Raw genomic sequence first — 121,896 nt, 5'->3', positions numbered from 1 at the left:
GCCCCTCCCAACGCCCCCTCCCGCCCCCGCCCGCGGGCCGGCCCTGCCGGGGCGCCCTCTCCCCCCGCCCGCGGGTGACTCAGGCGGCGGCGGTGACGGCACGGGGAGGGGGGGGCGATGACGGGCGCGCGGCCGACCGCTGCGGAGGAGCGCGGGGCGGGGGAGCGCGGCGCCGGCGGCTCGGCCGGGTGTGCAGGGCGGCGGGGGCGCCGCGGCCGAGGCCGAGGCCGAGGAGCGGCGGCCGAGGCGTGGGCGGGCCGGGAGCGGCGGCCGGGGGAGGCGGCGGCGGCGAGCAGCATGAGCGGGGCGGCGGGCGCGGGCCGGGCGCTGGCCGCGCTGCTGCTGGCCGCGTCCGTGCTGAGCGCCGCGCTGCTGGCCCCCAGCGACAGCCCCGAGCCCGAGCCCGCGCCGCTGCGAGGTGAGTGCGCGCCGCGGCGCCCCGGGCGGCCGGCTCCGGGAGGCCCGCGCGGCACCGAGGCCCGGCCCTGGGGGAGCGCCGCCCGCGGCCGCCTCGGGGCGCCGAGCGAGTGGGCCGGACCCGCCTCCGGAGCGAGCTCTCCGGCTCGCCGGGCGAGGCCGTGGGCTCCGCCCAGCACGCGCACGGCCCCGGGCGACTCGTCGGGCCCCCGGCGGGCGGGCCCCGGACGCACCGGCCCGGGGCCCCGGGGGAGGAGTGGAACGGAGGGGCCGGGCGGCGGCACCCAAACCAGACGCACGGAAACGGGCGCCCCGACCGTGGCGCGCGCCGCGCTCGTTGGGGAGCGAGCGGGAGGCGCGAGCGCGTTCGCGGGGGGGTGGGGCTCGAGGGGAGGACGCGCCCGCGGTGCCCCGCAGCCTCCGGCCCCTGGGGCCCTCGCCCCGCCCCCTGCCCCCGGGATTCGGGGACCACCAGCGACTCTAGACAGCGCTCATCTAAATATTAAAATGCCTTTGGTTAGAAACTCGCGACTCCCCAAGGCCGAGCCAAATAGTGACGTATTGGCAAAGGAAGCGACTCTATTGTGCGAGGGGATTTTAAAGGGGTTACAAACCCAAGACGCCCAGTGTCCTTTTACAAGCCCCTGAGAGGATGAAGTCGACCGAGCGAGGCATCCTGTGGGTGGGCGAACTGTCGCTCTCAGGCCAGGTCGCTAGACCTGGGAGGAGGGCGCATCACAAGCCCGTCTGACCTGCTCCGAGGCCGAATGGGGGATGGATCCCCTGCGCTTGGATTAAAAGCATGCCCGGGTAAATTCCCTGTGTGTAATAAAAGGCTCAGAGGAAGGCAGCGAGGGAGAGGCGGTGGTGGCAAAAGTAAAAACCCCGAAACAAAGTAAATCCAGCGCAGTGACGACGTTACAGGACCGTTAGAACTGGCCCATAGGGTCTCGAAGCTGTCCGTCTTTATGGAATTAGACAATGTCCCCGTAGTGGCAGCTGGTGAGCTCTAACTGCCTCCGTTTGAGGTAGCAGTGAAGTGCTTACCCACTGGGCCCCCAGGGATCCATAACTGCAAGACGTCTCTTAAGGGGACAGAGATGAGGGGCACTGGGAGTAACTGATGGTTTATTGGCATTCAGGAGTTCTGCAGGGACATTACACCGCTGCGGGTGAAGCTGGGCCCTGACACACCTGGGAGGGGCCTCGTGGCATGGGTGGGCAGTGGTCTTGGCATTCCTTCTCATCGCCCCTCTCCTGCATGGCCTACCCCTCCGTCACAGTGTGAAAAATACATACTCCAGGGCTCCCCTCAAACTAGAGAAGATGGTTTTCACAAGCTCCTCCTCCAGATTCGTTTGGTTGACCTTGTAGAACTGTCAGATGTATTAACCCCTATTCAGTAGGTTAGATCTGGGGAGTTGGGGGAGCGGTGTCTCTGTGTGTAGTTCAAGCTATCTTTACCTTCATCCTGTAGGGCAGAGACGGCAGGTAATTAACGTTGAGCCTGCCCCTCAGGTGATGACCCTTTTGTTTCCTGTTCAAGTTCACACAGGCAGCCCTGATGGCACAGTGGCTGTGAGTTGGGTTGCTAACCTCAAGGTCAGTAGTTGGAGAAACCACTAGCCTCTCTCCATGGGAGAAAGATGAGACTTTCTAACAAGCCCCCAACCCCAGTAGAATCATCTGGGCAGTTCTACTCTAGCTAAAGGGTCACTATGAATTGGAATTGGCTGGGCAGTGAAGTTCGCTTGGAGGTGGCTAGTTCACACACTTGCTTTGATAATGGAGGAACAGACCCAGAGAAGTCCCATGATCTGCCGAGGCACACAGTGGGTCTTCTTTTTGTATTACAGCACCAGTTATTTTAGGGATAGAACGGGAGTTTATAAATAATCTCTTTATATACCAACAGTCGTAGGCTTTCCTTGTCCAGAACATGCAGAAAACTGAAGCTTTGGTACCACCTGGGGCCCAGGTTTGGGCTTCAGAACTTCCAACTACGAACTTCATTCTCCTATGATTTGAGAAGTGAACATTCAGTTAATAAATACATAAAATCCGAGATAGCTCTTTTAAGATATGCCTAGCAGAGGTGCTCACCAGAGAACTCAAAGTAGACATTCGATATTCAGAAATGAACTCAGGTGCAATGTGCATGCTGCATAATAACCCCAACACGACTGAAGGGAACTTTGACTTAGTTCCTCAGCAGGACAGTGTGGACTGGTAGAGGGAGTTGTTGCTGTGTGTCTAACTGTACCCCTGGCTGCTGCTGGGGAATGTGACAGCTTTTTCTTGAAGCTGACCATCCGGCTCTACGGGGAGGTCATGTGGTTAAATACTTGGCTCTTTTTTTATGTGTGGGAATGATACCAATGCATCATTTAATTTTATTTTTAAAATGTTTTATTGGGTTTTAGGTGAAAGTTTACTGAGCAAATTAGGTCCCCATTTAAGAACTTTTATATAAATTGTTCAGTGGCATTCGTTACAATTCCCCCCATGTGTCCACATTTTCATTTTTCACATTCTGTTGGTTCTTTCTATTCATCTATTTCCCCGTCCCCTCCATTCCTCATCTTTGCTTTGGGGTAAATGTTGGCCATTGGGTCTTACATCGTTGATTGTTGAAGGGAGCACTTTACGCACGATATTATTTATTTTATAAACCAATCGATTATTTGTTTGAAAGGGAAATTCAGTTCCAATTTCAAAGGGTTTCTTAGGGTGACAGTCTTAGAGTTCTAGTCTCTTTATCAATCCAGAAAAATCAGGCCTGTTTTAGGAATGTGAGTTTTGTCTGATATTTTCCTCTGTGTGGGACCTTCTATTGTTTTTCTGATCAGAGTGGTCAGTGTTGGGGGCCGGGCACCATCTAGTTCTTCTGGTCTCAGACTAAGAGACAGAGGGCTCTTTATTAATCACGTGGACTAGTTTTTAAATTTGAGATAGACCTATTTTAGAAAAATATATTTGAACAGTGGAAAAAAACCAGTATAAAGAATGGTGCCCAATTGACCTGACCATACTGTCTCAGTCTCTGCCAAGCTGGCTCTCCATGGGGGCTGCACTACAAGAGCACCTGGAGGTTTTCTGTATGCAGAGAGTCTCCTGATTCCCGTGCTGCTGCCTCTGTTCCAGGAGCTCTGGCGGCTTAGTGGGTTATATCTCAGGAGGAAGAGGGGGCTCTCTGCTCCCGTGAACATGTACAGCCTTGAGGGTGATCCTGCCCTGCCCTATAGGGTCACTGTGAGTGGGGATCAACTCGAGGGTAGTACGTTTGAGGGTCAGTTCAGGGATTTTTTTTTTAAGCTTCCTAGGTATTTCTGTTATCCAGTTAGGGGAGAATCCATACAAAGTAATTAGTAATGACAGCTAAGAGCTTTCAGAGTTTTGAAAGCACACCTCAAATACAAGCATGAGAAAGAACCTTACTCCACCTACCAGTAAACTCCGCAGGAAACGACCAAAAGTTAACTCAGAAATATGAATACAGATCACACCTAGTGTAACTATGAAAGGATAACTAATGATCATGTATCACAGAAGTACAAAAATAAGAGTCCACAAATAGTGACTAATGAGACTGAAGGCAGAGACGATTAAAACTAGGGAAATGAAACCACTGGAACACGGGAAACGAGAAGAGTATTTCAACACATGGGGTAAAGGAATCGTCATATGCGATGTCAAGAAGACGCCTAAGGAGAAGCCCCAGCACGCGATGGTTCAGGAAAAAGGTTAAATGAAGGGGAAATCCTGGTAGTAGTTATTTGGAAAGCACGTTTAAACTTGCTAATCCTTAAATCATAAGCCAGATGGTAAGGTGACAACCTTTTGGTATCCATCAGGTTGAAAAATGAGGGGGAGGAAGTTTGAAGGCAGCCCAGGTCACGGCTGCCAGGGAGCAGACACACGTATTTCAGGAGATTGGCAGCGGGAACCCTGCTGGTGGGGTTCATGTCGGGCTGCTAACCATGAGGTCGGCCTTTCGAATCCACAAGCAGCTCCCAGGGAGAAGGATGAGCCTTTCCACTCCTATAAAGATGTACAGACTTGGAAAGCCACAAGGGCACTTTCTCTTCTGCCCTGTAGGGTCGCTATGAGTTGGAATTGACTCGCTTGCAGGGAGTTTGGTTTGGGGTTTTGGTAGCAGAAAGAGTGGGTGTGTGGGCTAAATGTTAATCATTGTCACACCCACTGCCATCAAGTTGATCCCGACTCGGAGTAATCCTGTTATAGAACCACTGCCCAGTGTTTCTGATCCTGTACAGCTCTACGGGAGCAGACAGCCTCGTCTTGGAGCAGCTGGTGGGTGTGAACCGCTGCCTTTTGAATGAGCAGCCACCGCACCTAACCCCAGTGCTGCCAGGGCCCCTGAATAACCGTGGTTGGTGCAGTCAGCACAACTGCACGGGGAGGGCGGTTTGGCCACGTGCTTCAGAGGTTACTTATTTTTTTCAGTCCGCCTTCCTGTAACATTCATTCCATCTTACGCATCTGCCACAGTCGTGCATGCGTTTATCTCATGGCAGCACGTGGATTGTTTCCACTTTGGGGACATTTTGAAAAATGCTGCTATAAACATTCACTGACAGGTTTTTATAGGAACATATATTTTCAATTATCTTGGATGTATAGATGTCTATGTGGACTTCAAAGAGTTTGTGGGGGAAATTCCATGGTCTTTTAATTTATTTATTTTAAAAAACCGTTTTATTTGGGGCTCGTACACCTCTTATCACAATCCACACATACGTCCATTGTAGCAAGCACACTTGTACGTTTGTTGCCCTCATCATTCTCAAAACATTTGCTTTCCAATTGAGCCCCTGGCATCAGCTCCTCACTTTTTCCCCTCCCTCCCCGCCCCCGCTTCAAAGGCTATTTTAAAAGCTAGTTTGACTTAAACACATCACTCCCGCACCCCTGAGCATTTATAAATTATCCTTATTTTTAGGGTCCTTTTCTTATTGATAGGAAGTCACCATGAAGCTGAGTGGACTCTAGCAACTAAGAACAGGCTGTACAGAGAACAAGTGGTTATCCTTTTACTCCTCCTTGCACAGACGCTGGAGGGTGAATTCAGATAAAATAACTGCTAGAAATGGCCCAGCTGGTTTATATGAATCACTGTGCTGTAACTTTAGCCCATAGGTTCCCAAAGTATTTGGGTATCACCCCCTTTTTAGAAAAAGAAAGAAAGAAATTACTCAGCACCCCCTTGGCCATTAGGAACGTTTGTATCTAGCCCACAGTCCAGGACAAAATGTAGGTTGTCTGCTTTCGCAGCCTCCCTGCTGGATCACTCCAGCATCCCCCCAAGGGGCGGGATCACTGGGCTGGCCGACCTGGTTGGCTGTCATTGCTGTAGACGGTGCACTGTCTGTGTGTCACCCCAAGAACACCCAGGAAACTATTGGGTGAGCTGTAAATTGTGTGAATGTGGAAGCGGTGGGTTTTTCTGCCCTCTGGGTGAAGGGTTATCCTGCTCCTTATCCGTATCAGGTGTCCCATGGAAACTGGAAGGCGCTCTGGAACTCCAAACCAGAGCGAGGTGGCCGAAAGCAGTGTTTCTCAAACTTGAGAGTGTGTGTGCCTCTCCCCAGGCTCCTGCTAGCACGCAGACTCTGAATCCTGAGCTCTGGGGTCCGTATTTCTGAACAGCTGTCAGGTGGTGCCCATGCTTGGTTCAGAGTTGAGTCACAAAGTAGGGGGAATATTCTGGACTTTGGGATCAGACACATGGAGTTCAAAGTGAGCATTTCATGAAAAAGCTGTGGCCATTGTTACGTTGCTAGGTGCCATCAAGTCAGTTCCGACCCATAGCGGCCCTGTGCACCCCAGAAGGAAACACTGCAGGTCCTGCGCAGGCCCCACCATGGTTCCTGTGCCTGCGCCCGTTGTTGCAGCCACCGCGTCAATCCGCCTCCTCGAGGCCCTTCCTCTCTTTTGCTGCCCTTGACCAAACATGATGGTCCTTCCCCAGGGACTGGTCTCTCCTGACATGTGCAGAGCATGTAAGACAAGGTCTCTCCATCCTTGCCTCTGAGTAGCGCTCTGGTCATCCTTCTTCCGAGACAGAGTGGCTTGTCCTTTTAGCAGTTTGTTCAGTAGTCTTCTCCAGCACCACGATTCAAATATATCAGTTCTTCTTAACTTGTCTTTATTCAAAGTCCAACTTTCACATGCATATGAGACCATTGAAAATAGGGGGCCTTGGGAATTGATCTAATTCTTATGAGGTTTAATTTCTTCACCTGTAATATGGAGCAAATGCCTACATCGGGAGGTTGTCTTAACTTCAAGCCAGGAGATATGTGGAAACTGCTAAATTCAGTGCCTGCCATAGCTTACTCTCTTTTTGTCGAGTTGATTCCGACTCACAGTGACCCTGTCGGACAGAGGAAAACTGCTCCATTGGGTTTCTGAGATTGTCACTCTTGACCAGAGCAGAAAGCCTCATCTTTCTCCCTTGGAGCAGCTGTTGGTTTTGAACTGCTGTCTTCAAGATTAGCAGCCTAACATGTAACCCACTGCGCCACTAGACCTTGCTAAATATAACTTCCAAACGTAAACAGTTCTTTTCACACTGCCTGAGTGGTGTTGACAGAATCCTTGTTTGTAGTGGAGGCAACTGTGTAATAGGGAAACCGTGCATATGTGTGTGCACACCTCTGTATAAACAAGGTAAGCGGGGAGAGACACTAGAAGCCCCTAGAGGGGCGCAGGGAGTTCCCAGAGTGCTCATCTGCTACTGGAATGTCGGTGGTTCAAATCGACTGAGAAGCTGTGCGGGAGAAAGGCCTGGCAGCCTGGTGTTATGAAGGGTCCAGCCTAGAAACCCCTTTGAGGGCAGTTCTGCTCTGTCACCCGGGGTCACTACGAACTGACGCAATAGCACCCAGCAACAGCAGTGTGAACCTTTTGTTCACACCTTGTTTTCAACACAACTTTCAGGTCCTTTATTATTATTATTTGGTGTAAACTTCTCATTCTATTTCTTCCCAGACTTAGACAAAAAAAGGCACGTCGAGCTGAAGATGGATCAGGCTTTGCTGCTCGTCCAAAATGAACTCCTTGGAACAAGCTTGAGTGTCTATTGGACTTCCGAGCGCTGTTATCACGTATGTGTGCCTTGTGTGATTGCATGGTCTGTGGGCTTCGTTGCATATGATCCTTACTATCTAACACACCTCACATTCTCACAGGTAAGTGAAAATAGGTTACAAACGGAGACAGAGAAATACGGTAGGGAGAATGTCTGGATCGGAGCACCATCCGTTTCTTCTTTTATTCGTAAGTGTTGGACTGCGAGCCACAAGCTCCGCAGTTCAAACCCACTCGCTGCTCTTAGAGAGAAAAACGCCTGTCTGCAAAGAGTGACCGAGCCTCAGAAACTCTGTCTAGTCAAGAGGGTCGCGCAGAGTATGAAGCGACTCAATGGCGCTGGATTTGGAGATACTCATCTATTTTAAAAGTTCCTCTCTGTGGAGAGAGGCTGAGAACAAGCCTGAAGCTGCCAGCTCTCCGACTGATGCTCTCCTCCTCAGCCTCCAACATGAAGCGCTCCGTGGCTCTCCTCAGCCTCCTGCTCACAGCTGCCACCTTCACCTCCCAGGTGCTTGCTCAGCCAGATGCAATTAATTCCCCGGTCACTTGTTGCTACTCATTTCCCCCCCGGAGGATCCCTGTGCAGAGGCTGGTGAGCTACAAGAGAGTCGTCAACAGCAAGTATCCAGAAGAAGCTGTGATCTTCAAGACTGTACTGGGCAAAGAGATCTGTGTTGACCCCAACCGGAAGTGGGTCAAGGAGTCCATCGCCTCCCTTGACAAGAAAACCCAGACACCAAGGACTTACACTACCACTCAAGAAACCACCACAGCCGTGACAGGATTATGACCCAAGAAAGGGCTACCACCCAAGAAGCTACCACATCCAGGAGACAATGACCAGCTTCCTCTACCTTCCCTATATTTTCTGATATGATTTTATTATTATGCTGTACAACATGAACTCTGTGTATTGATATGGAATATGATGCCTTAAGTAATTGTATCTTATTTAAGTTATTGATATTTTAACTGTAACTTTAAAAAATTACGTTCTCCCTCTGAACTCTATATTCCACCACTGGAATAGTTAGAAGACCTTTGCCAGGACCAATAATGCAAAGACTTTTGGTTTTAACTCCTAAGGTATTATAAAACATGTTGCGTGGAAGTGAATGCTATTATATAACTATGGAATGAAACATATATTTTTGTACAAAAAAGTCCCTCTCTGTGATGAGCAAATCGGAGTATTAAAAAAGAAATCTTACTTCTTTTTCCTCAAACATAGTTTTCCAAACGTGCTTGGTCTCTGTATCCTTTTCAGAAAAAAAACAAAAACTTCTCGGCACCCCCCTGACAATGCAAAGCTTTTGTACTTTAGAGTTTATAGTAAAGACAAAGGTGCAGGTGTCTGCTTCTGCAGCCCGGCTGGATCATTCCAGCACACACTCCTGGGGGTGGTAGGCTAAGACATGATGTGGTTACCAGCACTCCTTGGGAGACAGGTGAGACTGCCCACTTCTGTTCAGAGTCACAGTCTCTTATGGTCTCAGAAACCTGGGGGAGCCGTTGGGCTCCATTCTGTAGGGCCTCTATGAGTCAGAATCAAGCCGATGGAAGTGGGTATTGGTAGATGAGAGAAAGAAGGACGCAAAGAGCAAAACATCTGGGCATTCTCAAGCAGTCACAATTTTCTGTGGGAACCAGCTCCAGTGATGATAGGAATTTATCTGATGATTTGTATTTCAGTCTCAAACATTGCTGCTTTTTAGGGACTATGCTCTTCTTCATGTAACAAAATCTTCTTTATATCCAATCTGGGAGCTTTATTTTACTTCCTTTCAGAGGAAGACATTTAATGCATACTGACCTGCTTACTATAAGCTGCTTTAAAAACAGGGAGAAGGGGGGTTCAAATGGGGAACCGACTATAATGATTGATGTATAAACACCCCCAGGGAGGATGAACAACAGAAACATGGTGAAGGGGAGACAGCAGACAGTGAAAGATATGAAAATAATAATAATTTATAATTTATCCAGGGTCCACAAGGGTGGGAGGTAGGGGGAGGAAGGGAAAGCAAGAGGAGCTGATACCAAGGACTCAAGCAGAAAGAGAATGTTTTGAGAACGATGGTGGGAGCGTGTGTACAAATGTGTCTGATACGATTGATATCTGGATTGTTATGAGAGCTGGAAGAGCCCCCAATAAAATGATTTGTTTAAAAAAAAACACAAAAAGGAACCCAACGGTGGCCCCAGATGAAAAGATGAGACAGATGCATGGTCCCGCCACAGCCTGGTCAGATACCGTAAGAGTGCTGCAAAATAAAATCAAAGAAACCCTACAATGTTGCAGAAGGACCTTAAAGCAAAGAAAACAATGAACAGTCCACAGGCATCCAGATAAAGATAAACCCCAAATTAAAAAATACTCAGTAGTAGCTGACAGCAGAACGTCTCAAGATTTACAGGCCATTTAGAGAATGGGTAAGATGCTTTCTAAAACGATTGCAGAAAGGGCCACAAAACTGAAGGAAGAAGGAGTTGAGCTGGAAAAGACGCCCTTGTCAGGACTCAGCCCCAACGCTGGTGAAGCATCATCAGAAGTAAAAAGAAGTACAATCATTGGCACAACACTTTGATTCAGGAGCGGGTTTGAAAGGGAGCAGACTCAATTAGCCAGATGATACTAGTTCAAGAGAAAGATCACCAACTTATTTAAAAGCGCATGGAGGTCACTATGTCTAAGGAAAGTGAGTAAAGGAGTGGTGCCCTGTTTCACTCAAGGTGGAAGATGCTTCATAACTGTCGACAAGACCCCCGTGTGGGAATGGAAAGGACATGTGGGACCCACTAAAGGCGAATGAAACTGCTGTAAATTTGGGCTTTAATGAGGCTTTAAGTATCTAAGTAAATGCCTTTACAGGAGAGACAGGTATTCATTCAAAGGCATGCAAACTGCAATAGCACAGGACGCTGCTATGTGAGTGTTACTGTCATTACCAATAATCGTAAATGATGCTTGTGGCAAGAATCAATAGAAAAAGAAGACGGGTAATTTGGAAATCATCTGTATGCCTTTCACAAAAGCATTGACCATGAGGGAGGTCAGAAAAGGACAAACAAGACACAGAAACTACATCCCACAAGCTCATACCTCCGCACGACAAAAAGCAAATGGCTCTATTGGAGCCTCACGTAAACAGGGACTACAGTGAATGAGATGAAACGAAATGAGCTCATCTGCTCTGCAGTCCTTTACCTAATTCTCAATAAAAACCCTACAAAATAAAATATCTTCAAGAAAATGGAATGACTTCCCTAAAAAGTACAATTTGAAGATTGATTCAAGATTCTGAAAACATGAATAGATTGGAAAACCTTTGTGTTAGTGTGGGTAGACTAGAGAAACAAATTCATAGACACTCATATATGAGAGAGTTTTATATCAAAGAGTAATTGTATATTGAGAAAACATCCTAGCCCAGTCCAGATCAAGTTCATAAGTCCAATATTAGCCCATATGTCTGATACCAGTGTATAAATTCCTCTTCAGACTCACGCAACATATGCAATGATGCCGAATGCAGGAAGATCACAGGCCAGTGGGTGGAAAGTCTTGTGGATTCAGTGGCAGTGGAAGCATTTCAATGCTGGCACTCCACATGGCTCCTCCAGCTCCAGGGCTCTCACATAGCTCCATGTATCTTGTCAGCAGGAAGAACAAGCAGGGAGTCTGTATATTTGGCCTCCAGTGAGCTATTTATCTCTGTGGCGCCTCCAGATGAGGTCATCAAGCTGAGACCTGATTGACCGGCTAGACTTCACCCCTTCTCTAGTTGACACCAGATTATGTAACTACCATCATCTTTAAATTACTGAATTAAAAAACCTGAAAAGTGACAAGGATTTCATTATGAAAAGTAGATATTTTCCCCTGCATTTTCAAATATATAATTTTCCTTTTATATGAACTGACCCTAATCATAGCCCTAACTGGAAGATGACTATCTGATTAATTTTGTTGTATAGACAGCATGTTACATCTTAAAATCTGGCCAAGACAAGGAAAGAAATGCAGATTAGTCTTTCTAGTTAACGTGGATGTAAAAATCTTAAATAAAATTCTGTCATATAGAGTACTTTAACATACTGAAAGATTTGTTTATGATGACGTATTTTTTCTCCTTGACATCATATATAAAGAAAAGGATAAAATTGTAATGGAGAAAAATCCATTATATAATAGAGTGAGCCAGTTTATTAGATGAGAACTATACTTGGGACAAATGACAGTACTGTGTTTTTACATATTAAATAATGTGTTTACATAAGTGACACACACACACATACTGCAATATAAAGCAATAGAAGAAAGCCAGATTGTTGAAATTATATCAAAGGTTTAAAACTTGTCTTTGAAAACAACAAAATCCAATAAGATGAAAAGGCAAGCACCAGAATGGGGACATATTTGCGATACAGTATATTTTCCCCCTAGCAGTTACACACTGGACTGTGATCTGCATGGTCAGCAGTTGGAACCACCAGCAGGTAGCTCTGCGGGAGAAAGACTGGGCTTTCTCTTCCTGTAAACAGTGCCGGAATCCCTCTATGAGTAAGCATTGATCTGATGGCAGCAAGCCTTTTTCATGCGAGGATATACTTACAAGATTATAAACAATTGTTAAGTGTGATCTAGTCAACTCCAGTGTGTAATGATAGTATGTATAAGAGTGCAAATTTTATAGCATGATGTCTTAATTAAGGAGCCTGGCGGCGTAGTGGTAATGCGTTGGGCTGTGACCCCAAGACCAGCAGTTGGAAACCCCCAACCTCTCTGTGGGAGCGGGACGGGGCTTCCCACTGGTGTCTTTAAGAGCTGTGGTCTTGAAGTTCACAGGGGAGTTCTACCCTGTCGGCCTGGACACAATGGCAATGAATTTGAATGAGTTTTTATGAGTTAAGTAAAAATATTTACCTGTAATTAAATTGTTTAACCCCACGCAGACACACATTTAGTTCTTGTTTGGATATAAATGTATAGGCACATTTGATCTAAATTGTTGAAGTTGCCAGTTATTTTGTTTATTTGAAGGGACAAAAGTCATCCCAGGGTCTTCCAGAGGATGTGCACATCCCCTGAGAATCAGCAGATTTTCCCAGTGCCCATTTTGTGGTTTGTTTGTTTCCCCAGTGTTCGTTCCAGCCTTTGGTGAACGTGTCAAGGAGCGGAAAGGCGGGGAAGCCGAGCGTGGCAGCTGTGGCGGTGGGCACCCAGCATGGCTCTGAGCTGCAGCTGAACGAGACCCTGGGAGGGAAGCAAGTTTGTAGGTGTGTGTCTGTCTAGATGTTGACCCCGCTGAGGCCTCTGTTTTTGCTCCTTTTGGTTCTTAGTCTTTCTGCCCTCTATGTCAGTACTATTTTTTGTAATTTTAATAGTTTTCTGCATTCTAATTTTTTGCTCTTTTAATATTTTTCTGCTTTTCCCTAGTCAGCACGCAGGGTGCGTGTCACTCTGTTGGTGACGTTAGCCAAATCTAACTTTGTTCCAGAGCTAACCATTTTCCTTCTTCTTACCTGTTTTTCATAGGCTGGAATACAAATTTGGAGAATTTGGGAACTACTCTCTCTTGGTAAAGCGCCCCAGTAATGGAGTCAATGAAGTTACTTGTGACCTAGTTGTCAATAACAAGCCAGTTGACAGTAATCTTCGTATGTATATACGTTTCATTGATTGTTTTTGTTTTCTTTGAGCACTTTCTGTTTGTGACGCAAAGCAGTTCATGAATTCCTATGATTCAAAACTTGAAGTAGAAGTTATTCATTCCATGTAGTTTTGACAAGATTATAATGTACTTCTATGTCACTATAATCATGTCATAATTAGGTACTGTATCAACATATTTTTGTAGTCTCTACTTAGTTTATTTACGGAACAGAGAAGAACCAAAATAAGCTAATGAAGTGGAAAGAAGCTAGAAGTAGGATAAATGTCTGTCAGGTATCTAGTTTCATGGTTCAAGGTTTCCTGCGTATTGCCCTTTTTACAATAGTCCCGAGTTCCAGTTAGAGTAAGAAAGTGTCATTCAAGAGGAATGAGTATCTAATGAGGAAAATCTGTGACACACCTCCCTGTTTGCACTGGATGACTTTCTTTAAACATTTTCGTTGAATTAGTGTTTATTGATTAGCCTTTTCAACGTGCACATTTAACGTGATGTTCTTCTAAACTGAAATACTCTTAATATTATACCTTAAAGTCGAGGTCTTTGCAACTCCTCACAATATGCAGTATCTGAAGAATATAGAAGGTTTTTTTCACTTAATGAAGCAACTCACAAATGCTGATGGTACATGTTCACACATAATTGTTCTCTCTCATTTACAATCAAAAGATTGGTGACTCTAGAATTCCTGCTGTCACTACATGGCATACACTACATTAGTATATCAGTAGTTTATTCCAACCCAATTTTAAAAATATACTTTAAAAGATCTTCATTGTGTTGATTGAAGAGATAGGCCCACAGGAAGACCAGTGCCCAACGTCAGTCCAACTTTCAGCCAATCAGGTTTGCTATTTGTTGCTCTCAAATGTAGAACTTTGACCCCCTGAAAGCCTGGGAGCCTGGCCAGGGTCCGCCACGGGGAACAGGGGCGCTGTAAAGCAGGATGGCACCCTCTTGCCGGCGTGGCTTCTCCATTGCATACTACATGTGTTGCCTTTCAAGGGGCGGTAACGATCCCTGTTCCATTTATAATAAGGCTCACCAGGAAACTATTGAAGACTGGGGTGGGCGTCGGGGAGGTGTGTCATGTCACAAGGAGACAATATGGAGCGAGAAAATTTCAGCATCAAAAGGTTAATAGGTCTAGTGAAAGCATAGCATACAATCCCTAAACCCACAATTTTAACATCAACACAATACTGTTTGCTGGTTTTTAGACGGCTCCAAATTCCTTGTGGTGTGATTGCGTCTTAAAATGCCCCTTTCCTGCTGTACTATCCAATCCTGGGTTTCTCATTGCGTTGAGTTGCCAGGTAGGACACGTCAGCCTTCCATGACCTTGACACTAAACCGAAAAAGTCTTGCATTTTCGGTGAGTGTTCAGACAGTGAATGAACCTCCCGTTCGACAGTTTCTGTTCAAGCTGTTCTGTGTGTCAGTTACATTTTACCCAGTACGGAGATGCTCTGCATGGTGTTCTTCCTCCATTCCCTGCCCCGCTCTTCTCTTTGCGCCTGATCCTGGCAGGTTATTTTGTGGCCCTCTCTCCAAGTGAATTTCCTTGTGGTTTCCTCATGTCTGGGTAGAGGAGCTCTGATGTTTTTTAAAAACATTTTTTCATATGGAGACTGCAGAAGTCATGGGGCAGCGCATCCTGTCAGGAGGCAAGCGGAGTTGATGTTTACGAGTTCCACCTGCTCTAGAGAGTCATGTAGCGATGGGTGACTCGATGTTCGGAAGTTTCTTTAAAATACTTCAGCCCCCAAAATGAAGCCAGCGTGATTGCAGAATGCTGGCGATTATAGAGTCTGAGGGATGGAGAGATGAAGGTTTATTATACAGTCCTCTAGTTCTGTGCTTCCTTGATATTTCCCATAATGCAAATTAGGACTCCCGCATGAATTGCATTCTGAGTGCGTTGATAGGCAATTCCGCGTCTCTCCTCTCTTATTTCTAGGCGAATGTGGCTTAGTGATGGCCTCCCTTTGTTTTTCAGCCGTGACGGTCGCCTTCCTCACCGGTCTCGCAGTCATCATCGCAGCGTCCATTCTCAGATTCTTGCTGAGGTAAGCTGACGTTTGGGAGCGCGCAGCTGGGGAAAGGAGAACACAGCATTAACCTGTGACCCCACAAGTGATCATTTTTTCTTGATTAAAAGAACATTGTTCTATGAATTTTTTTTCAGCAAAAACACACACACCGAGGTCTACAGCTCGCCAACAGTTTTTACATGTAAGGTTACTGGAATGGCTGCATTCTTCACCTTGGGGCTGCGTTCTCCCTGTCTCCACCCGATTGTTTGCCCCTGTGAACTTCACGTGTCTTCCACTGGGTTCTTAAGGGTCCCATCTGTGTTTTCTCATTTCTGTCCGTCGGATCTCCTAGAGATCATCCTTTCAAAGAGCGTGATGTCAAAGCAAACATCTTTCACCAATGAATGGACTTGTTAGAGCTTACAGAGGCCTCCGTGGGGTACTCTGAGTTGGTCCCAGGCAATAGGCTTGCGTTTCCTCTAGTCTCAAGCCGCTTTCCTCCTTTTGATCAAGATCCATCTTCAAATGCACTTGCATTGTGTCTCCACCGTGCCCAATCTGGCCCTTGACATCTGGGACTCAGTGTAGAATGAGACGTGGTCACTGACTTGAGGGGATTGATAAGCTAGCTCTGATGGAGGTCTACTGGCTTTGTGGCAGGCTGCTCACTGCAAAGTCAGCAGTTTGAAACCACTGGCCGTTCCTCGGGACAAAGATGGAACTTTCTGCTCCTGTGAAGAGTTGCAGTCCTAGAAATTCACCGGGCCAGCTCCACCCTGACCTCTAGGGTCACTATGAGTTGGCAGCGACTTGATGGCAGTAAGTTTTGGAGTGGAGTTTGCCTTTAATCCCCCCACAAACCCACTTCCACCAAGCTGATCTGTACGACAGCACAGAACTGTGTCCATGGGTTCCCGAGGCCGTGACTCTTTACGGAAGCAGACCGCCTTGCCATTGTCCCAAGGAGCAGCTGGTGGGGTAAGACCACCCAGCTATTGGTTAACAGCTGAGCCCTAAAGCACTCTTCCACCAGGGCTCCATCCTCCTCCCTCATGGCTGGAACGACAGCAGAAACTACTCGAGAGAGATTTTTTTCCTGATAAGAAGGAAAACGAATCTCCATCTCTGCTTTGTCTGTCTAGTGGAAGTGGTCTGTGATACTGGAGGAAGCTGTCCCACCTGATCCTCTCCCTCTTCTCTGGTTTGAAGCCATGAGGTCAACCTTCTGTTCCAGCTTCCTGCTCCAGGGAGGGGTTCCATTGTGCACTGCCTGCAGAACAGAGGTTCTGCTGAGAGGAATCAGCAGACTAGAATAAAAGGAAAAAGAAGTAAAGCAAGAGGGGGCTTCAGAAAATTCACCGAAAAAATTCCATGGTCTTTTTCATTCCATCTTCCCCCCCCCCACCCCCCCGCAACCTTTTGAAGCCTCCTTATGGCTGAAACCTGTGTCCTCATCTTACAAAGGCACGCTCTTTCCTGTCTTGGCAGGAGTAAGCCTGTTCACATCCTCATGTGCTCCGTGGTAGTGTCAGGAAGCATGACAAGGAGTTGTATCCAAATCGAGACAACCACAACAGAGACCTCAAGCCACCTTAGCTGCATCAGCTGGCCAAGGAAACCCGCTGACGCTCCTCTGTCCACATCCTAGCATGAGCTCCATCTGAAGCCTGAGAGACTGACTAGGTAGAAGGACGACTTGCTGCCCAGGGCAGGCATTTAACTTCCTTGCTGTTTAGGGACCAAATGTAATTTTAGTGGAGGCATTTCATTTCTCTGAATTAAAGTGTCAGTCTTTTGATAACATGCACACGATAGTAAAGTTCCCTAGGGTGGTTTCATAGGGTGCTTTTAATATGAGTAGATTTTTAAAAGTAGTTGCTAGCTGCCATCAGGCTCTGTAGAAAGAATCCAGTCTCCCCGGGCTCGCCCTGGACTTGGAACGCCTCTCTGCATGTAACTGCGTGCAGCCTTGGGCAGATGGCTGCTGTTGGCCAAGCCAGTGTCTGGCTCCCGTACTTTTTTGGCAGATCCATGGAAATCCTGGGCGGTGCCAGCAAGACCGAACCAGAAAGGATTCTGAACAAAAAGTGAGACTAGAGCAACGCTCTCATCTTCACTAGGGAAAAAAAGCGGTTTGCTTGTTTCAGAAGAAAAACTTATTTTTAATATCTTCTCCTTTTAAAATATCTCTATTTTAATTCCTTTTTCCATTCTTTTTTATTCCAAATTGGGAATTAATACATATATTATTTCATAGTTCACTCATTTTTAATTCCTTAAACATTTTTTAAAAATTTCTTTTTATATGATCATCATATTAACAATGCTGGATAAACTAAATTGGAAAATGAGTTGTGGGGGTTAAATGAAAGACATGCAAATTGCGTGCATTGCATGTGTGGCTCACACTGATTTGAACCATCCAACTGTCAGTGGTACTTGTGACACTGTTGAGTCACTCGCATGTGCTGTGTGATGGTAGAAGGAATTAGCGTTAGTGTTTAAAAGTGTGATCGTCGCAGCATATACTACAGTGTAAAGTGCATAACTACAGTGGTGGTTCTACGCAACAATACAAAGAATAGCTTAGATTTGCACACTGAAGTATTGATGGACTAAACAATGTAATGTTGAGCATTAGAAGAAAGTGATGGCTGCCTGCCAGGAGGGGGCGGTGGGCAGAGTGTGGCTGAAGTAAGTGGCTGCGTGTCGGCGTAGTTGGCGATGGCTATGTGGAGGCTAGGATGTTCGCTTCTTTCCGTCTATGTGTGCTTGAAACTCTCCGTGGTAAGGGGAAAAATAAGAAGAAGGCTTCAAAGTTTGTGGCAGACACAACATTGGGTGGGTTTGTATTTTGCAAGGCTTATAGGATATATGCTTTAGAAATTTTTCCCCCCAAATTGAAATCTCATTTTAAGAAAAACCCAGTTAAGATACTTATCTTTTACTGTCATGCCAATCAATTTAATAGAATATGGATAGCTATTTCTTACCTAAAACAACCATTTAGAAAGTAAATAACCCAATGTGTATTATATTAACTATTTGAATCACTCCCAAGGTACTTCCAAACTTTCGCAGCGTGCACAGACATGCATTCTGTTTAGTTAAGAGAGGGAGTGATTGGGGGGCTCTTGCGTTTGGTATCGAATAGACGGTCTTCGTATTTCTTTGTGTGGAGAGAGGCCACTTTCGAATTTTACAGCTCACTTTCCCTTGTGTGCCACCCGGGTGAATCATTCGTACATTGTGGGCATTTTGGCTAGCTCCAGTTTTTTTTGCTAATTTAATTTTAACAATATTATTGGGAAGGCACCCAGCCACGGGGACCGTGGGCACCATCGTTACCCCTATTTCACTGAAGAAACGGTTTCCAGGATTGAATGTTTGTCACTGTTGATCCCGTAGTTTGTTTTTGTTTTGCGGAGAGATAAAAAACAACAAAAAAAACCCTTTTTGAAATGTTCTAATTCTTTGATTTGCAGAGAGTGTGAATGTCCTATTTATTTCTGTCTGATAGCCAATCATTTTGAAAATCCTGACCATGGAATTTAGTTAACGGAGTCTCTTATTTACTTACAGCTTGGATGACTTTAATAATTGGATTTCTAAAGCAATACATTCTCGAGAAACTGATCGCCTCATCAATTCTGTGAGTTACTAGGATGTTTTGTGTAAAATCTGGATGAAGTTTGAAATGTAAAGCTTCCTACTAGTTAACTCTTAGGGGCTAGTTTAAATTAATCCTGTTTATACTGTGGGAGGTGAGATCATGCGTCCTGCATTCTTTTTATTAATAAAAAATGCTTTGATTTTTGGTTGTTGAAAATATGTACACAGCAAAACATACGTCGATTCAACAATTGCCGCATGTACAATTCCTTGACCATGTTTACATTCCTTAAGCCGGATAACTGTTCCCACTCTCCTCTTCCAAATATGCATACTTCTCCACCATCAACTTAAGCTCTCCCCCTAAGCACCCTGTCTCACCTGTTGTCAATTTGATCTCTTCTCGGTAGCTTTTAAAAAGAGGGCTCGCTGAAGGGAGTCTTTCTTGGCTAGTTAAGCTAGACTGTCACCTGGCTTAAAGAAGACGTCGAGGGATAATTTTGGTGTGTGACTTACGGCTTAAAAGTGATCTCAGGGCAGTACTTTTGGCATTCCATCCAACCCCCATGATTCACGAAAGTTTGGATTCCACGAGAATTTGAAATTCTATCAGGACTCACCTTTTTTGGTTAGGATTTTAAAGAGAATGGGTCTTTGATGGAAACATGCAGTAACAGTTGCTGGGTACCACCCAGTTTTGCTGGTCTCACAACCATGGACACCTGTGTTCCTAATACCGAATAGCCCTCCCTCCCTATTTCACAGGCTCTTTCTTCAGCCAGGTTGGAACGCTGGCCTGCAAGACTCTTCTGCTTGGCGGGCAGCTGTGTTGCCTTGACCAGCTGAAGGAGCGAGCGTGTCAAGATGAAAAGGGAACACAGAGGCGTCCACACTCAGTTTACAGATGCCAACGAAGCAGCTCAGATCCGTGTTAGGAAACTCCCTCTCACTGATAATCAGCCCTTGGCTTCTGCTCTTGTGCTGGGCATACCACGGCCCGGTTCTCTGTAGTTGCTGTAGCAGCCCCTCCCCGGGCCAGCTCGGCCCACAGCACACAAGGCAGAGAGAACGAAGTCAGGCTTCCATTGGCATCTTTACGAAAGCAGATGCATAGATGACTCAGAAAGACTAGCTCTCCACTCTGTTCCTTTCTTCCCTAGGACACGTTGTTGCTCCGTGCTGTTGAATCGGGCCGGACTCTGTACAACAGGAGAAAACACGGCCCGGTCCTGCCCCATCCTCACACTGGTTCTTTCTGTTAGAGCCCAGGGTGCATCTCATCAAGGGCCTCCCCCTTTACCCCTGCCCCTGTACTCTCCCTTCTCCAGGGCCTGGTCTTTCCTGACGGCATGCCCAGGGTGCCCATGAAATGCTCTGAAACACAGGAGAATGAGATTTCCTCCTGAGCGCAACGAACTGCCTTCTCTCTCCTTTTCTCCCTTTTCTCCGGCAGGAGCTAGGATCTCCGAGCAGGGCAGACCCCCTCTGTGTCGACCCCCAGCCCGAAGCCTGGCGCCCGTCTTCGCCCTCACTTCGCCTCCGCTGTGTAGACACCTTCAGGGGGTATGTGGGATTTGTAGGGTTTTGTAGTTTGTCGGATTCCATGGATATGTAAAACACACCGGCAGCTCCAGGTCATCATTGCACATGTCTTCTGTTGTCTTGGGGAGAAGGCGTTTCTTGGGTGTGACCGTGTCAGCAGCCTCTCCGTACGTGGACACTGCCATGGTATCCGCCTGGCACGGGAGCAGAGTAAGGAGGCCGGCATCAGTTTCCCCGCTCAGGTCCAGGTCATTGAAGCTCAGCCAAAGAGTGGTACTCCCACCCAGGTGATCTCTTGGCAGATAAAAAGATGTGCTCGGCTGGAAATGCAATGCCCAAGTGTGGGAAAATCCGGGCCCGTTCTTCACCATGCCACGCAGCCTCTGGCCTTTAACGTTTGGTAGTTATTTTATAGCGCTGGTAGCCCAGGAACAAACTCTGAAAAGAAAGGATGAAATTACATAGCAGAAGATAAATGTTTTCGTATCAATTCTTCCATGTCAACCCACCGCGGCCTTCTAAACCCCAGGCCTTGAGTCCTCTTGGCAGGTGTGTGTCTTTGACGTAAGATAAGAATAGTGGTTAATAGTAACACTTGGTGATGCTTTTGGAGGTCTCCTTATGAACGGTTTCAATTTGCCTAAATCTCTTCACGATCTATTTAACCCAACCTGTTGCCATGGAGTTGATTTTGACTCCCGGCCACCCCTAGGGTAGAACTGTGGCTGATTCTTTAGAAGCCCGGCCTGTCTTTCTTGATGCCTCTTGATGGACTCAAACCTATAGTCTTGCAGCTCGCAGTCGAGTATGCTAATCATGTGCACCACCTGGAGCGTTTAACAACCCAATTCCATAGGTGTTATGCATCTTCCTGTTAGTACCCACTCAGAGATTGCAATAGCCCAATTAGATCGTCAGTGTAATACCATCCGTTTTTCAGGCGAAGACATTGAGCCGTGGAGTTTAGTGACATGCCCCGGGCCACTCAAGTACAAAGTAGTCAAGTACTAAGTGAAGCCGGCCTCGGAGTCCCCACCCTTTCCCTCCATTCCCCGTGTTCTGCAGAACTGGCACCGCAGCGTACTTGGCGCACAGTTCACTGCCTTCCTCTGTCTTTCCGAGTTTCATCACAGACAGGACAGGAGCCAGCGGTTGTTAGGGGAACTGGTGAGGTGCCATGGCAGTGCTCCCCCTGCCCCCGTGGCAGATGAGGTAACTGATGAGAGAGCCGCTTTGCCTCTGGTCTCAGGTGTAATGAGTGAAGGACCCACGGTTTGAACCCTGTGGTCTTAGAGACTGCTCTCCGGGTGCCTTCGACTGCAGCCTGTGAACCTGCCACATCCCAAGAGCCAGCACACAGTTGAGTTATTGGAGGTGGTCTGCTCTGCCTTCTAGTTCTGTCTGACTTAGTACCAGGGTAAATCCTTCTGAAGAGCACATTGTTACAAATGTTGGTCACTGTGTTAGGCTTGGTTGACTAGAGAAACAAGCCCAGAGGCATTCATGTATGTGTAAGAGAGAGCTTTATATTAAGAAGTAATTTTAAAGGGGGAACAGATAGCAATGATCTATGTATTATCACCCCATCCCCCCAGGTGATGAACAACAGAAACATGGGTGAAGGGAGACAGTGGACTGTGTAAGATACGAAGATATGAAAATAATAGTTTATAATTTATCGAGGGTGGGGGAGGTAGAAAAACATGAGCTGATACCAAGGGCTCAAGTAGAAAGAAAATGTTTTGAAAAGGATGATGGCAACATATGTACAAATGTGCTTGACATAATGGATGCATGGATTGATATAAGAACTGTAAGAGCCTCCAGTAAAATTATTTATTGAAATTAAAAAAAGAAGTAATTATATATCAAGCAAACATCCAAGCCCCGTCCAGATCAAGTCCATAAGCCCCATACAACTCCTTAAGTCCCTCTTCAGACTCATGAAGCCACATGCCATGATGCAGAATGCATCAGGCTGGTGGATGCAAAGTCTTGTGGACCCAATGGTGTGAGTGCACCTCCCTGGCTCTGGCAGCAACCAGGGTCCACCAGCAGGAGGGTAAAGACAGAGAGGAAGAGGTGAGGTCCCTAGGACCCTCCTTATGAGAAGGCCATGCCCATAAGGAGTCACCATCAGCATGTGACCTGATTGACAGGTTAGAATCCACCCCATACACTTTAATATATCTTCAAGTTGACATGATATTATGTGACTCCCACAGTCAAAGAAGCCAATTAAATATATGGTTGTAATTGTAGTGATTGGGAAAAAATAGCCTTTTCTTGCCCCATAAGCTTTGCTCCATTGCCTGATTGTACCCGGTGTGAGCACATATCTGTGTCTCTCTTGCAGTTTGCTCATGTGTGCAAACCCTGAAAGCGTTCTCTCTGTTGGCTTTGCAGGATTGCTCTCATACTCATGGTCTTTGTTAATTACGGAGGAGGAAAATACTGGTATTTCAAGCATGCGAGTTGGAACGGTAAGGTATTTCCTAAAGTTGCATCCCTCCCACGGGCGCAGCCAGAGCACTGCAGGTAGAAGATCCACTCACAGACCCCGGCTGAGTCCCCGGCAGCCCCTCTGAGTCACTGAGCTCCTGCCCTGTAGACCCACCAAGAGAAGATTCTGTTAGCCTGCTCCTGTGCTTGCTTCTCTGTGTGCTCTCGTGTGTGAGGCTTCACTGTTGTAGCCACAGGCCCAGAGGCCCCTGCAGGAGGACTGCGGGGGTGGGGTGGGGATCGAGGGGTTGGGGGTGTCTACAGAAGATCTTAGGGATTTGGTGAAAACGATCATTGCCCTATTGTAGATGAGGTTTTCATTACAGACACAGCATTCTTAGGGCTTCTTTAGTCTAAGATTCGTGACTTGCTCAAGGCACCTTTGAACTGGTCTTGGTGGTGGTGCCATAACACACACCGTGAGGCTGGCTTTGTAGCTGGTTTAGAAATGGTTTTCGAAGAAGGAAAAAAGAAAAGAAAAAGCCCTGATCTGTATAGCTCTTGCCGCGTGACTTTTAAGATCAGGATCCAGGGGAAATTAAAAAAAAAAAAATCAGGATCTAGAAGGCTTCAAAGAGTTGGTTGAAAAATTCTATTATGTTTTCATTCCATTTTCCCCTGAGCTTTTGGAAGGTCCCGGTGCTTCCCAGTTTGGTTCTGTGGTGGCCAGTACTGTGTGTAGGTAACGCCCAGGCCTGGGACTGGTCGCCGGGCCTTTAGAGAGTGATCTGTTTGCATGTGTGTGTGTTTCCCTCTAAACGCTATGTATCAGCTCTCTGGCGTGAGGGCATGAGTCCTGAGTCCTTTGGCTCACCCTCTGCGCTTTGTTGTTTGCAGGACTGACGGTGGCTGACCTGGTGTTCCCGTGGTGAGTACACACGCATTTCTCCCATTTACCATCTTCTGTAGCTCTTTTTTTTTAAAAAATGATGTTGGAATGTCTTTCAGAGACTAACTCATGGACATGTGTCAAGTAACAGGTCTGCGATGTTACAGGATCCTTCCAAAAACGGTGTTGTAGGATAATTCTTTTTGCTTGGAGTAGGTCTTACGTAAGGCATCTGGGCATCAATGTGGTCTTGTAAGGGAAAGCGCCATGCGGATATAGACAGGTTGTGCTGGAATTTTGTAGGGAATCATAAATTCTGAAGATAGAGTTAAATTCCACTTGCCTTGAAAGTAAGCATGAAGTCATAATTCCTTAAAAAACCTAGCATATCGGTACCAGTGAATATTGATACGTCCATAACAAGGAGATGACAGTCATGGATTAACATTTAAAATCTAGGCAGCCCCTGGGTTATGAATAAGATCCATTCATAACTGTGTCTTTTCAGTTTGTTGGTAACTGGGACCAGGTGCTTATGGCTCTTACCGAGCCGAGAGTGGGTCTAACAGCTCCAAGGCCTGTGATCAACCCACCAGCCTCAGGAGGCCGCAGGAAGCAGTTTCATTCTGTCTCACAGGGTTGCTGTGAGTCAGGGTGAACCTGACGGCAGGGCATGTGGTTTAGGGGTTCGGACTCTGACTGGCCCGATGTTCTTCTTAAGGGACACTTCCCAGACAGTGTGAGCGTTCTGTCTTGCTGTGATTCTTTCCATTGCACCAGCATTAGAAATAGCCCCATTCATTGTTTTATGTCTTTGGTACCTTTGTTACTATGGACTCAAGAGTTTGGGGGAGAATTTTTTTTCTGTTTGAAGGATCGATAGGGGCAAGTTACACAGTCCTGGAAATCTAGTAATTGTTGGTCTGTGTTCTCTGTGGGGTTCCTGACAGAGAGAGTGGCTGATAGGTTGATTCCCAAACAAGGAAGCCAAGGGACACAGACTCTTCATTCCTGTCACCCTTAGCCAAATAATGCCAACAATGGGTGTTAGGTGCCATCAAGGCGGTGTGATAAGGGAGCCCTGGTGGCTTACGTGTTGAGTTATGTGTTGGGCTGTTAACCACAAGGTCAGCCGTTTGAAACCACCAGCCGCTCTCATGAGAAAGACGAGGCTTTCCACTTCTGTAAGGAGTTAGTCTCGGAAACCCAGGGGGCAGTTCTAGCCTGTCCTACAGGGTTGCTAAAGGTCGGAATAGAGTCCAGGCAGTGAGTCTGGGTTTTCAGTGTAACTACGCATCACATTTTCTCGGCTGTAATCTCTATGGAAGCTGACTGCCAGGTCGCATCACCTACCCACTCGCTGTCATCCAGGCGATCCCGACTCTCATTGGCCCGGTAGGACAGGGTAGCCCCGCCCCATACATTTCTGAGAGTGGAGCTCTTTAAAGGAGTAGAAAGCCCCATCTTCCCCTCTGAGGACTGGCTGGTGGTTTCCAACTATTGACCTGGGGCGGGCTGTAGCCCAACGTGCAGCCACTGTGCCTCCAGAGTGCTTCTGAGGCTGGACATCATTTGGGGGTAGTCAGCCTCATTCCCTCCGCCCAGAGCAGCTAGTGGGTTTGAACCAGATGCCCTGTGTTTAGCAGCCTATTGCTTAATTCACAATGCCGACCGGGCTCCTTCAAACGGAGGGCAGTCCTTTGGCTTCCACTCAATGCTTTAGAAGTTTCTCCAGGAAAACTGAGACTTGAAGATCCAATGTCCAAAGACCTCAGCCCAACAGAGCGGTTTCATTCTGCTCTGTTTGTCACGACGAGCCTGCTGTTATTTCACTAATTGGCGACATCTAGAAATTATGTCTCATCTCTGGATGAAATGATCCATAAATAATGCTAATGGTGTATAGATGGTCAAAGGGCATCTAGTGATAGTTTTTGTTTTTTTTAAAGGTTTGTATTTATCATGGGAACTTCCATTTTTCTGTCAATGACTTCCATACTACAGCGGGGATGCTCCAAATTAAAATTGCTGGGGAAAATTGTCTGGAGGAGTTTCCTGCTAATCTGCATGGGAATTGTCATTGTGAATCCCAATTACTGCCTTGGTCCATGTAAGTATTCCTTCCCCTGCCTCCCTCTTTACTGTATATTCAGGTTGAAATACAGAAACTCCATGCTGCCACTGTCCATCGCAGTGGAAAGAACAGTCCCTGGGAGTGTATTCAAGGCGCGCACACTTAAGGCACGCTGACCCTCTTCCTGGGAGTCTTAGACCCGCGGGAGCTTCTGGAAGCACTCGGCCCTCTGTGTCCCGAGGGGCCTCCACGGCAGGCGCTGTTGAAAGGTTCCTGTCGAGCCACTGAAGCCCACCAGCTCTCCAATTAGAGTGGTTGCCAAATCTGTCTGTCAACACCTGTTTGTCAGCTGCGACAGGAACACTGCGGGAAGGCGAGGGACCCTTTGCTAGGGACCAGTGTCAGCGTTGGGGAAGGTGGCAATGACTTCCTCAGAGAATGACAGTGTTATTAGCCAAGCCACTCAGCGGTGAGCCCATTCACAGTGAGACAGGGGGCGTTAGGAGGACTTCCCCTGACACGTCCAGTTGGGGCCTGAAGGAAAACTGTCACTTGAGAATTGCGTTGGTGGCTCTTCAAGATGTGAGCCATCGATCCCTGTAGGCTAGCTCTTCATGGGGTTACTCTCAGCCAGTGAGACAGCATGCAGCCTGTCAGGCAGACACACATGGTTGATGGCCTGTTTGGGGTCTGCAGTCACTTGGTGGACATGAGAGTTGAGTCTAGGTTCCTACTGGTTAAAGGCCAGGAGGTGAGCTTGGGGGCCCCAGGCTGCCCATGCTGCATCCTCACACCCATGAGGGACATTTCCACTCTTGGCTCAGTCTCCCAACTGGCCAGCCCTGAACTACCCTACTGAGAGAGACTGGCCTGTTCTCTGGACTTGGCTTTGATTTTATCCCTGTCTCTAAAGATTCAAAAAGAGAATTGTGTAACTGAAATACAGGCATGGTTTGCTCCTTGCTAACCTCGGTCTCCTTGGCTTCCCTGGCAGTATCCTGGGATAAGGTGCGGATTCCCGGCGTGCTGCAGCGGCTCGGGGTCACATACTTGGTGGTCGCCTTGTTGGAGCTCGTCTTTGCTAAGCCCATGCCTGAAAACTGTCCCTCGGTGAGAACCCCGCCTCCCCTGAGTTGTTTTTTTTTTTAAAAGAGAAGGAGCGAGTCACTTTGGGTTTCTATTAGAACTCTATTCGTTGTGGGTGCCGGACTCTGCCTCAGCCGCTTGGGCTCTTAAATCAAGCCTTCGCCATGGCATTGGATGGAATCTCCACTTCCAGTTTGTAACTCGAGGCTCTTGGAACACAAGTCACGTTTTTTTCATCTTCTTTTTAGTAGCCATCGATGTCTTTTGTTTTTAAATAAAAACAACTTACTTAGCATTTCAGTATGTAGACAAATGGTGTAAGAGTTCAACTTGGAGAAAACCGCCAAAGTGGGAGACAGGACTACAGCGCTGTCGTTGGTTAGTTCTTACTTCTTCTTTTAGTACGATGTGAAAGTCTCACCTAGTTTGTAGTTACTTCCTATAAATATCAGATTCGAATGTACCCAAGTAATAGGCTTTCTCCTCCCTTATGTTCACCTCCCCCCCAAAAGAAACCCCACCTCACTCACTGCCCGGAGTTCATGCTAACCCAGAGTGACCCCATAGGATAGGGTAGGACTGTGAGTTCTAAGACGTCACTCTCTGCGGGAGAGCAAAGCCCCATCTTTCTCCCATGGAGCAGCTGATGGTTTCAAACTGACGACCTTTAGAATCGCAGCCCAGTGACTAACCCCACTGCCACCAGAGGTAAGAAAATCAGGTATAAATATTTCAGTGCTCCTCTTTGAGGTCCTCCTTAATAAATTAACTAGGTCTTCCTTGATTTCTAGCTTCATTCAGTCCACGTAAATAGCAGATTTGTCATTGTTTCTCAGATTATCTTTGTTCTTCCTGTAATGATTGCTTACTATTGGAACCCTGGTGGTATGGTGGTTGCTTACGAGCTGGGCTGTGATCCACATGGTTGGCAGTTCGAAACCACCAGCCGCTCTGTGGGACACGGACTGGGCTTTCTACTCCATGAGCAGTTTCAGTCTCAGAAACCCACAGGGGTCACTGTGAGGCAGCGTTGACTTGGTGGCAGTGAGTTGAGTTTTAATTGAACTCCTTGTCAGTGTTCCAGTCTCCTCCGGCTGCTGCTGACCCCCAGGGACCGTGCGGGCCGCTCCTGTGCTAGTGCACGGGGGTGGGGGGGTGGGGGGGTGGGGGGGGCAGTACCACAGCGGCGGTTTTCAGCCCTGGCGTGGACCATTAAGGTTCTATGGAGATGCTTCTGGGGTGGCTTCGTTGTGGGAGGGGTGTTTGGGAGAAGGAAAGGAAAATGAGACCCTTCCCTTCCTTGCTCTCAACTAGCAAGGGCGCCACAAGGTCAGTGTGTTTTAAAGGTGAAGTTCAGTTCTTCTGCACCTGTCTCATCGAGACACTCCCTTCTCATGCCAGGCAGCTGTTAGACGCCACATTCTGACTCCTAATGAGCCCTGCATGCTGGCCGTGCGCCCCTGCCCATCACTTTGCTGCCCTGTGGGGACGTGTGTGGCTGTGATGCCAGGAGGGTCACCCACGGGGAACCGGTTTCCGCAGAGCTTCCAAACTAAAGAGCAGACGGCGAGGAAGGGGTCGGCTGTCCACTTCGCAGGAACAAGCCGTCACGTATCCTAACATCTCCCTGGGAAGCACCACGATTCCGTGGTATTCGTACAGTCTAAGGGTCGTGCCGCCACCCCTGCTCTGTCGTCCCAGGAAGAAACTCCGGGCCCATTAGCAGCCACCTCTCATGCCCCCTCACGCCTTTCCACCCCTAACCCCGCGAGACCATGAAGCTGCTTTCTGTTTCTGTATATTTGCCTATTCTGGACACTTCATCGCAATGGACTCATGCACCACGTGGCCTTTTGTATTCAGATTCCATGACTTAGCATGATCTGTTCATGGTGTGACATGCTGGGCGTGTATCCGCGCTTCGTCTCTCTGTAGTGATGACGATGCTCTGGGACATGTAATCCCCCACTCATCCGCTGATGGAGAGTTGAGCTGTTAATATTTTTGGTTGTTTCAAGCAATGCTACTGAGAACATTTATGTCCAAGGTTTTTGTGAGCAGATCAAAAAAAGCCAACTCACTGCACTGAGCTGGTGACTCACAGCGAGCCTGTAGCACAGGGTAGACCTGCCCCTGTGGGGTTCCGAGACGGGGACTCTTTCTGGGAGTAGAAAGCCCCGTCTTTCGCAGCTGGTGGTTTTGAACTGCTGATGTTGCGGATTGCAGCCCAACTCGCCACCACTGGTTTGTCATTCTCTTGAGTAACCTACTTAGGCGTGGACTTGTCCACAGCGATGTTTTCACTGCGGTGTTTCATAGAGGGAGCACGCAGACAGCGTCACACTCAAGAATCTTTATCTAGTCTTCTTGTGAGCGCCGAGGCAGGAGTCCAGGGAGTTCCCCCAAATGCACACTGTGTGTTGTTTCCCAGTCTGTTTGTGCGCGCTTCATGTCTGTTCCCTTCCCACTTCTCCCTTAGGAAAGAAGCTGTTCTTTCCTCCGGGACATCGTGGCCAGCTGGCCGCAGTGGCTCTTCATTCTGATGCTGGAAAGCATTTGGCTGTGCCTGACATTCTTCTTGCCCGTCCCTGGATGCCCTACGTAAGTGGCCCAGTCCAGGTAGTCCTCTTGGTGGGGTGGGGTGGCTCAAAACAGTAGACATTTGTTGGCTCACGGCTCCAGAGGCTACAAGGCCCAATTCAGGGAAGACTGCAGGAGGCGATCCTTGGCGGTTTTCCCCGGCTCTGGTGGCTTCAGTTATTCTGTAGGCTGTGACAACATAACTCCAGTCTCTGCCACCATCGTCACATCACCCTCTTCCCTCTGTATCTAGCTGTCACTGGCTCTGTTTTCTTCTCCTTCAAAGGACATTCATCATATTGGGTTAGGGCTTGCCCTCCTCCCAGGTGACCCTGTGTTAACTGATGAAAACTGCGAAGACCCTATTTCCAAACAGAGTCACATTCACAGAGACCATGGTTAGGACCTGAACATGCACATGCATGTGTGTGTGTGTGTTTTAACTGTTTATTGTGAATTAGACGGAGATTTACCCGAGCAAATCAGTTTTCCATCCGACAGCTCGTACACATGGTGTTCCATGTCGTCGGTTGCAACACTCTCAGTGTAATGTCACCCGTGGCGCTTCCTGTTTCCATGCCTCCTTCTGTCCTAACCTTTCTGAACTCTGCCCTTGGGTAAATGCTGCCCCGTTGATCTCCCCGAGTCGCTCAAATCTGCCCAGCCCTAGTGCAGAGCACCCCTGGCTAGCTGAGGCCCCGGGCATGCCGTTTTCTGCCGCGTCAATGTCTGGGTACAGAGACCACCGGCAGCGGGGCGCCCTTTCATTTGCTTTCTCCGGGAAGCATACTGCGTATCGAGAGAGGGGTTTGGTGTGTATCGAGAGCAGCTTTTCTAGGGCCTTTGCTTTTGTTAGTGTCCGTCAGTGTCAAGGTGTGGGGAGCGGCCACGTCAAAGCCCACTGGGCAGAGCGTGGGGAGCCCGGGCAGAGTTGTAGATTCCACACCCCTGGGGCTCCCTGCTGAGCTGCATCAGGTGCCAGTGGGCAGCAGCCCTTTTTTCCTTCCTTCAACTAGAATAGCTCCTAAGGTGTCGTGTGTTTTCTAAAGTTAAAAACCTTATTTTTCTTGTCATGGGGTTACCGAGGTACAGGTCCCGTTTCATGTTGTCAGGCGGCATCAATCGGTCCCGACAGCTGTCCCTTCTGCAGTCTTACCCAGTGGAATGTCTCCTCCCTTCCCTAGGGGTTACCTTGGCCCCGGCGGCATTGGAGATTGGGGGCAGTTTCCCAATTGCACCGGAGGAGCTGCGGGCTACATTGACCGCGTGTTGCTGGGAGAGGACCACCTGTACCAGCATCCTTCTTCCGCGGTGAGTGGGGCTGGCTTGCGGAAAAGAGACCGACTCCAGCAGGCATCCAACGAGCCCAGCAGAGCTCCCGCCCACTGCAGCTGGCCCGCGGACCCAGACTCGTGGTGCCTGTGGGTGCAGAGCAGGGGTGCCCTGCGCTCTGCGGGGCTCCCTGTGGCAGGCTACAGGCCTTTCCTCCTAGGCCCTAGGGCAGGCTGGGCGGCCAGGCTGTTGTTGAGTTTAATGCCTTAACCATTGGCACTGTCCTGGCCGCTTGGTGTGGATGGGGCTTTGAAGGTTCACATCTGCATGGAAGCAGACTGCTACCTCTCTCTCCCAGGCGTGTTTGCATAGCTGTCCTGGAGACGAGCAGGCAGCCTTTGACCACTGCAAGGCCCTCCAGAATACTCTACGACAGATGGGTGGGGGGGCTCACCGCTTGGCAGTGTGCAAATGCTGCTTTGCCTTAAAGTGAGAGCGCGCGCTGCCTAAGATGGGTGGCAGAGTGCTTTCCTCCGTGTCTCAGCTCGCCATCCCCGGGGGCGGCAGAGGAGCCCCGTAGGGACTGACCTGGACACTGGCCTGGCGGGGGCAGCCGTGGTGCTGCACTGTGGTCAGACCGGGGACTCCAGCATCTCCTCAGAGCAGCTCTAGCTGGGACGTGGGGTCGGTCTCTGTGGAGTCCTGGCCACATGTGGCTGCCCCAACCAGGGCTGGGCTCCGAGGGCAGCAGGACAAATGCCCAAGGTGGACTTGGCTGTGGGCTCCTGGGTACTGGTAGCTGTAGGGCCTGGAGGAGTGGATGACGCTGTCGTCCTGAGCCTGGGAGGGGACCTGAGGGACCCACTCCATGCATTCCCAAATTTCTTTTCATGGCCTTCATTTTGCAATCAAAACTTCACATGAATGTTACTTTTACAAGTCTGTGTTCATGGAGACAAAAATACAATAGTTTATTTCCACAACTTCTACTTGTTCAGTTCAGTGACCTCGGTCCCCCCTTCATGGTGTGTGGCTGTTCTCACCATCCATTTTGGAACCACGCCACCCACCGCGCATGGGGACGCAGCGGGCAAAGGCATTTGCAAATGCCACTGTTTGACATAAACACAGATAGGAAGGGACCCGGTTTCTATCTTAACAGAGTTGCCTGAAATGATGAAATCTAAGATCGGACATCTGTCTTGCGATGTACGGTTTGCTCGGCATATGAACCCGGGGGGTGGGGGGGTGGGCGGGGAGCCCAGGAGCGCGGTGTTGTTGTCGGCTGGCTGCGTGGCAGTGGCTGCTGCGGGAGCTGGCTCCTCACTGGGGCACTGCGTTCTACTCCGATGTGTCCCCATGCCCCTTGGCCAGAACGATTCTGCCCAGGACCCTCGTAGGAGGGCATGACTTTCCAGAGCCAAACACACAGCGTGGCACACTGGCCTGGGTAAGCCCGGGGCCTGAGCTGTGTGTGCTTCGTGTGGGTGACTGTTCGTGTCCCCTTCTCTCGTTCTCAGGTGCTGTACCACAGCAAGGTGGTCTACGACCCCGAAGGCCTCCTGGGGACCATCAACTCCATCGTGATAGCATTCTGGGGCGTGCAGGTGTGTGTTCACTTCATTCTCCCCCCTCTGGACGTGTGTGACTTGTGACTCATGACCAAGCCAAAGCGAGTATGACAGCAGCATAAGCAAGCAGATCCTCTTCCTGGGGGCCCACCGCCATCGGGTTGCCTCTGACTCATAGTGACCCTCCGCAGGGTTTCCGAGGCGGGAACTCTGCACAGGAAAATGTTCACTCAAGCTACCATTAAAAAGAAAAAAAAGTTCATATGCAAAAAATCCCACAAAAAATCTTGATGGAAGCAGCCAGCCTCATCGTTCTTCCAGAGCAGCTGGTGGGTTTGAACCGCTGCCCTTGCCATGAGCAGCCCAGCGCTCACCTGGCCACACCACCAGGGCCCAGGGCTCCTCTTCTATCATTTAGGTCACATAAACGCTCAGATTCTAGCTATTAGGTTGTGTAGTAAAACACTACACGGATCCCAGTATCCTGACGGGTGACGGGGTTCAAGTGTTATGCCTCCTTTCACCCTCCTGTTCGGACTGGTTCTTCCTCCATGGTTTCATGAGAACTCTGTCCCTGCCCACCCCCCTTTGTTTTCCTTACTGCCCCAGGCGGCCCCTTGCCTGCAGTCAGCCACCTTCTGTGAGTCTCCGTCACCTCTGGAGAGCGAACACGTCAGGGAGGCCTACCGTGCCTACCTGTGCACCCCTTTGCCAGGCTCTTCCCCACCTTCCACCTGTGACATCTCAGAGATGCTGTGCTTTTTCTCATTAAAAAAAAAAAAGAGAATTCTGTGCATGCTGTTCTGTGCATGCTATTCCATCTGCCCCGAATGCTCTTCCCTGCAGTGGCCACCGAGACCTGCTATCCCTGCTCATGGCCTGCCTCCACGTCTCCTCTCGCTCTCTGTTGTCCCAGCTGCATGCCTCCACTCTAAGCTCGGGCTGGGAGAGCCCCCCCACTCACTGTGCAGCCTGTGGGCTGGCAAAGAGACACATAGGGATACATTGGAGATAAGGACGTGTTTTGGGCAATCCTTTTGGTTACATTGTTTTCTTCTCCAGGCAGGAAAAATACTGTTGTATTATAAGGATCAGACCAAAGACATCTTGTTGAGGTTTGCCGCCTGGTGCTGTATTCTAGTAAGTAACCCGCATTTCTCATCCAAGTGCCTTTTCTGTCCGCGTGGACGCTTCAGCATCAATCCGGGGCAGAGCGACACTCTCCTGGCAGTGCTCACCCCATCCCCACCACTAACCTCTCTACTGGAGCAAATCTACACACCCCAACGTGCCCTTTTGTTCTCCTGAGGAAGCACCTTTATAAACGACACAGACCGTGCTTGCCCCCAAACCATCCAGCAGGAACCCCTGGGGCAGCCACCCTGCAGCCGGACAATGGAACCGGTGTTCAGGCACCAGGTTCCAGGCTTTCATGTGGTTGGAGCGTTTCTAACGCTGGCTGATGATCCTACCTCCGGCCACTGTAGTTTGTCAGTGTGCTTACCTTCTCCCCCTCACAGGCACGCCAGAAGAGGTGGTTTTGACTTCTTAGAACATTTTTTAATGGTACATCTTAAAATATATTTTTCTACTTTTACAAAAGCGAAATATGTGGGGCACGATTTTCAGCCCAACCCAAGCAACTTAAGTGAATGCTTTGTTGTCTTGAAACATGATTGTTGTTTGAAGAGAGTATGTAAACCTTGTCTGGCTCTTCTGTTAACAGGGGCTTGCTTCTGTGGCTTTGACAAAAGCCTCTGACAATGAAGGATTTATCCCTGTGAACAAAAACCTCTGGTGGGTATCAAAAAGAGTTTATTTCCACTGTGATGTTGACCTTGCCTGGCGGTAGCCTCAGGGATGTGCTCTGAGACACCGCGTTCGCTCCTCCAGGTCCCTCTCGTATGTCACCACGCTGAGCTCCTTTGCCTTCTTCATCCTGCTGGTCCTGTACCCTATTGTGGATGTGAAGGGGCTGTGGACAGGAACCCCATTCTTTTATCCAGGTACGTCACCCCTCGCCTTGCTAAGAGAATCCGCACTGGCTGTCTACGTGGAACTGGCCCGGAGAACTTGGCCATGTTTGGAGCGGGGACCTCAGGCCACTGCCCTGGTGTCACTCAGTCTGTTGTGACGCAGCACACTTCCTTTTGACTCATCGAGGTTGTGGTGTTGGTTGAGGACAACTTAGGTCCTTCAGTGGTCTCACATTTAGGTCAGACTCCACCAACGTAGTGGGGATCAGAAACCATCCAGGGCACAGTCTCCAGTGCCTAGTACTTAGACCACACTTTTCTTTTCCTGTTGTGATGGTTCATTATAAGAAAGCTCAGAGGCGATCTCAAGAAGTAAATGAAATGCTTAGGTGCTGTTCCACTTGAAAACTGAGGGGCAGACCAATCATCTCAGTGACTCAGGTCAGCCCCTCGCTAAGGCACTCCTCCAGCAGGGCTCCCTCAGCGTCCAAGATAGGCATCACTTGTTCGTCAGGTAGAAGCCAGCCATGGGTGCATGCTTTGTGTATTTCCACTGAACTAGATGCCAAGAATTAAATATTCACTAGTAAGTAACCCACTGCCGTCAAGTCCGACTCCCAGTGACCCTGTAGGACAGAGCGGCATTGCTGAAGCCTGCGGGGACCTTGAAGCTTTCCAGAAGCAGGCAGCCCCACCTTTCTCCTTCAGAGCAGCTCGTGGGTCCGTACCGACGACATTGCAGTTAGCAGCTCAACTCGTAACCCGTTACACCAGTAAGCAGGGAAGTACAAATCAAAAACCCAATGAGATATCCTTTCACTCCCCTAGGATGGCCACGATCAAGCGAACACACGGAAACAAGTGTTAGGGAGGATGTGAAGTTGTGTGTTGCCGGTGGGAATACAGAATGCTGCAGTCTCTGTGGGAAACAGTTTGGCAATTCCTAAAAATCTTAAACACTGACCGAGCCTATAATTCCACAGTTCCACTCCTCGGTTTGAAAGCTGAGACTTGGATGGCTTCTTGTTTGCCACTGCCCCCACTATTCCCAGTAGCCTGAAGGTGGACCCGGCCTAAATAAATGTCCATCAACAGATGAAAGCTTGAACAAATGTGACCTCTACATACACGCACTGGAATCTTACTTGGCCAGAAAGGGAAAATGAAGTTCTGAGACATGGTTTTACATGGATGAACCTTAAAAACATGATGCTGAGTGACTTATCTCAGTCACAGAAGGACAAACACTGTATGATCCCAGTTTTACGAAAAATCTCGAATAGACAAATGTATAGGGACCAAAGCCATTAGTGGTGACCAGGCAAGGCATTGCTTAGGGCGCATGCGTTTCCATGAAGAGTGATGGAAAACTGGGAAACAGGTAGTGGTGAAGGCTGTACAGCAGGCTACGTAATCAGTCACTGGGTGCATCTAGAGAACATACTGAAAGGACAAATGCTACATCTACGTTCACAAAAGCCATACAGGTGGATGACGAGCTGTGATTCAGGAAAATACTGTCTCCTTTATCTCCTTCAGGCATGAATTCCATTCTGGTGTACGTGGGCCACGAGGTGTTCAAGAACTACTTCCCCTTCCAGTGGAAACTGGGGGACAGCCAGTCCCACAGAGAGCACCTAACGCAGAACATCGTCGCCACCGCCCTGTGGGTGTTCATTGCCTACATACTCTACAAAAAGAAGGTCTTCTTGAGAATCTGACCCCTCCCACTCACTGGTAGACTGGGGCGGGCTGGGGGTGGCTTGAGGCCCCCTTTATTAAAGGGAATCATTCATTCTGAAATCAGTAAGCTGTGTAGTTCCAATACTGTGCTGCCATGTGCATCAGAACTCCACTGACATGCCTGCACTAGCAGTGTCTTTGCCCCGCCATCTTCTCGATCAATGGATGCACTTGGAGATTCATTTTAAGGAGATGATGTCATTTAACTTTCCAAAAGGGAATGAATAACCCTGGACGTCTTGCTTCTGTGATGGACAAGGCAATCTAAGGTGTGTCTGCTTCCTGCCGGCCTGGTTTTCTCGCAAACAGCCATTCCATACCGCACCCTCGTTTCTGTTGCGGCTGACTGTCGAGCTTACTGAGTGTGATGTGCCACCAACAGTCTCATACGTTGCCTCTAAGAGCAGCTGATGGTTCAAGAAAGCCAGGGCAATTTCCTCTTCGGATTTGCAAGGCGCTGATGGGTCTAAATGAGGCCTATCAGAAGCCGCGGTTTCCTCTTCCCCTCCGGGGAAACAAATGTTCAAGTATGGCTGTATGTCCCAACCACTGTTGCTTAGAATGATCTGCTAATCTATCTATAGATCCATCTGCCCATCTGTCTATCTCTCTGTTCATCCATCCATCCATCCATCCAATCACGTGCCCATTGAGAGGGCAGCTGGGTAGCTGAGGATCTAACTGGGGGAGGACAGGACACTGCTCCTGTGGGTGGCCCAGCCTGGCCGTCACCATGTAAGATGTCAAGCGTCTCCCTGGGCCTGCGTTCCCTCATCTGTGACATGAGGGGGCTGCAGATGACCTCCCAGGTTTCCTTTAGCCCCGGACCTGGGTGAAGTAAGATTCATGAATGGCTTTCCTGAAATCCTCAGAAAAAAACCAACTTGATTACAGACTACTAATTCACATTAAATGAGAATACAGTTACTCATTGGAGTAACTCTAAGTGACTCTCCACAGTGGAGGCACCCGTCCTGCTCGCCCTCACAAGAGTTTCTCGGCACGCTGCATATGATGCATCATCATACCTGCGGGTTGTCTGTGAGCATCCGTGATTAAGGAAGCTGGGGCAGTCACGATGTACTTGAGACCACCTTCCATGCGAGGGTGCCATTTCAACCTGTTCCTTCGCCTCAACGGCTGTCACACACAGACGGCTCCCTGCCTGTCCTCTTCTGGACTCTCACACCAAACCCCCCACCCCCCAGCTGGATGTCCGACAGCATCCCACGCTCATCAGCTTCCCGCTTTCTCCCCAGACCCACTTTTCCACACTCAGATTTCCCAAGCTCTTGATGGATCATTCCGTTTCTAGGACATAACTGTCATTGTCTTTCCACTCACCCCCTCTGCCTTCGTCTGTAACCCCTCATGGCCAAGCCGTCTCGATTTGACCTCCATGTCCATTCCAACCTCACTCCTCTAGTCCAGACTCTCCGAACCAGTTTTAGATAAAGTCACCTACTCGGTGCCGCCAGCTGGAACTTTATAAAGCAGACCCTGGGTCACATCACCCCGTTAAGCCTTCCCACGGAGGCGGGAACGCCCCTGCCTGGTGCACGTCACCATCCGGAGCGGAGCCTGGCACGCCTTCCCAGCCGCCTTTCTTCCCAGCCCGCCGGACTCCGCCACCTCCATTCCAGAGCTAGCGCTTCCTGCTTCCGATTTTGTTCGTAACCGTCCAGGGCTACGTTTTTCTTTTGCATAGCACTTGACCTATTAATCTAAACGCCTGCACTCCTAAGGACTGTTCTGGGATCTCTTACTGCATCTAAAACGCCAAGGCTTTAGCTTCCGCGGGGCGCGTCCTATTAGGATACGGCATCGATCGCCGTCTGCCCCAGCAGCTCTCCGTGTACCCGTCTCCTTTCCTCTGCTAGCCTGTGAACTTAGGGCAAGAACAATGCCTGGTTCGCCTGTATGTTCTCCATGGCGCCGAACACAGTGCCTTGGACGCAGCAGGCGGGAAATACACACTTATGAAAGCGGCGGTCTGGTGTGTTTGGTCTTATTTTGGTGACTAAATGCTGATGAAGTTGCAGGTGTCTGGACTCCTGGAAGGCAGAGGTGTGGTTTAACGTGTGTGACGTGAACACTCATGACTCAGGTCGACTCCAGTAGCACTCTTCTCTAAGTGCTGAGGGAAATAGAAGAAAAAGGTACCTCACTAAAAGAAAACAACAAACTAAACAAAAAACAACACGAATACAATGAAAACAATTGCTTAAAATCCAGGTTTTTAAGGTGATTTTTATTTACAAACAGGTTACTTTGTTTACAAAAATTATAAAAAATGACTCTTAAAAATAGAAACTGCTTCTCCAACTCTTGGGAACGACGTGTGAGCGAAGAATGAGTCAGAGCTCGGACAGTTTTCCTGGTTTTAAGAGCAGTAACAGTGGAGTGACACTGCTGCGTGCCAGCCAAAAGCCCAGGGCCCGAGCAGGCTCCCGGGCAGGGCAGGGCAGGGCCGTGTCTGCCGTCAGGCCAGAATCTGCAGGAGCAAGATCTTCTCATTGATGCAGAACCTGTGCAGGACCACCATCAAGTTCTCCCCGCAGCGGGACACCTGGCGCTCCATGGCCAGGCGGAAGTCCTCCTTCACGCCTTTGGTGATGCCTCGGGTGACCGTGTGGTGCCTGCGGTCAGCGACAGAGAAACAGACGAGATGGGGTCAGCGCCGGCTCCGGACTGGAAGACACCGTCTAGTGAGGACGGTCTGACACGGCAAGAAGAAGCCCTCACCAACTCCCTCCTGAGAAACGGAAATCCAGAGCACTTTCAACTCTGAATGGCTACTGTCCGCCTCTAGGTTTTGGGGAAAACACTCACTACCTGCTTGCTTGCTGAATTCTTTCGGCTCTGGTGCTGCCCAGCCCTTCTGCTGACACCTGCAGTCCTGGGGCTCTGGGATGAGGGGTCCCCTGCCCCCAAACCCGCAAGCCCCCCGTCCAGCCTGGTCACTGGCTCTCCAGAAGCAGCAGCGGGGGAGGGAGGCCAGAGTGAGCCCCTCACAACCAGGGGCGTCCATGAGGGCCCCAAGGTTGCTCTGGGAGAGGAGGGAGGGCCTTCTGCCAGGCTGGCAGGGCTACCAGCACATCTCCCCAGGATGTCAGAACGGGGCAGCCCCTGCCAGTGCTGAGCCCATCTGGGCTCAACGCCCTCTGGAAAAAGCAGGGGCGGCGGGGTGTGTGCCCAAGAGGAGAGTCTGGCACAAGTGGGGGGCCAGTGCAGTCGGGGCCTGTCAGGACCTACTGGCGGGAGGGTCCAGTCTGGCTCCAGTGCCAGGAGGAGACCTGGACATCGGCGGGCACTAACAGTGCTTGGGTGACGTCCCCAAAGTTGACCTTTAGAAAAGGAAATAATGACAACTGAAACCCCAGAAATCTTAAGATATCAAAAATCTAGCAAAGTTCACTGTGTTTTGTTTGGCAGACAGACGGAGGGGACCTGTCAGCTCCACTCCCCAGCCTGCTGCCTCACTGACACCGTGACACTGGCTTTAAGTTCATGCTCCCTTGGGCAAACTAAAACTGCCAAATCAAACTTGAGAATGTTTTCCAAAGTGTAGTACTATACATTAAAAAAAAAAGTTTAGCAAGAGTCCAAGTATAAAGTTGAAATGCAACAAATGAAAAATAAACCACCCAATCCCAGGCTTGGATGAGTGAAGACGCTGGGACCTTCTTCAGTGTCCGGAGGGGGTGGGGTGGTGGGCTTTTTCGGTCCAGTCCGGCTGACGGGCTCAGAACTGAGGAGCTGGTGTCAGGGCGGCCTGGACGTGGATGCTGTGGGGAATAGACGCACACCCCTCTGTGCTGTCCGGGAGGGGTGGGGGCTTCTCTTCTGGGTCCTGGACTACAACTCCCTGGAGGTATTTGAGGCACTGAGCTCAAGGAACATGCTAGTTAGAATCTAAAATGCTGCAACTTGCTGACTGATGCTGCTTCAATAGTACATTTCCACCTGGGCCTCCCCCACTCTGGTAACTTTGGATGAAGCAAATGAAAGCAAACCTATCAGGTATTTTCGATTCAGAAAGGCGAGTTCTGAAAGCAAATGGTGTCAGTGCTGAATAGGACTGGCTAACCCTTAGGGAAGACCCGAGAAGCAACCCTGAACACGCATATGAGAATCTCAGCGTAAACATATGCCTCAGTGTCCTGAAGTATTTATGACGGGAGGCCTGAGGTTTGATCAAGAGAACCAGAGTTTAGCCCTGAATCTAATGTCCACTTAAACCTAGTACAGTTTTACATCACTTTAAAAAAATTTTTCCAGATCCATAATGATTTTTAAATCGAACACAAACACATTGGCAACTTATGGAAAAAAATAAGAAATGTTACAGTATTACACCCAGATGGTTTGCCAAGGGATGCAGAACAAATTAAAAAACAAACAAGGCATGGAGAAGGGCACTGAGTAACAGAGAGCTGGAACCATGGGCAGTAAAACATGTGGACAGACGGCACACGATGAGCAGGTGTTGGCCACTTGGTACCTGTCAGCAGTCTGTATGCTGGGCTGAAGCACAGGTAAGATTCCCTGCTGCAGCAACCCCATGGGAGGGCTAGAAGGCCTTTAAGAAACAGCAGACAGCAGCATTCAAACACCCACACCGACTCACCCTGCACTGCAAAACAACTGCACAGACAATGCAGGAGACCGGAAGCCGGCTCTACAGAACGCTCGAACCTCCACCAAGCACTGGCTGCGGCTGGCTTTCTGAAGAGGCCGGAGAAGCAAGCAAGCCCTCTCATTGCCCCGCCGTGGCCGCCCGGCCAGAGGTCCCAGAGCTCAGCCCACTGGAGATTGGGTATAAAAAGTACCCGTGAGGAGAGAGGCTGGTGAAATGAAACTGAATGGCAGAAGGAAAAAGGGTTAACACTGGCGGAGACGTGTTCAAATCCAGCCTCCTCCGCTCTCCACCAATCCCAGCACAGTAAGTACCTGGTGACTTTCTGTCACTGTCTGTGGCTGCTGAGGTCCTTCCAAAGGAACCACTGGGTTGGCGGAGTTTATAGTGGACACAGAGAGGTTGCTGGGATTGGGCAAAGTATTAGGAGGTTGAGGCTATTTCAAGACAAAACAAAAGAAAACAAAAAGGAGACGAGGAAGAGGGGGGGGGAAAGCGCTGGGAGCCTGGGCTCTGTGGGCTTCTGTAGGCACACGGGCTCGGCAGCCAGCAGGGCCGTCACCTCATACAACATTATGAATTACCCCTCTGTTGACAACCTGCGCCAGGCTTTGCCTTCCACCGTCATCCGTCTGTGCAGCTAAGAGACTACCTAGCTAAGAGCAGCGCAGGAGCACCGCTCTATTGCCACACTTGTCACTGGCCTTGTAGCGATCGAGGGCTCACCCTGTTTCCGGGCTGGGCAGCAGGGGCCCTCAGTGTTGTGTTCTGCACTTCTACAGCGCAGGCCCACGGAACGTGGGGTGCAGGCTTCGAATGAGCTTTGGGACTCACAGCAAAGACTGAGCACGTTCTTACAGGGTAGCTCACGGGGTAAGAATCCCCATCTTTGCCAACGACAGGGAAAGTTTCCTGAGAGGCTTACTGGTCTCCTGTTGAGGAGCTCTGGTATGACCTGGAAGGTGGGCAGTTCAAAACCATCAGCTGCTCCTCAGGAGAAAGACCGGGCTTTCTACTCCCAAACAGTTACGGAGTTTCAGAAACTCACAGGGCAGTTCTACCCTGGCCTTTGGGGTTGCTATGAGTCAGTATTGACTCGACTGCAGTGAGCTGAGTGGGCAGTTAGCAGAAATGAAGGAATACTTGATCGAGGTAGAGGCGCATGGAATCACCCCTTATAAGCTTAGGCGTGTATGATGTGGATCCCTTCCTCACTCCAGGCACCCTCTATAGTGCTGCTATCTGGGTGTCCGACACCCCTGGGCTTTAATGCCTTGTTTGTGTGTATCCATGTAGCTATTCGGTTGAACAAAAACTGGTAAAACATAGTTGAGTACAGTGAAGGTCATGGTTCCCACAACGGTTAAACGCTACCTTAGTGCAGTGAGCATCATGGGTAGGTTTAATCCCAAGAGGGAACGGTTGGGTTCTCACATGGCTGTCTCAGTAACGAGAGTGCAAATGGGGAGTGTCAGTGGGAATAAACTAAAAAGCTACTCCAGCTTTCACCCAAAGCCTGGTAAGAAGGTTTCTGATTTATGTGCTTATCTTCTTTTTGATTTTGTCCACCATCTTGGAGCAGTGTGTGCATAGGGGAAGATGAGTGTACTTAAGCAACCTAAAGTTTCGTTTTTAATTTTTTTCAAAATAGAGAATCTGTTCTTTTATTTGGAATGTTTAGAATATACCATTGCATTCGCAAGATGAAGAACAAAACCCGACCTAATCTTTCCGGGTTTTTCCCCAGAATGGATTCTGTAAGACTCTTGCAGATAAACCTGTTAAACCAAGCTGGGTGCTCCTGAATCACCTCCAACTCACAGCAACCCTACAAAGCAGAGCAGAACGGCCCCCGCTGGTTTCCAAGGCAGTGACGCTATGGGAGCAAACGGGCACAGCTTTCGCCTGCAGACTGGCTGCTGGTGGGTTCGAACTGCCAACCTTTTGGTCAACAGCTGAGCACTTAACCACAGTGCTGCCTGGGCGCCTCTGTTTTTGTTGGCTCTGTATCAAATTGCTAACATTACAGAACCCAGAATAAATAGTTACTCTCCTCTCTCTCAGCATTTCCAGGATTCTACCTAGATGGAGCCAGACGTGGATTTTTACCTCCAACAACTGAAGACTCCATTCCCCCTTTAATTGAGGGACGTTCTAACTCAGGGATCACTCTCTTGCAGTGACTTAATATTGACCCATAGACACACTGAGAATGCAGGAAGCAAAGGAGAAATATGAAAATAAAACTACACGCGGCATTTACAGCAGAAAGGATACCTTATCCAAACTAACGCATTTCAAAGGAGAGAAGCAAGATTTATGAACTATTTAAAAATCATAAATGGTCACTAACTTGGTTTTCCCATCAGCCCAAGATGGGATTTGGGTAGCACCAGGTGGCTGTGGGCAGCACGGACTGAGGCAGAGCCCTCCCACCACCGTTTCTGGAAGGCAGCCACGACCTGGCGGTCTCACTCAGTGCTATGATCGCGATGAAGAATGCTTAGGAGGCCCTCAACTCAATCGCTGAACACACATACAGCCTATACGTCAAAACCAGCTGCTCCTAATGAATTCGCCTAATCCAATACAATGGAGAATAGCATTTCTTCATTAAAAGCACTCTGTGTCCATCAGGAACTTACACAATCAGTATCTAAGTTTGAGAAAGGAAAAGATACGGTGAATGAAGCTGCTGGCTAGTGACAAGCTGGAAAAGGGACAGAGACACGTAGGTAAGGACATGCAAGTCTTTTCTCAAAAGGGCCCAAGAGGCAAATCTACTCTCCGAAGCAGGGACCACATCGGACTCCTCATTAAGCTCTGGGAAGGTGCCGGACTGTATTCCGACGCACACAGGGGAGCGCTCAGCAAGAACAAAAAAGGAGAGTCTGCTTACTTGATCAGCATCCCTTGATTAGGTAGTAATTCCAGATGGATTCTCCCACCTTCCTGCGTTCTTAGGTAGGCGAGCTCCTCCAGCATGTCGATATCTGTAGGCGGAGTCAGGCTAACCACAGGTGAAACCATGGGACCTCTGTTCTCTCAGACGAGGAAATAGAGCCTCAGAGCATCTGAGTCACTGGCCCACCACTAGCCAGCTGACATTTTGTGTTCGTATTTGAACTCAGGCCTGTCTAATTCCAAAGCTAGGATGCTTACACCGAATAAGGTGCTTCACAAACACAGTACCCGACATTAGATCTGCCAGGGTACAGGACATCAAGACAGCCTGTTTCCCTGGTAGGTACAAGAAACAAACATTCTACACAGTCATGATGAAAATCTTTTGCTTCCTTAATAAGAAACGAAATAAGAGATTGAGTTTATAGACTATATAATTTATAAAAATAAAGTGGTTATTTCTTTATATCTAGCGTGAAAGTATGCTTAGATGCCTCAGGGACAGAGGCTCCTATGAACTCCCCAAATTTTATATAAAATATGGTGTGGACACATTCCCATACAGACTTCCGAAACTTCTTTGTCCTCCCAACTTCTCACACGATGCTGGCTTGGGTAGCGCTGTGAAGCTGGAAGCTATGTCACCAGTATTTCAAAGGTCGCTCCATAAGGGAAAAAGAACTTTTGTCCGGGGTATTTGCTCCAGGCTAGCAGATTGCTGGCAACTCAGAAATCATACAGATAAATGATGGCTATGCATCCCACAGCGATGAGTAGCGTTCAACTCCGCGGTCTTCCCCTGGTACACAGCGTGACATAAAGCTCTGGTGGGTATTCGGTGGCCCCTGACAGCTAAGGCACGGGCAGGCACCCCTCAGACAGATGAAGGCTAATGAACCAGTTCAGTCCATGCTATCCCAGCCACCCCGGGCCTGCCAGGAACCTGGAGGCCATCACTCGGGGAACCAGGGTCCCTGCTTAGAATTCAGCGGGATAGAGCAAAGGGAACGAGGTGGTTAGGATTCCTGAGTCCTTGAAGTGCTTTTTGAAGCCTTTTTAGGACTTCCACAAGCCACGCTGCTGCAGCCTCAGCTTTGACTGTACTCCTTCATTCTCCACAAGGGCTGATGGGGAAGGAGTGAGTAAATGCCCAAAGGATGATTTCTACCTAAATGGCTCCTCCTTTTTTGAAAATCAGGTACCACGTAGTCATTCTAAAACTACAGACGACCCGAGATCTGAACAAGAAAAAAAGGATACTTGTCACGTAGTTAAAGAAATTCTCATATTGGAAATTTCCTTGTTGGCAAATCTTGTTGACAGCTTTCAAGAAGAGGTTTTCACCCCGTGGCCATTCGTGCTGAAGCAAGACGATCACATGTCCCAGTGCCATGTCATCCCTGTTGTCCATGAACGCTCTGAGCTGCAAGGCACAGAAAGACAAGGACATCGTGAGGGAATTTTCCATTCTAGGGGTGGGGAGCCAAGCTGCTGTCTGAAACGGCGTGATAACAAGTCATCAGAGTAGGGAGAGAAGCACGTGGGGAGGGCGCCCAGTGAAGGGAGCTTCCAGACCCCTCAGGGCTGGGAAGGAGGCTGCTGGCGGGGCCTGCAGCGGAGACTGTTGGTGGAAGTTGGAAATGCATGGGTGGGCCTGCAGGTGCTGAATGTTACAGTGAGGGTTAAGGACACTTAAGCAGGTCCTGCATAACGGGGAGAAGTCCTTGGAGCTTTCTTCTATGGGGGCAGATGGGGCTGGGGTGAACAAAAGGTCAGGTAGGAGGAAAGGGTCTGACCCGGACGTGGGCTGAGGGAGGAAGGAAGGCACGGAGCAACAAGACAGCAAGAGGCTGCAGTGGGCACTGGACAAACAGCCGAAGGGCTTTATGTTTCCAATGGGCAGGTAAGCCGAGCACCATACTTCCAATGGTTTCCACTGTCCCGAGAGCTGGTCACGAGAGTTCAGCTTGAGAACGACAGCATTAAAGTGCAGGCCCACAGGTTTGGTGCCTCTGCCGTAAGGTTCCCTCTTGGTAGCCCAGCAGCGTGATGCTCGTTCAATGTGTCTTAAAACTTTCTCGACTCTGGTGGGCCTTTGTGGGTCACAGTGCTGAAAAGGCTCTCCCCACCGAGCTCCCGAGCTCCGTTTTTAAGCGTGTCTTTGAGCCGAACTGTAAGTAGGTTGAACCAGGTGCATCTGGTTCTTCTTTCGCCTTCGGCGTAGGAAGCCAGCCCTGGTGGAACAGTGGTGAAAGCGCACAGCTGCTAACAAAAAGCCTGAGAACCCCCGGGGGCAGTTCGACTCTGCCTGCTGGGTCCCTAAGCGCTGGGCACAAAATGAACGACAGTGGGTGTGGCTTTAGTTCAGGAAAAGGCTTGACATCCGCAAGGATTTAAAACTGACAAGTGCAGTTAGGGTGACTGTGATGGAGCATCTGTGCGCACCCCTGTGGCTGGTTCAGGTGGCACCGTGGCTAAGTGGGGTGGCTGCTAACAAGGGGGTGGGAGTCTGTCCTACTGAGTCCCTCGGGGTTGGAATCTACTTGCTGGCAGGGGTTTGGGTCCAGGGCTCGGGTCAGTCATTTCAAAACGAGCGTAAATGTGTTGCTGCTATTAGGCGCCCTCCGGTCGGCTCCAGCTCAGCGACCCTGTTTACGACAGAACCACACACTGCCTGCTGCGGGGCAGTCCTCACAGCGACTGCAGCGAGCCCACTGTGACAGTCACCGCCCCTCCATCTTCCCGAGGGTCTTCCTCTTCTCTGTGGCCCCTCCACTGTACCAGGCATGTCCTTCCCCGGGGCCTGGTCCCTCCTGATAACATGCACAAAGTATGTGACACAAAGTCTAGCCATTCGCTTCTAAAGAGCATTCTGGCTGTACTTCTTCCTAAACAGATGCTTGTGCTTCTGTAACCCATGGTCACCCTCAATAGTCTTCACCCACAGCAAACATTGTAATTCAAAGGTATCAGTTCTTCACCAGTCACCCTATGGACTGCCCAGCTCCCACATGCCAACGAGGTGACTAAAACCCCGGGCCTGGCTCAGGTGCACCTACTCTTTCAGGCGACACCTTCGCTTTTCAACCCAACGCAGTATGTCAATTGATTCCCTGACTGCTGTTTGCACGGGGCTGGACTGCGACTACAAGTGACACGGGGACCCTTGACTACTCCGGCTGGTCCCCTTTGGAGGCTCCTGCTGCCGTGAGCATCAGTGCAGTCACAAGAACGTGTGGGTCGTGTCGAGGCACACTCCTGCTCAGCAAGCGCGTGGAGACTTCTTCACTCTCAGCACACTCACACACCAAAGGGCAACTAGCTTCTCACTGGGGGCTGCTAACTCATAAAATATGTACTCGGTCATACTTGGGCCAGGCATTTGCCTTTTTTGCCACACTATCAGTAGTAAACTTCTTAAGGCCGGGGATCATTTTCTGCCTATCTTTGGCTAGAACAGCGTGGAGTCCACTCTGAGGCAGTGGGTCTGTCTGGGGTCTGAGCACAAGGTGAGCATGGATCAGTTCCAACCAGTGTGCTTCCCCGCTGCGCCGGCCTGCTGCCCTTCAAGCACACTAACCTTCCACTCTAGGGCTTAGCTCATGTCATCCAGGATGACCAGAATGTCATTTCAAGTTAAAAAAAGTTCAGACGACGCCACGCGGAGCTTACCTTAAAACAAGCTAGCATGAGACGCAGGCAGTAGGGCATGAGGGCCTTACTGGTGCAAGGCAGGAGCTTCAGATCTGAACCTAACAAGAGTCCACAAAACGGGTGTTACCATCAAGGAAACAGCTCTGAAAAGCAAATGTTTGATGGTCTCTGAATTCTATTTATAAATCTTCTACCTTAAACTTTTTTGAATGTGCTCCATTATAAATTATTTTAAGTATACAGGAAATGATATAAAGCAGTGGTTCTCAACCTGTGGGTCGTGACCCCTGGGGGGCTGTCGAACGACCCTTTCACAGTGGTTGCCCGATTCATAACAGTACCAAAATTATAGTTATGAAGTGGCATTGAAAATAATTTTATGGTTGGGGGTTGTGGCATTGGGAAGGTTGAGAACCACTAACACAGAGAGTATTATAAACACCAGTGTGTTCACCCTGCTGCTTTACAAAATGTCAACATTCTGATCCACCTTTAAACATGGACTGTCAGTTCCCCGCCGCTCTCTAGAAGTAGCCATGGCTCAGCATCACTGGTTGGCACCCTGCAAACCCGTACCACGGCAGCGCGGACCCTTGAGCACCCCAGAGGCCGGCTGCCTGTTCCCAGTGACTCTGTGAAGAGTGGCATCCTGTATGTGGCCCCTTGAGACATGCTCTTTCACTCTGGGCCCTGTTTCAGATGTGCGCGGACGTGACCGAGGGACAGGCCTTCTGCATGCCCGTTGACGGCTGTCTGCATGGACTCCGTGACCGGCCTTTCGTCTATTCATCTTTCCTTAGAACCAACTTTCAGTTTTATCAATTTCCCCTCTTTTGTGTTTTATTAATTTCTGCTCATCTTCACTTCCTGCCTTGTGTCTTTTCTTCTCTTAACTTTTAAGGTGAAAATTTAAAATAGTGACAGCAATCCTTCCTTCTTTCTTACATAAACATTTCGAACTATAAACTTACATAGCTTTTCAAGCAGCGTGCAACTTGAGGTGAAGCTCAAACTGGCTAACAGTTATCTTTTAATTTACTAATCTGCAACTTTCCCAAGAATTGTTCAAGGCAAGAAAGAGAGTTCACAGATAATCTTCAAAGCAATTACAAGCGTGAGAAATAAAGAGAATTTCAGAAGAAACACAGATAGACAGCTTCTTATAATATTAGAGCTAAAGAAAACACTTGACATGGGGATGAGTTTAAAAATAAAATTTATTACACTTTGCAAAAATCTTAACAGCATTATCTTATCTGGAACTACATTATCTTATCTTGGGTCCTAGACCAGTTTTTATAAAATAAAAATAAACCTTGTCACTGTACCTTTTCTAAATTTGGGCTTTACTTTTGCTGGTCCCTCCTGTGACTTGCCTCCCTCCTGGACAGGAAGTACCATGTAGCACATCAGATCAAGGACCTCTTCACACATCATCTAAAGAAAACAGACCGACGACATTTGGAACGGAATCAGACCAAAGATAGCACTGTAATGTATTCATCAATGAAATGCCACAGAAATACTGGGCAACACAGAGCTCAGTAGCTCTTCTTCAACACAAGTCAAAAAGTATGGCTTTAAAATCATGGAAGAAACCTCGATTAAACAGAAGTATTTAAATATGGCCCTTCTGTTTCTTGGCATATTCTCCATCTTAGGTCTATGTCAGTGGTTCTCAACTTGCCGGTCGCGACCCCTTTGGGGGTTGAATGACCCTTTCACAGGGGTCGCCCGATTCATCACAGTAGCAAAATGACAGTGATGAAGTCGCAACAACAATAATGCTATGGTTGGGCGGTCACAACACGAACTGTGTGAGAGGGTCATGACATGAGGAAGGTTGAGAACACCGGTCTGCATTTCTGAAGGCAGTGTTTCTGTCACTCCAACCCTCTGCCAGACTCCTTCCTGCACACTTCCATGGGGAGCACGCCTTTCCCTGAGGAACTCGGATCGCGTTCCTTCGAAATGTCCTTGTCTTTGGGGGACAAAAACAAGTCCGAAGGAGCAAGAGGAGAGCTGGGAGATGCGGCTCGGTGGCCTAACAGCATTCGATGCCCCGGACACTTCTTGCTACCCTTGAGGAATGCGTGCATGCAGCGTTGTGATGGAAAAATTTCCTGGTACCATTTTCCTGATCTCTTTCTTACCAATGCAGTTTTCCATTTCTTAAAACTCCTTCCTAAGAAATTCCTGTGACCATCTTGCATCCTTTGAGAAGCTTATCAAGATGACCTGTTGGAATTCCTAAAACGGTCACCACGACCTTCTGAGTACACCTCTCTCCTGGAACTTACTGGGACAGTAGAGATCCTAAAAGGCACTGTTTAGTTTGAAGGAGTTAATAATTGAATTGCTAGAAAAAGAAACCATGACTTGAAAGTTTTACGTCTGAGGGTTTAGAAACAAAAGAAACCCACACCTGGCTAGGTTGAGTCAGAGCTGAAGACAGGCAACTGGAGGTTCAGGGGTAATTAGGAGAGGCACTCCTCCTGGAGAGCTATCTAATCCTGGATCGTGGGCAGTGCAGAGGTAGTGAACTGAAGCCCTTAACCACAATGGGTCTGCCTTGAGTCATTCAATCAGAATTTACCACCCGTCCCCTGCAATGGGTGTGAAAGAGCCGGCATGTCCTGGGAGGGGCTGAGCCGACACGATCTCTGTAGCTCTGTGTGGGTGTGGAGATAGGCTCTTCTAAATTCTCAGAAGGACTTAGGTGAAATTTGAACTTACAAGGCATCTCATTAATTATGTTAGTGAAAGATGAAGTGGAAAAGTCTTTCTGATTGTAAATGCACATATCGCACTGACTCTCCATTGAAGGTCATCACAGAAAACACGAATCCCACTTCAAGGTTCAAGTGGAAACAACTTAGTTTAAGGGTTTTAATCATAATCAACATCACACAGATGAGAAAAAGAAATCAGTTCATGCATGAAGTTGTGGCTTTAAATGCACACACACGAGTACCCATGCATACTTAAGTTCATGAGATTACTTTGGTGGCTTTCAAATGTCTATGAAGTATACATGCTAAACCACCTGTGGGGCTTGGCACCTGTATCACGCTCCCACCCGTAGCAGGAGGGGCTCACAATCTCGTGGTGGAAACAGACCCTGTATAACCCTGCTCTGAGGGAGTGCCCTCATTTATAAGGGGGGGGGAGTCTGAGGTAAGCCAAGTGCAAATCCTTCCCCATTCCTCACTGCGGCATGACCTCTTCTTTCGAAGTACTAGAAAATCTGGATTCCACTCTAAAGGGATCACAGACAAGAAAGTTCAAAAGGCCATCCTCTGACAAAACGGTGTTGACGAGGAAATTTGAAAAGCGCGGAAGCCTCATTTCGGCGAGACCACAGGACAGAGAGAACAGGGTGAAACCAAACCATGCCGGTCGGTCGTCAGTAGGCGCGAGGCTAAGTAGATGAGCAGTGGGATTAGTGAATTAGGAGACCCAAGGAGACAGCTCCCCCTTCACGTTAACCTGTCCTGAATGACAAACCCGCTGCAGGAAGAGCAGCCAGCCCAGGCCACGCACGTACGTACTCTGTATTCCCCGAGAGCAAAGTGGCAGGTGGCGAGCTGGATGAGAGCTCGCTGGTGTTCCAGAGTCCCCTGTCCAGGCATCTGTGGCTGAGGAAGAGCTCCCTGGAGAGCTGCTAAGTGATGCAGGCTGGCGACGGCTTTTTTATATTGCCCCTGGAAAGACACGAGCCAAGGAGGGGGAGAACACAACCAGTTAACCCGCTGCGGGGTCACCTGACTTGGGTGAAGCTTGAGGGAGGTTCAGACCCTCTAACCAGACGCTTAACTATTAAAACAAGTCTGTTGATAAGAATACATTTTAGGCATGCCGCTCCTTTAGGAATTCTTTACTATGAACACAACTTTTCTTCTAAGAAGCAAGCAGCAAGCTGTCCAGTTCAGCAACAGAGGTGGGACACACCCCGTGAGCTAGCTCCTCGCTCTGTCAGAAGTAGCTCCAGGACAGGTCAGCAGGGCAGAGGAACTCCACCACAGGAGAGGACGAAGAGCAAGAGGTATTCATCTTTCATTGAATAACGAGAGCATCTTACAGAGGGGTGTGGCTGGGCAAACCAAAACTGACAAAAGAAGGTCCAGCCCTGTCATTCTGGAAGCTCCGTGGAGATGGCGCGTCCACAGAGGGACCACAGCACACCCCGCCTGGTGCCGCTGGCACCGCTCCGGAGACCCACCGCGTTACCTGGTAGATGATCATGTCAGTGAGGAAGATTCGTAACCAAAGCCAAGTATCTGTCTTCCAGGCCAAACAAATTCTTGTAAATTCTGAGTGAGAAGTCAAAAACAAATTTACCAAAGGCATGTAACACAGAAGCAGAAAGGGGTGGGGGTGGGGAAGCAAACCGGGAAAAGAACTGTAACAGAGAAAATCAGTACTACAGAAATGCACAGTAATTTTACACTTGGATTGCTAACACGATAGTCTAGAATTTCAATTAGAAAGTGGAGTTAGAACACAAGACTTGTCAGTTATGCAATGTAGTTATTCAAAACAATGTTTTCATGGGGCACCACTGCTGACGAGGGACCACGTGCCAGTCATTGTTTACTAATAACTGCTTAAGCATCCTGATTCCATAATTCGTGTGAACCACGACAAGCCACTCCATCAGCCATGTTTCAAGAGCAATGACTGTAGAAAAGAAGCAACGGCGCGAGTACAGACAGGGGCTCTCACCCTTGTCCAGGCACTCTAGCGAGCAGAGCAGCTCCCAGCTCTCCCTGGCCGACTTAAAGCTCTCGAGCACTTCAACGGAGTTAGCCAGTTCGGCTTTACTGACCACAATGTGACGGCTCCTTCCTTTGGCCGGGCCTTCTTCATCGTCTGAGCTGTGCTGGAAGAAGATGAACCGCACGATCAACTCAAAGCTGCACACACTCACCCACGGAGAAGCTCCCCATTCATTGCTGCCAATGCTGATGGGTAACACCAGGAGCTATTAGTCTGAATGTCTGAATTTAGCAAGTGAGCTTTGAAAATTAATATAAATGTTCCATCCTTTCACTCATCACTTAAAGGAATTATTGTGGCAAGGTCTATACACAAGGGCGGGGTCTTCCGAAAGTGTGGGGAAAGGCCCAGGAACTTTCATGTCCCCTGTCCCGTGAGCATCATGCAGAGCGTCCATATGCCGCTGTAATGGTGGTGAAGCGCACGGCTTGGTGACAGTCCACTCCCGGGTGTGCAAACCCCCACATTCGGTTTTTATCTTTAGAAAAAGCAGTTACCTTTTTTCCTGATAACAAATTCCAAGAGCAAAGCCAGGCATTTAAAAGTTCCCATCAGACACGGAGAGATAGTTTAGGTAGCATGTTATGTTTTTATGTTAACGTTTTGTGGCCTCTGCTAGTGTTCATTTTGCATCCAGATAATGGTATTCATACATTTAAAGGCTCAGGTGCTCCTGACGCAATAATGTCCGAGGAAAGTCTGGCTTGCCCTGTTCACTGCTCACCACCTCTTTCCAGTGCTATTCCCGCTTTCCAGCCCTGTTCCCATCAATGCAGGGTGTCCACTCAGGAACTACACTGTGCTCACCTCTCTCGGCATGTCCTCCATGTAGCATAATGAGCTCTACCTGTCCCGCTCCTCGTGCAAAGTAGCATCAGGGGAGCCAGAGGCTGCTGCTGGGCTGCTGGCTGCATCCTCCCTGTGCCAGCCCCGGGATCATTTGGGCAGGGCAGGCGGTGGCTGCCCACGAGGAACACTGGCTGAGGCTCAACCGGGATCTCCAGTGTAGGAGGTCAGGACTCTACCACTGGGCCTCAATTCGCCCACGCAGACCAACACAGAAATTATGAACAGAGCAAGGGAGCAGCAAAATCGTACAAAATCAGGAAGGTGTGCCATCAGGGTTGTGTCCTTCCGCCACGCTTAGGGGATTTGCCGGGCATGCCCGCGGCAATCGTTCAAGAAGCGGGGCTGTTTGAAGCGTTCCGCATCAGCACTGGAGGAAGGCTAAGGAACAACCTGCCATTCGCAGACAACACAACGTTGCTTGCCGAAGGTGAGCACTTGGAAGCACTTGCTGATGAAGACCAAGGACCGCAGCCTTCGGGAAGGATTCCGACTCGGGGTAAAGGGGCCCATAGACCCCGCCAGGACACTCGGAGAAAAGACTGACGTTGGCAAGGATTTCACTTGGCTTGTGTCCAGAGTTCATGGAAGCAGCAGGCAAGGGCAAATGACATACTGCATCGGGTAAATCTGCTGTAAAAGACCTCTTTACAGTGTAGAGCAAAGTGGTTGGTGGGTCAGAGTATGGGAACAGAGCCCACGAGAGGAGCACAGGACAGGTCTGAATCAAGAACAGACGGCTGTGCCATCAAGTTATGGGTGTCTTGGTGGTGCAGTGCACTGGGTTATGTGTTGGGTTGCTAAAACAGGTTGGTTGACAGTTCAAGCTTACCAGCCACGCTGCAGTTAGCCCCATCTTGGAACACGAGGAAGGGGGGAAAGGGCAGATGGGGTAACCAGGAGAGAGCAAATTAGTACAGAGTTCTTAGCCTGGAGTGCAAGGCTAGGTATCAGAGCATCTATGATGCCTGAGATGATCTGCAGAATTTTGCGTCCATGTACTTCTTTGGGTTAAGATCCACGCACAGCCACCCTATAGGGCGGAGTAGAATTGCTCAATAGTTCTGCAAGGATGAAAATCTTTATGGAAGCACACTGACTCAGCTTTTTCTTGTGTAGCTGGTGAATTCGAACCACCAACCTTTTGGTTGACAGCAAAGTGCTTTCAACACTGTGCCACCAGGTCTCCTTTTTCCTGGATTAGGAGGCATTAATTTACACTATTCACCAACAGGGGTCATAATAACAACCTTGGAAATAATCAGAATTGCCGTGCTTTCCCAGTTCCAATTCGTCCTAATACAGTGGCCTCAATTGCATCTGATGAAGGCACATTTCTAACTGTTACCCCAGGCCAGTACCATGACTGCCGGGGCTCAAGAGGAGAAGAGGCTCCCGCATAGCCAGGGCCTGTCAATGAGAGCAGACGCTGGCATGTGTGTGGGCCACACCTAGTTCTCTTTTTAGAAGGCTTTCCTGCAACATGGCCACATCACCGGCTGTGGACTGTTTGGGCTGTCTTTCCTTTCACAGCACGGTGGAGTACTTGCAAAGGACACTGGATGGCCAGCACAGCCAAAACATTCACCATCTGGCCCTTGAGAAGATGAGAAGACGTTTGCCTGCTCCAGAACTAGAGCACCTGTGCTTTCATGTCACACCGGGTCTTCACTACAGATTTTACTGCAAGAAAGGGTCCCTCTGCTTCAAACACACAAGTCTGAGCATCACTGTCTTGCACAGGCTTGCTGCCTGCTCACATGAGAAGGTTACAACACACTACCACAGTGGGACAGGGCTTGATGTTATCTGGCCTGTTGCAGCTTTGTGCAAGCATTTCTTCTGGGCGAAGTCTCTCTCCCAATTTCAACTGACAACGCCATGTACGTCCTCCAAGCCTGGTGTCCTATGCTGCATCTTCCCAGGGGCTGTACTGACTTTCTACCCTGGGCACCTCGGTGCTTTGCATTTCGTGGTCTGTATCCACCACTGTGTTTGGCTTGGGGGGTGGGTCCCAGTGCATTTTATTTAAAACTTGCATTTGGAGTTTTAAATGTAATTGAGCTAATCAGTAAAAATGCCAATTGGCTTGGTGGCATGGTGGTTATGCACTGGGTTGGTAAGTATAAGATTAGCAGTTCAAAACCACTAGCCGCTCCACACAAATAGACGGGGCTTTCTGCTCCCATTCAGAGTTAGTTTCAGAAACTCACAGGGCCACAAAGGGTCACAAGGAGTTGGCATCAGCTCAAGAGTTCTGAGTCTGAGGCCGTCAGGCCTATTAGGTCAGGGTCAGGGTATCTAGACCTGGGCATCACTGCTTCTTCGGCCCAAGAGCCGTTCTGTGTGTGCTCTGTGGGGCTTTTAGAAACAGTGCGCTGGTCTCCCTTTCCCAGCCAGGCGGCGACCATCACACCAACACGCCCCAGAATGCCAAGTGTCCCCCCCCCCCCCGCCCAGGGGACATTACCGTCAGACGAGCACCCCAGAGAGACACACAGCCACAAAACCCAACCTCATCATTTCACCTCCAGAGTCACCATCTTTGGATAATTACGTCTGAAAGGATTACCATGGTTTTTTCTCTCCCTTCGGCTAGTTTCCTCTTTTTATGGATGTGCTTATTGCGATCAACCTCTACATCACCAAACGCATTCGAGACATCCTCAAGGAGAACCAGTGGAATTTGGCTTGAGGCATTCGGACCTGGAGAAGGGGTGGTGAAACCAAATGTTTTCAAATGAAGCAAGAGAGACAATATAGTACATCGTTTACTAAACCGCCACTTAAAAATGAGTCATCAAAATCGTTTCCTTTGATCTCAGTAAGGGAAATAACCAAGCCATGTGCGTTTAAAGAAAAACACTGTAAGGGTCTACAGCAATTTTTAGTTGCTGGATTACAAAAGCTATTTCTTTCTTTGGATTTGTTCTTAAATAGCTGAAAATATTTTAGAATGATTATGAATCATTAAATTACCCAAAGGAAAAAAAGACAATAAAATTGTACGTACAAGTATATTATGGCTACAAATTAAAAAAATCTAAACATATGAAAGGCTAAAAGGCAATTTACAAAAATATGAACTGCTATACTAAAAGGATTTTGACTATTTCCACCCTTTAAAATTGGCAAGCTTTCTAGAGCATGTATATACTTTTTTTGGTTTATTGTGGTATCTTTGTGGAATCTACTCTAATGTTTTGCTGTCTGTTACTTTCAGCAAAGCAGGGGTATTTAATATCTGCATCTCATTTCACACACTTTTGACAGGTCGCTAGATTAGGAACACAGAGGGCTTGTCTTCCCGGATTCCGGCCGAGCAGGAATCAGCCAGCAGGGCCATAGTAAAGGGGCTGGAAAGAAATCAGGCACACTTATTAGACACCTATGGGAAAACCCAGAACGGCCTGCTCAGACCCTAGCCAACCTGGGCACACCCACCATACGCATCAGCAATATTATACCATTCAGGTGTACCTGAACTTAGCCACTAAAACAGCATGCTTAGACTAAGGCCACTTAGGTGCTGGTGACGCTAAATTTGGGTCCACACACACAATGCTAAGCACATGACATGACACAGGTGTGGTTAAACTCAGCCAATAAGATGGGTCAATAACCGCAATGCCGCAGGGGGCTAAGAGTGGGCCTCGGCCGCTCTCTCTTATTCAGGTGTGGCCTGCAAGCCCACGTGCGGCCCTTTCCCTCTCCGGGAATCTCCTGCTCTTGGGTCCGTGTGCAGTTTTGACATTCTGTCCACACGTTTTTCCACGCTCCATGAAGGGACCATTTTCAGTTGTGAACTTTCCCACAGCCCGGTTATGCGGCCTAGAATGCTTTTCAGAAATAGGGTATACTTTTTGAGACTGTAATACCTGAAATTTTCCTTTCCTTCAAAAAAGGCACTTGAATTTATAAAAGTGATTCTGCTGCATGAATTATTTCAGCGTTGGGAAGCAAAATCCGAGGTATACCATCCCAGAAACCTAACACTTTGATACAAAATTTTTTAATGCAAATGTACTTACATAAAAACTACCAACAACTGAAAAATAAAACTCTGACACCAGTCTGTAGTTAGTTGAATCCGAGAGCAATGATTAAAATAAATATGTAAATCCTCCTCATTCTCCCCACTGAGGCTACCTTTACGATCTGGGTGCCACTAAAATCCCCAGACCCACCTTGGAAGAGAGATGGCTGTATGCTGCTCACATACTGGAACGCGTTCTTAAAGAAGACCAGCATCGTGGAGAACACCACTTGGTTTTTATATTTTGCATGCGCTTCGTTATCAAAGTTGTTCATGTATCTGCAGAGATCCTTCATTCTATGCAGAATATCACCATAGCTCCTGAAAGATGAAGTCGGTACAGCTTAGTCAGTGGCTCTAGGCACGCCACCAAAAGCTCTCAAAAAGCTCTGCTAAACACCATCACCAACCGAACCATTATTCAGGGGTGGCGGGGCTCTTGGCATGTCAAATTCTTTCTTGTCTCCTACCAGTTGCCAGTGAGTGGGTTCACCTCACGGAGACCCCTGTGTGTCAGAGTGGAACTGTGCCCCACGGGGCTTCAAGCGATGGTCTTTCAGAAGCCACTCGCCAGGCCTCGGCGTGTCTTAGAACCAGCAGCCTTCTGGGTCCATTAACCAGGTGTACCTCACGGTGCTTCCTCGTCTGCATATGAGCGGCAAATGTCCCCTGCTGAATGAGGAACCCTGCTAGCCACAAGGTTAGCAGTGTGAAACCACCAACCGCTGCTCAGGAAAAAGACAGGGCTTTCACTCCCGGAGAGTGACAGTCTCAGAAACTCACAGAGGCGCTTCTTTCTGCCCACTAGGGTCCCCATGAGTCAGCATCAATGCAGCAGCAGTGACTATGGTTTTTGAATTAAGGTAATCATGATACAATGTTATAACCTTTATCAGAAGAGTTCATACTTGAGTTAGGAATCATGATAGAGTGAAAAATCACTTCAATGTCCTTTGTGCAAATAGCAAGCACAAATAGAGTCTGCCCAGGGGCATATGTTATTCCACACCACCCCCAAACAAGGATTCTGAGATTATGCAATCCAAAAATGTGATAGGCAATGTTAGAAAAGAACCGTTTCTTTACCGTCTTCCTTTATCCATCTGCCATTCACATCTCATCCCAACCACGTGCAAAATCTTAAACAGTCTCTCCCAAGGGTCCACGATCTGGGATGACTTTTCATTGAGGCCTTCTATGACATACTTCTGAGAGCCCCGTTTGTTAGGCGACATTAAATCCGACGTGTCTTGGGTTCCTGTGATGTGAGAGGGGAAAAAAGCAGCCCACAAATCAACATCAGTCTTTCTCTTTACGCAGTACTTAATAAGAAGGCATGTGAGATTCCCCATTCAAAAGACAAGAGCACAGAATCCCAACAAGTTGCATGTTTTGTTCAAGGGTGCCCAACTGCCCATCGGTGTGAGGAAGTGAACCTGAGCTGTGGCATGCGGGGCACAGCTCCGCAGGGTAGAGGACTTCCATTGAAGTGTTGAATCGGTTGCGGCAAAATCTCATTCCCGAGCTGCAGCAACACTGTCTAGGCACCGTATGTTAGAAACACCAATAACTGGCGTGCATCCAGAGGAAGATGATCACAATGATGAGGAATTTCCAAATGTTCGATTATACTGATGTTTGTTAACGAAAATTTCAGAATATCCACACTTACCTTGATGCTGATTTTCTAACTGAGTAGACCTTGTGATGTAATTGATATAGAATTCCGCTGCTTTATTTAAGTACTTATACAATAAGTTGGCAGGTAATCGGACATCATGGTTATTAATTATTAGAGGAAGTACATCACACACTGGAAGAATGGAAGAAAATGACAAATGATTAGGCTGTCTGCCTACCCTAAAATACTGCCAGAAAAGATTTATTTTAGCGTTCATTCAATGTAATATCAAAAAATATCTTTTGGGGGAAACCCCCCCAAAATTGATGGCACTAATTTAAAAACTGCTGGGCAGAGGGGCCAGTGAAAGGAGTCGAGGAGGGGGTGCACTAATCAATTCACTTCCTAACTAACACAAATAGGCTCTCGTTCTTGAATTGGGTGGTAGGGCAAATGTTTCTAATTATGTGTTACAACTCCATATCTGGTTACACACACATATATTTTCAGAGTTATCAAGTATTACATCACATGATTTTAGAAATTGTTTAAAATGCACTTTGGATGGTAAAACAACCTTCAACACTATGAAGAGATCCTTTACTTTCTGTAAATGCAAGCTTTCTTACCAAATAATTTTCTAAAGCAGTTAACAGGAGATTCTTGCTCTTCAATAGTTTCAGCCTCTAATAAAGCCTCCCCAAGGCCAACCTATTTCAAAATGAGATTAACCAATTAGATGTGTGTGGAAGTTTAAGCTGCCAGAATTACACAGTAGTTTTATAGTAATCACATAGTTGCATATTCAAATTCCCCCAAGAAACTCAACATCCTCATTTAAAAAACTATAAAGTGAAAAAGCATCATCAACGCAGCACAGGAGGGACTTCCACGTTTACCTGAATACTTGCCCTCGCGGTCTCCTCGAAACCAGCAAACTCACCCTTCCAGAACCCGTCTACAGCAACGCAAGGTTAGCAGCCCATTTAACACCATGCCACCAGGGTTTTAGCAGAGGATATTTCTGCATATACATTTGTATTTGCTGTAAGTATATCCCAGGAAATCATAGAGCACACAGAGGGGCAAAATTCGGATAATATCTTCCCCCCACACAAACACCTTGAGGGAAGGACTCACTGGGCTTAGTGACCCAGGAAAACATCTGGAAAACATCTAGGACAACTGATGCGACATAGTTCACAAGGACAATCGATGCTGAGTCGCAACTGGGGGTTAAAAGCCTGCCAGTGGCCATCGAAGACGCAACTACAGGCCTTAGCTTTGGGAGCAAAGGCGAGGGAAGAAAACCAAAAGACTCAAGGAGGCAATCAGCCCAAAGGCCTGTGGACCGCGTGAACGCCGGCCTGCCTTCACCACCCAGAAACCAGAACTAGATGACCGATCTCATCAGGATCGTGTTAGAAAGTGATAGACTGATGGGGGGGGGGGAAGTGGAATATATAACCAAAACAAACAAAAAAAGACCAAACTTAATGATTGGACAAGTCCTCATGATATGAATAAATGATTGAACTACTGAATTGTATGACATGTGAATTAGGTGCCAATATTTAAAAAGTTAAAATAAAAAAGCAGAATTACTGGTCCTACAGAGAGTAAAGGGACTCCTGAAAACTTGGCCCTTGGATATCCTTCATACCTGGAACTAAACTCACGCCAGGGGTCAACTCTCAGCTCAACAATAAACCCAAACCCACACCCACTGCCATTGGTGGATTGTGACACAGTTACCCTCCAGCAGAGAGCAGAACGGCCCACAGGGCTTCCAATGCTGTGAACCTTTACCGAAGCACAGGGCCAAACCTTTATCCCAAGGAGAGGCTAGTGGGCCCAAAGTGCTCACCTTTTGGTTAACAGCTGAGTGCTTTAACCAAAGTGAATAATATTACCAGTGTGCAATGAACCATGCCAGACCCAAAGGGCAGCATCTGCTCAAAACAAAGCTCAGCAAGGCAGGAAGGAGCGACAAACGGAAACACGACATACAGAGAGGAAGTGGAAAGGGTACTGTTACACTGAGGGGATTACAAGATAAAATGTGTATACATTAACGAATGGAAAACTTTCACTCAAAAATTAAAACAAGGAAGAGTTAATGACTAGGATCCTGACTTTTCCTCTTACTGGCTATAGGAAGCCACTGAACATCCTTAACAACCACAATCCATCTCCTCATGTATAAAGTGGGATCATCTACCTCATGGGCCTGGGAGAGGGTAGCAGGAAACACCCAGCACTTGACCAATGTCTGTCAATGGAACCTAACATTACAGATACAAGGGTGAGAGGAACAGAGAAAAACCAAGGGCCTCAAGGAAGGCACATGAAAAACATGCCTTTCAACTACAAACTGGCGCACACTGAACTGAATAAGCATGATGGACTAAGTACATAATTCATATACACGATGGAGCAAGAGTTGTTTTTATCTTTCCAAATTGCAAGTAAGCAGCACTGCCAATATTTCTGGATTGTTTTCTTAGTACTGGCAATAATGTCTTTTTGTAAATCAAGTATTTTATTATGTTTTGGGGTGAGAGTTTACACAGCAAATCGGGTTCCCATGTAATAATTTCTCCACAATGTTTTTCAGGGACACGGGTAACCTTTTTCGTAGTTTTTCCACTTTTGCACGATTCCTTTCTGGTGTTCCCTGTCCACTAGTCTAGTTTGCCTGCCCTTTGCCGCCTTGTCTGTGCATCTGAGTAAATCTCGGGTCTCACATGGAAGACTGCTCTAGGAGGCGCTCTGTCACTGAGCTAGAACATGACCTCACAGAATAGTTTGGGTCCAAGGTTTAAAGCTTATCTTGGGGTAATCGTCTCCGGCAGTCTTCTGGTCCAGGAAGTCTGGACTTTTCAAGAATTAGAGTTGTGTTCCCCAATTCTCATATGGTCAGGGTCTAGGTTTCTGACCAAGCTGGACCCCATCTAGTCCCTGTCTTCGGGTAGAGGATGTCATGATGTGTGTGCAGACTATTAGTCTTACAGACTAGTTTCTTCGCTGAGGTTTTGGTTTCCTTCTTCCTCTTTTAAACTTTGAAGGCTTACAGATCAGTAGCCCTAAATTAGATGACTGCTCCCAAGCCTTCAATACCATGATGCTTGTCATTAAGTTATGATGCATAAACTCTATGCACTATATTAAGCCAACTAACTGAGTTGTCTCAAGAGACTATGGTCCTGAGCTTTCAGATCCCATAAAGCAATCCCTCAAGGTAGCTGGTTAAGTTTAAGAAGTATCTGTGTTTGTGGGCCCCATGTGCTTTATTTTATGTATGAATATGCATGGATGCATAGTTGGCATATAAATATACTCACAGGCATATAACCAAAAACAAACAAAAAACCCCAAACCACCACCAAGTCGATTCTGAATCATAATGACCCTATTCAGGATTTTCCAGGTTGTAAATCTATTTTTTTTAAATCATTTTATTGGGGGATTGTACAACGCTTATCACAATCCATCATATATCCGTTGTGTCAAGCACACTTATACATTTGTTGCTATAATTCTCATTCCCCTCTTCCTCATGAACCCTTGATAATTTATAAGTTATTATTATTTTGTCATATCTTACACTGTCCGACGTCTCCCTTTACCCACTTTTCTGTTGTCCATCCTCCAGAGAAGAGGTTATATGTAGATCCTTTTAACTGGTTCCCCCTTTCCACCCTACCCTCCAGTATCACCACTCTCACCACTGGTCCTGATTCCCTGTGTCTCCAGTTCCTACCTGTGCCAGTGCACATCCTCTGGTCTAGCCGGATTTGTAAGGCAGAATTGGGATCATAATAGTGGGGTCGGGGGACGCATTTAGGAACCAGAGGACAGTTGTATGTTTCATCGCTGCCATGCAGCACCCTGACTGGCTCGCCTCCTCCCTGCCAGGCTGTCAATCTTTATGGGAACAGACAGCCTCATCTTTCTCCCTTGGAGTGGCTGGTGACTTTGAACCACCCATCTTGTGGTTAGCAGCCTAAGCCTAGTTACAGAACCTCATATATAATACATCTATATATGTCCACATATAATATATAGATCTGATACTTATGTACCTACACTGTAAGTTCAGTTGTGTGTGCACCGTTTTATATGCTGCACCATTGACCAAGCACGTCCTTTCCCTGCACTTTCTAGTGACACCATCTGCCCACTACCCAGGCAGCCGAATGGAAAAGTGGAGTGTGCTAACAGTGATATCCTTTCAGCTTCACGAACCACGGTTCCTCGCCTGCACCTCAGCCTCACCCTCTATGTCCCACAACCTCTGCTTCAGAGATGTTCGGCTGAGACGACCCACACGAGAAACCTGCTCATGCTCCACCAGGGTTTCTCGTAAAGAAAAGGGAAGGACCGAGCTTACCCCATGCTGCACCACGGTTTCAGGGAAGCGCCTCAAAAGCAGAAGCAACATTTCTGATCGCTCCAACGTGTTGAAGCATTGTTCCGTGACCTTCAGTAGCATTTCACACTGGACACGACCAGGAAGAGTTTCAAATAAACCTGTACATGACACAGTTCATTTTTAAAAGTTTTGGGGAGATGGAAAGGAAAGAAGTACTGAAGCAAAAGTAGAAGTGTGGGATGATCACGGAGAGGGCAGTCGGCACCACTGAAGAATTACGTTGTTGCCTTTCACTCATACCCGCAGGCTTTTGGTCAGACAGTACTTGACATTAGACGTTTGCTGAATGACCACAAAACAGGTGGAGACCTTATCAGACACAGAAGACAAGAGTGATGCATTTGATGGGTCATGCCCACCAGTGCAAGTTCAGATCAAGAGCAGACTCTTGTTTAAGTGGAAGTGACAAAAACCATCTGCTGTTTTTTGTTTAATCCAGAATTTGAAAACTTGGAGCAGCTATAGCAAGAGCAGAATGAGGTCATAATTAACACTGAGTCCAGAATTAAAGAGGAATGTCAAAAGGTAACAAAAGGGAAGAAAATAAAAAGGTAATACAAGTTTATTTCCTGTTTTGTGGAGATATGCCTAGTCTATAGATGCTTCCTGATTACTGTAAAACCTATTAAAAACATATTCAGTTACCTGGGCCCACTGAACAATCCACATCCTTTAAAGAAGCTGAAAGGGTTCTAAGGAACGCATTGTAAAGATTTGTTGCCAAGAACAGAACATTTACATGGGTACTGATAGCACAGATGCCACTTTTCGGTGATATTAGTCTAAGTAATTTGGTTTTCCAGGAATGGTAATTTATAAGTAAGTTGTCACTCTATTCTTACTTCTTAAAAATTGAGTTTGTTTATCTTGTGAATCATTCCTTAAAGCTGATGTAATAATGCTGATTTCTCTCCACACCACCGGCTGGTCTGGGAAATTCACAAACCTATTTTTAAAATGAATGCACCAAATTAAAATGTTAGAATTCAATATAGTATCATAAAAAGAAATTACTTCCCCCCCAATGAATACTTAATTGTGCCAAAACAAACCAAAATAAAGATACAAAAATAAAACCAAGTAGCTAAGAAAACCCACTAATGTTTTTATATGTGAAAATTAAATAACTATAATATATAAAGAGTTTCTAAGACTCAACAAGACAAATAAAACTGCCCCAATGGAAAAAAATAAGCAAAGGCAAAGGATTAAAAAAAAAAACCCCAACAACCCCACTTATAGTCAATGGTAACATTTGAAAAGATGCTCAACATTATTAGTAATACAATTAACGCAAATTAAAAATAAGAAGCACAGATACTACTTTCTCCTATTACACTGATGATAATTTTAAAAGACTGATAATACCCAAGGAGGTTGGAAAACGGTCACACCTATACACTGATAGGAGAAATATAAACTCAGGAATATTATTTTCTGAAAAGCAGTTTGACAGCATCAAATTTTTAAATGTGTACATCCTCTCCCTATGAAAACCGATTGTCTGTGCATCTAGTCAACCAAAACATGCACATCGGCACGAGGCTGCTTACTGTATTCTGAACATAATTTCAAGTAATTGGAAACTACTTCAATGTCCATCAGTTCGCGAGCAGTTAAGCGAATACTTGCAAAAGAATAGTCTACATGCCAACATGTTAGTGTTGGTCTACACACTAACACGGATGAGGACTCATATTAAAGCGGAGGAGTCGTGGCAGTGGATAAACCAGCCGCTAAGCAGAATGCTTACCACTCTGAGAATAAGATGCAGTTGCCTGCTCCCTAAGACCTATGGGGGGGGGGAGGGCAGTTGTACTCTGTCCTACAGGGTCGCTGTAAGTGGGGATCGACTCCCGGCAGTGCGTACAAACCCCAAAGCAAACCCAGTGCCTTCAGGTCAGCTTTGGGAATCAGAGGTCCAGACCTCTTTCCTAACGCTCAAGGCCACCAACCCCCAAACGCAAACCTCCTGCCGTCTAGTGGGTTCACAGCGACACCCCCCCTCCAACTACAAGGCTGGACCCTTGCACGGGAGCTGACAGCCTCATCTGTCTCCCGTCCGGGGGCTGGCGGGCTTGAACCGCCGACCCTGGGGTTAGCGGCCCCACGTCTAAGTTCAGGCGCAGACACCAAACCTCGCGGCGACGTGCGGCGTCCCCACTCACATGTCGTAGAGCAGCCTCCCGGCGGTGGCCGTGCGCTCGGCGTTCCGCTCGATGGTGTACATCTCATACTGCAACACACACAGCCGGCCGGCGTCACCTGCCGCCCGCGACGCCGCCACCCCGGGGTGCCCCGGGCGCCCCGCCACCCCGCCGGGCCCACGAGCACGGCGCCCCGCGCCAGAAAGTCGCCGGGCGGACCAACGGCTGCCGTGAGGAATGAATGAGCGAGGGAGCGAGCGAGCGGCGCTTTTCCCGGGGCCGGATAACGACCCTCCCCCCTCAGGAACCCCAACAGGCCCGACCGCCGGCCGGGTGCGCGGGCGCCAGGGGTCGGCCTTGCGGGGGGGGCGCCCTGGGAACGGCGCGGGGGACGAGAGGGCGGCCCGGGCTGCAGGCCCCGCAGCGGCCCGGGCCTCACCTGGATGTTAAAGTCGGCCGGGTAGAGGCTGCGGGCCGTGATCAGCCACGCCTTGGCCGCCCACAGGTCCTGCTGCACCAGCTCCCGGGCTCGCTGGACCAAAAAGTCGCAGTCGCCCTGGGCGGACATGACCCAGGAGACGGGGCGCTCGGGCCTCCAGCCGCCTGACCTTCCGGCTCGCGAACGCCGCCGCAGGCGGAGCTACTGCGCATGTCCGAGTTCAGACGGATCGGGACGGTTGTTTTTTTTCCGGGATTTGCGAGCAGCTTCCTCCCGTCGGCTCTCTGGCGCCGCCAAGCCTCTGGCTTTTAAACCAACGCTTCCCGGTCATCGCTAAAATGCGGAGAAGTGGATTGGTTCTCTCGGGGCTTTAGCGTGACGCGAGTCGAGCCTTTGAGCATGCGCGGGAGGAAAAAACAAATTGCTCGCTTGCCTGGCCCCATCAGCCACTTTGTGTTCTGCAGTTTTAGGAGTCGCTGGCACGAGGGCGCGGGGCGCGGGGCGTGGATGTCTCCGGCTGTCACCGACAGTCTCTGAAGGCTCGGTACCGGGCACCGGGTGGGGAAAGGGCAACGGGGACGATCTTGGGTAAGCCGGCCGGCAGTGCAGGCGGCGGCGGGAAGTCGTGGGACTGCGAGCTTGCACGGGGATCTGCCTCGGGCCCGCAGGGCTTGGAGAACCTGCCCCCGCATCCTTTTGCCGGGGGATCGCGCCACTGTAGGATGGTCGGCACTGACGAGAAGGGACAAGGTCTGGTCCCAAAGCGCCCTGCTGGCGCAAACGGTTAAGCACACGTGGGAGCAAGACCGGGAGATCCACTTCTTAAAGAGGACAACCTTAACGCTCTCGGCAGTTTCCCCCGCCACTGCGGGTAGCTACGAGGCCACACCAACTTTAGGGCATCCAACAAGCACATCCTCGTGGGGTTGTTTTGCTTAGTACTCCGTATAGGGTACTTTGGGGGAGGTTTTGTGCCCAGTGCTATGAAATCCATTAAAGATGGCAGCAGAGCCTTGACAGGGAGCAGCCAGAAGTTCAGGCGGGATTCAGAAGCGGGTGGAGCAAGGGATATCATTGCTGATGTCAGATGGATTTTGGACGAAAGCAGAGTACCCAGATGTTTACTTGTGTTTCATTGGCTGTGCTAAGGCGTTCAGCGATGTGGATCATAGCAAACTATGGAGACTGGGAATTCCAGAACACCTCATTGTGCTCGCAGCCCTGGTGGTTATGGGCTGGGCTCTGATCTAAAAGGTCAGCAGTTCAAACCACCAGATGCTCCAGAGGAGACCATGGGCCTCTCTACTCCGGTAAACAGTTAAACTCCCTGAAACTGAGAGACAGTTCTACCCTGTCCTCAAAGGTCAATGTGACTTGGCAAGGCCGCAGCAGTCGTGAGTTTTGTTTTATTTTGTTCATTGTGCTCACAAGGAACTTGAACATGGATCCAGGGGCAGTTGTGTGAACAGAATAAGGGGATCCTGTCTGGTTTTAAATCAGGAAAGGCGGGTATCCTCTCACCATAACGCTTCAATCTGTATCAGAGAAGCCAGATTATATGAAGAATGTGGTATCAGAAATGGAGGAAGGCTTATTAACAACCTGGTATATGCAGACGATACAACCTTGCTTGCTGAAAGTGAAGAAGACAAACACTTGCTGATGCAGTTGAAGGACTGCAGCATTCAGTACAGATTACAATTTAATGTTACGAAAGTAAAAATCCTCACAACTGGACCAACAGTTTAACATCTCTTGACAAATGGAGATCAGATTGAAGTTGTCAGGGATTTTGTCTTGAATCCACGATCAATGCTCATGGAAGCACCAGTCAAGAGGTCAAAGTCCAAGTGGCATTAGGTAAATCTGCTGCATCAGACCTCTGTAGAGTGTTGAGAAGTTAGAATGTTACTTTGAGGACTCAGTTGTGCTTGACCCAAGCCCTGATGTTTTCTGTTGCCTCACAAAGAATCTTGGAAGCACCATGACTGCCAAAAGAACAAACAAATCTGTCTTAGAGGAAGTACAGCTAAAGTACTCCTTAGAAGCAAGGATGGCTAGACTTCATCTTGCATACTTTGGACATGTTTTTAGGAGAGACCATTCCCTGGAAAATAAAGGGGCAGTGAAGAAGAGGAAGACCCGTGACAAGGTGGATTGATACAGTGGCTGCAACAGTGGGTTCAAACAATTGTGAGATTGCACATCCCTGGGTGGTTGTTCACTTGCTGTCGAGAGGGTCTCTGTGTCAAAAAGGCTCGAGACACCAACAACAACCACAACATACATATGAGAATTTTAAATGAATAATTTATGTATGTTAAGATTTCTGATTAAAATATAACCTATATGTACTGCTTATAACTTAATAATTCCATAAAATATGTATGTAAGTTTTAGAAATATGTAACTAGAAGGACAAGAGGAAAAGAATACTACAAAATAAAATATATACTATACAGTTCACTCACGTCTAAGTTGTTTTGGTATACTTTACATTAATGGTAATTTTTGAAACTCTCCCTTTTACTCAAAGTTTCCAATTTAATTTTGTTTCATTAGTATCAATGATAATCTTTAACTGGATTTACTGCCAGAGCCTCAGTCATCTTATGATATATTGGTTGTTGTTTTCATTCTCCAGGGAACATCATATTCCAAAGATGCTATTTCATATCCTCTGATTATACGCAGAGCAGCCTAATCAAGTCATTGCTTTGTGGGCCATGATTACTGAATGCCAGAACTCTTTAGAGAATAGAAAAGGAAGGTAGAAACGTGAATTTAAACAGCAGGATAGTTTTTGTCTTATAAAGTATAGGTCATAAAAAGGCCACCACCTCGACTGTGATCCAAAAGGTCATAAAAACAGATTTTTGGTGTTACTATCTTTTTTTTCATCTCTTCATTGATTTTGATATGTGAAACTGAAAGAATTTTCAATGGGCAAAAATGATTGTTTTGGTCATTGCCCTTTATTTGGGGTCTTAGAATTATAACAGCAGAACTGTATACTTGTTCCTGAGTCTCTAGTTCTCTCCGATTTTATTGAGTAACATTGGCAAACTAATTTTGAAATATAGGGGCAAAGTGAGGAAACTTATAGCTGTGTTTTAAATACCAAACCAATGAGATGGCCTCTTAAATTTTGCCAACATACAACATAAGTATGTGACTATTTTCTAGCCAGCCTTTTGATTGTGAGTGGTCTCCAGTCAAGCATTTCTCAGCTGTCATTATGGCATCTCAAAGTAGAGTGAGGAGGTGCTACATTAGGTGAGTTTTGCCCACCTGCTATGAACTAGAGACCTCATAGAGAAACAGACGCCTAGCTCATGTTATTCTCCATCACAGCTTCTGAGATCTGGAAAATGCCCATTATTCAGCACGCCAATGAACTCAACCAATAATTTATACTCACCCCTACATTGCTGTTATAGATTGAAGTGTGCTCTCTGGAGCAATTTAAGTCCTAAACCCTGTAACTGTAAATAGGACCCAGTTTGAGGATAGGAGTTCTCCTTTGTTATGTTAATGAACCATACCAAAATTAAAACCATTAACTGCCATCAAGTTGATTCCTGATAGTGACCCTGTAGGGCAGTGTAGAACTGTCCCATGTGGCTTTCAAGTCTAACTTTCCAGAAGTAGAAAGCCCATAAAATGGCTGGTGGTTTTGAACTACTGACCTTAAGCAGCAGAAGGCACAGCCACTGTGCCACCAGGGTTCATACCAAGGTCAAATGGATCCAAACCAAACCTTTTCTGGGTGGTGGTTTATAAAAAGAGCAGATTAAATACAAGCACTCAAACAGTGGGAAGATGGAAGCTATGTAATGAGGGAGACCAACAAATTAACAAGCCAAGAAACACCTAGGGCTACTTACAGTGAAGTGCTTCTAGAGTTGAGACCCTTGGTCTTACTTGGTCTACCCTTCAAAGCTTTGTGATAAGAAACTTCTGTTCTTTACAACCCCCCACTTGTGCTTCTTGGTAATCTGGTGGCACAGTGGGTTACATATTGGCCTGCTAACCTCAAGGTCAGTGGTTGGAACCTGCCAGCGGCTTTGTGGGAGAACGATGAAGCTTTCTGCTTTCATAAAGTTTTGCAGTCTTGGAAACCCTAGGGAACAGTTCTACCCTGGTCCTATAGGATCACTATGTGTCAGATTGGATGGAAGTAGGTTTTTCGGTTTTCTGAGAAGTTAGCCATTTCCTGCGGTAGCTGCATGATATAAAAGGCTGGAAGTCTAGTGCCCTTGCCCCACTGGGGATAAATCTGTGGCAGTCTTTGCTCCAGAGCCCACACTGGTAGATCAGATTATGGTTATGTTTGACCTGACAGCACCTCCTTGCTTGGCTCTTTCCTGCTCCCAGCCTGCTTCCCTTCCTTATGATAGGTGTTATTTTCGAAGGGTACCCTCTATCTCAGGGGGTGCTTCTAGGGAGTGCAGCCAACCTAAGACTAGTGGTTGCTGGAACATGGGTGCAAATTGCAAAGCCAGCAGTTTGAAACCACCAGCAGCTCCTCGGGAAAGACAATGCTTTCTACTCCCATAAAGAGTTACAGTCTCAGAAACCCACAGGAGCGGTTCTACCCTGTCCTGTGGGGTTGCGATGAGTTGGAAGGGACTCAGTGGCAGCGAGCCCTGATCCTTTGAGTACTAGACACCACCCCAGACACTCTGTGTGCAGCACCTGCGTTACAGCTTAAATTCTGAGCACCCCATTCGCAGGAGGCTCTGGATCAATGGTTCTCAACCTGTGGGTCAAACAACTCTTTCACGGGGATCACCTGATTTGTAACAGTAGCAAAATGACAGTTATGAAGTAGTAACAGAAATAATGTTATGGTTGGGGGGTCACCACAACATGCGGAACTGTATTCAAGGGTGGCAGCATTAAGAAGGTTGAGAACCACTGCTCTAGAGAGTGGAGACCCAAATGCAATGGCACAGGCCCCACATAAATTAAGCCTTCACTGGGTCCCAAGGGTGCACATAATCTTGCCCTCAGCTAAGGAGCATTGGAAAGTGGGTTGCCTCCTACTTCTTTTTAAGAACCAGTTTATGGGCACTTCATCCATATAGCATACAATCAATAGTTCAATCACATCAAGAACAGTTGTACAATATTCACCACAATCAATTTGAGAACATCTTATTCTGCCTGTACTCGCTATTCATGTAATTTTTTCCCATTGTGGCAAAAATATACAAAACAACACATTCTCCAGTTCAGCAACTTCTACATGTATAATGCAGTGCCACTGATTATACTCTTCATGTTTTACAACCACTAGTGATATCCTTTTTCAAATATTCCACCACCATTAACATAAATGCTTCCCCCTTCTCCAGCCAGCCCAGGCAAGAGAACTCTCTTACAGGCCTGCCTGAGTGTGCCCTTGGTGGACAGCACTGGGGGTCCATCGTGCTACCATTAACGCGTTGACTGCCTTGGTTGGAAGGCCCTGTACCAAGCTTGCAAGCTCCTCGAGCTAACACACTGTATGTGTCCCAATCATGGTTCTAGGTCACTTTCTGTAGTCGCACCTAGACCTGTCATGGCTAGACTTTGTCTCACATACTTTGGGCATGTTGTCAGTAGAGACCAATCCCTGGAGAAGGGCATCATGCTTGGTAAAGTAAAGGGACAACCACAAAAAAGGAAGGCCCTTAGTGAGATGGCTTACATAGTGGCCATAACAATGGGCTCAAGCATACGAGCGACTGTGAGGATGGCACGGGACAGGCACTGTCTCCTTCTATTGTACATTGTGTTGTCATAAGTCAGAGCCGATTCATCCTTACTAAATACTTGGTCACCACTATGACCTTGTGCTAATGGCCTCTCTCCTCCAGATGATGCGTTTGTCTTTCTCTTTGAAGACTTAATAAGTGTTCTCCTTACATTATATAAGAGATTGTTGTCTATTTTGTACACCCCCCCCACGCCCACTATATCTCCTTGGTAGTCAGGACCAATCCTATGACTATGAAGTAAATCTCTTTCTTTTCTGCATCTGGGTTTGGTGTTTTAGGAGAGCCACACAGCAGGGAGAATCCTGTCTTCCAATTCGATGGAACAACAGTGACTGTATTTCCCTGTGGAAACCCTCCTTCACTGGGTTTGAGAGTTTCCAAATTCTCAAGACACGAGGTTGAGGAAACAGAAGAATCGTATTGCTTAGTGACTAGGTGTATGTTGAGGGACCATTGTCTCCGCTCCCACCACTTGTCTGTCAGTTTGTCATTCTGCGCTGGTTTGTGTGTTGCGGTCAGGCCGGAAGTTATGTCACTGGTATTTCAAATATCAGCAGAACAAACAGCTTTCACTAGAACTTCCAGAGTAAGAACAGACAGTGAAGAAGAGATCGGCTGTCTACTTCAGAGGAGTTAGCTCCTGAAATCCTTATGGATAACATCAAAACATTGTCAGATGCTGCAAGCCTCAGGATGAGTAGCAGAACCTTGTTGGAGACCGTGTCAGAGGAGGAGCCCCTAGCCTGCAAGGCACTGAGCTGCCTTCTCAATGTGGGCTCTCCCAGAATGACGTGGGCGGAGGAAAGCCGGAAGGAAGCAAGCCTTCCAGATCTTCATTTGGTGATAGAGCATGGCTCAAAATGAGAAGAAAGAGCTGAAAACACCAGTTAATAATTGGCATTTGGTATGTACGAAGTATGAATCTAGGAAGTGGGAATTGTCGAAAATGAAATGCTATGCCTAAAGATAGATCGTCTAGGGATTAACGAGTTGAAATGGCCTGCGAATAGCCATTTTGAAACAGAAAATGATACAGTTTACTATGCAGGGGATGACAGACTCAAGAGGAATGGTGTTGCATTCATTGCCAAAAAAAGACATTGCAAGATTTATCTTGAAGTACAGTGCTGTCTGTGATAGGGTATCTATTTGCAACCAAAGATAGCCAACCAATACAAGTATTCAAATTTATACACCACCCACTAAAGCAAGTGATGAAGAAATTGAAGAATTCTATCAATATCTTCACTTGGAAATTGATCAAGTATGCAACCAAGATGCATTATAATTGTTGGCGATTGGAATGCAGAACTTGGAGACAGAGAAGGCACTCTCTCTGCCATGGAGTCCATAGTAACTCATAGCAACCCTGGAGGGCAGGGTAGAAGTCCCCCTGTGAGTGTCTGAGACTAACCCTTTAAGGTGAGTAGAAAGCTGTCTTTCTCTCTCAGAGTGGCTGGTTTAGAACTGTTGATCTTTCAGTTAGCAGCCCAATGTCTAACTACTACTGCACCACAGCTCCCTGAGGAAGAACAGCATTGGAAAATATATTCTTGATGATAGAAATGAAGCTGGAGATTGCATGACAGACTTTTGCAAGACCAATGAGTTCTTCATCTGTGATAGTTACATAATTTCTTGTCACCTTGATCAATAGAGTGAAGGAGTGGAGTCTAGCTGGTCAATCAGGTCACATCCTGATCATGTTTCCTTGTGGGTGTGACCTTCTCATGAGGATTCTGGGAACTTCCTCTCTCCTGAAAGGCAGGCCACAGTCTCTCTGCTTCACTTTCCTGTTGACAAGTCATGAGGAACCACACTTAGACAGCTGGAGGGGCATCACACCAGCACTGAGATGCTTCCACCATCACTGGATCCACGACTTTACACCCACAGGCCGTGATCTGCCAGCATTCAGAGTCATTGCACGTGCTGTGTGAGTCTGAAGAGGAATTTATGGACTGGTATCGAACATATGGGTTAATATCAGACCTATTGACTTGATCTGGACTGGGCTGGGATGCTTTCTTAATATATAATTACTCTTTGATATACAGGTCTTTCCTATACATATATGAGTGTCCCTGGATTTGTTTCTCTAATCAACCTGGACTAACACATCATCTCAAATATCTATTTTTTTAAACAACACAAAGGGTGACTCTATATGTGGACTTCTCCAGATGGAATCCACAAAAATCAAACAGACTGCATTTGTGGGAGGAGACAATGGGGAAGTTCAATATCAGCATCTAAAACCGGACCAGCAGGTGACTTGGAACAGACATTAGTTGCTCATGTGCAAGTACAGGTTGAAGCTGAAGAAACTTATAACAAATCCATGAGAAGCAAAAGATGACCTTGAGTATATCTCACCAGAATTTGGAGAACATTTCAAGAACAGATTTACTGTATTAAACATTTATCTCCAAAGACCTGATGAGCTGTGGGAGAATATCAAGAACACTACACTTGAAGAAAGCCAAAGGTCATTAGAAAGACAGGTGAGCAAGAAGGGAACATGACAGATCACCAACAGGAGCAAAGTCAAGACACAAAACCCTTGAGGAGCCCCCAAAATAGACTTCAGGCTAGGAGGGTTAGTTCCCAAAATTCCCCCAGGACCAGTGGGAAGATAGACATAAAGGTCAGTGGACAGGCCTGGAATTATATATGACCCCACCCAGTTACTATTATGTCTTTTTTCCTTTTTTCTCTTTTTATCCAATCTTTTGGTTTGTCTCCATTATTGCTGATGTTGCCTACCTATATCAGAGAGGCATGGGAAGCAATGGGGCCAATGATCCCAAAGGGACTTGGGAGGAGGAGGAGGCAGGGGAAGGGAGTGGTGAGCTAATAACACCATAGACAGGGGAACAACTAGGGAATCAAAATCAACAACTAGGAGGATGCAGAGATCATGGGGTTGTTGGAGCAATAGCAATCTAGTTGAGAGAAATTACTAAGAGGCAGAAGAGGGGCGAGCGTGATGGTGGGGCAGGAGGAAGGTAAAAGGAAACAGAGGAAAGGTCTAGGAAGCAAAGCTATGGATAGAGGTATAAGCATAGGTATGTACACATGTAAGTAAATTAATCCATAAAAATAAAGGTATTGGGGGATGTACATATATTTATATCACAATACACTAAAATAGTGAGTGGACGTTGGGCCTCTGCTCAAACTTTGCCTCAACATAAGAACACTTTGTTCTACCAACCTGGCATTCTGTGATGCTCACCCTCCCAGCACACGATCACTGAAGACAAAGCGGATGCATAAGCAAATGTGGTGAAGAAAGCTGATGGTGCCCAGCTATCAAAAGATATAGCGTCTTGGTTCTTAAAGGCTTGAAGTTAAACAAGCAACCATCCAGCAGAGAAGCAACAAGCCCACATGGAAGAAACACACTAGCCTGTGGGATCATGAGGTGTCGACGGGATCGGGTAACAGGCATCAGAAGACCACAAACAAACAAGAAAACAACATGGGACATCCCCTCACAGAAGGGTCACAAGGAAGGGCTGAGTCAACCAGGGTGCAGTATAGCACCAATGAAACACACAATATTCCTTTGGATCCTTGAGGCTTCCTCACTTCCCCTGCGCCCCCCCCTCCCCCCTCCAATATCATGAACCCAGTCCTACCTTTCACTGTGGGTGGACTGGAGCATGTACACAGGTACAAATAAAAGATAGAGCTCACGACACATGGAATCCAGGAACAGGAATGGGAGAAGTGATACCAGGAGGGTAGGAGGAAGGTAGGAAGAGGCGGGGAGGAAGGGGGACCTGATCACAATGATCAACACATTACAACCCCTCCCCCCAGGGGGACAAACAACAGAAACCAAGGGGGTAGGGAGACAGCAGTCGGTGCAAGATATGAAAACAATAATAATTTATAATTTATCAAGGGGTGACGGGGGCAGGGGTGGAGGCGGGGAGGGAAAAAGAGGAGCCGATTCCAAGGGCTCAAATAGAAAGTAAATGTTTAGAAAATAATGATGGCAACATATGCACAAATATGCTTGATACAGTGGATGTATGGATTGTTATAAGCATGTAAGAGCACCCAATAAAATGATCTTTTAATTTATAAGAAAAGATGGGTAAGAAAGAAAAGATCAGTGTGGATGTCAGAATAGACTCTGAAACTTACTTGTAATCCTAGGGAATCTAAGGTAAATGGAAGAAATGATGAAGTAAAAGGGATGAACAAAAATTTCAAAGGGAAGCTCAGGAAGTCAAATATTATAATATAATGTGCAAACACCTAGAGTCAGAACTCTAAAATGAAAGAACAGGCTCAGCATAATTTACACTGAAAGAATTCAAGGAAAATTCAAGTTTTGAATGGCAACATAGAAAGGTTCTGTGGGCAATATTTGAATGATACAGAAAGCATCGGAAGAAGATGGGAAGAATATAGAGGCACTGTACCCAAAGAACGAGTCAACATCCAACCATTTCAAGAATAGCATATGATCAAGAACCAATGTTATCAAAGATGACAAATTCCAGGCTTCACTGAAAGCATTCGCTAAAAACACCAACCCCCCTAAAAAGCCATACTCTCTTGATAGCAGACCTATAGGCCTGGGTAGAACTGCCCTCCAGCGTATCCAAGACTGAACATCTTTACAGGAGTAGAAAACCTCATCTTTCTCCTGAGGAACTGGCTGGTGGTTTCAGACTGCTGACCTTGCAGTTAGCAGATCATTATGTAAGCACCACGCCAAAAGGCTCCAGGAATTGATGAAATGTTTCAACAAGATGATGAAGCACTTGCAGCACACACTCACCTGTGCTGGGAAATTTAGAAGACAGCTACCTGGCCAACCGACTAGAAGAGATCTATATTTGTACCCATCCCTAAGAAAGATGACCCAAAAGAAGGCACACATTATGGAACAATATCATCAATGTCACATGCAAGTAAAATTTTGTTGAAGGTCCCCAACAATGGTCACAGCAGTACATTGATAGGGAGCTGCCAGAAGCTCAAGCCAGATTCAGTTCCAACAAGGGATATCATTGCTGATGATGGATGGATCTTGGCTGACAGCAGAGAACACCAGACAGATGTTTACTTGTGTTTGATTTGTTGATAGGATAAAAGCTGAGGCATTTGGCCGTGTGAACCATAATGGAGTTTACATAGCTGAGGGGCATGGCAACCCCAGAACACTTCATTGTGTTTATGGGGAGCCAGTCCATGGACCAAGAGGCAGTTGTGGGAACAGAACAAGGGAATACTGCGTGATTCAAAATCAAGAAAGATGCGTGCCAGGGTTGAACCCTTCCGACATATTTATTTAATCTGTAAGCTGAACAAAAACCAGAGAAGCTGGCTTATGTGAAGAACAAGGAGGCATCAGGATTGGAGGAAGGCCTATTAGCCATTTTCAATATGGATAAGACAACCTTGAATGCTGAAAGCGAGGAGGACTTGAAGCAATTGCCTCATCGAATAAGGATATTGAATGAGGAAGCGGGAAGAAGAATTGATGGACATGAGCTGTGGTACCGGTGAAGAACAGGAAAGATGCCACGGACTGCCAAAAGAGCGAGCACGTCTGTCCTGGGAGAAGTACAGCCAGAATGCTGCTTAGAGGCAAGGTTGGCAAGACATGGTCTCACGTGCTTTTGGGTAGGTTGCCAGCAGAGACCAATTCCCGGAGAAGGCCACCATGCTTGGTAAAGTAGAGGGGCAGCAAAGAGGAGGAAGGCCTTCGACAGTGGCTGCAACAACAGGCTCAAACATAAGAACAAGCGTGAGGACGGCGGGAGCAGTGTTTCATTCTGTCGGGCACAGTCACTCTGCGTCAGACCTGACTCCGAGGCGCCTTATGATCAAGACACCATGCTCTCCTCCCACCCTTGCTTGGTGGAGCGCGTCTTTGTCCAGAGGATAAAAGCCCAAGTCAAAGGACACGCAATCATGAAGCTTTCGAAAGCCACATTCCGCCCTTTTGTCTGGCCCGCTACTGCGGAGTGAAAGGAATATGTCCTGAGTAGTAAATGCTTTGACCTGTTTCCTCTGTTCTCCGGCCAGGAAACGGCCCCCGAGGCACAGGTGCAATTGCGCGAGGTACGGTGGTGATGTGGCGTGCATGAACGAAGGAATAGGCAGAGGTGTTATGGAGGCAGGCAGACAGACCTCAATCAGTAATTGTGTGAATGCCCACGGGGCCGAGGAGCTATCTTTTCTATGATGGGAGGTCTAATACAATCAATCTTCCGTGAGGTGGCTGCTGAGAGTCATGTTAAGGACTTTGTTTTGACCCCTCCTGTCGGCCATTTGGGCACGCGAGACTAGCTCTAGCCACCTCAGCCTAGTTGAGGAGGAGTTCGTGTTAGTCCATACATTGTTCATGTTAGTCCATACATTGTTCACGTTAGTCCATACATTGTTCACGTTAGTCCATACATTGTTCACGTTAGTCCATACATTGTATCACTGCTGGGATGGGCTCTTTCCCCAGGAATCCATGGAGCAAACACCAGACAGCTGTGAAGGGAAACTGACTTAATGTTCACAGGGTGGGTTACCCTCTTTCCGCCTGACCAATGAGAGTCTTTTTTGGTTTGGGCCCCTCTCAGAAGTGCTTACATAAAAGTTATCATTCTTAGAGTTCACATACTTCTCTCCTAAACCTCTTTGTCCAAATCCCCAGTCTCCCAGACAACCTGCCAGTCAAGCCCCGTGTCCGTAGAGATCCGTACTTCACATTGTTCTTCCAAAGTGGATCAGAAAGGGAGCTGTTTGAAGTCCTGTCTGATGGAGTTATTTCCCTTATTTTTATGTTAGGGCTCTGCTTGAGTCGTAGGACCCCTGGTGGTATCCTGGGTTAAGCACGGAGCTGCTTGCTACAAGACTCGCAGTTCAAAACCATCAGCTGCTCTTGTGGGAGAAAGAGGAGGCTGTCTACGCCTGCAAAGAGTCACAGTTCTGGAAACCCACAAGAACAGCTCCACTCTGTCTTATAGGGTTGCTCTGAGTCAGAAGCGACTTTGTAGCAGTGAACTTGGTTTGGAGTTTCTTGAATATATCTTGCTTCAGTGGCTTGCACTGCGATTTCAGTTAGACTTTGTCAGAGGCTCCCTGTATCATTTCTATCTGTCAGACATTTTTAAATATTACTCGACTCAACTGGCATTTGCTGTGTGGACAGCTGCCTACCATAGCGATGTGAATTTTCTTTAGTAAAGTCCTCAATCTGAAACAGCAGCTCCGGTTGCTACTCTAGTCTGATTGTGTTTATGAAAATTCATAGCTATTGTCCATGGTCTATCTGTCTTGTTTTTTTTAAAGATGACAATCAGTTGAGCTAAAGGGGATGTAATGGGAGTCCCACCCATGTGCTTTCTTTCAAGTATCTGATGGTGGCAGTCACCTCTACAATTCCCTGGACGATACAGAACTACTTTTGGTTTAAGTCTTTTGGACAAGGTAAATGTGTTAGGCTAGGTTAACCAGAGATACTCATGTATCAAGAAGTAATTATGCATCAATAAAACATCCCAGCCCAGTTCAACTCAAGTCCATAAGACTGATACTAGTCCGTAAGTCCCCCTTCAGACTCATAAATCCTCACACAATGATTCAGAATCCAGGAAGATCACAGGCTAGTGGGTGCAAAGTCTTATGGATCCAATAGTGGTGGATGCAGCTCCAGGGCTCTGGCAGATCTCAGAGTGGTTTGCCAGCAGGGATCGGAGGTTCCCAGGATCCTCCTTATGAGAAGGCCACTCCCACAAGGAATCACCATCAGGCTGTGACCTGATTGTCAGGCTAGACTCTACCCCTATACATACACACACACACACACACACACACACACACACACACACATTTATCTTCAAGTTGACATGAAATTATGTAACTGTCACAGTGGAGTAATTTCAGAGACCTGAATTCTGCCCTTTCTACCCAAGAAGCAGCTCTGGTGGCACAGTAGCTAAGCACTCAGCTGCTAACCTATGGGTGGGTGGTTTGAGCCTACCAGCTGCTCTATACCACAAATATGAGGGCATCTACTTATGTAAAGAGTCCACTACCATAAAGTTGATTTCAACTCACAGGCACCCAATAGAGCAGAGTAGAATTACCCCATAGACTTACAAGGTTTTTAACGTTACAGATGATGATATATGGTATGTCAATTAGGCTGAGACATGTTTTTTAGCGGGTTGGCAGTTATGATTGAGTCATTTCTATGAGATCCGATATGATGTAATCAGTTCCGTGATGAGATCTGTTATGAGCAGCCAGTCAATTGAAAGGGAGTCTCCTCAGGGGGCTGGCCAGCTTCCAGTATAAATAGATGTTGTGGCAAAGCTCTCAGGCATTTTGTTGGGCCTAGTTCCTGTAACTAGCTCATCATTATCTGACTTACGGTGCTTTGGACTTGAACTAATGGCCAGCCGTCTTGCCTCCTGATCCTGGGGATCATTAATCTCTGCAGCTTCTGAGCCATCACACTAGGCTGACTTTTCATTCCCCTCCACAGCCAGCAGCCTGCAACAGGACCTTCTAATACAGGAGTCATCCACATCTGCAATTACACGAGTCAGGAGAAATCTCCAGTCTGACATCTCACCAGAAACTTGCCGGCCACAGCAGCTGCGAGAATAATTTCCTTTAGATAAATTTCTCTCTATATACATATATAAGCCTTGTTGGTTCTGCTTCTTTAGATAACCTGTGCTAAGACCTTCTGTATATATCATAATGGATGATCCATAAAGAGTACAGTCTTTAGAAACCCTGCAAGGTATTTCTGCTTTGCCTCAGAGGGTTGCTATGAGTTGGAATCAACTCAATGGTATGTTTGTTTTTTAGTCCACTAGCCATGGACCCTCAGCAACCCAGAGGGGTAGTGCTAACCTGTCTGATAGGCCTTCTAGAAGTTAGAAAGAGTCTGACTAGAGCAGAGGATGGACACTGGTGCAGATAGGAGCCAGAGGCACAGGGAATCCAGGGCGATGATACCTTCAGCACCAGGGGTGTGAGTGGCGATACTGGGAGGGTAGAGGGAGAATGGGTTGGAAAGAGGGAACCGATTACAAGGATCTACATGTGACCTCCTCCCTGGGGGACGGACAACAGAAAAGTGGGTGAAGGGAGACATCAGACAGGGCAAGATATGACAAAATAATAATTTATAAATTATCAAGGGCTCATTAGGGAGAGGGATGTGGGAAGGGAGGGGAAAAAAGAGGACCTGATGCCAAGGGCTTAAGTGGAGAGCAAATGCTTTAAAAATGATGAGGGCAATGAATGTACAAATGTGATTTACACAATTGATGTATGGATGGACTGTGATAAGAGTTGTATAAGCCCCTAATAAAACGTTTTTTAAAAAGAAGAAGTCAGAAAGGACTCTCTGAGCATGTGTTTTGATTTTGAGTCAGGGAACCAAGGTGAAGATTCTATAAGTTGTTAGGTTTGTCGATGAGCTCCATTGGACCTATTGTGATATGGAATGGGACCCAAACACTACTTAGTACCTGACTAGTGGACCAATGACTCTGAGGCCCCAGGAGCCAATGTTAATTAGGAGGTTATCTAATAACTTTTGGGAATAGTTATTTCCATATTCCTAGTACTCATATACCCTTGTAAATGTCTGTTAACCCTCAGGTCTTATAGAAGAATTGTCATATAAAATTATGGCTGAGATTCAGAATGCTTCCTCAAGGGGATTTGGCTTCCATCTGAACTAAGGAACTCTGGGTCGGTGGGCATGGTGCCCTGGTGACATAGTAGGTTACATGTTGGGCTGCTAATTATAAGGTCAGCAGTTTGAAATCACCAGCCACTCCTTGGGAGAAATATGAGGCTTTCTACTCCTGTAATGATTTACGTCTCATGAACCAATTGGCAAAAATCTTGGAATTGAGTTATTCTTTGCTATGATCATTCAGATTTCGGCTAACCCAGTGTGTTAGCCAGGGTTCTCTAGAGAAACAAAACCAGGAGACTTATGATTAGATAAATAGATACAACATAAGAAATAAACGGCTAGTTGGTCTACAGAACAGTACAAATGGCTCAGTGCAACTCACTTGCCGGAGACAGTTAATACACTGGCAGTCCTTCAACTCACAAGGGCTTCTGGGTATAAGTCAAGGAAGCAGACAGCTGAGTCTTCTGTAGAGCAATGCAGGCAGTCTGTCAACAGGCAGCAAAAGTGGGGCAGGTCACCAATAGTCAGCCATATGACAGGGTCTGAAGTCCCCAGCTCCAGTGATGTATACACTAGCAATATGGTGAAGCAGGTCTTCTCTAATGACATAGTCCATGGGTTGGGTGTACCACAGGTAGTGTAGCTCACAAGTTGAGGCAGAGAACCAGCTAGAGCAGCCACACTACTGGTCCGATCATCAAAGAGCAAGAGACAAGAAAGGGGAGGCTTGCCGAGCCATTTATCTCTTTGCCCTTCAATTAAACTGCTACCTTATTAATTCCACATGTGTTTATTGGTCCAGTTGGCACAATAAAGTTACCTATCACACCCAGTTTAGAATTCCTTTCATTGTATAGATCAGTCCATGCCATAATAGATTTCCCATTTATTTTAGTTATTTGAAATTTTATTTCTGGGAATTTTATGATCCATTAGTCACTTTTACAGTTCCCAAGAACCAAATGCTTTGCTCACCACTCTGACTTGTTGAGGATTATAGTAATTCTACCACATTGCTTGTGATGGCTAGGGTGCTACCTGATATGTACTATACAAACAAATCCATTGCCATCTAGTGGATTCTCACGCATTGATCCGATTTAGGGTTCCTAAGACTTTAACTCTTTATAGGAGCAGCCAGACTCCTCTTTATCCTGTGTAGCTGCCTGTGGGCTTGAACTCTCAACCTTGTGTGCACCACCAGAGCTTCTAAACAGAGATTCCATCATTACCATTGAAATCAGGAAACCCAATTCCATGGCAACTTATCCCATCATTATTTCTGAGTAAATGCCCAGAGAAGCATTTTGGGGGAGGCTGGTACACTTCTCCATGAGTGTTTTTTTGGGCCTTGTTAAGGCATATTACTGGGATTGACTAAGCAGAATGAATTCACTCTAACATTCCTGTCTTGTTAGTCTTTAAACTCTTTACTCTAAAATAGTCTAGGGTAAGTCTAGGCCATCTTTGAACCAGGTGTATTAGCAGGCTCTCTCAGGTTCAGAGCAAGAGAAGGCTCAAAGACCCAAAAGTATTCAAAACGACTATGACAGAGATGCTGCATGGAGTATCTGACAAAATCTCATAGGAGAATCACAGTGAGCTATGTGTCCTTTTGAAATGCAATTCTAATTTTGCTACTGAACATATTGCATTGATTTGGTTTCATTCTTGTACATGTAGAAACCCAATTTTCCTCATACTGTTAATTAAAAAGACTCTTCTTTCTTCATTGGATGGATATGACACCTTTTGGGAACATTAATTAACCACAGATACACAATGGGTTTATTTCGGCACTCTCAGTTCTATTCAATTGGCATGTGCCCATTGCTATATTAGTGTCAGACTGAACTTCTACTTTGAACAGTAAGTAATGAGGTCTCTTGTTTTGTTCTTCAAAATTGCTTGGCTATTCAAGACTTCTTGCTTTTCTATAGGAAGTTGAGAATTGATTTTTCCAGATTGGTTTGGGTGATATTGACAAGTTAACTATATTGAGTCTTTCAATTTATGATTATGGGATGCCTTTTAATTATTTACACAATTTTAATTATACAAATCTTTTATGTCCCTGGCTAAGTGTATTCTAGGGATTTTTTCTTTTAGATGCTATTGAATATGCAATTTTTTTGCTTAGTCTTATTATCAGATTTCTCATTGATGGCATATAGAAACCGAATTGATTTCTGTGTGTTCACCTTGTGCCTCTAACTTTGAGTTCCCTAGTTAGTTCTAGAATTATTCTTGTGGATCTGTGTGTTGGGGGGGGGGAGGGGAGAGTTGTACGTATAGGATCATTTTATCTGAAAATGGAGATACATTTTCAGTAACATGTTAAGGAGTAGATTGAGTTATATTAAAGGTAATCTAAAAGGCCAGGAACAAAAAAAGTAGTAGTGTGTGTGTGTGTGTGTGTGTGTGTGTGAATAGATCAGAGAACACAGTTGTATTGGACAGGGTTCTCTAAAGAGATAAAACCAGATTGCTGATAATTATATATATATTTATAAAGATAGATATATAACACAAGAAATGAACTGTTAGATTATAGACAGATAGATATATAATACAATAAATGAACAGTTAAATTATAAACAGATAGATATATAATACAAGAAATGAACAGTTAAATTTTAAGCAGTGCAAATGGCTCAGTGCAACTCACTCCCGTGAGATAGTTGTGAGACACTAGCAGTCCTTCCAGTCTTGAGAGCTTCCAGGTAGTCTCAGTGGAGGGAGAGAGCTAGGCTATCCCAGCACAGGCAGCAAACAGCGAGGCAGGTCACCAACCATCAGTTAGGTCACCTACTGTCAGTCCTTGGCTCCAGAGATGTAAATTCCAATCATGTGGTCTTAAAGGGGCCTCAACTTACAGCGACACAGTCCTCAGGCTAGGTGTTCCACGGGTAGTGTGCCCTTTAAATTGAGGCACAGAACAAGCAAGGCAGCCGCACAGTGGTCCGATGATTAAAGAGTGAGAGACAAGAAAGGAGGCTCACCGAGCCATTTATCTCTTTGCCCTTCAATTAATCCCACTTGTGTTTATCGGCCTGGCTGGCACAATAAACTATCTCAACAGTATAGTAAAATATAGTATAACATAGTAGAGTAAGGACTGAGAACCTAAAAATTTTAGCTTAGAGACCATCTTAAACCATTGACTTTGCTACTATGATACCAATATGAGCAATATAAAGACAGCCCAACTTAGATAAAATCCTGTCTCATTGTATGGTAGCACCTATTGTGGACGTGCTCAGGCTGAATACACATAATGGAGGAAAAATATTCAAGTTTTGGTCCCCTTATGGTAGGGATGTATCTGACTCCTTAGTCCTGCCTTTTTTAACATGCATGTTAACTCTTCTATTTTTTGTAGAGTGGCTTTAAAGTTTAACACTAAGTCAGGAAGAGAGACAGATTTAAAATAGACAGTTTTTTAAAGACTAAATTAGAACACATGTCATGATTATTCATGTTACAAAATCTTGATCTTCAGGCTACAAAATCAGAAAGGTGTAAACTGATGATCTACCTCACTCCTCACTGCCATCCAGTGGATGCCCATGCATAGAACCCTATAGGACAGGGTCAAACTGTCCCTGTGAGTTCTCTAGACTACAACTCTTTACAGAGTTGCGGATCTGCTGCTGGTCTTGCAGTTAGTGACCCAACGTGTAGCCACTGTGCTACCAGGTCTCCGACAGCAGGGACTAGGTTTTCCAAAGAGCCACATAGCACTTTTCCCTTATCTGCATGAACTTCTCATGAGCTGTTTCTGCTTTTGTTGCGCATTCCCAGAATCCCTCTGTTTTCTCTTCGAGGCAGGTAAGTTATTCTCCTTTCTTTCTTTCCTGGTTAGTCTCCTGTGTTTTCCTCATGTTTTTCTGGTGGGTGAGTCAATTCTGTTTGAGTTTCACATGCCATGATCACACTCCACAGGTCCTGGAAGACAGCAACTCAGAACAGCACCAATCCCTTTGCCTACACATCAGTGGCCACCACAGGTCCATGTGCAAGTCCATGAGCCTGGGCTGACCTTTCAGGAGGCATCTCTCTGAGCTATTTCTTAATCTATTTTAAAATCTCATTCCTCTGACTCCTTACCTCGTGCCTGTTGTAGGCAAGGGCCACACCAGGACCAGACACATGCATACCCATGTCTGTCATAGCACTGTTCACATTAGCAAGAAGATGGAAGCAATCTAAATGCTCATCAGTAGAAAGAAGGGTAAAGAAATGTCGGTACATACACAGGCTGGAACACTATGCAGTGCTAACAAGAACGATGATTCCATGAAGAATCTCATAGACTGGTAGAACATTATGTTGCATGAAAGTAGCCACAAAGGACAAATCTTGTATGAGACCCCTGTTACAGAGAAGGAAATCACGACAAATGTTGTCATACCAAAGGAAACAGAGTTTGATGGCTACCAAGGGATGGGGGTGGGGTGGGGGCGGAGCAAGGGAAGGAAGATGAATCAACAGGTGTTGGCTTGGACGAAGGGGAAGATAATGTACTGTAATAAGCCAAATCAAAGGCGCAAGAATGTCATTGAACTATTGAAATGTGTGCTGTATGAAATGTCGGGAAATTGTTATAAATAAACTAAAAAAAAAGAAACCAAAGGAGCTAGGAAAAGATAAGCGATTGAGCATTTCTTCAGTAGCTCAAGGAGTCTAATACAAAATTGATGGTCTGAAAGGTAGACCCCACCTAATTAACCATAAAAATTATTTAATACAATGAGTATTTTGTGTATTTCTCCAGTTAGAGGGGAAGCCCCTTCAATTCAAACATCAAGGTTTGTTTCTTTATTTACTATGCACTACTGAGTGTATCACGTGATCCCTGATAGACTAGTGTTCTGCGCAATTTGAAACCTCCAGCCAGTCCACAGGAGGAAGGGAAGGCTTCCTACTTCTCTAGACCCCCTGGAGTCCAGACCCATTCACACGGTCATCAGAGTCCAAATAGATTCTTTTTTTTTCCTCTTTCAGTATTTTATTTTTTAATTTTAAAAAATCATTTTATTGGGGGCCATACAATTCTTATCACAATCCATACATACATCTATTGTGTCAAGAACATATGTACATCTGTTGCCATCATCATTCTCAAAACATTTGCCTTTCACCTGAGCCCTTAATATCTGCTGTTCATTTTCCCCTTCTCTGCCCACTCCCCCTACCTCATGAACCCTTCATAATTCATAAATTATTATTATTTTGTCATATATTACAATGCCCAATCTCTCCCCCACCTTCTTCTCTGCTGTTCCTCCCCCAGGGAGGAGGCTATATGTAGATTCTTGTAATCAGTTCCCCCTTTCCACCCCACATAATCTCCACCCTCCAGGCATCACCACTCTCACCACTGGTCCTGAAGGAGTCATCTGCCCTGGATTCCCTGTGTTTCCAGTTCCTATCTGTCCCTATGTACATCCTCTGGTCTAGCCAGATTAAGTCAAAATAGATTCTACGGTGAGTTTTTGTTTTTTATTGTGTATATAGTAATGTAACGAAATTACTTTAATTTTTATTAAAGATTCAGTTTTATAAATCTAAGATGTTTTTGACAGTGATTTACCAAGTTGGAAATATTTTAATTTTGAAGCTGCAGCATGAATAAGAATTCTGATGGAAAATGAAAGCCTTAAATTTTAATATATGAGCATGATTGTTCTTCTTATAACTCATACTTTTCCCATAACATTTATTTTTGCTGGAGACTATGTGGCATATCAATAGTTCACTGATGGGCATTTAAGTACATAGCTTGATGTATTGTATTTGGTTCTACAGCATTAAACAAAATAAATGAAACCATCGCAAACTGGAAAAGGACACTATTATTCAATTTTAGCTACAGAACACCTTATTTCAGTTAGAGAATCATTATCATAAATCATCCAAATATCTCATAAATTAAACTGAATAACTCATAACTTTAACTGAATGTTGAGTTTAGCATTCAAACTCTATTCCCTATAGAGTTTCTTTGCCAAAATCTATTATTTATTATTCACTAGACTGTGCAACACTTGCTGAAAATAATTTATAATTATTATAATTAGGAAAGTACAGAAACTCACAAGAAGAAAATGGAAATCGCTCACAAATCAATCACCTGGAAATAATCAGCACTGTACTTCATTATTTCCATTATGAAATATCCATCCAGTCTGATTTGCTTTCTTTTTCACAATATTTTTCCCAGTTTATATTTTCTTTTTGTTGTTGTTGTTGTTGTTGCTGTTTTTCAGTTTATAGTTTCTTATTTGAAAGAGAAAAGACAAATTATTCCATGGTAAGCACAAGATAAGCACAGAAGATTATATTTAATCAATAAATCCATTAGAAGTAAGGACAATACACATTAAAATTACAGTAAGATACTATCACATAGCTACAGAATAAAATGGAAATGATAGACAATACAGAGCACTGTTATGGATACGGAACAATGGAAACACTCACAATGCAGATGAGAATGTTAGTTGGTACAAGCAATTAGGAAAACTGATAGTACCTACTGAAGCTGAAGATCCACTCATCATTTCACCAAGTGATTCACGCCCCGCGTGGTGCAAACAGTTAATGCACTCAATTGCTAGTCCAACGTTTGGTGGTTTAAATCCACTTCAAGGTCAGATAATCTACTTCTGGAAAGTCGGCCACCGAAAACCCTAATGAGAGCACAGCTTAGTCTGACAGACACGGGCTGAAACTGGCAACTTGTTTGGGTTAATCCAATCCTGAATATGTACTGTGCAGAAATGCGTGTTCTGGGTTCTGGAAGACACACAGGTGAATATTTATAGCAGCATTACTTATACTAGACCCCAATGGGAAGCAGCCCAAATGGCTTTTCAGAGCCGAATGAACAAATAAATTGTAGCATAGTCACAAAGGCCTTTAGAAAAGCTTTCTGAATTCCAATCGACAGGAATGAAAAATGACGATTATGTACACTAAGGATGAGCTCCACAGCCATAGTGTTGAGTGAAAGATGAGTACATATCAGATGATTCCATTTATATAAAGTTTGGAAACACACAAAACTCCACTATAGACTTACTGAGGTACACTCATCCTTCACTTATGGACATGGTTAAGCTCCAAAGACCAGGTTGCTATTTGAAAATTGGCAGTAAGCAAAAGCGAGATGAGCTTAGCAGATTACAAAAATGTATGATGTTTACATCATTACACAACTTCTAAATCTCATCATCACATAACTCCGGATTTCATCATTAGGTAAGTGTCAAATTACACCATGAGGCAACTTCCAAACCACTGAGAATCCTGGCCCAGCCCAGTGGATACAGAAACGTAACCGTCATAGCCGGCATTACTCTGGCCTGGAAACGGGGTGTTCATGTCTGCCCGAAGTATGTTGTGAATGTGCAAAATAGTCAGCCAGGAAATTTGTATTGTTGTCTGAAATGCAAAATGTCAGATAATGGTAACTGATAAGAGTTAGTCAGGCAGGACCACCATGTCAAGTGCGATGCTTTTGGGGAGAAGGGAGAATGTAGGCATTAGAAGGCGCTTGCATGATTTTGCAGAATTTTTTGTGTGTGATCAATTAGCAGTACATTTCCCCATACAATGTTTTATATGTGCTTTGTTTTGAACAATTAAAAAATGGTTAAAAAGAAAACAAGATATTGCTCTAAGACATTGCATTTAAATTAACTTTTTGCAAAAAAATTAACAAAACAAAAACAAAACCTGCAACTATTTTCAGTACCATTAAGTGATTCACTTTTAATGGCTGCATGTTATCAACTTGGATTAATAATTTATTTATCAATTTCCTTATTATTGAACATTGAGGCTATTTCTAGTATTGTTTTTCTTACAATAATGTACTAAACATCTTGGTAAATATACCTTTTTAAAGTTTCATGATAGCATCTCTGCGTTAAGTTCCTTTAAAACATACTTATTTTGTTGTTGAAAATATGCACAGCAAACCCCCCACCAATTCAATCTTTTCGACATGTCTAACTCAGTGACCTTCTTTGGCTTGTGAAACCACTCTCCCCCTCCATTTCTGAGTTGTTCCTCCGCACCCCATGAACAGAGACTCACTTCCCCCTAACATTGCTACTTAATTTTTCAAGCGCTCTGTATGACAGTGGGCCAAATTCTTAAAAATGAAATTATTTTATAAAACGTACATTCTTAAAAAAAAATCAAGGCTTTTGATACACAATACCAAGTTGTCATGACGACAAACCATTTCCCTCACCTACACTGTCGTGGTCAGCTGTGGAGTTGGTCCCTGACTCTTGTGCCTCCATGTGTTTCAGAGTGGAACTGCTCCACAGGTTTTTCCCGACCCGCCAAACCTTTCTTCCGTGGAGCTGCTGAATGTCTGGGAGCAGCCAACCTTGACATTGGCGGTCGAGCACAACCTGTTTGCAGACTTCCTTTGAGGCTAGCTATTTTCCTTTTATTACTGTTTCTCAAATTAAAGGCAATTAATATTTTATGTGGATTTGCCTGTCTTTGGTAAGGACTGAGGTTGAACATTTAAAAAAGATGTTTACTGTCTTCGATGCAGTACTTTTGGCACCTTTCATTTTTCCTGCTGGGGTTTTAATTGTTCCCCCTTTGTTTATTTTTAAATCATTGTAAAACAAGAATCTTAAAATTTTGTAGCCATACGTCTTAAAACAAGCAGCCATCTAAATGAGGTGTCAGCTAAGACCACACGGAAGAAAGACAGCCTGTGTGATCCAAGGACTGTAACGAATTAGATCCAAGATCAGAGGATGGAATGATATTAGAGCTGAAATTCTGAGCACTCAGTTTGCAGAAAGCTGTGGATGTCAGTGGACTGTTTGCAGGCTCCTCAGGTGGATCAAGCCTCTGGTGAATCCCATCTGCCCATGGACCCAGGCATGTGAATACTCCTGTTACCAGACAGAGTGTAGTGGACAGTGGATTTATGCAGATATAGTTAGGTTACAATTTAATACCCTATCATTTTTCCTCCCTCTTGATTTAAAATTTGTTCTAGTTTTTAATATTTTTTATTTCTTTTCAATTGAGGATTTTCTTTATTGTATTTTGTTATTGTTGTTGATTTTTTTGGTTTTGCTTTGTTCGTGTTTTTCTATATATAAAACCCCGGATAGTAAATCTTTAGAGACAGTAACTGGATTAATGATTTCTTAGAGTTCTGGCAGGGGAGGTTGAGGGTAATAAGGAGCTAATAACAATGAGTACAAGAAGGAAAAAAGCGTCCTAAGTTTGATTGTAGTGATTGTAAAACCTTTTAATGGTTGTTAACCCATTGAATTATATGATACCTGAATTACAAGTGAATTAAAAACTCTGAATTTTTAAAAAATTTCTGAAGTCATTTTATTAGGGGCTCATACAGCTCTTATCACAATCCATACATCCATCCATTGTGTCAAGCACATTTGTACATATGTTGCCATCATCATTTTCAAAACATTTTCTTTCTACTTGAGCCCTTGGTTTCAGCTCATTTCCCCCCTTCCCCCCCCCTCTTAAAATTTTTGCAGCAATACAAATTAACAAGCTGTGGAAAATGTCACATGCTTTGGACATGTCAGGAGCGACCAATTCTTGGAAAGGACATCATGCTTGATAAAGTGGTCCGTGCAGAAGAGGGAGACCCCATGCGACGGATGCCACTAGATGACATGGGACCAGGAGATGTTTCCTTCCGCTGTCCACCGGTTCCCCATGAAGGAACGGAGTCGATGGTACTACCAACAGCAACTGTAAATGATGTAATTGTTCCAAATCCATCAACGGCCTCATGGCTTCTCTTTGCATCCTCCTGCATGTGGCTTTGATGGCTCCTACTTTAGGGTGGTGGTGATGAGTTTATGGTACATGTTGGTCATGATTTTGACTGTTATCTAATTTCTATTTGGGGGAACGTAGGAAATATAAAGTAGTTATCTATGCCATCACTCTCTTCCCAGAATCATCTTTGATAGTTATTGGGGGTTTTTTGGACTTGCAGAAGCCTTAAAGTTTAATGTTAAATTTATCAATCTTTCATGTTATGGTTTTATGTTTTTTCTTATATGAGCATGCTTAGAAAAGCTTTCCTGTCTTCTAAACTCCGGTAAGCAGTCTCTCATGTATTTTTTAGTTACCTTCTTATTCCTTTTTTGGCTGCGTGTGCATTAAAAGCTTCAGTCAGCCCATCTGTAACTTATTTTGGTGTTCAATGAAATTCCAAAGCCTCTTGTTTATTGCTTTAAATAGCCATTTCCAGTACCATTTGCTCAACTATCTTAGAACTGACTTGACTGGTCTCATTTATCATAGACTAAATATTCATTGTGCGTAGGCTTATTACTTAGCTCTCGAATAATTTCCATGTGCTGGTCTATTTCTGTGGTCATATCACACTATTTTAATTGTCAGAACTTTATAATTTCGAGTATCTGGAAAATTCAAGAACATTTCTTTGAATGCTTTCTTAACTATTCTTTCACACGAATTGCAGAACAATCTTGTCAAGCCCATGAGTATTTTGGCTGAAATGGCAAATGCTTTGGAGGGAACAGTAAGTAGGCCGTGGTGTCTGTTAGTCTTCTCCGCCATCTTCATGGAGTGCTGGTGGTACTGCATTGGAGGACGGCCACGAAGGCAGCCACGGTTCAAATCTATCTGTTAAATCCTAGAAGGAGTTAAAGCCTTTGAAACCCCTTGTGGGGTTTCTATGAGCTGGGATGGACTTGGTGGCAGTGAGTGGGGCTATCGTTTTCAGGAAAGTTCCATCAAGTTCTTCCCACAGGCCCTTAAATGAATACTTTCTTCCAGGATACAGAATTCATCCTAGAGTAGAAGTGACTTATATCAACATATCAACGAATCCTCAGGTGGAAAGCGGCAGGGGCAGGGGTCTGGGGAAGCAGACTGACAGCTATGAGCTTGTGCTTCGTACCCCTATTAACTCCCGGGCACATCACTGACCAGGCTGAATTACTCTTGAACATGGGCAAGTCCTTTCTTGGGAGACACAGGACTCCTCTGCCAGCTGAATTTGGCTTGAAGACTTCTCAAGGCCTTGTTAAACTTAGTCTACATGACCACGGCTAACTGGGTTATTTCCATTCAGTTTTTCTCCCTCCACCCTCCCCTTTTTTTTCACTAGGGGTCATATCTGTTTCAGAGAACCCAGAATTACACACGGCAGTGTAGTCTCATCATTAGAAAATTTTAATCTTAGACTAGTCAAAAGCGAATAAAACATGGTTAAAACTATGGACCAGGTAAGTGTTCTTCCAAAATAGAATAGCTAGCTAACAAGTGGTTGGACTGGTATTGAAATTCAAGTCTAACTTCGATGCTCATTTTTAGCTATGCGTGTGGTTTTCCTTTTGAAGGACATTAAATATCAATGCCATCTGGTTGGCCTGGAAGTTCCATGTTCGGAAGAAGTACTTAAGGTTAAAAAGAGAAGCTGGGGCTGGGATTTGAAGAGTTTTGCCCATCTCTCTCTGGCGGGATCTCCCTCTAACAGTAGACTGCCTCCCCCGTCACTCATGTTCACACTCATGTTCAATCCTTCCGTCCACGACTTCCCCTCCTCCTTTACCCTTCCACCCCTAAACCATCAAAGAGGACTTCTTTTAGTGTGAAAACCTTTTCTTGACTTTTTACCATCATGATCTCATATTATATTTATCCCTTGGTGATGGACGCATTTCATTCCCAGTAAAGGCCTCCACGTGATGAGGAGTTTCGCAGGTTCATTGCTGCTCTTTAATGTTCCACAGTATTCCATTGTGAGCAGAGTTGGCTTGCCATTCTTCTATTAAAGGACACTTAGGCCGATTTGGTCATTTGTGACTGTACATGGTGCAGTACACACACCACTGTGATGGTGGTGGCCCCGTTAGACACTCCAGCTGCGGCCCCTTGAAGAACAGTCCCCGGGAGGTGATGTCCTTGGCCGACAGTGTTTTCCTTTCACCACTTCAGACATGTCACGCTGCTGCTGTGCGGCGGAAGAGAAGTTAGCATGCACTCCTGTTGAACATCCTTTCTATGCGCGTGCTATTCGCTGTAACTTTCAGAATTATCTCTTTATGATTACTTTTTGAGAATTTAGGTAAGGTTTGTTCCGATGTAGACCTCGTTGGGTTTATTTTGCTTAGGGTTCTTGGGGATGGTTTGAATCGGTAAATTCATGGTCTTTGTTAGATTGGGGACTTTTCTGCCATTATTTCTTCAAATATTCTTTCTGCCACTCTCCTGCTCTCGTCTCCTGGAATTCCCATGTCACGCACCTTAGGTCTCTGGATGTTGCGGAACTCCATTAAGCTATGTGTACCCTTCTTGAACCTCCTTTCTTGTTGTTCTTCAGCTTTGAAAATTGTAACGATCTTGTCCTTTAATTGGAATCCTGGCAGCTTAGCAGTCACCCCCCGGGTTGCTACCAGGTCAGCAGTTCGAAAGCACTATGTGCAACTCCCACAAAGAGGTAGCAGTCTCAGAAATCCACACAGGCAGTTCCACTGTCCTCCTGGGTCTCTGTGCATTGGCATTAGCTCAGCGGCAATGAGTATCCTTTAATTGGTTGATTTTTTTCCCTGCCCGATTAAATCTATTGTCTCTCATTTCATTTATTGTCCTCTTCAGTTGCAATTTATCTTTTTTAAGACACTCATTTTGTTCTTGCATGATTTTCCTTCTTTCTTGGAGACGTTTGTCCACATTTCCTCTAGCCCTAATTATATTTATGGTTGCTGTATTATATTCTTCCTTTGGTATCATTGTTTGGTCATCTCTAGATATACCTTTATTCCTTTCTTCAGGTTTATCTGGACAAATCATTGCTTCTCTGTTCTCTTTGTCCTGGAATTCCTATTGGAGCACTGGCATTTTCAATTGTGTTCATGCTCTCAGTTCTTCCAGTATTGATTTTTTTTTTTGCCTGAACTACTTTCTCCAAAAAATTCTTAGGTGAGTAGAGCCTTGGGAATCTGCATGCCATTCCCTCTCTCTTTCTCTGTACTAACTTTTTTTCAGCCTTTGTTTAATAAGGATGTGAAAGTTTCAGAGCTTGGTTTTTAACTTTCAATATTTTCCAGACACACCAGAGAATAGGCTGTGGTCAATCTGTCCACTAAGCAGGCACGGCCACTCAAGTGAACTATCTGACCATCAGATTATTATTTCTGGTTTTTACTTCCTCTCCATCTGTTCTACAATCATATTCTCATCGGACAACCCACATTCAGCAAACTCCTTTAGGGAAGGGTGTTACCTTCTGTTTTCCCTAGGGCTTCCTTCCTTGCTGGGTGTGGATTGTTTCAGCTAAGCTGATGATAAGGGGAAGCACTGGCAGAATCAGTCCATTCTGACTCACAGAGACTATGGCTCTTCATGGGAATCGAAAGCCTTGTCTCTCACCCAAAGCACTGGCAGCCTTTCCTCCATGTCAAGAGGACAGGCCTTTCCCACAAAAGCCTTGTGATGGTGGTTGGGGGGAACAGTCTCCATTTAGACGACTCCCGTGTTGGCTCCTCTGTAGAAAACCTTTTGTAGGAGTGCGTGTTAGTACAATATCCAACCGTGACCGGGTGCGAGAGGGGTTTTCACACGCCAGAGAGACTCCCAGGGGGGTTTGCCTGGCTGCTGATCAGAGCGCAGTGTTCAGTAGACTGGCTGTGGGAGTAGCTTCTACATAAAAAGCCTGCTTCAGAGCGCCCAGCAGTTTCAGTCAGCAGTCTTCCGCACTGACCAGAAGAGGGAGCAGATGGACCCAACCTTTCCCCCAGGAAGATCCGTCTGGCTCTGTTAGAGGCCTGATCTGTCGGGTGCGCAGGGAGACAGAGTACGATTATGGGAGCAGAACTTGCGACAGGGACCTTCTGTGATCTTTTGAAACCATCTGGGAACCCATAGTTCTTAGTTCTGGAGAGAGTTTGACTTGGTTTAGATCTCAGCAAAGGGCTCAGAAATCGAGATCTTCCTGCTGGAGGTGTGCCTTGTTATTATGAAGTCCTGTTCTCAGAGCCAGGCGTGTAAACGCGTGTTTCATTTTAATATCTGTAATAGATACACATACACAACAATCTTTTAATTCCATTTCCACAAACTTTTCAAAGACCCTCCACCTGCCCCATACAGCATATAAATATAAAACTCATTATATATAGTCACCTGTTCTGGAACAAGGGCCCTGGTGGTGCAGTGGTTACGTTGGGCTGCGATCTCTAAGGTCAGAAGTTTGACACCATCCGCAACTCTGTAGGAGAAAGACTAGGCTTTCTATTCCCATAAAGAGCTACAGTCTCAGAAATCCTCAGGGGCCGTCCAGCCTCTGTTCCATCGGGTCACCATGAGTCGCAGTGGATGGATGACAGTGGAGGGTTTGACTTTCAGAACAGGTCCTTCATAACATCCATCTAACCCGAGATCTTGAGTGTATATAGGTAAATAGCTACATGTGTACATGCATATACATGCCCTTTAAAAACTATGCATCACACATCAGTAGTGTCCATTGAGTCTTCTGGGACGGACTGGGACCTCATGTACCACAGAATGCCGTGCTGCCCGTTTGAGCCATCTTCACGCTTGCTGGCATACTTGAGTCCACTGGTGTGGTCTCTAGAGGGCTCATCTTTTAGCACGACCTTGAACAATATTCGGTTGTGATATATAGGGCGGTCATTGGCCAATTTTCAGAAGCGACCAGGCTTTCTCCGTGCAGCAGCTCTGCTGAAGCACGTCTACCATGAACGACTCTACCAGGCTTTGACATCCTCGTGGCATAGCTTCCAACACCACAAGAACACAAAAGGCACCACGGTGCAACCACCTGATAGAGCGGAGATAGCTTCCCACAAGTGTGCCTTTCCCTTCTCTAACAGGGAGCAACCTGGTTCCCACTATGCCCCGTCTATTTACTTAATAGAGGAGGAAGCCTCTGTATGGATGTACGCAGACTCTTCTCCCCACCACTCCCTGACCCCCGTGGAGATGCTCTCCCCACTCTGAGGAGGTTCCAGGTTCTAACCCTCTGTGAAGGGCCCTTGCCCCCCCCCTACCCCCCGTGCTCTGCACATGTCCTGCGCACACACCTGGATTCTGACACCCCACCCTGAGCTGCTGATGTGGCTTTGACTCCCCCACCCCCCCAATGCCTCTTCTTTTCAGTCTGCTCCCGCTCTGACACCCAGCGGCGGGGCTGCCGCCGCTCCCCATGCTCCCCTCACTCTTCTCCCCGGCCACAGGGGTGCCTTGCTCGCTCCCACAGTAAATAATCCAAGAATCTCGGACCAAAGAGTTCACTAAGAGAAGGGCAGGGAAAAAAGCCTAGGAAGAGGCTGTGGAAGAGGAAGCCACAATGTATATTTTAAGTCCCCCCCCCCACATTGTAATATGTTTAGGTGACGATGTTTATATGCAAAGACTAGAAGCTGGACATTTTATATATGCAGTGATTGGGAGACTGGGCCTTTTTTTAGTGTTGTTCTTCTCAGTGGCCTTTTCTTCCCACCTGCCTACAAGGGAAGGCCAGTGAGCAGAATTCTTGTTGTAATAAAAATAAAGCTGGAAGCTCTGTTTTCTAACATAAGATCCAAACGTTCCCCTTCCGGTGTAGAGGGTAATACAAATGGGATGCATTAAAAACAGAGACAGCAACTTAATTTTAAAAGCATACGCCAGTTTCATAATGGATGAGGCATTGACTCCTAAACTTAATTGAAAAGTTTTTTAACCTAGCCCACCGCCCAAATAACTCTGCTTATTTGACCTATGAATGCTCGAATCTGTGGGTATCTCACTTTCAATTGCTATTTGATGGTTATTCTAGCTGGCTTATTGATTTACTAGAAACAAATCATTCATCTACACGGAGCAACGTGGAGAGGAGAGGGGAGAGAGCGAGAGAGAGCGAGAGAAAGAGAGAGAGAAACAAGATACCTAATCTTTTTTTTTTACTCACAAAGCCTGATAAAAATTGGCTAGCATTTCCAGTTGCATCAAGTCCTGCTGCCTCAAAACTAGCCAAGTCTCTAACCCAACCAAGAGCACTCTTATTTCTATTTAAACTTTCCTTTGGCAGAGAGTGGCGGAGTGTACAGTCGATTACGATGGGCCTGAATTGGAAAGCTTCGGAACTGGGACCGGTTTGTGATGCGGCATGAGAAGAACTGCGTTCCACAATGTGACCTGCACAGGATTGTTCCACAGGTTTGTTTTCTTGATTGGGCTACTTATGGTAGAATGAATTTCTTCTACTCACACAGGCCTGCTGAAATCAGATTCCATCTGGGAGGATTTCGCCTGTGAAGACTTACTCTTTCCTCTGTGGAAGGCTTTTTATTTTTGTAAAATTCCTTTGTGTTCGTGATTTTGGCCCCATGAAGCCTCCCCCCCTCTGACTGGTTCCTGAGCTGTGCTTGCCGGGCCGCCTGCAATTGCAGCCTCAGAGCTCTGTGGCCATGACAAAGTCTTCATGGGTGTCGGACGCAGGGAGCCCGGTGCATAATAACTTCTGGTGCTGGGTTTATTTATTTATTTTTCTGGTTCTTTTGTTTGGACTCATTCTTATCCTTGTGTCCACTGATATTATTTAAACGGGCTATTTTCAGGGAGATTAATTATACCCTTGGTCCATGTGCTTTCCGGTTTGAAAATGTTCTTTCTGTCACAGGATTGGAAAATAATAGAAAACAGTTCACACACTGCCTTAGTTACCAAGACAACAAAATGGAGAAATAACTGTCTATTTGGCTTTCATTTCTCTTTTTTCTGAACTTCTTTCCAAATTCAGTAATCTCTATTCGAAATGCTGTGTCTCTGTGCATCACTTGAAGATTATTGTAGTTGAGTAGTTGCTAAATTAATTATGTAGCAAGATTATGCGTGGCCTGATTGGATTCTGGATTTCTTTTTTAAAAAAATTACTTTAAGATGACTCAGATAATACATTTGTTCATATTCAATATCAGAATGTCAGACTGTACAGAAGTAGACAGCATGAAAAGTATAAGACTCACTTCCTGGAACACTGCTATTGACTGATTTCCATGTATTGTGGTGAAAATATTTTTAGTAAATAATCCCAGAGGAAATTTAAGAACAGCTATGCGTACCCACCGACCCACTGACATAGAGTCAATTCTACCTCATAATGACCCTAGATAGGGTTTTAGAAACTGTACATCTTCACGAGAGCCTCATTTTTCTTCTACTTAGCAGCTGGTGGTTTCAAACTGGTAATCTTTCAGCTAGTAGCTGCATGTGTATCTCATTACACCACCAGGCCTCTTTCTTTTCAAGACCTTTTTCCTGAAACTCACTGCCATCAAGTTGATTCTGGCTCATAGCAACCCTGGAGTACAGGTAGAACTGGCCCCATGGGTTTCTGAGACTAACTCTTTATGGGAATAGAAATCTTCATCTTTCCCCTATGAAGTGTGCTGGTGATTTTGAACTGCTGACCTTGTGGGTAGTATCCTGACACGTAACCATGAACGTCTCTTTTTGCTAAGCTTTTATTTTTCTATCTATATATATGTAGTGAAGAGGTTATCTAGATGATTTCCCCCCCCCCCCAAATTCTGAGCCAAGTGTCTCAAAATCATGATGGAATCATCCTTCTCTTGCCCATTGATTGGTATTGCCTTCTTTGTCAATGTAAAGAAAACTGGACCAACAGACAACATCATGATAGATGGAGAAAAGATTGAAATAGTCATGGATTTTATTATTCTTGGATACACAATCAATGCTCATGGAAGCAGCAACCAAGGACTTGAGCAATGCATTGCATTGGGTAAATCTTCTGCACAAGACTTTTTTCAAGTGTTGAAGAGCAAGGATGTCACTTTGAGGAGTAAGGTGTGCCTGACTCAAGCCATGGTGTTTTCAATAGCCTCATATGCTTGTCAGAGTTCAACATTAAAGAAAAAAAGAAAGAAAGAAAGCTACAGAAGAATTGATGCATTTGAATTATGGCATTGCAAAAAAAATATCAAAAGTACTATGGACTGCTGGAAGAACAAATATGTCTTAGAAGAAATACAGCCAGAATTCTCCTTAGAATTGAGGATGGAGCACTGAAGATACAGCATGGGGAGAGTGGCAGGTCTTGCCCAGACTGCACAGGAGCAAATTAAGAGTGAAACAGACAGAGTGGACAGCATCCTGGCCCACCAGGCATTACTGAGAGCCGAAAGAAGGTCAAACATGATAGTGGGACAGGAGGAAAGTAAGAGGAAATAAAGGAAAGAACTAGGAGGCAAAAGACAGTTATTCAGGTATAAACATAGGCATGTACACATGTAAATATATTAATATATAATGATAGGGGTATACTCGGTCTATGTACATATATTTATATATTATATATCAAGGTATCAGCCAGACATTGGGCCTCTACTCAAGTCCTCCCTATACAAGAATACCTTTTTTGTGATTTAATTGGGGGCTCATACAACTCTTTTCACAATCCATAATACATCCATTGTGCCAAGCACATTTGTACATTTGTTGCCCTCATCATTCTCAAAACATTTGCTTTCTACTTGAGCCCTTGGTATCAGCTCCTCATTTTTCTCCTCCCTCCCGGCTGCCCCCTCTCTCATGAACCCTTGATAATTTATAAATTATTATTATTTGTCGTATCTTACACTGTCCGATGTCTCCCCTCACCCATTTCTCCATTGCCTGCCCCCCAGGGAGGAGGTTAGACCAGAGGATGTACACTGGTACAGATAGGAACTAGAAACACAGGGAATCCAGGACAGATGATCCCTTCAGGACCAGTGGTGAGAGTGGTGATACCTGGAAGGTGGAGAGAAGGTGGGGTAGAAAGGGGGAACTGATTACAAGGATTGCAAGAACACTTTGTTCTAATAACCTGGCATTCTGTGATGCTTACCTTCGCTGAAGACAAAATGGGTACATAAGCTAATGTGAAGAAAGCTGGTGGTTTCTGGCTATTATAAAATATAGCGTCTTGGGTCTTAAAGTTAAACAAGTGACCATCTAGCAGGCAAACAACAAAGCCCACATGGAAGAAGCACACCAACCCATGTGACCACAAGGTGTCCATTGCCTGAGACCCCTCCACCCCTGAATCAGAAGACCCATAACAAACAAACAAACACAACCATATTGCTGAGAACAAGGAGCAGAGACTCAAAGCCCATCTGTAGACAACGGAACAACCCCCCACAGAGAGGTCACAGGGAAGGGAAGAGTCAACCAGGGTGCAGTAAAGTACTGATGAAACACAATATTCCTCTGGTCTCTTGAGGCTTCCTCACCCCTCACTATCATGACCCCAGTTCTGCCTCAGGGTATGATATATGAAATAATAATAATTTATAATCTATCAAGAGGTCATGAGGGTGGGGTGGGGAAGGGGGACAAGAGGAACTGATACCAAGGACTCAATAGAAATTAATTGTCTCTAATAAAACGATTAAAAAAAAGAAAGTAATTGTCTAGTTTCTGGAAAAGTAGAGGTCAGTGGAAAAAGGAGGAGCCTCTCAGTGAGGGGGGTTGACACAGTGGCTGAAGAGTGGGCTCAAATATAACAATTGTGGGCATGGAGTAGGATGGCCGTGTCTGTGCTGCTATCCCCTGGGTCCTAGGAGTTGGGAGCAATTTGAGGGTCCCTAGCAACCACTGCATGAAATAGTATACATGAATTAACATCCATTCTCAAAGAGAGCCATGTGCTGCACACCTCCATGATACGATCGCCGAAGACAAATGGGTGCATAAGCAAATGTGGCGAAGAAAGCTGATGGTGCCCGGCTATCAAAAGAGATAGTCTCTGGGGTCTTAAAGGCTTGAAGGTGAACAAGCGGCCATCTAGCTTAGAAGCAATAAAGTCCACATGGAAGAAGCACACCAGCCAGTGCGATCACGAGGTGCCAAAGGGACCAGGTATAAGGCATCATGCAAATATATATATATATATACCTTAGTGAATGAAGGGGGAAGTGCAGAGCGGAGACCCAAAGCCCATTTGTTGGCCACTGGAGATCCCCTCATAGAGGGGTTTAGGAGAGGAGATGGGTCAGTCAGGGTGCGATGTAGTATCGATGATGATGTAGTACCCCCAGATCCTGGATGTTTCCTTCCCCCAACTACCATGATCCGAATTCTACGTTGCAGGACTGGATAGGGCAGAGGTTGTACACTGGTGCATATGGGAGCTGGAGGCACAGGGAATCCAGGGTGGACGATACCTTCAGGACCAAGCGTGTGAGGGGTGATGCTGGGAGAGTGGAGGGTGAGTGGGTTGGAAAGGGGGAACTGATTACAAGGATCCACATGTGACCTCCTCCCTGGGAGATGGACGGCAGAGAAGGGGGAGGGAGGGAGACTCCGGATATGGCAAGATATGACAAAATAACTATCTATAAATTATCAAGGGCTCATGAGGGAGGGGGCAGCGGGGAGGGAGGGGGGAAAAAAAGAGGACCTGATGCCAAGGGCTTAAGTGGAGAGCAAATGCTTTGAGAGTGATTAGGGCAAAGAATGTATGGATGTGCTTTATACAATTGATGTATGTATACGTATGGATTGTGATAAGAGTTGTATGAGCCCCTAATAAAATGTAAAAAAAAAAGAGAGAGCCATGTGAAAGTAGGCTATCATAAGAGGCATTTAAAATATTACTATTAGTTAATATTGGACACACACAAAATAATATGTTTAGGTAAATGTGTACATGAGAGTCCCTGAGCAGATCAAACTCTTAAGTGCGTGATGGCCAGCTGAAAGGTTAGCAGTTCTAACCAATCCAGAGGTATTTCAGGAGACAGTGTGGTGATCTGTTTTCAAAAGAACACAGCATTTACCTCCCTGGAGAACAGTTATTTACTCCTGAGGTCAGCAGGAGTTGGAAACAGCTCAGCAGTAATTAGCCACAATGTCAACAATCATCAGGTACATGGATCGTTGTCGTTCAGTGCCATCAAGCTAGTTCTGACTCATAGCGACCAGATGTACAACAGAATGAAACCCTGTCCCCTCCTGCGCCACCGTTTCAATTCATCTTTTCACCGCCCCTCTGCTTGACCAAGTAGGATGTCCTTCTCCAGGGACTGGTCTCTCCTGACAACATGTCCAAAGTACGTGAGATGAAGTCTCATGACCCCCAATTCTACGGAGTATTTTCTCTGTCCATGTAATATGAATATTATGTATGTGACGGTGTTAGTATATATAAGTAGTGGTTACTTAAATCAGTGCCCACAACCTCACCACCTTACTTATAAACGAAAACATTGCCAATACTCTGAAAATATCTAGGCGCTCCTCTCCGTTCCCATCTCACTGTCTCCCCAAGATATAATCATTATCTTGAATGCTTTTAAGTCCTTGCCTTTTGAGATAATGATATTATACAAGTGACATCATATGAATAATATCATGTTTTGGATGTATTATCCCTTAATTATGTGCTGTTTGCCTTTTTTTCTTTTGCTGTACAGGAATAGAATCGTTACCCAAAGGAATATTGTACAGCAGTAACATGAATGAGTTGCAGCTACATTTGATTAGATGGATAATATTGGGTGAACAACAAGAGCCAAAATGTTCTTTCACTATCTATTTTTGTACAAAATAAAATCTTGAAAACCGTAGTTTGAACATTTTGGGTGGGCATGTACTCGAGTATATGTGGTAACTACATCTGCATCAATCCACTTTCCAGTGCACTCTGTGTGAACGCACGGCTATTCACATAGCTGGTCAATGGACAGAGGGGATTCACCGGAGGCTTAATCCATGTGGGGACCCTGCAAGTGGATACCAGCCTTTCACTGTCATCCAGAGCCTTTTGCAAACTGGGTGCTCAGAATTTAAACTCTAATCTGGTTTACTCTTTGAGACATGATTTTATTATTTACAGTCCTTGCATCACACCCACCAGTGTGCTTCCTCTGTGTGTTTTTAGCTGACACCTCACTTAGATGGCCACTTGCTTTAAAATTAGCCTTTAAGATAGCTGGGCACAATCTGATTTCTTCACCACGCTTTGGCTATAGCACCCGTATCTTCCGTAATTTCTGCATGAGGGCAAGTATCGAGTATGGTCACACATCATAAGGACTAATTCTTAGATTAGGGCTAGGATTACATTTGGGTGCCGCTGATTCTTAATCCCATGTTCATGCCTCATAGCATGCTGCTGCTAAAGATGACCTATTTACTAGATTAAAAAACCCCAAACAAACAAGAAACACTCTGTAAAAATATTATTTACACTATTTCTTTATAAGAATTATTTTGGGAGATTTTCAAAATACATATTCCTGAGCCACAACTTTTGAGGTTCTAAAGATGTAGGACTAAACTGTAACAACAGAGGTGCCCTGGTAGTGTAGTGGGTGTGCCTTGGGCTGCTAACTGCAAAGTCAGCAGTTCAAAACCACCAGCTGCTCCTCAGGGAAAGATGAGTAGATGCTCCCTTAGAGGGTTACCGTCTCAGAAACCCACAGGGGTAGTTCCACTCAGAATTGACTCGAAGGGAGTGAGTTTGAGCTATGTCTACACATGTCCTTTTTATCTTGAAAGCTGGTAGTTCATGCCGGGAATCTGTATTTTAAATGAACGCCTCTGCATTCTCGTGCCTGCTATTTATTTTATACTTTATTAAAATGCTGAGCTTATTTTACATGTCTGTTTTTGTCTCCTTACCATTTCTATTTATCTGACCACTGCTACTATCTGACTTATCATAACATCCATAAACCCCCAAACTCACAGCCACCCTGTTAGACCCTATAGAGGGTTTCCGCGGCTGTAAACCTTCATGGGAGCAGACAGCCTCATCTCGGAGAGGCTGGAAGGTTTGAACTGGGATCTCATGGCTAGCAGCCTAGAGTCTAACCCACGGCACCACCAGGACTCTCTGTAACTTTCTCTATATGCCATTTGTATGAACACTGAGAACCAAGCAGACGGCAGAGCCCGTCTTTAAAAATGATGCAGGCGTTTTGGACAACACATTCTTGGCCAAGGAAGCTGGACTGACTACATTGATCAGACACCGTAGGGAAAGTTCTCTGCATTATTAACAGGTCAGCCACCTATCAACTATCAGCGAAATGAAATAAAATGGAAAATTGTAACCAACCATTTAGAGTGTTTTCACAAAGAGACTTCCTCCACTGCCATGGAATTGGAATAGCCTCCTGGTCAGTTATCCACAAGCAATCCTTTCGGTCTCCCTCCCTCCGCGTTTCTATTGTCTGTTCCCCAGGGTGTGTGTGTGTGTGTGTGTGCGCGTGCGTGTGTGCGTGTGTGTGTGCGTGTGTGTGTGAGTGTGTGTGTGTGAGTGTGTGTGGTGTGTGGTGTGTGTGTGTGTGTGTCTGTGTGTGTGTGTCTGTGTGTGTGACTTTGATCTTTGTCATCAGTGTCCTCTTTGTCCCCCTTCTCCTCCCATCTCTCCCTTATACTCAGGGTATTGCGCTCTCATTATTGTTCCTGAGGGGTCTATCTGTGCTGGATTCTGTGTGTACATGCTCTGGTCTAGCCATATTTGTAAGATAGAACTGGGGTCATGACAGTGGCGGGGAGGAAGCATTGAAGACCTAGAAGAATGGTGCATGTTTCATCAGTGCTACCACACCCTGGCTGGCTCATCCCTTCCTTGTGACCCTTCTGTGAGGAGATGCCCACTTGTCCACATATGGGCGGGTCTTCATTCTGACTCCCCCTCATTTGCATAAAAATGGTTCTTTGTTTTGGATCTTCTGATCCCTGATCCTGTCAATACCTCGTGGTCATATGGATTGGTGTGCTTCTTCCATGTGGGCTTTGTTGCTTCCCTGATAGATGGCTGCTTGTTTAACTTCAAATCTTTAAGACCCCAGATACCATATCTTGTAATACCTGGCACCATCAGCTTTCTTCACTACAATAGCTTATGCACCATTTTGTCTTCAGCAATCGTATTGGGAAGGTGAGCATCACAGAATGCTAGGTTATTAGAACAAAGTGTTCTTTCATTGAGGGAGGACTTGAGTAGAGACCCAATGCCTGTCTGCTACCTTAATACTTAACCTATAAATATTTGTACATAGACCTATATCCATATCATTATATATTAATATATTGACATATGTGCATGCCTATGTTTATACCTCTATTAACGTCTTTTGGCTATCCTACTATCATGTTTGACCTTCATTCAGCCCTCTGTACTTCCTCTCAGCTACATTGCACTTGATTGAATCCCATCTGGCATTCTATGCCCTCCTCACCATCGATTTTAGATACTTTGTTGCTCCCTTGTCCCTGGGTTTCTTGGCTCCCCCCTCCCTTGCCCCCCACATCCTCCTCTCCCCTATTCCCCCAGAACCATCTGCACCATTGTTTTCTCCTCGGAATTGTTTATCCTGTCAATTTTATATAGCTAGACATGGGGGGGGGGAGGCAAAAAAAAAAAGAAAAGAAAGAAAGCCTCTGAATAGTTCTAGGTCTGTCTGCTGGCCCTTATGAATGATTCCCAATGGGGTCTGATGCAGTGCCCAGCCCAGCCCCCCGAGTCCGAAGTCTATTTTCAGAATTCCTCGGGGACTTTGTTGCTTAGCTCCCCTTGTGCTCTGTTGTGCTCCCTTTGGGTTACATTATGCCCTGGTGTGTGTGTGGGGTCAGACCAGGCACGATTCTCGCACTGTGTATACAGTGCTGCCCCTGTTCTGTAGGGCCTCTATGCGTCAGCATCAGCTCGATTGTAGTGAGTTTGTTTTTTGGGTTATAGATGTCTACCCTGGAGCCTTTCCTCCTGTTCCATCTTCATCATGATCTTCGTCTGCAGTACGTTTTATTTGTTCGGGGGAAGCTTGTCATTGGCAGGGACAAACCCACTTCCCACTACCCTGAGGGCTTCACATCCTCCTCCTCTTCATCATCTGACTCTGCATCTTCCTGTAAAGCCACACTGCTGCCCGCGGGTATGCACAGGCCCAGAGCCTGGACCACAGGTGCCGCTGTTTCTGAGCCCCAGGAGAGACTAATGGCCGTACAGCGATTTTCAAAGTGGCCAGCGTTACTTTAATTGGGCTGCCTCCATAATTCATTGCCTCTGCTTCAACAATGTGCAATCCATCCTGCGTACCAGCTCCGAAAGTGCTTGCCTTTAAGGATAACTGGTGCCCATTTTCATCATTATCTACCTTAAAGTGATCGTCTTTGTCAGCGCTTGGTTCACAATCAAGAAGATAGCTGGGGGCCGCAGGGGGCCCATGCGGGTGGTGGCATGCACGTAGGTGGGAGAGAAGGAGGCAGAGATAAACTGCCATTTGTTGCTGAGAACAGCAGCGCAGGACGAAATCACACCAGCTCCTTTCTGCATTTGGAGAGCCACTGTTTTCTAGCCACGGAATGAGAAAGATCAGGATCATTCTGTTTAGTTTCAAGAGAATTTTCCTGCTTCTTACAGAAAGCATGATACAGAATGTGCTCTTTCAAATGCAGAGGCTTTATATATCTGTATTTAAGAGCCATGAACAGAAAATAGCGTTATTGGAGTCTCACTGACAAACACCTTATGCTTTTCTAAGTTTTGGCATGCATACGGTATAGATTAGTGATACAATCATCACGAGCAAGGTAACACATATCTCCATTACCTCCCCGTTTCCTTATGCCCCTTTGTAAGCCTTCTTGTCCATCCCTTCCTGCCCACCTCTAGCCAAGCACTCACGGATCTACTTTTAGGCACTGTAGATTAGTTGGTATATTCTGGCTTTTTGTACAAGGGAGTCACCTACTCTTTCTGGTCTGGCTTCTTCCACGTTGGTGTTCTCTTTTGAGAGGTGACAGAGCCATGCTGCTGCGTGCCTCAATAGTTCATTTCTTTTTGTATCTGAGTCGGGTTGTTTGTGGCTCTACCACAGTTTCCTATTCATCCACCTGCCAGTGGCCTCTTGGGTTGTTTCCAGTGTGGCGCCTTCACGGACGATGTGGCATGAATCTTTACATGGACAGCATTTTCTATTTTATTTGGCAAATGCCTTGGGCTGGACTTGCTGGGTCCTATGGTTGCTAGGTGGTCAGCTGTTACGAAATGTCACACTGTTCCCCACTTTGACAGAGGTTCCTTTCTTCTTCCTTTCTTCCCCGGTGCCCATTTTACTCTCCTCCCCTTCTTCCCTCCCTTCCCCCCTCTTCTCCTCCCCTTTGGGTTCTGAAAAGTACGAGAGCGGGCCTCAGGATGGCTTAGACTCTCACCAGAGCTCTCCTCACCAGCTCCCTGCGCCGGCACTGCATGCAGATAACCTCTGAGTGCTCCGTCTTTATTTCGTGGGAATGTGAGGACACTGCTTTAGAATCGTGAAAATCACACAGAGTTAGAATCAATTCGTTAATTGACTTCGCTGGCTCATGATGAACTTGTTTAAATTTGTTTTCCATTTTTTCCCACAACTCCAATTTGTGCTTGTTTGCAGTTTTCTGAACCAGGCAATCTCGTGGGGAGTGTATTACAGAATTTAAAAAGCTTGGATAATTTTTAAAAAGCACTTGCTTCAGTATGCACTGTGCCATGAATTATTTGATTTCAGCTGAGGGCACCTAATTACTTTGGAGTGCATATACTTCGCCCAAAATACCAAAAGAGATTGTGTGTGTGCGCGTGTGTGTGCATGTGTGCGCGCGCGCGCGTGCGCGCGTGCGCGTGCGCGTGCGTGCGTGTGCGTGCGTGTGTGCGTGTGTGCATGCGTGTGCGTGTGTGTGCGTGTGTGCGTGTGTGTGTGCGTGTGTGTGCGCACGCGCTCCCACTACTGAGCACCAAGAGGAATGAAAGTAATTCCGTTTTGCTCAGATTAACTGGAATTGCGTTTCTGATTTATTTTCATGATGCTATTTCCTCTAATAGATTGTTGATTTTGGAAGATGCCTGGCTGGCCTCACAATTTATCTGGCTCTGAGTGGTCTCTTTGAAGACAGAAAATCTAAAAGCAAAGACTAGCTGGGCTATTATTCTATAACAACAACATACAGTGATGGTCAAATCTGTGGCCCAGGACCTCTTTCAAGTGTTAAAGAGCAGACGGACCTGTGAGCGTTCAGGTGCCCCTGACCAAGCAGTGGTATTTTCAGTTGCTTCCTGTGCATGTGACATTGAACAGTGACTATGAAAGACTGAAGAAGGTTTGATGCGTCTGATCTAGTCTGTTGGAGACAACCACGAAGCTCCAGGGACAGAAGAACAAAGAGGTCTGTCTTGGAAGAAGTACAGCGAGCGTGCTCCTTAGAGGCGAGGATGGTGAGACTTTGTCATGTTTGGGCAGGTTAGTGGGAGAAATCAGTCCCCGGGAAAGGACATTCCTTTTGGAAATGAAGAGGGTCAGCCAAAAAGAACAAGTCACAGTGACTCCAACAATGGGTTCAAGCGTCACCATTGTGAGGACCAGGCGACGTTGTTCACAGGGTCACTGAGTGAGACCCAACTCGCAGGCACCCCACAACAACAGGGGAGACCTTGCAAATCTAGCTCGCTCTAAATCTAACGTAGAATCATGACAGTGAATCTCTGGTCCATTGTCAATAGACGTGAAGAGCTGCTTCGGGGATTCTGCCTGGTGATGGAAACATTTTTCCTCCCTTAACTTTGACGACACGGCCCAGGCCCCCAAACTTTCTCGGCGAAGCTTGGCGGCAGAGTTGGAAGAAAAATAGCCCAGACCATGATGACGTCGGAATTTGCTTCCGAGAGATCTTCCTGGAATGGTTGGGTCTAGCAGCCATCTTCTTCCCTAGGGAAAGAGGCAACATGTGCAAATTGTCCCCTGAGTTAATGGACCAATTCCTCCTTGATGAGGCTCCACTGCAGTGTGGCACTATGAAATTATTTCTTATTTTGTTATTTTGTCTGTAACCATCATATTTCTCCGGGGGAAAAAAAAGAGAGCTACACACGCAGAAATTCATGGTTAATTAAGAGTTTCATACTTCCCCTTCTCCCTGGTTCACGGTTCTTCAACTCAGAGCGGAACTTAGGGAAAAGTCTCCCCCGAGCCCTGCTTCAGTGATCCGCTCCACCGGGATCACAGCTTCATCGGAAGGAAGCGTTGCTGCAGACCGTGGGGCTGGTCGGCTTCCAAGGGCCGGCAAAAGAATAGAAACGAAACAGAAGAACCATCGGTTCTGAAAGAAGGAAAAGGTCAGGAGATTCTCTGGTTCTGCACACATTGTTAATACGATTCTAGTTGTCGGTTTAAGCAATGGAGAACATATAGGTGATGTTCATCTCCACTCATTAGAGCAGAAAGCACACGATGGCGTCACTAATTCTGATAACTGTTGGTTTCTAGGCCAAGACTGATGGCTCCCTACCTCGACTTCCCTCGTGGGGTGATGGGGTAGCCATTCTCTCCCCAGAAAGCCCTATTCCATCACTAATGGTGATTCAGTTCCTGCCCCTAGTGACATGTCAGTATGAGCGCACTGATTTTCTATACAATTTTTCTGAAAAACAGAAAGGTGTTAATGTTCATCTTCAGCCTCATTATATGTAGGCAAATGCACTTTTCCTGTTGGGTCTTTGGAATTCTGACAATGACTCCACCATCTTCATCAATATCCTTCAACTAAAGTTATTTCTTCTTTTTAAAACAAAAACTCTTTATTGTGAATTGGGTGGTTTCTAAAGGAAATCACTTTTCCTCTCAACAATTCATACACATTTTGTTTCATGTCATGGTTTGCAATCCCCACAATGTTTCACCATGTATCCCATTTTCTTCTGTTTTCTGTTTCCATTTCCACTTCTTTCCTAACCAACCCTTCCGAACTTGTTTGATCTCAAAAGGTTGATTATTCTAAGGTGTGCATACTTCGTAGCATTCGCATTCGTTTTGTAGACCTGGTGGTGTAGTGATTATGTGTTGGCAGTTTGAAACCACCAGCAGGTCGGTGGGAGGAAGACCGGGCTTTCTACTCCTGTAAACGGTTAGCCTTAGAAAGCCCAGGTGGTTGGTTACGAGCCAGCATTGCCTGGGTGGCAGTGAATTTGTTGTTGTTGTTGTGTTTTGTTTTATTGTTTGACTGAACATGGAGCCACGGGTGTGAGTTCCCCCCAGAACTGCCATGGTTCTTGGGAGCTCTACCAGTCTCGATTTGACTACGGTCTTTAAAAAGGCTTTTGAGTTTTTTTCCACACCATCCTCTCACTCGATCCAGGATCTTGTCAGGTGAGCAGTTAGTAGTGGAAGCTGGGCACCATCTAGTTTTTCTTGTCTCAGGGGTGTAAAGACGAACATTTGTGTGGTACATTAGACTATGGGACTAAAGGTTTGCATGTGTCTTCAATTTCTATCGCTTTTCTTTCCTCAAGACAAGGAAAAACCAATAGTTACACTTTACAAGGTTATTCATTGTCTTTGTGAACTATGTGCACATGACTTTGATGTTCTCTGGGACTATGGTCCTGACCTCCCAGGCTCAGTGACTCATTCCGAGTGTTTGGTTATATCTAAGACATTTCATGACTTTGTTCCCTGTATGCTCCAATTCCATTTGTGATATAGTTCATCAAAGGTAAATATGCCCATATACAAATATCCTTGGTGTAACACACACATATACAATATATGTATATACACACATATTATATGTATATGCATTATATGTGGACACTATACATGTGGACTATCTACATACAACATATACGGAGTACATATGTGTGTGTGTGTGTGTACTCCTATTCTCCCTCCCACACCAGGTCAGCCAGCGTGTCTATCAATGTACTGCACTGTTAGTGCAGAATTACGAGTATCATTGTATTGACCTCTGTTGCCTTTGACCTTGCACTCTCCCCAGTATCATCCTGGGCTCTCTCTTATTGTAGACTGCCTTTCCCTTCACCCAGGGAAACACATACCTACTTTCCAGCCCAGAATGGCTCCTCCTTTGCCCTCCCACTCCTGGTAACCAGCAAAGAAGGTTTCCTTAAGTATGGATACTTTTTCCTGATTGTTTTCTTACAAGAGTGGTCTCCCAATGCCCCCCACAGAAAGGCTACAAGGAAGGGACAATTCAACCAGGGTGCAGTATCGCCCCAATGAAACACACCATTCATCTATTTCCTGAGTGCTTCCTCCCCGCACTATCCTGACCCTGTTCTACCTTACAAATCCGTCTAGACCGGAGCATGCACATCGGTACAGATAAGAGCTCTTGACACATGGAATTCAGGACAGATAAAGCCCTCAGGAATAGGAGTGGGAGTAGCAATATCATCAGGGTAGGGGGTTGGTGGGTGAGGGAGGGGAAGAAGAGGGAGAAAGGGGGAACCCATCACAAGGTTGGATACATAGCCCACCCTCGGGGGGACGAATAACAGAAGTGTGGGTGAAGGGAGACAACGGACAGTGCGAGACATGAAATAACAACAATAATATATAATTGACCAAGGATTCACAAGGACGGGGGAGGAAGGGACAAAAAGAGTAGCTGATAGCAAGGGCTCACGTAGAAAGAAAATGTTTTAGAAATGCTGATGGCAACAAAAGTACAAGTGTGCTGAATACTATTGAATGATGGATTGTCATAAGATTTGTAAGAGCCCCCAGTAAACTGATTAAAAAAAAACAAAAGAGTGATCTAGAGCATGTCTGCCCTTTCATGATTGATGAGCTTCACCCAGCATTGTGTCTGTCCTGCGGGCTCATCCACGTGGAGGGCTTTGTCGGGTTATTGTCACCACTGAACAGGGTGGAGCATGGCGTCGTGTGCATACACCCAGAGTTGTTTCTCTCCCATCGACAGGCACTTAGGCTGTGCCCCTCCTTGTGCTTTGGTCTATATAGTATATGGTGCTACGTGTATTCATGCTTTTGCCCTGAGATCTCGAGAATATTCATCAAGCAGAGGAGTTGCTGGGTCATATGGTATTTCTTTTTCGACAGTTTTGAGGGCATGCTGTACAGATTCCCACAAGCCTATCAGCAGCATTTGGGGTTTCTGTCTCTTCACACCCTTGCCAGCATTTGTTGTATTTTTTGGGGGAATTTTTCTATTAATGTTGGGGTGAGTTGATATCTCGTCGTTTTTATTTGCATCTCTCTAATAGCCAATGTGTTAGTCTGGGTTGACCAGAGAAACAAATTCATAGACACTGATATGTGTATAAAAAAGAGCTTTAAATACAAGAGCAATTGAATATTGAGAAAATGTCCTAGCCCAGTCCAGATGAAGTCCATAAGACCAATATTAGCCCACATGTCCGATACCAATCTTTAAAGTCCTCTGCAGACTCACGAAACACACACAATGATGCCAAATCCAGGAAGATCACAGGCCAGTGAGTGGGAAGTCTTATGGATCCCGTGATGTTGTAGGCATCTCAATGCTGTCAAGGGTCTCCACGTGGCTTCTCCAGCTCTGAGGCTCTGGCTGGTTCCATGTGTCTTGCCAGCTGCAATGTCTCCCATGGAGTGAGCAGAGAAAGTCTCCCACCTCCAAGGAGGAATTCCATAGTTCCCAGAATCCTCAGGAGAAGACCATGCCCACGAAGAGGCCTCATTGACTATGGCCTGATCGACAGGCTAGACCCCACCCCTTCACTCTTAATCCTCTCGAATTGACAAATGATTATATAATTACCACAGCTAATCCCACACTGATCTGTCAGATTGTTGTAGTTCGGCAGTTGTGTGTTGCTGTGATGCCGGAAGCTATGTCACTGGCATTTCAAATACCAGTAGGTTTCCCCAAAAGGAGCAGGCTTCAGTGGAGTTTCCAAACTCAGGGCAGACTATGAAGAAGGAAGAGAAGAATTAGCCACTGAGAACCTTATGAATAGCATCAAAACATTGTCACATACTGAAACCATCATGCATAGAAGCAGACGCAGAGGCTGTAACAATGGGTCAAACATAAGAACAATCGTGAGGATGGTGCAGGACCGGGCAAGGGTCACCGTGAGACAGAGCTGACTCCATGGCACCCAATAACAACAACAACAACAACAGCATTTCGTTTGTTTTCCTTTTTAACAGTTTAATTGGCACTTCATCCACATGTCATACAACTCAATAATTCAATCATATCGAGAAGAAATGTACAATCATCACCCCAATCAATTCCAGGACACATTCTTCTTCCTTGTACTCACTGTTATTCATGTAATTATTACTATTATTTTTAATCGTGGCAAAGACATACACCATTAAGCGTTCTCCAATTAAATAACTTCTACATGTACAGAGAATTTCTTTAGATGCTTGTTGGCTGCCTAATTGTCTTCTTTGGTCCCAAGTTATTTCTTGGCAAAAGTGGCTACTCCAGAATTTTATACTCATGGCCTACCCCGCCCCCCCCCCCCCCACTTAAGCTTTGTGGATCCTAAGACCATCACTTTTCTGGTTTACCTGTCTTTCACTATAGCAGATCACTAATAGCAGACCACTCCTCGGAGGCATTCCACTGATCCCATAAGATCAACCACTTCTCACAGGAATGGATTGAATTGATCGCAATCTACTTTAGCAGATAGGGGTGTTGTGAAACCTTTCCTTCAGAGTTTCATGGAGGGCTTCATGAAGACGGTTCTGAACAAAACTAAGATTCTCCCAGCAGAAAGGAAAGCTTGTTACCGAGGAGACTAACGGGGTCTGCTCATATACATACATTCCCACCCCACCAAAATCCACACAATAAGTTCCTTACCTGGCGTTAGGAATTAAATTGGGCCCTCCCTCGTCCTCCCCTCCAATATTTGTTGGAATCCTAACCCCTCTTATACCTGCAGAGGTAAACCTGTTTGGAAAGAGGGCGTTCTTTGCTATGTTCATTAGCTATACCCTTTTTTATTGAGTGGGTCAAAATGGAATCACTTGTGGGTCACACAGAGAGCAGATTAGACACAGAGATATAAACATGAAGACAGAAAGTAGACCCTGTGAGAGGGTGGTCTACAAGCTAAGGAACCAAGGAATACCCAGAATGATCTACAGGAAGGGATCAGCTTAAATTGAGGCTTTTAGTCTCCAGAACTGTGAGAAAACAAATTGTTGTTCTTCAAAGCCACCCCTTGTGGTTAGTTCTGTTCCAGGAGTACTAGGAAACTGTGGAAGCTGGACGTCCAAAGTCCCACATAGTCTAGACACAGGTCTATTTTCGGCACCTTCCCCCTACATACTCCCAGCATTCAGGTCACATTGGATCGTCGCTCTTAGCCCATGCTCAGTTCTTTTCTGAGTACTGCCTCACGGGCCACGCCTTCCTTCTTGGGTCCCATTAAACTTTTTGCTCCACACATCAAGTATCTATTCCTCTTCTAAGAACAATCTCAAAAGTCCAACACCACTGTGAAGCTGCCCAGAGACAACTCAAGAGTCTCCTCTGCTTTTCTTTGTCTGGAATGTCTATAATATTGTGCTCAGTCTCCCGGGCCAGATTTCTGGGTCTGTGAGGTCAAGGACTGTGCGAACTCATTTTTTGTACTTTCCAGAGTGTTGGCACTTGCTAAGCACATAGTAGAAGTTTAATTAGTATTTGTTGAACGAATACGATTTTATTTTAAAATTCTCTGGTTCGGTATTGACAAAGGGAAAATATGTCTGAGGCAGCAAGGGAAGCAAACCGGTGCTATTTAATTAGCAGACACAGTTCCTTCTCAGACGCACACATGTGTGTGCTGGCCATGAGGCACTCCATGCACAGCTTTCAGAAGAAAGAAAATAACCCTTTGCCTTTCTTTCTTTTTCTTAAAAAAATCATTTTGGTGGGGGCTCGTACAGCTCTTATCACAGTCCATCCATCCATCCATCCATCCATCCATCCATCCATCCATCCATCCATCCATCGTGTCAAGCACATTTGTACGTATGTTGCCATCATCATTTTCAGAATATTTTCTTTCTACTTGAGCCCTGGGTATCAGTTACTTTCCCCCTCCCCCACCCCCTCACTCTCATGAATCCTTGATAATTTATGATTTTTTTTCATGTATTACACCAACTGATGTCTCCCTTCACCCACTTTTCTGTTGTCTGTCCCCAGGGATGAAGTTATATGTAGATCCTTGTGATCAGTTACCCCTTTCACCCCACCCTCCCCTTACCCTCCTGGTATGGCTCCTGAGGGGTTCATCTGTCCTGGATTCAAAGCTCCTATCTGTACCCGTGTACTTGCTCTGGTCTAGCCAGATTTGTTAGGTAGACTTGGGGTCATGATAGTGGGTGGGGTGGTGGTGGAAGCATTAAAGAGCTAGAGGAAAGTGGTATGTTTCATCGGTGCTACACTGCACCCTGACTGGCTCGTCGGTCTTTGCCTTTCTATGACACACACACTCTCTCTCCCTGTCTCTCTCTCCCTCTCTTTCTCTCTCCCATTTGACTCTTGAAGTACTCTGGTGGGGCAATGGTCCAGGCCCTGGGCTGTTAACAGCAAGTCTGGCAGTTGCTCCCTGGGAGAAAGAGGTGGCAGTCTGCGTCTGTAAAGCTGTATAGCCCTGGAGCAGTTCCACTCTGTCTGCAGGGGTTGCTATGAGTCGGAACAGACTCGATGACATTGTGGTTTTACAAAAAAACCAAAAAACAAAATTCATAGTGCTTGTTGTTTTTCCTTTTAGCATTTCTCATCTTTAGAGTGATTGATTCCAAGGACCCCGCCTTTCCTCTCTCTGGGGCCATTTTCTTGGCTCAGTGTTAATATTTTATGTTAACTCTTCCAATCTAATGTCCTTTAGTGCAACTTTATGCATCCTATTTCCATCATCAGTAATGAGGGCTCTTACAGTAATGTGTGTGTTGTGGAAACACATTCTCTTTATTCACGAGATGTTACCATAGGGCATGCTTATAGCAAGGAAAAGGGCACAGAATGAGGGCTTTCCAGATGACCAAGTAAATGATCAACAGTCGAATTTGCTTAAGATCCAAACAATGTTAAGAAAGGAAAAAGAAAGGAAGTGAACAACAATCCCTTAAGAAAGTCTCGCCATTCCAGTTGAAAACCTGAAAGCTGGGCTAAGTTGGAAGACCCCTTCTCTGGAACCTGTAAACACCCCTTTTCAAAAGGAAAACCCAGGAAAACTAGCATTTCAACCCATCAGGAATGAGTGCAGCCTCTGTAGAAATCCAAGGCATAACCACCAGCCAGGATCTGGGTTGGGCTCTCTGGAGGTCTGGCCAGGCGCATACACAGTTGTGAATCAGTCTCTGCTGTTCTTGATTTTCTGCAGTCCCCCTCCCTGCGTTCTCCTGTCCTCCGGGGAGTGGCAGTGTGGCATGCCAGGAAGTAGAATAAAAAAGCAAACCTAGGAAGCACTTGATGTTCTAGATGGCTTTTATGTGAGATCTTCGATAGACAGTTGAAAGCATTGCCCCAGGGAACTGCTCCCGTGGCCGGTCGTTTGGGAAAGAAAGCCGGGAGAACACGTTTTCTCTAGCTAGCCAGCCTCCTTCCTCCTGGACGGACCCTGAGAAAAATGGCTGCTTTCTCTCCCCAAGCCCTAGAAAAACAAAACGTACCTTCTTCGGGGGGCAAATAGTATTTCTTTTACTAGTTTCAAACAAATGATGATTTGGAATCATGCTGCCTGTTTTCAAGGTGCCTCAAGTGGACGAAATGGAATATAATTAAACTGCATCTTAATGACTTGCCCACAGTCTTGACGCCTGAGCCCTGCAGCCCCCTCCCATCTAAGGAGCCATCTCTGACTGCACAGCACATCGCTCTGGTGTAAGACATCAGCTCACCGTGATGACTAGAGCTCTCTCTGAGGCCAGAGTGCATCTCTTAGACAGCTCAGTCATGGGGTTCTCATGCGTGAGCTTCAACAACTGCGCTGTCCACTTTTGGTGGCTTGGGGTCAGCGTTCTCAAGGAACCTGGACAACCATGGCGTGAGAGATTTTTGTATTTAAAGTTTAGGACCTACTCAGTGTATCTCTGAAGCAGAACATTAAATGTCAACACCATAATACACATATATGGTGTCTTGTAAAGGTAAAAGTTTCACCCTTGATGTATCGTTTTATAATGTAAGATCTACATGTTTATATATTTAAGTGCGGACTGCCCTTTTCTCTACGGGGATAAAATCACCATGAGGTGACTTATCTCCAGAACATTCTATGCATTTTTTTACTGTCACACATCACCAGGGCATATTCAGGAACTTTATCAATGGCCTCACAAATTGGAAAAACACATTTCAATCCTAGGTCATTGTCTAAATACCATAGATCACTACTGTTAAAAGCGAACCTCTGTGCAGAAAACATTTCCCTTTTTTTGGGTAGTTAAATCTTAAACATGATTGTTTACATCTGCGTTTGGTATTTGAAGTCTAACGGAACCTACCCCATTAGCTTCACAATCACAACCTGCTAGACGTCCTTAAGAAAGAGGAGCTCGGGCAATGAATGTACTGATGTGCTTTACACAATTGATGTATGCATGGATTGTGATAAAAATTGTATGAGCCCCTAATAAAGTGATTAAAAAACAAAACAAAACAAAAAAGAAATACAATGTAAGGTATGAAAATTCTATTAAACCTTCCAGTTTAAAAGAAAAAAAAAAAAGAAAGAAAGAAACAGGAGCACTGGAGGTGGGAGGTGGGAGGGTGGAAGCCGGCTCTTCCCTTCCCCTGTCTGTTTCTTAGCTTCTGCTCCTCCCCCTTCAACCACCACTGAAGGCTTTCCAAATGCTGGAGTTGAACTCGCTTGCAACACTGGTTGGAGTATTGAGCCCTCAATATTGGCCCCCAAGCTGAGAACCCAAAGGCTATTTTACATTCAGGAAAGCGTACCTTTTCTTCCATTATTTGAGTTAATTTCATAGTTTTATCTGAACACGCTTTCAGTTCTCTTATTTTTTCCATCTATGAATTACTGTCAAAATATAGCTAAGGGCACCAAGCCCTCCGCTAGCATTGGTTTCATAACTTTTGGTATACACTGATATGATACATATTGGTTTCTATACTTCTATGCTGATTGGTAACAGGAGTCTAATGGAAAAAATTGGGGATACTAGTGACGTCAGATACTTTTGTAGAAGTGTTTGAAAAGTCCCTAAAGGAAATGTCATCAAGCCTGAAGTGTTCGCCCTCTTTTATTGATCTTTTAAAAGAATACAGCTTCTGTTTTCATTGATTCTTTCTATTGTATCTGTTCTCTAGTTCATTGATTTCTGCTCTGGGCTTTGCTTCCATCTCTTCGCTTACTCAGAGTTTGGCAGGACGTTCTTGTTCTAACCCCTCTAGTTGGAAAGTTAGCTTACTGATTTGTGTTTTTTTTTTTTTCTTTTAGGATGAAACCTTGTGCAGCTATAAATTTCCCTGTGAGCGCTGCCTTTGCTGAATCCCATGAGTTCGGGCAGGTTGTGCTTTTGTTTCTCATCCATTCGAAGTATCATCTGGACTGACCTTTGCTTGTTTAATAGTGTGCTGTCTAATTTTCATATATGTGTATCGTTTCCAGTGATCTTTTGGTTATTGACTTCTAATTTTGCCTCACTGTGGTCCAAGAAAAATACTTGGTATGATTTTAGTCTTTTAAATTTTATTGCGATTTGACTTGTGACCGAACATGTGGTATATGCTGGGGAACGAGCTGTGTGCACTTAGAGAAGCAGTACAGTGTGCTGTGGTGGGTGAAGGGTGCTACGTGTGTCGGCTAAGTCTAGTTTGTTCACAGTGTCGTTCAGGCCCTCTGTTTCCTTAGCGATCCTCTTCCTAGGATCTGCGCTTTACTGCGCATTACTGAAAGGGGTGTATTGCAGTCTCCACTAATAATATGCAGCTATTTCTCCATTGAATTATATAGTTTTATTTGCTTGATATAGTTAGATGCCAGGGTTGCAATAAATGGCATAGAGGTGGACAGACTTGACCTCCCCTGGCTTCTCTATTGCCACGAGGCACGAGCCAGACAAACCTGCACGCTCCAGTATCTTTACCTCTCTTGACATCAACTGTCCCCCCCACAGCACTGGACTCTATGCTGGGTTTGATAATTCATTCTACTGGCTACGCATAACTCACAGACAATACTCACAATTAGGGGGGTCAATTAAGGAAGCTAATTAGCAAACAGTAAGGACAGTCATTGGTCTTCTCAGCCAGCCAGCAGCTAACCCTCTCTCCCTTTCTCAGCCTCTCAGCCACATGATTCCCTTGGCCTTAGCCTCCAATGGCTGCAGCCAGCCTGCCTGTCACTCTGTCCTATAGTTCCAGAGTCGGAAGCCATCTAAGGAGAAGGTAGCCCACAGTCCCGCTCAGGGCTGCTTCTCCGAGTCTCTGAGCCCTGGTGCCTCTGGTCTTGGTGGCCTCTGTCATTTCAGGTAGAGATCTTGAACGTACTCTCGCAAGGTCTTCTATGTCTCTTTCCTCCCTCGTGTTGCTTCGAAGGTAGCGCATCCTCTTAGCCAGGATTGGGGGCTGGGATAGGGTAGGGTGGGGGTGGCAACGAAAATTGAACAATCTCCTCTCTTAGTGTAGCGTGCGCCCTATTTGCATAGTTCACCCAGTCATTTAGTTGGAGTTGCAGAGACCTGGTGAGAAGAGTCACTAAGAAATGTCACTCCCCATCAGAGTCATGTATTATTTCTAGCTTTTATAGCTTCTTAATGAACTGATCAGTTTAAAAATCATTCTATAATTTTCTTCTGTGTGCCTTTCAGTAGACTTGACTTGCAGTCTATTTTGTCTCATATTAAGATCGCTGTTCTCTCTTTCTCTCTGGTTATGACTTACATGGCATCCTATCCCATTTTTTTCACTCTGTGTCCTTAGGTCTCACACGTGCCTCTTGTAGACAGCATGCAGTTAGATCATGTAAAAAATATCATGCTGCTCTCTGTCATTTGATTGGAACATTTAGCCCGTTTACAGTCACTGTAATTTTCCATAAAGAAGGACTTACTCCCTCCCCCCAGAAGAATTTATTTCAGAGGACAGCACTGAAGCTATAGCTCAGGGAGAGGGATGTGTCTGATCAGAGCACACGGGAGCAAATAAAGGGGGAGGAAGAGAGAGTGGAGCACATCCTGGCCCACCAGGCCTGGAGGACAGTATTCCCACTCAGAGCAGCCAATCCATAGAGAAGACCTTATGGCCGGCCCCACCATGAGACACGACATCCCTCAGATGTAGTAGTGGTAAGTCTGTTACTCTTACATGGTGTGAAATAGCAAAGATTACTCTGTTACTCTTACATGGTGTGAAATAGCAAAGATAATACCTAAAGTAGCACCACTGATAGATGAGATGCTGGTTAAAGGAGAGGCTCTGAGTGATCATATGTTTGATATTTTCCAGGAGTTTTTTAAGGATGACAAGTATAGGGAAGCTGGTTGACTGGTCCTTCTTATAATGGAAAGTGTGATTAAGGAGAAGAATGGTCTCAGAGCCTTAGAAGCATGCCTCAGGTGCAGACTAACGGATTTGAAAGCTTCCATCTGTGCTACAAAGGAGAGCTTTCTCTCCTCTAGTAAAGAAGCTGACATTGCTGAGAACCAGGTCCAGACTCTCATTATGTGAATGGCACCACTCACTGTTACTCCTAGTGATCCACTTGCAGCATTTTTGCTTCCTGTCCCAGCAACCCTGTGTTCCTCAGGCCTGGAGGTCCTGGTCCCGAAGGAAGGAACTCTCCCACCTGGAAACAGCACGGATTCCACTGAACTGGCAGCTGAGAATGCCCCCTGGCCACTTTGGGCTTCTCATGCCTTTGGATCAACAGGTCAGGAAGGGTGTCACTGTACTAAGTGGTGTGATTGATCCTGATTACCAGGAGAAATTGGACTGGCGTTACATAATGGAGGTAAAGTAGAACATGTCTGGAATCCAGGAGATCCCATAGGCCGACTATTAGTGTTACCATACCCTGTGATTAAAGTAAATGGTAAATTACAGCAACCCAATCCTGACAGGCCTTATAATGACCCAGACCCCTCAGGAATGAAGGTCTGGGTCACCCCACCAGGTAAAAACCACAGCCAGCTGAGGTGCTTGCCGAGGGCAAAGATAATACAGAATGGGTAGGAGAAGATGGTAGTTCTACCTATCAATTACAACCATGTGATCAATTGCAAAAGCAAGGTTTGTAATTGTCAATGTATTTTCTTTTTATGTGCTTATTGCATATCTTTCCTTTGTTCAGGTATGATGTATCAGATACAATTGGACTCAGTATGTTTCCATTTATTTGTATGATAGATGATTGATGATAATGTTAGGTAGCTTAGCCTAGGTAATTGAGAAGTCCATTTACACATGCCCAGGAGAGCCAGCAAAGGACAAAGCTGGATTTTCCCGCCGGTGGGCGCAGATGGGCATTACACCTGGAGCAGCCCACCTGGGCCAGGTGACTGCAATTCAGCCAATGGGATCGACCTGGGGTCGTTCACCACGCCTCCCCCGGGAACCCTTAAGAAGGCAGGAACCAAGAGGGAGAGGGTCTTGCTGGAGTGATCTGGTTGTCTTCGTGGGAGGAGAGAGATCCTTGCGTGACCCTGAGCAGCCTCTGCCAGGCCGCATGGTCAAAGGAATCCTATGGGTGCCGCGTAAAACCTGAAGCTTCTTTTAACTCTCATTAAATTCACTTGGATTACGAGTCCGGTTTCGGCGTGAAATATTTCTCACGCGGTGCCAACGACCGAGACTGAAATCTAGTCCCGGAGAGAAAGACCTAACAATAAGTATAAGTGTTATTTCATCAATGTCCTGAAATTATATAAGTATAAATGGCTAAAGAATTGTGCACAGGTGCCAGGTTGGCAAGGGGTGGATTGAGATAGTTTATTGTGCCAGCCTGGCCGATAAACACATGTGGGATTAATTGAAGGGCGGAGAGATAAATGGCTCGGTGAGCCTCACCTTTCTTGTCTCTCACTCTTTGATCATCGGATCAGTGTGTGGTTGCCTTGCTTGTTATGTGCCT

General features: G+C 46.1%; 2 protein-coding genes and 1 pseudogene across 5 annotated transcripts; 2 read left to right on the top strand and 1 right to left on the bottom strand.

The window, feature by feature from the left end:
- Window positions 1–246: 246 nt before the first annotated feature.
- On the top strand, window positions 247–36,094 carry HGSNAT (heparan-alpha-glucosaminide N-acetyltransferase). Its single transcript, XM_075556580.1, has 18 exons — window positions 247–418; window positions 7,432–7,547; window positions 12,677–12,813; window positions 13,073–13,194; window positions 15,208–15,277; window positions 18,827–18,896; window positions 20,310–20,419; window positions 22,805–22,881; window positions 23,738–23,768; window positions 25,679–25,839; window positions 26,798–26,913; window positions 29,369–29,490; window positions 30,654–30,780; window positions 32,262–32,348; window positions 33,375–33,452; window positions 34,039–34,109; window positions 34,206–34,318; window positions 35,828–36,094. The coding sequence occupies exons 1-18, from the start codon at window positions 298–300 to the stop codon at window positions 36,007–36,009; spliced, it is 1,911 nt and encodes a 636-aa protein (XP_075412695.1). The 5' UTR covers window positions 247–297; the 3' UTR covers window positions 36,010–36,094.
- Window positions 7,902–8,637, top strand: LOC142454417 (C-C motif chemokine 2 pseudogene; annotated as a pseudogene).
- A 2,169-nt stretch (window positions 36,095–38,263) lies between the features above and the next one.
- Window positions 38,264–65,728, bottom strand: INTS10 (integrator complex subunit 10). 4 transcript variants are annotated; one of them, XM_075556579.1, is made up of 18 exons: window positions 65,532–65,728; window positions 65,114–65,181; window positions 63,788–63,891; window positions 62,904–63,043; window positions 59,140–59,221; window positions 58,562–58,702; window positions 57,976–58,147; window positions 57,041–57,210; window positions 55,426–55,559; window positions 51,954–52,110; window positions 51,459–51,541; window positions 50,780–50,932; window positions 48,557–48,665; window positions 47,247–47,326; window positions 44,835–44,997; window positions 43,570–43,663; window positions 40,536–40,613; window positions 38,264–38,670 (listed from the first exon to the last, which is right to left on the bottom strand). In XM_075556579.1, exons 1-18 carry the CDS (start codon window positions 65,658–65,660, stop codon window positions 38,514–38,516), a joined length of 2,214 nt encoding a protein of 737 aa, XP_075412694.1. In that variant the 5' UTR covers window positions 65,661–65,728; the 3' UTR covers window positions 38,264–38,513. The 4 variants fall into 4 exon arrangements, with proteins under 4 accessions (XP_075412694.1, XP_075412691.1, XP_075412693.1 ...); XM_075556576.1 differs by lacking the exon at window positions 40,536–40,613 and having other exon boundaries at window positions 65,532–65,727; XM_075556578.1 differs by lacking the exons at window positions 40,536–40,613; window positions 65,114–65,181; window positions 65,532–65,728 and adding an exon at window positions 65,084–65,102.
- Window positions 65,729–121,896: the final 56,168 nt, after the last annotated feature.

This window comes from Tenrec ecaudatus, chromosome 8, assembly GCF_050624435.1.
Source record: "Tenrec ecaudatus isolate mTenEca1 chromosome 8, mTenEca1.hap1, whole genome shotgun sequence".
Taxonomy (NCBI): domain Eukaryota; kingdom Metazoa; phylum Chordata; class Mammalia; order Afrosoricida; family Tenrecidae; genus Tenrec; species Tenrec ecaudatus.
The sequence above is the reverse complement of the archived record's forward strand: the minus strand, read 5'-3'. Positions and strand labels throughout refer to the sequence as shown.

Excerpts from the sequence above, each read along its gene's own strand:
- INTS10 (XM_075556579.1), bottom strand. The coding sequence starts at position 65,660 with ATGTCCGCCCAGGGCGACTGCGACTTTTTGGTCCAGCGAGCCCGGGAG. Across the intron at positions 48,666-50,779 it reads TTGCTCTCGGGGAATACAGA|ATGATGTGTGAAGAGGTCCT; the intron begins GTACGTACGTGC and ends TGTTTTCTTTAG. Across the intron at positions 38,671-40,535 it reads AGCATACAGACTGCTGACAG|GCACCACACGGTCACCCGAG; the intron begins GTACCAAGTGGC and ends CGCTGACCGCAG.
- HGSNAT (XM_075556580.1), top strand. The coding sequence starts at position 298 with ATGAGCGGGGCGGCGGGCGCGGGCCGGGCGCTGGCCGCGCTGCTGCTG. Across the intron at positions 32,349-33,374 it reads TAGCATTCTGGGGCGTGCAG|GCAGGAAAAATACTGTTGTA; the intron begins GTGTGTGTTCAC and ends TTTCTTCTCCAG. Across the intron at positions 33,453-34,038 it reads CCGCCTGGTGCTGTATTCTA|GGGCTTGCTTCTGTGGCTTT; the intron begins GTAAGTAACCCG and ends TTCTGTTAACAG.